Genomic DNA, 129,586 nt, shown 5'->3' with positions numbered 1-129,586 from the left:
AGTGATGAACAGTTAAGGAAAGAAATTAGCAAAAGAAAAGGATATTGCTGAGAGTCGTTGATGTTAATTGCATCTGCTAGAATTCACAACTGAGCATGATGGCTTTAGAGCTGTGAATATGCATCTAAAGCCTGGAAACATTTCTATACAAGGCACTGAAACAGATAGTTGTGACAGAAACAGCAGCTGCAACAACAAGTAGCATCTACAGAATTTCCTTTAACCTTTCATGAGCTAAGTCACTGTCACAGTGGTGATGAGCAATACCATGGAAACAAAGTTATAGCTGTGATATTCAACAACCGTTCCACTGTGTGTACAATAAAATATGAATATACAAAAATTCACTCAATTTTTGCTCCTCTATGCAGAAGAAATTGTATTATAACCCTTTTAATCAGCACAGATAAGCCAAAGGAAACAGGAAACTGTTTCACAATTATTCATTATTTTCATAAACAAAAAGCCAGAAAAACCTCTGTATTCTTAGGACACTCATGACCATTCAAGACATTCATGAGACCTCCTTGACAATACCACAGCACACAGTCATGTGCTAGTTCCAAAAATGCTCTAGCTACTGTTGCTTGTCACAGAACCAGATTTGATTAAAATGTGGCAACAACTCAGTATTTGCTTATCCTGACTTTACAAGAAATGTTCTGCTCAGAGTTCCACATTTCTTACATTTTCAGACTGCTACCTTCATCAGTTTTATGCTTTCACTCTTTGCTAAACCGACACGTGAAAAATAACATGGTAGCATGGAATAACAGTAGCAGCAGCTACATTTTCATGGTTTGATCTCCAAAACAAGCACCTACTATTCAGCGATATCTTCATCAGCAGGAAATACAGACCTGACAGCAAATGTATGGTTCACGGAGCTCTTCCAAATAAACAGTGTTCCTAATTTGCTAAAGATAGTTTAAAGTATTATGGTAATATCAGGAAGCAATATTCGCTGAGCACTTCCAGCAACATCAATAAGTAATGTACTCATGGAGCGTTTTTGCCCTAATGAACACTTTCTGGCCTAATACAAGAAATTAAATAGAAAAATGAAGTTCTCAAAACAGAACCACATTTAAAATGGAACATCAAGTTAAACTCTGATGTTTAGAGAGGAAATGAGAAAAAAATGCAAAAAAAATAAACAATACATACAAGGCTAAATAAAGTGATTATTTTAGGAAGCACAGTAAGGCTGATGAGTGAGCATGAATTGCACCAACTCTCTGTTAGCTCTCTGCACTAACAGGACATTACCATGGCACGTATGTTAAGACTCATCTGTGAATTTTCAAAATAGCAAATTAAAAAGGAGGAACAATACTGCCCTTAAAAACAGACTTTGTTTAGATAATTTATTCATTCCTAAATTTTCCTAAAGAGTAACAATATGAAGATAGTAATTTTTCAGTTGTCACTTTCTATCATATTATATTAAACATTTTTGTAGCTCTTGCTTGCACCTTGTCTATGATTCCTTTTAAAACCTTCTATTTGAATTCTGAGCTTTTTTTGGTCTCCGACTGAATTTAGGGAGTATTTAGCTTACATCGAGATAATTTGGACAATCTAAGCTTTTAACCCACTGTGCATACATCTGGGGTGCTGCAAACTAGGTTTCAATTTGTAGTGCCAAAGACATCTGTCATACATTGGTTTAACCCTAACAAGTTAGGGCACGTTTGTTTTCTGAGTTTAAGACAGGAGTGAATAATAAGACTGAAAAAGAGGACAGATTTCCCCAGTGAGGCAACGAACATGTCACTACTGGAGAATCTGTATCCTCTGAATGGGGGCCTCTAAGGCATGCTTTTTACCATTCAGTCAATGACATTCTCTCATGAGCACTGCGCAACAGCAAATTGGTGAGGTCCAAGCCATATCCATCATATGCATGCCCAGAGCTCTGGCCTCCCAGAATTGACTCATTCAACTGGGCTAAGATTCAGAATGAAGCTGTCAGGCTAGGACTCCATAAAGCTCCCAAGAGAGCATTTAGAAAGTCTTCAAAACAGATGCCCTTTCTAAAACACATCTAAGGTGGGAAGGAGAGACCAACATAGGGGGGTTAATATTGCTTAACTGGTTTCCTTTAGCTCCATTTCAAGGATGAAGATTAGTAAAAAGAAAGTTACTATAGAAAAGGAAGTTATCAGGCAGGGTTTGGGGGAGGACATTTTCCCTTCCTCACAATGCATACTCAGGTTTCTACACTACTACCTGGTGGTAAGCTGAGCTCATGAGCTGCAAAGATCAGAGGGATTCCAGACATCCTTGGCCTGGCAGGGCAGAACCAACCTGCACCCCCTATTGATCCTCATCCTTTCTAAAGCACCTCCTCAGCATCCTGCCTGACCAACAGAAGGAAGAGCCACCTGGGAAGGCAGCCTGGAGAGAAGGTGTTCAGAAAAATACAGAGAGATCATGTATATTCTCACATACCATTTGTGCCATCAGTTGTGTATTACCCTAACTAGCGTGGCTAGAGCAGTCAGTGTACCCACTCTGCCATCACACCGTCAGTTTCCTGCGCTGCCAAGAAAGGTGCAAAGCAACCCCATGCAAATAATTTGCAGCATCAAAACACACATCAAATGTAATTACAAAACAGAAAGAACATTTGCAAATGCAGATACTAGCATACCAGCACATGAAGAAATGCAACTAATAGGGTTAGATCTCTTCATGGAAGAGTCTGCATCTGTTAGTCCTTAGAGCAAAACACCTGGTAATATTTGAACCTTGAGCTATGACCAAGCTACATCTAGGCTTGCCTTCAAAAACTTGAGCTTTGGGGCAAGAAGGGAGGAACCTCTCAATCCGGTAAGAGGTATGTCCTTCCTTTTTTACTTAAAATGGTCCTTAACTGACCAAATGATTTTGGAATCCCTGTTGGACAACATATCCAGCACTGGGCACAATTCAGCTCAGGACACATAGATAAGTGTGTATATAATACTCCTATAAGTATCTCCAGAATTATAAATAAAAGTTGAGATCTGCTAGTCAAATCCGATTACTTCATTTTGTCATCCTTCTGCCCCTTCTGCCAGCACCAGAAGGAATCACTGCCCACAGCTAGCTTTGGGCACTACTGTAACTGAAGTAAACCACTTACAAATATTACTGGATAAAATATACTTCATCTATGATAAGTCAAACAAAAAAAAAACAAGCTGAATTTTAAGCCATTCAAAACTTTGACATGAAAATAATGAAATAGGCAAGTTTTGCTTGTGCAATGACCCATATCTAAATCTGTCTGTAGTCTGCCTATACAACTATTCTGCCCTATATACTTATTTTTCAAGAAATTCTATTGGTCTTGGAATGAAGATTGCTAATTACAATTTCTTAAATTAAACTAGTTCTGTAACAGATATTTTGGAGCAGATTTTGTCACAAAATGCTTCAGTCTCGCTTTATGATTCTGTCCAAAGCCAATAACTGATTAACTGCACAATAAGAACTTGAATCACATCAAGACAGATACAGAAAATAGGACATGCCAAAACTGGTTGAATCTGAAACTTTCCAGTGCACACACTTCAAGGTAGCTCAGACCACTTTTTTTTTAACACATAAAAAGACTAAAGCAAAAGATAATTGATCAAATAATAAAAATTGATCAAATAATTCTTGGGAGAATTATAGGAATGCAGTCAGAGTACGTAGAGATGCTGCAAGAAAGGCTAAGGCCCAGCTGGAATTGAGTCTGGCAAGGGATGTCAAGGACAACAGGAAGGGCTTCTTCAAATACATCAGCAGCAAGAGGAGGACTAGGGAATATGTGGGCCCGCTACTGAATGGGGCAGGGGCCCTGCTGACAAGGGATAGAGAGAAGGCAGAATTACTGAATGCCTTCTTTGCTTCACTCTTCACTGCTAAGGGCAGCCCCCAGGAATCCTGCAGGCTGGACATGAGGAAGAAAGTCCAGAGAAGGGAAGACTTTCCTTTGGTTCAGGAGGATAGGATTAGGGACCTTCTGGGCAGGTTAGACATCCACAAATCCATGGGCCCAGATGGGATGCACCCACGGGTACTGAGGGAGCTGGCGGATGTTGTTGCCAGGCTGCTCTCCACCATCTTTGAAAAGTCCTGGAGAACTGGAGAGGTGCCTGAGGACTAGAAGAAAGCCAGCATCTCTCCAGCCTTCAAAAAGGGCAAGGAGGAGGACCCAGGAGATTACAGACCAGTCAGCCTCACCTCCATCCCTGGAAAGGTGATGGAACAGCTCTTTCTGGATGTCATCTCCAGGCATATGGAGGATAAGGAGGCGATCAGGAGTAGCCAGCATGGATTCACGAAGGGGAAATCCTGCTTGACCAATCTGATAGCCTTCTGCGATGGAGTCACTGGCTGGGTAGATGAGGGGAGAGCAGTGGACGTTGTGTACCTTGACTTCAGCAGGGTTTTTGACACTGTCTCCCATAACATCCGCCCAGATAAGCTCAGGAAGTGCAGGCTAGATGAGTGGACAGTGAGGTGGATTGAGAAGTGGCTGAAAGGCAGAGCTCAGAGGGTTGTCATCAGTGACATGGAGTCCAGCTGGAGGCCTGTGGCTAGTGGAATCCCCCAGGGCTCAGTACTGGGTCCCATCCTGTTCAACTTCTTCATCAACAACCTGGATGAGGAGGCACTCTGTCCCCTCAGCAAGTTTGCTGATGATACCAAGCTGGGAGGAGTGGCTGACACACCTGAGGGCTGTGCTGCCATTCAGAGAGACCTGGACAGGCTGGAGAGCTGGGCAGAAAGGAACCTTCTGAGGTTCAACAAGGGCAAGTGCAGGGTCCTGCACCTACGGAAAAATAACCCCAGGCACCAGTAGGGTGCCTTTCCTTCTGGAAAGCAGCTCTGCAGAAAAAGACCTGGGAGTGCTGGTGGATGACAAATTGACCATGAGCCAGCAACGTGCCCTTGTGGCCAAGAAAGCCAATGGTCTCCTGGGGTGCATTAGGAAGAGTGTTGCCAGCAGGTTGAGGGAGGTGATCCTGCCCCTCTACTCAGCCCTGCGGAGGCCTCATCTTGAGTACTGTGTCCAGTTCTGGGCTCCCCAGTACGAGAGATATGGAGCTACTGGGGAGAGTCCAGCATAGGACTACAAAGACAATCAAAGGGCTGGAGCACCTGCCCTATGAGGAACGGCTGCGAGAGCTGGGCCTCTTCAACCTGGGGAAGAGAAGACTTAGGGGGGAATCTTATCAACGTGCATAAGTACCTGAAGGGAGGGTGTCAAGGGAATGGGGACAAACTCTTGTCAGTTGTCCCATGTGACAGGACAAGAGGCAATGGGCAGAAACTGAACCACAGGAAGTTCCGCCTGACCGTAAGGGGGAATTTCTTCCCTGTGAGAGTGACGGAGCCCTGGCACAGGTTGCCCAGAGAGGTTGTGGAGTCTCCTGCTCTGGAGATCTTCAAGGCCCGCCTGGATGCAACCCTGTCTAACATGCTCTAGGGGACCCTGCCTGAGCAGGAGGGTTGGACGAGATGATCTCCTGAGGTCCCTTCCAACCCTACTGATTTTATGATTCTATGAGATAAGAACAGGATTTATCGATAACCATTTCAAACCAATGCAATTAAAGGCAAAACTGGAAAGTTATAATAGCAGTAAGGAGAATGTTAATTTTATTTTGATGGGGCAAGTAATATAGCCACATGATGTAATATTTTCTCTAACAGAAGAGTGAGATCATTTCAACTGGCGAGTATTAAGTCTCAGATTCAAAGACTTTTTAGACTCACAGCCAGCCCAGTGAGATACTGCACACTGTCCTGCCCCATCCCCCCCCCCTTTTTTTTTTTTTTTTTTTTTAAAGAAAAGGCAGAGAGATGGAAGGTAGCAAAATAAATTTCAAGGAGCTGCATAAAACCAGCGAAGTGTGGTAATGAACAGCATGACAAAAAATAAGCAAAGCAGCCTTCCTCCCCCAAATTATTCTAACCGGAAAATCTAGAAACCTGACAGATTGATAAGCAATGCCATTCAGCAAGATCAGACCAAGAACTCTGTTTGGCTACTAACCCCAAAATTCTGTACACAACTATTACAGAAACAGTAAGTTACACTAAAACTTGTGTATAACATATGTGGAGATTAAGACTTATTTAAGTTTTCTCCTCTGATCTTGCATAGTCTATTGCACATTCTTTCTAACAGATCCTGGTACGTCTCAGTGGACAGACCAGTTACTGGAATGGGCAATTAGCACATGACATGACAGACGTGTTTGGTGACGGAAGTGAATGACAAATGAAATCTCAGAAAGGCTTAGACGCAATGGCAACACAGAGTAAGGGTGTTTACACTATACTTTTGATAACAGAGTGCAAGGGAAAGAAGTAAAATCCTTTCATTTGCAGAGTTGGAAAGTTGTTTACTGCAGTGGTTGGAAGCCAGTCAAGAAAGTTGGTAGGAAGCCAGCCAAGAAAGCTGGCCACTGCTAGCACTGATAACAAGGAGATAAATGCAATTACAGCAAGTAGTTGTGCTACTGGAAGTGCTCAGTGTCATTCCCTTGCTTTCAAAGGCCCTATTGTCGCTTGCTCCCAAACACTTTGACACACTTACTCTCTTCAGAAAGAAGCAAAAGCATGGAGGATCTGGCACATCTGTGATGACTATTAGCCAAGATAAAATGTGACAGACTTTCTTGTGGCTCATAGTTTTTATCTTAGTGCTAAGATAATATCAAATTCTGTAAATGGACTACAAATTCTTCTATTTTACCACCACAAGCAGCATAGCCGCTACGTAAGTGTGCTGTGTTTTATGTACTCAGTATTGGCAACAGCATGTTGAGTATCACATTACTTCAGTAAATGCATTGCTGTGTGAGCAGCATAATTTAAATGGTTTTCTGATAACTACATTATAATTTCAATACTATAAGCCGTTATGCACTGTAACTGGAAATGGACCATTACTGGAAGTTTACCTGCCATAACACTTTCCAAAACAGTTTAATAATGGTCTGTCATGGTATTTAACAGCCCATTCTGATTTTTCCTGTATTAGTACTGGGAAAGATCCAAAGATCATCACTCATCACTACCAGGATTGACAGATGCTTGGTCAGGCTGAAAGAGGTAGTGACACTGCTCCAGGACGCAATGGCAGGGCAAGACTGTCTTGCCAAACAGGCCCCAAGCAAAAGTCCTGCCTTGGGGCACACATCACTCACGCTTCCAGCAGTTTAGCTGAAGATCACAGGAAAACAAATAGGCCAAATGCAAGCCAGAGATGTCTTGGGCACAAAGAGGAGTTTTCCAAGGGGTGGGAGGGTGGGAGAACAGAAACTAGGATATACTGACAGATTTCTAGTCTAACTCAAATTACAGTGTGGAGAGCTACCCACTTTGAAGTTGTCAAAGCACAAGCCTCTATCTCCAGACACTTTTGCAGCATACTGAGGGCATGCCCATCTTGGATTCAGCACAGATGTGATATATACAGATTGCACAGGCACTGATATATTTAATTCACAAATGACAGAAATTTAACTTTCTGCTATTGGTAGATAAGAACTTCCATACTTCTTCAGTTTCAGAACTCTTTGTGTGTTATACAAGTAATTCCTGAAATAAACTTTATACCTCAGGTCTACCATAGTACCTTCTGGCATGTCCACAGATGTATTTAAGGTAAAATATTTTAGGATTTGCCTGTGATAAAAAAATTAGAAGTCCATTTAGCAGAACTGTCAAACTTACGAAGTTGGACAGTCAATATTCTGTCCATCTTTTTTGGGGGAGAGGAGGAAAGGGAAAACAGATACTAACTTAGGCTTTGAAAAATAATAGAGCTGGAATAAACCAGAGAAGCTAGACCAAATCATTCCCTTTCACTCCTGCTATTTGCTTTGCATTTGATTTGTTGCTGGTGACACAAAATTATTGTAAAAGAATTAACAGACTAAAACATTGTTTGATGCTAGAAACATTTTTTAAACAAAATCTTGAAAAATAAAAATTAATGCATTTGATATGGTAGGTAATCTGGGGAAATATTCAGACAGCAAAATTGACTGAGACTAAACTTGTGGCAATGATCAGAATAGAAAAATTGATTGGTAGCCCCTTCCAGCGATAACAAACTGATTTGAAGTTATGGAACACTCAGTTCCATACAAAAAAACAATGAAGTTGTTCATACTTCAATTAAGAAAATGATGGCAAGCCTTAGCAGCATCATTGCTGATAAGGGCTAATCCAATTACAACCAATGTTTTAAAGAAAGTACATGGCTGAGAGCATTACCTTCTTGTATTTCCTTATTCTACTTCGAGAATGTTAGTAAACTGAAAAAAAATTGAAAGGCTGCAACAAACAGATGAACAAGCCAAAAACTTCATTAGAGATGACCTTTTACTAAATGTTATACATTATTTCAATGTTAACCTAGGACCTTCTACTTCATAGCTAAGTAACTACCTTTGGATTCTTTGATCTAGCACCAGAGTGGTTGGAAAGACAAAGGAATGCACATTACCTGTTCATCAATCTTTTCAGTCACTTGCAAATGTAATTAGTGCATCTCAGAACAATTTTTAACAATGTAAACTAATTACATATTTAAAGTAAACAAACCCTTCGGTTTATAAGCACCGCAAAAATGCATATTGGACACAGATGCATTCTCAGAAGAACTGAAAGCAGATCTAGCATACATAAAAATATTTGTAGGAAGTGGAAATTTTATAATAGTTGGCAGACAAAAAGATAATTTCTATTAACTGCCAGACAAAATCTATCTGGTATAAATGCTGAACGTATGTGAATAACAGCCTATAAAAGAAGTAAAGACCTCTTTCCTTAGTAAAAACAGTGTAGATAATTTCTCTGTCTCTATATCTGTCTGTTCATTTGTTCGTGAATTTATGCTACTGGATTATAACTTGTCTTGGTGCCACATTCTCAAATTCTGCTTCAGGGATTTACACTTTTGCGTCCCTGTCTTTACTTCTAACCTTTATAAAAGATGACAGATAGAAATTACATACAAGGAAAGGGACCTATAAAAATTCAATTAAAAAAGACAAATGAAGCTCTAGACATAGACAAAATAATCTTACTTGTCCCTGTAAAACCACTGATGTTGTGCAGAATTGGCTCCAAATGTTAAAAAAAAAAAATCTTTGTGAAATAACCCCCAAAAGAACAATGCTACCCAGATAAGAGACAGTGCTGTCCTCTAGCTGGTAAGCAAAGCTGTTGCTCTACGTATTGGAGCACAGCTGGGATGGTCTACAGCTAGAGGAAGACAAGTTACATAAGGAGAAGTATCTTCCCTTAGACCAGTCATTATGAAGTACACCAACTGGCTATTTTTCCAACTATATTCATGGTCTATACATTTCAGCCTTTTTGCAAGTATAGATTCCTTTTCACTCACGTTTTCATGCATCACCCTTTCTGGGCCCACAATACAGCCAGGTCCCATCTTTCATCTTGTACAGCTCCTTCAGGTTAGGGAATAGAGTCTTTACATCTCTAACCTCTAATTACAGCCTGTTGTTCTCTCATGCAAACGAACTGAGGTGCTACCATGTCATCCAGGTGAAAAGAATGATGGCAATAGCCACCAGACCCTGTCCAACCACTTAAAAAATACTGATCAAAAGACATCATCCTTTCCTTGAAAGCTTTCCTTGCATTGATATTTACCATATGCCTAGACAAACTGGAACTGAATTCTGAACCAAAATTCAAGATTTAACTTTGAGTTCAGAATTCAAGACTTCTCCTAGAAACAGGTCACAGAAAGATACCACAGTCACACCGGTTATCTTCAATATACAAACAGGGATTAATGGTCAACAAGCCAAAATTTAAGCATAATAGTTGAACATTTTGAAGATATTCAGTATACATTTTTGAACTGTATGGCAGATGTGTGTATTTCAGCAATAATATCTGCAAACTTGCATGCCTTAGTATACCACAGAAATACTTACAAAATGATACACTGCATTCCCTGTGTATCTGCTTGCTATGCAAGTCCTAAATATTCCCATAAAATAAAGCAATTGACTTGAGATTCAAAGTCCTTTTTGGCATTGCCGACATTAGGCTTACCCACAGAATAATGTTGCCTTCTCAGCCACTCTCCATCATGTCTGTATTTGGCCCCACTCAGAGAGCGGACGGCCTCTACCTTTGCCTTTCTACAGCCAAGGGCAATACAGCAGCGTTTATTTCTTGAACTGCATTTTGCCAGCCCCTCCCCAAGTAACTTAGGTTTACCTGAAGGCACTTCAAATAGTTTGTCATAACAGCATAGGAGCAGGTTCATAATGAGAGCCACATAGGTATGCTGCGCTCATTATGTAACCCACATAGGCAAGGGTTACAACTGTGCCTTCTCCATGGCAATGGAGAACCCTGTGCAGAACTGCCGAACTTGCATAGGGAATTCTAAGTTTGTTATCAGCAACTCCCTGGATCCAATCTAAGGAAGAAGTCAACAATTCACTTGACTGAGTATTGGAGGAATTTGTCCTCCCAAATGGACAATCACCTGAGAGCCAGTATCAAACACTGTGCCCTCTTGCACACCATTGGCAAAGATAAAGAGGTTGTTCTTTTGGCTGATCTTTCTCCCTAGGCAATTAGATTAACAGCTATCATATTGCTGTCCAAAGGAATCCTATTTAAGCCAACACCCTTTGCCAGTGCATCATGGCAATGTGCCACATCTCCACAGACCAGCTGCTCCCTCTGGATTAGTTGGCCCTTAATCCTCCTCCTACCAGCTGCTGCTTGCTGCCCATCAGACAACCCTGGCACAATGCTCCAGCTCTCTCAGTCTATCCATTTGGCCAGGGAAGGCAGCAGGACCCATGCTCAGGCCCTGCAGGGCAGAGGCAGAAGACCCAATCAGGGGAGCAGTGCTGCTTCTTGCCATGCCGTTCCTCCTCTGAGTAAGTAACAATGCTACAGGTGCAGATGGGGAGATTTGGAATAGAGATAGTTTTTGGAGAGCAGTGACTAAGCCAACACACTGCTACCAAAACTCATTTTTTTCTCACTATTAGATCAATAGCCTTCTCCATTATCCCAGACACTGGTTTTAAGGATAATTCAAGCTTTATATTGCAACTTCTTAGAAAAGGAGCCTACTCACTGATTTTTTTAATTAATCCTTCCTTCAAGGTTTTATCAAGTGAAAAGTTTGCCTCTAACAGGCACTATTTAGTCTGAAGGATAATTTCAGAAAACATACTGAAAATCTTAAGTTTCTGATTTAGAGAAACAGCATATCCTCAGCTATTCAGCTGGAAACAGTAGGAAAAGTTTAGTTCTTGAAGTACTACAGCAGTCTTATCCTTCTATTAAGATACAGACTTAGTGGTATTATGGCAAAGCAGAACATCTTCAAAAGGTGATGGAAGGGAAAGAAAGAAAGGAAAAAAAGTTCCAGAAAAGGAGGAGGACAGGAATTTCAGAGGACAGGCCTTCTTTCAACCAAATCCAGATGTCCTCTGGCCTCTGAAAGGCACAAAGGTCCAAGAAGTCTAATTTAATTTAGAACTTCCACAGGACCAAAAAATCCATAGAATGCACACTATATTATATGTATACCCACCACTAGGTGTCACCCTAATTTAAGATATTTTATATATATATATACACATATATATACACACACATACATACACACATTCTTTAAATAAAATCCCACCTTCACTATACTTTAATCTAACTACACTATGAAAATATTTAAGTTTTAAAAATAAAAAATACTAACTCCTTCTGAAACATATTTAACTCTTAAGAAAGGTGCTTCCTTAAAGCCAGCTGAAACACAAGTAGAGCACCTGCTTTCACAAAGGCATGTTTGGAGGCTGTGGAGACGATGCACCTTCCTGTACAGATGGCAGAACAAGCACAGACTCATGGACAGTACTTCAGCTTTTTAAAATTCAAAGCCTTGACAGCTAAAACGTGAGCTGAAAAGCTCATCCTTTAGATGGAAGTAGATTACCTGCCTTGCCACCACTGTTTTCTGAAGCAGTGACTCCATTAACACCACAAAACCCCTGCTGGCTAAGAGATAAAAGCAGATGGACCATTTATCAGCATTAAGTCCAAGAGACAATCAAATTACTGTCATTTCACCTCTCAGCAGGCCTTGTCTCTGCACCTTCTGCCATTCAAACACCACCTTTCCAATTCACATCATTCAAAACACACAAAACAAGGATTTAACAGGGGGAAAAAAATACTTAGAATATTGCATGGGCTTATCATAGCAGGCTGCAAAAATAAAGGTGGTTATAAAGTCTCTTTATAAAATCTTTTCATTCCCTTCTGGGGGGTTATGATGAGACAAACCTGTACATATGAAGAGGGACCTGAGACTGTACTTGGTTGGAAACAGCTTACGGAGGAGAGTCTGCAGGCAGTACCTAACATAGCCTCTTCAGGCTCACCAGTGACAAAGCCCTGCAAATAAATAACGGAGAGGAGTGGGGGCCACGTAACACCAGAAACTGCCCTAGTAGAGTAAGAATTGCTCCAGAAGACCACTTTCCTTTTCAACAGCACAGAAAAAACAGTCATAGCCTGACCTTCACCTACCCTCCCTCTCCTGTCAAAAAGTAGAAGCTGCAATTCCAAGTCAGGCATATATGCTTGTGTGTGTGTGTTTCAGTGACATGGAGTCCAGCTGGAGGCCTGTGGCTAGTGGAATCCCCCAGGGCTCAGTACTGGGTCCCATCCTGTTCAACTTCTTCATCAACAACCTGGATGAGGAGGCACTCTGTCCCCTCAGCAAGTTTGCTGATGATACCAAGCTGGGAGGAGTGGCTGACACACCTGAGGGCTGTGCTGCCATTCAGAGAGACCTGGACAGGCTGGAGAGCTGGGCAGAGAGGAACCTTCTGAGGTTCAGCAAAGGCAAGTGCAGGGTCCTGCACCTACAGAAAAATAACCCTAGGCACCAGTACAAGCTGGGGGCAGACCATCTGGAGAGCAGCTCTGCAGAGAAGGACCTGGGAGTGCTGGTGGATGACAAATTGACCATGAGCCAGCAATGTGCCCTTGTGGCCAAGAAAGCCAATGGTCTCCTGGGGTGCATTAGGAAGAGTGTTGCCAGCAGGTCGAGAGAGGTGATCCTGCCCCTCTACTCAGCCCTGCGGAGGCCTCATCTCGAGTACTGTGTCCAGTTCTGGGCTCCCCAGTACGAGAGAGACATGGAGCTACCGGGGAAAGTCCAGCATAGGGCTACAAAGATGATCAGAGGGCTGGAGCACCTGCCCTATGAGGAACGGCTGTGAGAGCTGGGTCTGTTTAGCCTGGGGAAGAGAAGACTGAGGGGGGATCTTATCAACGTGCATAAGTACCTGAAGGGAGGGTGTCAAGGGGATGGGGACAAACTCTTGTCAGTTGTCCCATGTGACAGGACAAGAGGCAATGGGCAGAAATTGAAGCACAGGAAGCTCCGCCTGAACGTGAGGGGGAATTTCTTCCCTGTGAGAGTGACGGAGCACTGGCACAGGTTGCCCAGAGAGGTTGTAGAGTCTCCTGCTCTGGAGATCTTCAAGGCCCGCCTGGATGCAACCCTGTCTAACATGCTCTAGGGGACCCTGCTTGAGCAGGAGGGTTGGACGAGATGATCTCCTGAGGTCCCTTCCAACCTTACCTAGTCTGTGATACCACACTGCAACACAGTCCTTTCACAACCAACCCAGAACTCATGTCTCCTGATCTCTATCCCTAAATATATCATGCCACACAAGTCAGTGTCAACACCAAAGGTGGAAAGTATGAAGAACCCTAACTCTACGCAGGGGATGAGTCTGAGCCTCAGACTCCAGGAAAGACTCAAACAAAAAAGTTCCCAGGGGAGAAATCTTTTGGTGTCCTACCCCCTCCTTTGGCAGCCCCTGTGCAATCCTGCTCCAACTGGAGCTCTAGTTCACCCCAACTCTAACCTTAAAACTCAGCATTTCAGTGGGCTTAGCCCAAGCCCCCAAAGCCATAGAGCAGATAAGCAAGTTCAAGGGAGAACTTTGTGCAGCTCATCCTGTCAGTAGTTAACACACAACTTTTATCCAAGGCAAGGAATAGAGCTTAGAGAGGCTGTGAGTCTCCATCTTTGGAGACCTCCAAAAACAATCTGAACAATGTTCTGAGGATCCTGCTCGAGCTGATCCTGCTTTAAGCAGAGCACTGGACCATATGATCTCCAGAGGTGCCTACCAACTTCAACTGTTTTGTGATTAAGTACTGCTGAACATTGCCTAGGTAATGAAAGGGAAATGACACTAAAAACCTGATACAAGTGTCCAGAACTAGAAGAAAAAGTCAAAAATAGGAAATCAAGGTCATTTTACCTATTAATAAAACTTAAGCTTAGTGAAAAAGCCTCTGTTATCACAATGCTGCATTGTCTGTTTAGAGGTATGGGAGTCAGGACAGTATCCTCACAGTTGAAAAATATCAGTATAATATCAGAGAAAGGCTACTGAGAAACATACAGCTTGCAAAGCAAGTTCCTTTTTTACATGTAAGAAAGGTCAGCATCAGGTTAACATGCAAATCATCAGAAAACAGAAGCAAAAGTATTATCTGAACAGTCACAAAAGGTCAGGTGAATATACTCAGTTCTGACAAGCAAAGCACGACTATATAAGTGATTGTTTTTGTGTTAACTGTCTGAAGGATTTTGCAAAAATAAGCAAGTTTAGAACCAAGATTAGCAACATAACTACATAGTGTATATGACCTTGTTTTCCAGGGTAGCAACTACTAAATTAAGAACAGTCAGTAAACAGTTATGCAAATACTTCTCTGCTGAACTTCAGCAGTTCCCCCACCTCAGTCTTCTCTTCTCCAGGCTAAACAGGCCCAGCTCTCTCAGCCTTTCCTCTTAAGAGAGATGCTTCAGTCCCTTAATTATCTTAGTAGCCCTGTGCTGGACTTGCCCAGTAACTCTGGGTCTCTCTGTTAAGAGACATTACTGCAATTTTCTATTTCTGTGAGTAAGATTTCTTGGTGTAATCTGTGAGCCTGTGCTACCATTCAGCAGACAGAAGTCATTTTCAGCTTGCTGTACATCTAAGACAGACAACTTAGCATCACTAGAAATTAGAATATGCAGAACAGTTAACCCATCAGTGAAACAATGTAATAAAGAAAGTACAGACCAGAGCCTGAACTGCCACAATAGCAGACCATGGAAGACAAAGCAAATCTACTGCTACAATTTTAAGGAAGAGTAGGAGAGAAAGCATTCGTACACATTTTGAAGACAAACATATTCACTTAATTTCCTTCAACATTTCCCCACTGTATTGAAGAAATTCAAACACGACAAAACAAACTACACTGATAATCTTCAAACATAAGTTCTTGAAAAACTCCATCCTTATTTAACTGTTGGTCACCCTCATTTTTAGCCCACTTATCAACACTGAAATTCAGGTCAAACTTGATTTGCAGTTTCAAAGTACTTTCAGCATAAACATCTATATTTAAGATGCAGCTAAAAAAAAAGACTAAAACCAAGATTACACAGACTCTTGGACAGAGGAGGTGTGCCCCCTATATTTTCCCATTATTTCACGAAGCGGAAAATAAAAATTCCTTTTTCTGAAAGAAGCAGAGTTTTCCATGCCTGCTTCTACTTACTCTTCTAGAGTTGGGGTTTCAGAGGCAATTTTAAAATCCAATTACAAAACTTGTTTTAGCTCTTAACATTTTTAGACGTTAATACTTTTTCAGTATACTTTCTAAGATGAAAGTATAGCCCTTCTTTTAATGTACAAATTAATCATTTTGTTACAATCTATCCTTCGTGGAATTCATGGCCCATCTCAGCCACCAGGGAGAGGAAGAGTGTGGAAAGGATTCAGTAATTATATTTTAAACTCACCCTGACTGTCTACTGCATGTGCTGCTCTATTGGAGGTACGGGCCTGAGACAGAGAGGATATTAGTTCTAAGTAATTTGCTATTGGTTTGCACTTTTGCTCACCTGGTCTAAACAAAGATGCATTAAATATCTTTAGAGTTCACATTGACTTGCTTGTGGTTAGTGTGAAGAGGAGCTGTAACATTACTGGACAGTTGTTTTGGGTACCTGAGAGACCCAACATCCACCACCTGACTGTGCATTTAAAATAGATCCAGGGAACAATCACATGATAAAAAGGCTGAAGACAATTAAAATCACTGCTTCTTCACAGAAAGCAGCATGAAAGAAAAACATACATCAAGGAAGAGTGGAATAGCCAGTAAGGTTCTAGGTTGGTTGGATAGGGCAGCCTCTGGAAAGCTTAAAGAGCAGTCCATCATAGCAATCTTTCATAAAGGAAAAAAAGAATCACTAATATTCAAATTTCTTGGGACTTTCACATGAGTAGGTACAATCAGAATCAAAAATGCTAGACCAAGCTCATATCATATGTTAATCAGCTTCAGAAAGTGTCTGAGATTCACTATATGCCCAGTTATTGAAGATTTCCAGATAGTCAGCTACCTTAAATGTACCAGTTTACACAGTATTAATCAATACTACCTCACCTCTCCCAAAGAGGACTACAACAGAAAAATATGGAAGCCACTAGGTTTCCCCCTAGGTTTGGTGGTAGCTAACCAAAACCATACACAACCTCTATGAAAATACCAATTCCATGGAAACGGCATCAAGATCAATTCTATAACATGATTTATCTGTGAGACTACTAGGCTAACATTCATGAATATGATAACCAGAGCACATTGCTCCTGTCAGTTTCTATCACAGAATGGTTGAGGTTGGAAGGACATTGATTTTTGTATTCAACTGTTCCTCCTTAAAGAGGGTCTCACAAACTGTCCTATCTCATCCCATAAGAAAACAAGGTGTGTTTTATGTGCAGACAAGAAAGGTTAACTTTGTGTATGTTTTCTGAATTCCTATCCAGTCAACTAGTACATGGAATTCAAAAATCAATTACAGTAAACTCAAATCAGTTGGTTCATTCTTTCCAAAAGCGTTTATAGGCTGCAGGGCACCCTTCATTCCTGCATGACATTACATTGTAATTCTTAGGAAACATCACAATATTCATTATAAACCAAATAATGAGGCTGCGAAAATTGTTATATTAAATCAGAAGAGTGACTGATCTGGAGCTATGACCTGAGGCTAAGAAATGCTTCAGAGAAAGATGACAAAAAAAATAAAGGTCAGAATAACTGACTCAAGACTTACTCCATGAAGAAGAGGCTCCATTTTAGCTCAAGGAATCCTGAAAAACATCCTGAACTCCTTTAACTATGCTACATTTTTTTTTTTTACTGTAAGACTGAGTCTTACAACCTCACCAGAGTTACTGTGCAGAAAAAGTTCCTTTTACTCACATTAAGTACAGGCATTATTCGTAACTCCTATAATGAAAGGCAGAATATATAAACAAATGAATATAGGTCATGTACAAAGAAATAGAAGAGAGCCCTGAAGAGGCTGTTGTATGGGAACAGTACAAGTCACAGTAGGCAAAAGGGAAGGAAATCAGAGAAAGAGTCAGAAGTTCTGAGTCACACTGCATGGGAAGGCTCTGCAGCACACAAACTTTTGTAAAGAAAAGAATTGTTCAGTGGTCAGAATCAGGTAATAGTGAATACTAATACAATCTGGAAGCATACATTTTGCTTAGTATATTCAAGCTTTATTGCAAGTCTTTGTGCATCTTCCTCACCTGTTAGCACTCAGGGTGACTGTTTTTTTTTGCTCCACACTTCAAACACTATCACAACATATTGCCTAGAAGTGTGTCAAAGAAAAACACCATCATGGTAAGGAAATTCCTTGTCGTACTCCTAGGGCAAATGCTATGTTACTGGTTATGATACTGCGACTGTTAACAGCTAAGCCATGCTCCAGACTGCTGGCTCAGTGAATCAAAGGTGATTTTGCATATCACTTCAGCCTCAGTTTACAAGTTTACATTGCTATTTGAGAATTAAACTGCCTTAAGGGAATACCTTTCTCTCCTCAGTGGAGCTAAGCCCAAACTCCTTTGATGTCCCTAAGTGGTCACTGCAAAGTGCTCACCAGCTCCCCAGAGTGCCTACCTGGGCCTCCATCAGGAGCACATGTCTGCTCCCTCTGAAGGATGGCAGCTACAGGAGGAGCAGATGGTACACACAGGTCATAGCTCCAACATGCACTTTGTGTATAACACCAGAAGTGCAGCCACACTACAACTGCTTGCAGTCCTCCAGAGGGATCTGAAATCTCATCACACCTTCCTGACACATCACTAAGGCCAGGCACCACACACAAATTAAACACAATTGCAAGACAGTAGAGCAAAAACAGTGTTTAGCTCCCTTCAAATTGTCTTTTTCCACAGTTATGATTTTTGTCTATCCTTAAGTGTGGTTTACATTCAAATATAAGCTAGCTCTACTCCTCTGTCCACACTTAAAATCTTTCTATATTTGAGGTACACTTTAGTTGGCAGAATGTATCCATTTGAAATTCAAATTATTATTATTCAAAGGGAAAAATTCAATTATCTTCCATATCAAACAATTCACATTTTAAGGCAGTACTTCATGTGGCCTGAATGACACAATTTCCTTTCAGTCTACTTTGGACATTACAACATGCTTTCCTGGCACACCCTCTACTGACCCTCCCATTTAGGGGTTCTGCAAAGTGCCTCTCAAACTCACTGCAACTATTAACTCAACTTTTCAAGACTTAAATATACAGCTGCTATCACTGCTTATCCTGACACCCGTGAAATAAGGCCCAGGAAATCTTAGGGTCATTGAACAGAAGCAACAAGATGCATGAGCTAGTCAGGCTACAATGAAAACCAATACAGAGTGTATTACTTACACAGTACTCTACTGAGGCCCATAGCTTCCAGCAGTCACATCAAGTACAAGACCTGGTAATACCTCCCAGTATTCCCATTCTGCCAGTTAACTTTCCTGAAGGGAGAGTTAGGAGGGCTGATAACAAGGAGAAGTGCTGCCAAACCAAATACATAGGTAGAAGGATGGCTGAAATCAGCTGCTTCCCTGGTATATCATACCTCTGGTCAAAGTGCCTTTGACCAAAGTCCCTTCACTACAAAGGTAAAACATAAGCCCCACCAGCTGAGGAGGTATAGGTAAGACATGGCACAGTAGGAAAGCTGAAGCTATGGCCAAGGAATAGGACGGAAGAACACAGGACAGATCACACAGAGGCACAACATGGATCAGAAATGTCATATTTCTTAAGCCCAGCTTAGTGGTTAAGTTCTCAGGACCAGATTTTCCCTGTCACACAACAGACAGAATAAGGAAGAACCAGAAACCACAGAATATTTTCCCAGGTTACACCTGTAACGAATTCAGACATAAGGAATTCAGATATATGCCCCCAACCTACAGTAGTCAGTCAGATCTCTGACAATATTTGAGTCAAAATAGAATTCAAGCTCCCATATAAGAGTAACTTCTAGTATTCTGACATTTTCAGTTCTGGATTTACAAACAGAAAAATGAAGTAACTACTTGTTTCTTGCAGTAAATTATTTCCCAGTGAAGAGAACAGACAGTAGATGTTTTTCATTTCCTGTTATACTTAGAGGGACTTACATGTGCACTATTTTTCTTCCCAGCAGCTGCTGACCCAGCTGCACCTCAGATATCCTGTTAGGTGGCCCCACTTCTTCAAATTCTGGATCAGCCTTTTAGACATATCCATGCCCTGCCAAGAGGATCTGTGTTTGACAACCACATGGATGCCACCTGAATGAGCTCTCACCAGATACACTACCAGCACAATTACTCCCACTCTCATCCCAAACCAAGAGGCCCTTAGCTTGAAAGAATAGAAGAAGCCACCAGCTACCGCTAAAGCTGGAGTCCAAGCAGAAAATGTGAGATTTGAACACATCAGTTGGGAATCCAACGCAAAAACTATTTGCTGAACATGGCTGGGGTATGGGTGTGCAGCTGTCCCTGAGGACTTAGACTGACAATCCTATAAGCTTCCAGCAGGAACTCCTGCATGTGTGCATGCCCAGGAGTTTTTCCCTGCATTCTGTACCTTTCTCCCTTATTTGGTCAGCTACGGTCAATAAAGCTAAGTTGCATGCAGCTTGGATCCGACTGGTTACTTTGGGTCAGAGTCCTAATAACAGACAATAAGGCTTCATAACTGTAACCAACTGCTCCAGAAACTGACAATTTATAGTTCAACATGACAGAAAAGTACAAACACTTGGGGTAGGTTTCATGGATCTGGCAAAGCCTTCACCTGTATTGCACACCTTCTGGCTTCAGCTTTCCTACTGTGCCATGTCTTACCTATACCTCCACAGCTGGTGGGGCTTATGTTTTACCTTTGTAGTGAAGGGACTTTGACCAGAGGTATGATATACCAGGGAAGCAGCTGATTTCAGCCATCCTTCTACCTATGTATTTGGTTTGGCAGCACTTCTTGTTATCTATCAGACAAAAAAAAAAGGCTGGTTGCCAAAATAATTCAACTGCTTGTAAACTCATACAGAACTTATTACTTACCTGGAACTGAACATCACCACAGACTCATTACTCTGCAAGTCAGAAGATGACAGTAATGGATCCCACCACGGACAAAAAGAATTACCATCCTCACCTTTGCAGGCACTCTGGTCCTGATGTATGACTTGTGGGAGAGGATATGAAGAACATCTGCCCCATGAAAGCCTTCTGTGAAAACACTGTTTAACAAACCCAGAGCGAGAAATGTCATGACATTTTCCATCAAACCCAGCCACAACCCATACAGTCAATAACTGTAGTCCCTGGACAGTGTTCAGCAACATCTTCGAGATGACCATCCATACAATTCTGAAGAATGTCTCTAAAAATTTATTTCTGGGTAGCAACTTCTAAACTAGAACTATTGAATCAACTTGAATCTTGGCCATCTAACATTAGAAAAGCTCTGTTAAGCTCACCATCATACTGGCACAGTTCTGAGGCTTGTATCTGGCAGATTGCATTGGTGTGAGGACCGTACTCCCAAGTTCTGAACATTAACATCAAAGAAACTGTTAGAGCATGGTTACACCTCCTAGCCTACACACACAACATCTTACTTTACAGCTGCACAAAGGGCTGCAGCTTAGCCGCTATCCAGCTGGTGAGCTTTATTCTGAATCTACAAGTACAAAGAGTACACAGAATTGCTCGCTCACAGGACACTACTGTCCCAAGAAACTGTTGGAGGGATACACAGAAATAGACTGACAAATTATTAATAGCCACTGGGGGTAGTGAAGAGACCAAACATGACGAACACCCCAGAAGCTCTTACAATTCAAAAGTGTGTTCAAACTAGTTCTCTAATTTCTGAATAATAAAATTGCTCATCAGCATGATCAGGTTTTTACTTTTTCCTTGAAATTAGCTGACAAATAAGAACAAAAAGCTTTCTGGGGTATGCATGTTAAGATTACAGCATTCAAGTCCAAACCTGAACATCCACATTGTTGTACATTCTCTCCAGAAGCTAAATCAGTCTTTAAGTTATGGTTAATACTCTGCATAGCTCCACATTGTCCCAGAGAATGTTCATAAGCTATGGCTGGAAGAAGCAGGATGCCCTAAAACAGTAGGCATCCCATTGACAACTGCACCGCTGAGATACAAGGACCAGCCTGTTTAAACATGAAAATGCCACGTCTCCTGAAGAACTCTGATATCAGGTACTTTATTCATTGTGATAGAGAAATGCAAAAGCTAGTAGAGATCTATTCTCATATATTAACAGGCAGAACAATTTATTAGTCTCTACTATATCAGTATGTCATACTATGTCTTCATTATATAAGGTATCTCTAGTGTATAACTATCCACACAGATATAATAAGCATTAGTCCCAACTGAGTCTAAGCAATAAATGAATGTCCATACTAGACTGTTGGCTACTTGTCTAGCTACAAAAGAAGAAATAATCCTTCTATGCCCAAGGCACCCAGTCTCAAGAAAGAACCAGCTGCTACGCAATTCTGGCAGATTTGGTAAAAACAGACAAGTAAATGTAAGTGTATGGAAGTGAAAGTCATCTGGAGTTTAGAGACCAACAAGGGAAATAGAGTGCCTATGTAGGACATGCTGAAGAAATCACAGGTGAGATATCTAAGAGACAAAAAGCTCTTTTAAAATACAAGTCAAGATCACATTTCAGCTCTAATTTTTAATCTTCTCTTTCCACTTGTCAGCTTAATAACTTGACCTTATGTTTGGTAAACATCTGACAGCTATTAGGGGCAGAGTGGATCAGAAAAGATAAGCAACAAAGTAACAAAAACTCAGCATTTACCTGTAACCTCAAGTGGCCTACACCTAGGAGCAGTTAAAGAATACACCTTATTTCAGGAGAAAGCTCTGGTCTCCGTATCTCAATCTTCCTTAATGAAATCCATGACTTCATTTTATTTAAATTCACTGAAATGCACAATCTACACATGATTGTACTAGGGTATTCCTAAACAAACTGTAACACAAGAAGCCTAGAGCAGCAGTACACCTAGCTGAAGAGTCCACCGAATGCACTGAATAACCACAAAATTCACTTTAAAGTTTGGAAGTAACATTAATATATCACTTAATCTATCAATATCATTAATTATAAGATATAGTTATGGAGATACTAAACTTCACAATAGGTATTTTTAATGAGTATAAATTATGAAAACTGACCTTTAAATACACCAAATCTTTTGCTTGAATCTGGTGAGTTTGGTTACAAACTCCACTCTGGTTAAGTTAAGTTTGGCAGGTATTCAGGAAATTGAATTATTGGTAGAAATAAAGTCTTTCAGGTTATATTCATAAAATTTGCAAAATACAAGAATCTTCTCAAATTTGTAGGAAGCCTATGATCAGGCTTTAAATCAAGGAAAACATTCTAAAGCTATGTTCTTTGTGCTTGAATTACTGTTTCTGCAGAAAGAAAAGCACATCTTTCAAGTAAAAATAGTCTATTTAAATGCAACTCATTTTCATTTTAGTCAACACATAATGCATTTCATACATCTCAAAATATGAGTCATTACTCCATAAAGTTACCCCACATTCATATTCACTTTCTAGTGCTTCAAAGAAAAATAAGCTAGCTCACCACCTAATAAATGCAGTCCTAGTTAGCAGGCTGTAATTGGGGTGGCCCAGACAATAGTTTCTTTGTGCACAAAAATCTAAAAAAAAAAAAAAAAAAAACTCTCAATGATTGGGGCAGCAGTGTCCAAGTTTTTCAGCACCAAAACATCAGCAGACTGGAGACAGTTAACTAGCACTACATACATTCAGAAGCATTACTGAAAGCATTCAGTTCTGCCTCTTAAAGAGAGTTTGTTTTGAGAAACTCAAGTTAATATCTGTAAGTCAATAAACACTAAACACCTATCAACCAGGCATCAAAATCTAAGCCAGAATTTCAAATAAATCCATATTTTTACCACCATTCTCCAAAAGGTCTAACATTTATCTAAAAAAACCCATTTTAACTAGATAATTTACTCAATTAACTGATACTTCTCCCTGAAAAGCAGAAAGAGGTATCAGAAATATTGTCAGATTACAGGAAGTTTGCTTCAACCACAAACGAAGCAATGCATGCACAAGGCCGAAGAGCCTTATCGCAGAGAAGTCACCATTGCAAAGCTTGGAGTTAAACTTAACTTCTAAACGCAACAATGTTTTAAGCAAACCCACAGACCCAACTCAGGCCATCGGGCCAAACCACTCAGGTGCGCAGAGCACGCATCTCCCTCCTCTGCGGTTAACTAGAGCCACCAACACCCTCCGCTTTCACTTCAGCCACCGCAGTACAGACTGAAGCCCTCAAGGAAGGGAGCGAGCCCCCTCACAGCCCCCACTCACAGCCCAGCCAGGAGAGGACCCACAACCCCACACAACCCCTAGACAAAGAGGAAGCTCACTAGTTCAGGGTCTATCTCCTCCCCACAGGGCCCCAACACAGACATGATAACAGGCTAGATGTGGCCCGTTCCCTCCCCCCCTCCCAAAAAAAAAAAACCAAAAAAAAACCCACGGGGCACCCTCTACCTAGCCTTCAGCCCGAGCCGCCCACCCCACCGCTGACCTCTCCCAACGCCCCCCACACACCCCAGCCGCTTTATATAGCGAGGACGGGCGACGGGGCGGAGCCGACGCCGCAGCTCTGCCACTCTACTGGGCAACGGGGCTGTCACTCACCGGAAAGGGCTCGGCCCCGCCCCTCCGCGGGCTCCGGCCAGGGCGCCGCGGGCGCCCCCTGGGGGCGGCGGGGCCGCCCGCGCTGGCGCCGCCGGCCGCGGCGAGGGGCGGCGCGGCGGGAGGGGCGGGCGCCGGCGGCGGCTCGGAATAGCCGGGTGACGCCGGCCGGGCGGCGCTGCGGGCGCGGGGGCCGGCGGCGGCGGGAGCGCAGCGCGGCCGCAGCTCGCGGGCCGCGCATGGGGCGAGGCGCCGCCGAGGAGGGGCAGCGGGGCGGCCATGGCCAGCGCCGGCCCCGAGGACCGGGAGGCGGCGGCGGCGGCGGCGGCGAGGGAGGAGCAAGCCCTGAGCAAGCTGGTGGTGCGGCTCCAAAACGTACAGGAGAGGAAGCGGCTGGAGACGCTGGTGCAGACCCTGAGCGACCTGCTGGAGCTGGCGGCCCGGCAGAGCGGTAAGGCGCGGCGGGCCGCGCTGCCCCCCGCGGCGGCGGCGGCGGCGGCGGCGGGCGCTAACGCGGCCTCTCCCGCCGTCCCGCAGCGCCCAGGCTCTTCCAGGGCAGAAACGTCCACGTGCCGGTGCTGCTGGTGGCCGACCTGTACGCGGGAGCGGCGGGCGTGCAGCAGGTAACGGCGGGGCCGCGCCGCGCCGCGCCGCGCCGCCAGGGGGCGCCGCGGCCGGGAGGGTCCGGCGTGAGGCGGCGCGGCCGGGGCCGGGGCCGGGGCCGGGGCCGGGGCTGGGGCCGGGGCTGGGCCGGGGCTGGGCCGGGGCCGGGCCGGGGCTAGGCCGGGGCCGGGGCCGGGGCCGGGCCGGGCCGGGGCCGCCCTCCGGCAGGGCGAAGTCGGGGGGAAGCAGCGGGTTGAGGCGCCTCTGCGCCGCCCCGGTGCGCTCCGGACAGGCCGAGCCCCTCCGTCCTTTCCTGGAATAAAAGTTACTGCTAGTTTTTTTTTTTCCCCCTCCGTATTTTTATGTTTTCGTGGCTTTAAGCAGGCTGCCGTCGTTGGCGCCGCTGCTTGGCACGCCGCCGGTGTGTGGGGGACGCGGGGCTGCCCGCTCGTTGGCGGGGTGCCGCCCCAGCCCGGCGCTGAGGCTGTTCCTTGTATCCCTGTTTAGACAAGAAAATACAGTGAAACCGAGCAGTGCGAATACAGTGTTGCCTGAGTTATCAATTGCAAATATTACCTAATATATTCTCGATGTGATGGTATTAAACTTCGCCGATGTTGAACTGACTTTTGAAATGCAGAATGATGTAATATGAACTCAGACATACGTAGCGCTGTCCTAAGAGAGAGTGGCACCAGCCCCTGTATTTTTAGGGGGGAATAACTTTTCTGTTAGCTAAGAGGAGGTTATGCAGTGTGTGGTCTGCTTGCCTGCTCCCCCGACTTGCCCCTGCCCGTTTAGATTAGCTGTGGCACATCTGCGAGCCCATGTCGTACTTACGGTGCTGCTGCCAGGTTGTCATATGAAACGGCTCCTTCCTGGCATGCATATATTAAATTTATGACTGTTAAGTGCAAAGGCTGTTTATAAACTGCAGATCTCTGTGCAACTTGCTTGCTTTTTCATTAAACAAATTTGTATGATTACAGCATTTTTGGCATCTCTTATTTGTTTTCTATTCACTAGAAAACAAACCATAAATTATGTCACAAAAGTCTCCTAGATAATAGTATTATTTAAAAGCATATTTCCTAAGCTAATAGACCTTAGCTAGAGATCACAAACATAAAATTCAGATTAAAATATGAAATTGTATTCCTGCCTGTCGTGTGCAATGATTATACTGGTAATAGTCTTCTCAATTTTCTTTTGAACACTAAAATATCTGTGCAAAGTCTGAAGTTTTAACTTATTTTACTATTCAATTGTCAGATCGCTAAGAAATACAGAAGGATACATAATCAGTTTAGGGGGAATAAAACATATTATGCATGTAACAATTTACAAAATTACTGTCCAGAAGTTTAGACTAGAAAGTGCAAAATATGAAATCCAGTTGCAACTAGGAGTGGCTCTGAAATGACTGTGTGGAACTCTCGGAAATACATAAGGAAGATAGTGACTGTTGAATTTTTCTTTAGATGTGTTAACATTCCTCTTACATGATTTAATGCAGATTTTTAAAACCATTTTTAATCTTCTCTCTGCCTACCTTTGCAATCTCACAGTGCTTCTCTTTAGAAGTTTTGGGAGTACCTTTATGTTACTACATTGTATACGATTGCCAAATTCATAACCAGTGCAAAGTCCAAATCTTGTTCCTCATAAAATGCCATAGACAGCTATCCCTTCACTTTCTGTTACACTATTTGCAAAAATCCACAGTATATTATTGTCTTCCTTGCTTCATCCGCTGTGATTCATTTACAGTCCGTATGAATATACAAGTCTCATTTTATGTCAAAGAGGGAGAAATGTAGTCCTGATTTTGATGCAGTCTCTTTATATTACTAAATACTTTTTGTTGAACAAATTGGATAATCAGCCAGTAGTCTCTTTTGCTTTTGGCATTATAATAAACTGACTCATATAAGAAAATCAACACAGTAAGAGCAGTATCTGAGGTGAGAATTGCCTTTCCCTCCTCTGCTTAGCTGGTTACAAAGCATCTTGTGCTGCTGTTCCACTGAACTTCCTAGATCAATGTTGGAAGTGTCAGTGCAAGTCAAACTACAGATACAAACCTTGCAAACTTCTTTACAAGTAGGAAGGTACTGGACTGGAAGGTCAATAGTGCCTTAAAGTAAAATAGATATCTTTTAAGTAAATATGGTAGTTTCTTTCTGCAGTTACTGCCTGGCAGTGATTGGAGCAGTTCAGTATAAAGCAAAACATGTTTACACTTCAGTAAAGAGCTGTCAGCAGAGCTTTATTGTCTCACACAGAAGGTGTGAGCTAATGCAGTATAAATTCGCTGTGTGCTAGAAATGAGAAGGGGCTGATTCAATAGCCACAGAGTTTCAGTGCTGCCACCAACTGTTCCTGTGTATAGGGCCTGGCTTTAAGTGTTTTAAGAACTTTTTTTTTTTTTTTTTTTTTTGCTTTCCTTGTAGACTTTAGGCTCTCTGATATTTAATGGATCCTTACTTTATTGTATTATTATTAAACAAGTAATAAACTATCTGTAATCTCAGGCTGTGATTTTAATATGGTAAAGTAGGCCTCATGTCACCAGGTCATGTGTTTGCTTTTGTCTTTTCTGCATCCACAATTCTTGTAAATATTTGTCAACACTTAGAGTTGTGACAACCCAAATAAAAATGTGTAGTAGAAATATAAATTTTGTAAGGAATATTTACAGTTAAAAATGACTTTTTGAAAGTGGTTAAAGTAATTTTCATCAGGTTCTATATTTTACAAAAGCAGTTAGGGAACAAGGAAGTGGACTTTTAAAATACAACCTTTGCCAAAATGTATACATGTATGTATACATGTATGAATGGTCACTTCTACAATGTCTTTACTGTGCAGGTTTGAAATTTATACCTCTTTGCATGTCACTAATAAATTGTGGTTTGCTCAGAATATGGAAAATTAGGCAACTCTATTTGACCATCTTTGGGAGGATTAATGGTCACTAAGATTAGTCTTTGCAACTATGATTTGTAGGACTCGAATACACAGTCCCCAGATGTCCATAGTATCTGTTTATTGGTTTGCAGTCTCATCTGGAGTAAAACAACTTGCTGTCCAGGAAGAGAAGAGCATGGAAATTGCCTTATGGTCAAGCTCTGCTTCTGCAAACATTAAGGGTATAATTGGCTTGAAACATTTGGCTCTGCAAATTTAAGCAGAGGTGCTGAAGATAGTGTGAACATAGCCCCAGTGACCAAGTATTTGAAATACAGAAGCAGAATTCCAGTCCCCCGGCAGCTGCATCACCTTTTAAATACACTCAACAAAGTTGTCATGAAAGATGTCGTTACTCGTCTGTAGTCTTCCGTGGGAGCCTTTACACTCCCAGACCTGCAATTTCATGTATGTAGTCATTCAGAAAGATTAGAGGTCATGCAGTTTCTATGAACTTTGCAGTTCAGTGCTTTGGAGGTAGCCATTTACATTCCTGTTGTTGCTGGCTGTCCTGTCATGACCCTTTTGCTTTACCTAACTCTTCTTCTGAAAACTGATATAATTATACATTTAGCTTTTAAGCCATACCTAGGTTACGTCCTGCCTTGACCCCCCTTCCACTTAATTTGTTCTCTTTTTATTTATGTGGCTAGGGAAACTTTGTTTTAATTCCTTTTTGTAAAATCTGCTTTGTCTTTACTTTTGGCATTTCTCAGTTCATTTCCTATCTTTCAAGACAACAGGATTTTTCACTCATCAGTTAATTCTTTGTACAGATTTTGCTAACTATGATTATCATCACTAAAGCTCATTCACTTTTGCGAGCCTACACATCAAAGACTTAGCAGGCTTTCTTAATAATAAAGAGCATTACTTCAGCATTAAGGAGGGAGAGCAGGGGAAGCAGGGAGGAAGAACTAGGGGAAACAGATTTCTCCAACATGAAAGACCAAGGAGCCTTTTTTCAGTTTTGGAATTATTTACAGATATGTGAAAATAAAGGCAATTGCATAGGCTAGCGTGGGTAGTTATTAAGAAAACATGCTGTTTTTGTTGGCACTGGTTTATCTTTCATTCCTTGTAATCTCAAGACTTTCACTGCTTTCATTAAGTTTTGAAACTACACAGGATTGAGGATGAATGGCCGGAATATAGTATTGTTCAGTTACATCATCCCCATTAAATCAAGGTACCCCCTTAAAAATCCATCCTTTCCCCTTATAATTTGGAGTTAAACTGGAGCAGCTGTAGTAGTAGATTGATCTGTGATTTTCCCTGGCCCATGATGACATACGATGTCAGATGTGATACATTTCTCTGTCAGCATCTCTTCTGACTGTTAATTGTGTCCTGCAGCCTCAGACAATGTTGAAGTATGTCGCGGGTGATGTGTTCCTACAAACAATGCACTGAGGGTCATTAACACATCTGTTTTATCTCTGTCTTTTAACTTCTTATGTCCTTTATCTTGTCTAGTGTTAACTCATTATCCCTTATTTAGCTAGATAACATTAGAATGTGTCTTCCAAAAGGCAAGAACATTAGAAGACAACATTTAAGTTCCATATAGAATTAAAATAGCTACATTTCTATTTTACAGGTGAGTTGGTCACTTCTTTGTAAATTAATAGAAGTTTGTCCAAGTACTCTACAGAACATAACTCCTAAGGATGTTGGGAAGGACTGGGAAGTACTGGGTGTTCACCAGTAAGTACATTGTATATGAAGAGTCTTCCAGAATGCTTGGGTATCATGACAGTGTGTATATGCAATGAAAGATACTATATAAATCTATTACAACAGCTTCTAAATGATTAAAGATTTTTGTGGGGTTTTCAGCCTTGAGAAGAGAGGACTCATGCAAATGGAAAATGGAACTCATCTCTTATTGGTGGTCTGTGACAGGACAAGAGGCGAAAGGCATAAACTGAAATATAGGAAATTACATTTAAACATAAAAAAAAAACTTTTTTAGTGTGAGGTTGGTCAAACACTTAAACAGGTTGCCCACAGAGGTTATGAAATCTCAATGCTTGCAGATAATAAAACCTGACTGGACATGGCCCTGAGCAACCTGCTCTGGTTGACCCTACTTTGAGCAGGGAGGTTGGACAAGATGATCTCCAGAGGTCTCTGACAACCTCAGTGATTCTGTGATTATCAAGGTGTTGTGTTTTAATAGACAGGTGCAGTATTGCATGGAGTTTCTTCTGTGCTTTCATTCCAAATCTGATGCATTGTATCCACAAGCCTAAAAATAATGTAAATCCACAGGAAGGTTATTCATCACACCTAATTTTAGTTGTCTAAAAGTTAGGTGTTTAAACTAGTCACATCAACTACCCCGAAGTCAATGGACACTATTACCTCCAGAGAATGTTTTATGCCATCTCTTTTGTAGTTTATCCTGGAACAAATTGTGATCTGAACATGCACTTCTCTCTCCATTGGCTGAAGAGGGTCCCAGAAGAACTACATTGTGAGGAGCTTTCCTATAGTCTCCCCAGAGCCCGCACAGTGTGAGCGATTGAACAGAAAATCCTCTTCAAGCCAAACCTTTGCTACAGGAAGTGAAAGAGCAGATCAGATGCAAACATTGCTGTATGCCATTCCTTCCTGCTACTAATACTGTAGCCAACCATGTTTGCCTGTCTGACATCTTGGCAGTTTTCCTTGCTGGGGGGAAGCTTTTTCTTAGTGGTTGAGAAGGCTCCAGCATTAATGTCAGTGTCAAAGACAAAGCAAGGCAGCTAAATTATATCTCAAATTCCTCACAGGTGGGAGGAACAAGTACTGTGATGTATCTATACTGTATTGAACACATGCTGTGTTTGTAGCCAGGCAGCAAATGGTTACGGTAGAGGAGAAAATGTCATTTTATTTACAAGAGATTTCTACTTTTGTTGTATGATATAACTGTATATTTTAGGAGAACAGAAATCCTAAGCTAGAAATAAGCATTTGTCTTCTTTCTCTCAAGTATGAGCCAGTTTCACCCATTACAGTCATACTTACAAACGATAGTTTGGTATTGATCTAGGTGTTCTTGACTGATAGTGTAGTAAGTAATTCAAAAAGCCACTGTCACTTTGAGGATGAGGGAAGGAAATTCCCTCAGTGTATTTGTATTCTTTCTACAGCTCAAAGCAATTTCATTAGACTTTGTAATCTGTTACGTTAAACTTTCACATAATAGATGAGATATTAAGTGTTTCACTTCCTCACTCTTGATTATGCTTGAAATGGGAGGGCATATGTAGCGAATTTCCTCTTTATATTATATGTGCCTTAGTGTGTGATTATTTACTGTGTAGTGTACTGAGCCAGCTGTTGTTGTTCATATATCGGCACTTCACCCTCTATAAAATGCTGTATGCTCAAAGCAGATGCAGTGCTCCCTCACCAATAGTGCTCTGTCCCCATAGCAGAAATGTTGAGTTTTTGGTGGACAAAGGAGAGACATTTAATGGCTTCAGAGAATAGTATGACTCTTTTTTTTTTTTTTTTTTTTTTTTAATCCACAAAGGGTGTAAGGAATAAACATGTCAAAGCCACTGCTTCTTAAAAAGTGAAGTAAAGAAATCTTGATCCAGTGTACAGTTCCTGCACTTGTATACATGCATGCACACCCCTGCAACCACACAATAAGGATTATGTTACATTAGAAATACTTAAGACTACAACACTTTAATCAGGAAGTTAAAGCACATTTAAGAGTGTCTGTTTAGCTACTCTACCAGCTTGGTTAGCATGGCTTTTTAATTTCTTTGATTTATCACCCTGCTACTTAGTCCGTGCGTCCGAGCTGCATGCTGGGCCAGGAATTTGCCTCAGGACAAAGAACTCAAATGCCAACATCCATCCTTGTATGTGGATGTATATATAATAAATCCAAAGTGTGCATACAGAAGGTTGAATGAGGTATCTCTTCTTAGTTCAAAAAAACCCACACAACTCTCCCTCCCATATTTAACTGAATTTTATTTTCCCTTCTTAAGATCACCCCACATACAGCATTCTGCCTAATCCATAGATTTCAGAGTAGTTTTGTAGACATAAGCACTTAAGGATGTAAGCAAGGCATAGTTTATATGAACAGACAGTATGTCTTTTATTAGACTGATACAGTTAGAAAAAAATTGGCCATCTCCTAGCTTTCAAAAGATAAAAGATACTGTATCTCCCATCTGACTTTGCTTTTTGTGTGTACTTTGGTCATCACAGCCACAACACTAGTGCTACAACAGAGGAGATTAAAAGTAGAAATAATATAGTAGGCAGACCAAAAAAAAATTGCAGTGATACGCAACATCACTGCCAGAGCTAGGGAGTGAAATTTGGATGAAACTTTGAATGCTGCTTTTTGTTTTTTAAGAAAGGTCATGGATATGTATTAATTGCAAACTATTGCACAATCCATTTTTATTTTTATATTATCCATACAAAGACCCCTCCATTTGAAAATGCTGAGATGCAAAGTTAAGTTCTCCAAAGTCATGAAAATGAAAAGTTGAAAGCTTCTTGTCATCTTTTGAGTGAGCCTATGCATTTTTTGTTAAGTTTTTAATTACATGATAATATTTTGGGGGACCCATGTTTCATTCAGTGCAAAACCAGAGCTTATGTATTTTCTGTGTCATCTTCATCATTCAGTGTGTCTTCTATATGCTCTCTGAAAACCAGCCTATTAACTTTCTTCTCAGCTTTTCTAAGTGATCATCAGTGTTGTCTAGAGTTTTCAAAAACTTTATTTAATGAGAAGATGTTATAGATATGTGGCCAATGTTTGGTAGTTTGAAGAAAGAGAGAGTGATGTTAAAATTAAGAACTGATTTTGGGTGTCCAGTTTGATATGTGTACTGGAGATTTTTTTTTTAGTGTGCTTAGCATTATGTGGCTCTTTATGTTTAAAAATTCAGCTTTGATTGACATTGGTTGCAGCATTTCAGAGAGCAATACCCAGGGGTCTCAAGCTGGGCCACCCAAAAAATAAGGAGTGTTCAATTGTCAGTCTGGGAAAAGTTTCTTTTAAGTGATTTGTCCAGCGTCACATGAGGCTCTATTGCAGAAACCTAGGTAGAATTCTGCAACGCTATTCAGGTTCTTTAACTGGGAAACTACCTTTTCTGTTCCAGCGAACCCTGGATCATTCGTTGACTGTAACCTAACTCCTGCAGCAAACAAAACAATCCCGTACTGTCCACTGTCAGCTGCATTCAGCTGGTGTCAGCTGAAAGCTACACTGTCGCTTTCTCTGTACAGTAGTTCCATCCTGAATGAGACTTGCCTCCTTTAGAATTAAATATAGATGTATATATAATTAAAAGTTAAGTAAAAGTAAGATTGATAAATTATACATCACTATTTTTATGAAGTATAAAAATTGTTAAAATACCAGAAGATATTTAATTAGTAAATTGAAAAAACACAGTCTGAAAAAGTTTGAGAAAATGAATGGAGAGTAAGAACAAAAATGAGTTTAAAAAATTGTTGCTGATTTCTTTAAATATTTCTATTTTTTAATTAAATGTATGATAAAATTTTATAAATATAATCATTTCTTTAGCCACAATACCTTTTCCTTTTTCTTTTTTCTTTTTTTTTTTTAATTTTAGTCAGATTCTTAAAATGCTTACAATCCACAAAGGAAATGCAAATCTCTCAGCAATAGGACTGAAAGCATTAAATCTACTCCTTGTGTCAGGTATGGTGTATTTTACCTTCCTCTTTTGTCTAAACTTTTAAAACACAGAATTGTCATGTGAAGTGTGTGATTGTATATATTGGACCAGATCTTTTTCTCTCTTTTACTCTGTAAGGTCATTTGAACTTGTATACAAAAGTCAAAACAGGATTGTTTTACACCTCTTTTACCCAGGTAGAAATGATTCCTCAAACTGCAAGGCTGTGAAGAACATGACCCATTATTTATGCCGACTTGTTATTAACATAGACACAATTACTTGCTCCATAGTTAAATAAAATAAGTAAGGCTTTATTTTTTATTATTAAAGTGTAAACTTGGTGACATTCTGACTTGCTACTTTTACTCATGGCTAGTATTTCTGAAAACAGTAAATTCTCTCTGCCATATATCTGTTATTCTGCTCTGCAGAGAGCAGATCTTACCAGGTGCTGAGAATGTTTTGCATGGTACTGAGTTTCTTGATCTTCTGTTGAAATTAAAGAGAGTTGCTAAAGGAAACATTCTGATAGTTTGATTCTAGCTAGCATATGATATTGCAATATATTACTCTTTAATTAGGAATGTGTTCCATTGACTCTAACAGTCTTTGGAATCAGCCTTATCTGCAAGCTTCGGGGTAGATTCGACCTTAGGCAGTCAAAGCTAAGCTGTCTGTCCAAGCTTCTGCTGCAGGCAGTAAAGTGAGACAGTAACTTTCAGAGGATGATTCATGATATTTATTTGCCTATTTTATGATAAGATTGATTACCTCTTGAATCAACTTTCCTCTCTTTCAGCTGTAGAGATCTTAGAGGACTAGCTTAGACTGTATTCCTAACTTTATCAGTTGAAGCTGGATAATACAGGTCTCGTAAGGCATTGCACTGTGTATCAATAATGTGTGTATCAATAATAGCAAAATATACTATTAGTGAGTGACCGTAAGCAGCAGCTTCTTTCTTTTCATTGTCAGGCATCGTAAGGGTCCTAAGCTGTTGACTGGATATTCCATAATAGTTTATTCCTGAGTGCTGTTGTTCTTCACAGTAACTGATTAACCACACTCAAACTCTCATTTCCGATATCTTAAGAAAAATATTTGAAATTGTACTTTATCAGAACCCTCCTAAGTATTCTTTATTTTGTCTGTCTATTAACTTTAATTATAGTCTATTAGCTCCAGTCTTTAGTTGGAGCTAAAAGGCCAATGCAGGATGATAGCAGCATAGAAGATCCTCTCTTAAAAAAAGAAGAAAAAAAATCAGTTGCAGCTGAAATGCTGGAGCAGGTATTATGAATATTATATGCTGTTGATATAAATTTGAAAAATTGTCATGAATGACAATGAAATTTTCTAGACTATGCATGCTTTGATAATAATTTTTTAAAGACAGTAATAAATTTTAAAGATAGTATTAAAGAATTTAGAATCCTAATGGTTAAGTACGGTGTTTCACTATAAATGTTGAGAACAAATCCCTGCAACACGTAATCTCTTCTTCTATTCAGATGTAATTGCTTTCCTGCTCTTGGAGGACGAGGTGGATGTGTTTTCCTTGGTATTTCATGCCATGCAGACCTTCCCTAAAAATGAGGAGATCCAGCAACATGGATGTAAAGCATTACACAAGCTTTTTGAGAAAGGTATTTGTATTTTGTGGTTATTCAGTCAGAAAAATACGTAGGTTGGAAGGGGATTGCAGATGCCTAACTGCAAAGAATGAATACTTTACATTGTAAATTCTGTTTTGTATATCTCAGTCTTCAAATAAGTTGGCATAAAATAGGTTTTCCTAGACATATCATAAATTATCTAAATTAGAACAATGAATATTTTTTAAAAATGAAGATGTACCTGCATGTCTGTCTCCAGAGTTAACCAGAAATATGAGATTCAAAGTTAGTCAATGATGCTGGAGTAGAGTAGTAACATTTGATTTTAGTTGTTGAAAAAAAAAAAGGTGGTTGTGTACAGACTAGTAAATTTTAGTATGGCCGCTAAGGTGTACGCAAGTCTCAGACCAACCAAAACTTTCTCACTTTAGAAAAATGTATGATTCAGCTTTTGATCCTGACACTGTTGAAACATACAAGTATGTAACTGTACAATATTCCTGTGTTTCTTCTGAAGAATGAAGTCACCATATTTTGAATTTCTGGAGGATTTACAGGAACTGTGTGAGTGATGGGCAGAAATCCTGTTATAGCAGCCTTGCTTTGCATTGGAGTTTCTTGTTTCAAAATAAATATTGAGAGGTTCTAGCACTCCCACCAAGCCAGCTGTCCTCCTTTGCTTCAAAGATAACCTCCAATTCATCAGATTTATTCTGTCTGGCACCATTTTATTCTGCTTCTTTTCTAAGTCTTTCTCACACCCATCTGTGCCTGGAATCATCTTCTGCTTTGCTTCCCCCATTCCACTCTTCCTTAATGCTTCTGTCCTGCTGTATTTTCTCTTCAGTCTCCATGAGGGTGTGAGCTTCTTAAATTTTCTGTGCATGCTTTTTACAGATGCGTAGACTGTTCAGGATACAGGCCTGCACACCTACCTTCTTCTTGATGGTCATGCTATTGTAACAAGTTCCTAGGCACCACCTGGTGATTTTTTCCTGACTCTAAGACACCTTCTCAGATAAACATGAATGTTTACCTAGCCTTATTGTGATCTAGATTCAGGAAATGATTCTACTCAAAAAAAAAAAAAAGATTGAAAGATTGGGGCTCCTTTTTAATTTGGATCATTTCCCTTATCTGGTTCACTGCACGGCCACACAGTTATGACAGCCCAAATGACAGGGAACAGAGATGAAAAAATATTAAGGCATTATTACAGTAAATGTAAAATTTTATTAAAGCATGACTGTAGTCTTTATGGAAAGAACTCCATATAGAAAGAAACTGAAAAATGAAATAATATCATAAAATATACAGAACAGAATTCCATCAAGTTGTTTTTGCTTTATGCTTAGCCTATCTTTCATTTATACACCATCTTAATGGGGAATATCTGATACTCATTCTGTGAAGAAGACCAAATTACATCTTTTTAAGTATTGATTCACAAGGAAGCATTTAAAAGTCAGAATGGCTACATAAAACATAGGGTAGAGAAAGGCTTCTATAGAGTAACTCAGTTTTTAAGAAAGAGTCTTAACTGTGGAAGGAGATACATATAGATAGTACTTTACTTTCTGTGAAATGGAAAATAAATATAAGGAGACTTTATGAAATCAATTGTGTTTTCTTAGATTGTACCAGAATATGCATTATTTCCTCAAAGCATGCTGTATCTCTCTTGTTTTTCAATTTAGTTCCAGAAGAGCAGCTGACTGAATTTATTGAAAGCAAAGATCATATGATCATATTGAAAATATTTAAAGAATTTCCAGAGAAAGAAGAGGTGATTCTTCCTGCACTTCATTCATTGCATTCCTTAGCTGGTCCATGTAAGTCTGTTATTGGAAGTCATTTTCAGTTATTCGCTTCCCATAGCTTGCATCAGCTTACTCAGTCTGTGATTTCTTTCTATATTAATGAAAAAAATTCCAAGCCTCTCTAAAGATAAGATGTAGGCAGTGCTGCAACTTTTTGACAAAGGGAGCACCCTTGCAATAAGATTGGTTGTGAGTTACAGACAAATCACCTGCCTGTTTTCTTTGGGAAATACTGATTTGTAATTTTTTGTGGGAAATTTTTATATTCTGCCATTCTAGTGAGGATGAAATCTGTCATAAGAAACAGAGAGAGAGACTTTCTTCTGCCTCAAAGTATTATGTGACTAAGATCTTCATGATGGTTAGAGGTCAAAGTACAAGTCCTTGCTCTGCTTTTTGGAGTTCTTTTACTTGAAAAAGGCTAGAAAAGAGGTTAAGGCAGACATTGTTGGCAGAGGCTATCCACAAGGGGAAAACAGACCATGCAAATCCGATGGCCAGGGCTATAAAAAGGTGTCTGTACTCAAGACACCTCTCCCTGTCTCCCTGTTCTTCATTATGTCTCGCTCTCTGATAACAGTGGTCTGGGCAAAATCAGATCTTGAGATATGCCCTTGATGATCTGTGCCTATTTGTTGATTTGCTGTGTAATCTTGTTGACATAAAGGCATCTGTTGTCAGCTTCTTCCAGGTAGTCACAATTTCAGCAAGCAGAATCCTGCTCTCCTTCTCTTCTGTGAGATACATACTGTTGTTACACTCTTGGCAGAAGCGAATCCTCACACAGCCTGGCTCATACATTCTGTCAGCTCCATAGGAACTGTTCTGGCTCAGTTCATGCCACAAAACAAGAACTGAACTGCAATTTCCTACTTTGCATCAGACTCAAAACTTTTTTTTCAGTTTCTCTTTCTGAAACTTCCAGCTGTTCCAGTTTGTGTTAAACAAGTAATCCTCAAGCCAGAAGTAAATTGACCTTAGCCCAGACGTTGCTGCCATTTTCTAAGGAAAAGGATGCTATATTTTAAATTCTTTTTTCAAAAGGTAGTTACTAATAAAATATGTAACAACTCCAAGAAGAGGACACAACAAAGACTTGTCAGTATTTATATCCAAAGTAGGAATTTGTTTGGGAGTTAGTACTCTCGTTTCTGTATGGAAGATTGAAAATAGAGAAGCAAAGATAGCTTTTGTTTTTGTTTGGGGGCAGTTTTAGCTCAGTTGGTGCTGCTAATGCCAAGGTCACGGGTTGAATCCCCGTACAGACTATGCTGAGGGATGGACTAGATTATCTCCGGAGGTCCCTTCCAACCTTACCATTCTGTGGTATCTATGATAGCTTGTGCATGAATGTGCAAAGGTAGGCTAGCCTTGTCAGTGTTTATATGCTTGCTCTGGCCATCTCACAATACGCATAGGAAAATTTATTTCTTTAAAGCCACCATGGGGAAGTCATTCACTGTAAGTTCGCACTGTAGCTTATCCAATAGTAAAGCCTTTGTCTAGCCATATCCTGAAGTGCTTATTTCTTTTCCAGATGAGGCACACCGAGGATTTATACCTCAATATGTCTTCTTTCACTAAGACATACCTAGGCTTTATTCTAGCTTGTATGTCATGAGAAACTTGAAGGGTGAGAGTTTATCTCTATGCAGTACAAGAGTACTTTTTAAATCTGAGAAGTTTTGATGGAATAAGAAAATTGTTTGCTGCCTAGCTGTCCTTCAGAGGCCATGGGTGGGTGGTGAGTCATCTAATGTTAGCTATCTAAGCGGTTAATCCTACACAGTCAGCCAGGATTCTTCTGTATTTGGTGGGCAGAAACAGGTACCTCCAGAGGAAATTTCACCTTACTCTAAGAGAAGGTGGGATGAATCACCACATGGAGCACTCAGATTCTTGATTAGTTTGAGAGCTGAGAAGACCAGCTTTTGGTGATTAAGAATAAGAGACCCCCATTGCATCTCCTTTTCATTAACTAGTCCTAGGAGATGGTGGCCCCCTACAAACCTAACACTGTTCAGTTCCTGCAGAATTTAAGCATACACTTAATTGTTCTCTCTGTAGTAAACTATTTTAGTGTCTTCTGAATGTTTGAATATGTTTATAATTATCACTGTGAAGTGATAACCTACTGTGAATTGATGCAAAATTGTTTTATGAAACATACCTTTAAAGTAAAAGATGTTTTTCATTTGAGAATGATATTAACAAATCAGTGACATCCTAAAGCACTGGAATTGATTAACAAACAGAATGCTTCAGATATCCTTCTCACTCAGAACTAACTTTTTCAACTTACTGGGTATCATTATTTTTATTTAGTCTTCAGAGGTATATTGCTTTGAAGATCTTATGCTGCTTTAAAAGGACTAATTAGTTTTAATAATACAGTTGTGACTGTTCCCCTTGCTTTGTATACGGAAAAGCCAAGCTGTTGAAAAGGCAGTTAAGAAAGTTTGTAGCAAAGATCAGAATAGATCTCAGATAGCAATCCTGACTCCCTTGGAGACTCCATTCATTCATTGGGGCCAGGATTTTTCCAATATGAACTTTGGTTCATATTTTGTATCATACCCTGGGATGGTATACTACAAGATTAAGATAGTTTTATTTACTGTGTTTTTAACTACCATGATGCTATTTTGTCTTAAATTACTATATTCAGGGTCTCTGAGCTCAGTGGGAGATGATGCATTCTCTCTTTTTACTAATCCATGTGAATATTTTGTTGGCTTCTGTATTTAGCCTGCATAGTGAGAGGTAAATACAGAATCCATAATGACTTGCAGAATACTGCAGGAGCATTAAATGAATATTTCTATACCCTCATTATACAATAGGCATATGGCAAAACTAATTTGAGGCAGAAGGGTAACTTGCTAACTTGTTCCCTCAAAAAGTAAGAAAACTCAGAGAAGCAAATGTAGTTAAAACAAATAAATGCAAGTCAGAATGTCTAGTTTTTTTGTTAGCTGTATGCCCCGGGAATATTACAGAGATACTTGATTTACCGAAGTATTACTGGAATACTTGAAATACTTACTTGATCACAGTGATGTTAGAAACACTATTTATAAGACTGAATTAGTATTTGTAAAATTCTTCATTCACCTTTAAGAAAGACATTACATAAGAATGGTTTGTGGGAAGGCTTATGTTACATGGCATGCTGTAGAGTGGAACAAATCCATAAATGTTAGTACAAACTATGAACTTGATGAGTTATTTCCATCTATTGGTAGTCATGAATGTCTTCTGTGGCAGTACTGAGAAAAAAATGTCAAAGGTAAAACTGAAACACAGGTCCATCAAACATTTCTACATAAATGTATTTAAAGAAATCATATATTAGAACCCAATCACCATGTATTTTTTTCTCAGTAGCGGTTTTTGTTACTATTTCTTTTTTTAGCCAGCAATGTTGAAGTGCTCATGTCTGGAAATGTTCGTTGCTACAATGTTATAGTGGAAATGATGAAAAATTTCCCCAATAGTGAAACAGTTCAGGAAGTGAGTTGCTGTTTGTTGCAGAAACTTACATTGGGTAAGTTCACAAAGTTGTTTATACTTTGCTTGCTTTAACTGTATAGAAGTTAGAACTACTGGCAACAAGTTACTGGCAACAAGAGAATTACTATTCCAGAGCAACAAGAGAATTATTTTTCCAGTTAATTGTCAGTGAAGTATACAGCTTCATGTTTCTAATGATATAAATGTATTGAGGTAACACTTGGCCAAATTGACTTGAAATACTTTTGTGTGAAGCAGTAATACCAATGGTAGAAGCTGCCATAAAAGCCTAGAGTGAAAAAAAAAAGAAAAAGAAAAGCAGACAAAAGAAGCACAAGATTAGAATGGGATCGATCAATCTGCAAAGCTTACTTTCTACGGTTACTATAGAATGGGAGAAAATTCGTTCTGGGATTTCTTTTCTGAAGTGATAATGCTGCATGTGTGAGAAACAATTGGTACTCCAGAATTATCTGGGAGGTGATGTTCTCCAAGACCCTGTTCTTTCTCCTTGTGATACATTTACCTTCAAAGACCTACATTGCATTCTTACCCACCTACGATGCTTGTCATGGGCCCCTTGTGCTGTAGCAATGAAAGAAGCACTGGTTCCTGGACTTCCCTTTACTTGGGAAAAGGACTTTGGCTGTCTGGGATGACATGGGCTAGCATCGTATCGATAGAAATGATGGCAATGTCGAATATGACTTTGTTGTGCCTCTTCCCAACTCTGTGCTGTCTCTTTCTGCTGTAAGATGATGACCTGGCCAGTTGCCAAGGACCACATTAAAGGAAGTGCAGACAACAATAAATATGCTTCTTTCCCTGCTGCACACAAAAAGGTGGTAATTAGCAGCCAGAACAGCCTACACTACATGGCAAGTTCTTCCTCAGGAAATCCACCAAAGCCTGGAACTTCCTGGCTCCTGTAGATGGTGGCCCAAAGCAGTTGCAGATTCTGGGACCGGTGCATGACTCTCCTTGATCGAATCTGTCCCATCCTGTCACCATCTGTTTCCCTTCTTCATGCAAATACTGTAGAGGACACAAATCAAACTTGAGTGCAGCCCAGAGCAACTTCCTGTTTGCCTTGAGAAAGCCAAATAAATATTTCAAGAAATTGTGGCTGCTGAGGTGGTTTGCAGCTTTTTGGCAAGAGGTGATATTAACCATGAATGGTCTCAAAAACAGGGTCAACTGAAGATAGACAGGGCTACCAAGCACTTATGGGGACACAGCAACTCTGCTGACATGCCTCGATCTTGCCCAGGTGCATACCAGCCTGGTTTCATGGCCTCAGTCAGACTGGACAGTGAAACATGCATTTGTCATACATGCTTACTTACCTGTAAACACTAGTGGCCATATAGCAGCCGTAATACCTGTTTCTTCTTATAGCATAACAGATGCCCTTCCGTTTGATAAAGAACTTCAGAAGGGGTATGGGAATAGGAGAGAGACTGTGTAGTCCCTCTTAAGGAGGGGTATGGGAAGAAGAGAGACTGTGTACGCTGTCCACAGCACCACACAGACAGGGAAATGGGTGTGAAATGCTCTGTCAATCGTATGAGTGGAATAGTCGGGAAGATTTCCATGTAGCTGATGTGGCTTCTCAAATTATTCTGATAACCACTGTCTTCCTAAACCTGAGTTAACAAGCAGTGAAATGGTAAAGTCAGCATCTGCTAGTGTGTAGATGCTAGCCATGTATTCTTGCTAATCTGGTAATGACTATCCTAGATTTGACTATCAGCAGAATTTTAACTGACTGATACCTGTTTCACCAGCCACATGCCCAGCAAAATTACTCATCACGTAGCTTAAGAATCTTAATTTATGTGAGATAAGTAATATGTTTACACAAACATATAATTTCCAACGAAATACAGCAAGAAACAGTGATGCTGCTAACACTACCACTCTACTACAGGGCAAGGAGAAAAATACAGTCTCCAGTTGCATTCATAATGATGTCAAGGCCAAGATTTTACACAAATGATGAATCTGTAAAGGACTTGCCGTAAAGCATGTTCTTAAGTGCTCTGTTGATTTGGGCTAGTAAGACTAAATTGTTAAACACTGGGAGAGGTACTTACCTCCAATGAAAGATCTAGACATTCAGTGTAGTCAGCACCTGTAAGGCTCAAGACCAGATCTGGAGGAAATAAATGAGAATAGCTTTTCTCATGCATGAAATTGTATTTTTTTGCCTAGTTTGTATTTGGTGCCTAAATATAGTCGATTTTAGACTGCTTAATTTCTCACCTTATCTAAAGGGTTTGAGAAACACTGATCCAGATATTAATTTGACCTTCCATGTTGCTAATGTGATTCTCACTTCTACTCATTAAGAATTACAAAAAATGAATATCAAAATAGAAAACATAGCTATCAAGCTATATTTTACAAAGTTAGTACTGCTGTATTATTTTATGCATGACGATTGTTTTCACCACAAATGGGGAAGTTATTTTCATTTGTTTACTTTTTGCAATATTGCTTATATTCAACCTACAATATAAAATACTGCAGAGGCTATGGTAAAAACTGTGCTTTAAATAGATTCATCATCAAAAGGTAATTCTTTATACTGTTCCGAAATGTATTTACTCCATATTTATAGTGACGGCCTTGATCTAATTAGTGAAGAGCACAAAACTAAAGGGCAAAACAGGATTAAACCACTTCCTTGATAGGATCAGTCAAATTTCTACAGGAATTCAAGATCAGAACTCCATTTACTTCCTGGCAGGAAATCTGCAAATGATACATTGACTGTATCTTTGTTATTTTGATGGTGAACACTTCATTTTGTACTAAACCTCCGTCTTCTGTACCATCTTCTCCAGGGTGCTTTTGCATGTATTAGGAAAAAAAAAAACCCATAAAATTTAGATCCCAAGTTTGTTTTTCCTTGATCTCTTTTTTCCACAAATAGATATTGTTCGACCATGTAATAACAAGTCTAATATCTACTACAGATAAAGTTAGTGTCTTGTGTGCTCAGAAATTTATGTGTAAGATAAATGTATAAAGGTCGAGATATATGTTTATATTCGTTTAATATTTTCATCTATTTTCAGGAAATTTTTTCAATATTCTAGTATTGCATAAGGTTCCAGAAGTCATTGTGAAGGCTGTTAAAACATATTCTGAAAATGCGAAGTTACAGGCTGCAGCTCTCACTTGTTTAGCTCTTCTCAGTGAGTAAATTCCTTCCTAAATGCATTGACAAATTGCATTATGAATAAATGGACAGATTTATATTTTCATACTGGTGATTTTCTACATTCTTACCATTTGTTGTTTTACTGTGACATACTTTTGCTCATACCACATACCCTACATCAACTTCACAGTGTTCAGAGCTGCTGCATTATACTGATGGATCCTAACAAAGCAACCTGTTTGTTTGTAGGCAAATAGTGAATAATCCCTCCTTAATATAGTATCTCTAGAGATAGCAATGCTAGTTTCATGCTGGGATTGCTGTTTATGATGGTACTCATTGTGCTGTGGCAGTTTTTAGCAATTGCAAAGCAATGCTTGTGTTTGAATTCTGTAATCAACTTTAAGGTTTAAACTTTTCCTTGTATACCCTCCAGGCACTATTTTGAAAGAAAAGTTAGTTAACTAGTGGCAAAAAGCTGAAGACCTGGTTGTCTTAGAGTCTGGGTAGTTGTTTCAGGCTGAAGTCAGTAAAAATGTTATGTAAAACTCCAAAAAATAGCAGATACTAGAAAGTGGCATACGTTCTGGTAAACTTAGGTAACATGTTAGTGTTGATACCTTATTTTTTTCTTAAGTGCTGAAAATCACAACTATGAAATGATTTCTTCTGAATTACTGCACTTCTTGGCACTAAATATTTTTCTCCTAGCAACTTCAAAGTTGCTCAGATCCACACCCCATTTACTTTGGAAAAGTCTTCAGCTGACTTACGCACATAGGCAGTGTGATCACCTCCATGACTAGGGAAAGGTTGAATCATAAGTGTTTTATGTTCACATTAAGAACTTATTGTAAATATTTTGTATTTCAAGCTGAAACAATATTCCTAAATCGAGACTTAGAGGAAAAAAAAGAAGAGGAGGACGAAGAAAAATTATGCTGGTTGGAAGCCTGTTACAAAGCGTTAGAACAGCATCGAAAAAACACTGATGTACTGGTAAGAATTTCTCAGTGGATATAGAAAGACTACATTGTATGTTAAAAAATGTTTAGCAACATAATTTTCTCTCAAATGTCTTCATACAGACAAGGATGGATTAGATTTAGGATCAATATTTGTCATTCCCACATTTATTCACCTTCACTGGTTTCAGTTACTCCTCTGGATCAAATGTACTTAGCTAGTTGAAACTTATTACCTGTAACTTTAGCCATCTAAAAGCTTGTTGTCTATTCATATTTCTCTATAGAGCAGCAAAACACAGGCCCATCCACAGAAGAATTAATCTCAGCCTAGAATAGGTATCAAAATGAAAATCAAATAATGAGAATGTGGCACATACTCATAACTCAGGCCTATCACAGATATAATGAGTAAGATACACTGCAGCTCATTCTATTCCTGCACGAAGCAACTTGAGTAATTGTGATGGAACCAGTATTTTGAATCTGTTTTGACTTTTGTACCTTTGCAATGGACTGAAAAACAGTGAAATTATTTAAAGCTTTTAAAAATATTTTTGATATTCTGAAGAAATATTTTCTTAATCTTTTTGTTTTCTCTTGTTTTAAAATTAGGAGGCTGCATGTTGGGCTTTGAAAAATCTGTTTCTATATCAATGCAACCTTCATGAGAAGATTGGAGATGGAGATAACCAGTCAGTATTAATATCCTGAACTATATTTTTTAGATATGAGAAAAAAATGGAAGCCTATTATTAGGCCATATGGAGTCTCATGTTTCAATTATTTTTATTTTTCTTTCTTCTTTTCTGATACGTCAAGAAGGGCATGGCCATCAACCACACTTACAAAAGTATCTTCTGTGAAAAGCATTCTAACCTTGACTGAGACAAAATTCTGAGTATTTTAATATGGAGTCAGGACACAGTCTAATAGGTACAGTTCACAAAGAGTTTCCTCTTCAGTTTCAACAAAGATAGGATGTAAAGAGTAGGGAAAATAGTGAAGATTAAGACATCAGGCAGGATGTACGGAAAAGTAATGCTCATTTCCCCACAAATCATAGAAACAGTAAGGTTGGAAGGGACTTCTGGAGATTGTCTAGTCCGATGCCCCTGTTCAAGCAGGGTCACCTAGAGCATGTTAGACAGGGTTGCATCCAGGTGGGCCTTGAATATCTCCAGAGAGGGAGACTCCACAACCTCTCCGGGCAACCTGTGCCAGTGCTCCGTCACTCTCCCAGGGAAGAAATTCCCCCTCACGGTCAGGCGGAACTTCCTGTGGTTCAGTTTGTGCCCATCGCCTCTTGTCCTGTCACATGGGACAACTGACAAGAGTTTGTCCCCGTCCCCTTGACACCCTCCCTTCAGGTACTTGTACACATTGATCAGATCCCCCCTCAGTCTTCTCTTCCCCAGGCTGAAGAGGCCCAGCTCTCGCAGCCGTTCCTCATAGGGCAGGTGCTCCAGCCCTCTGATCATCTTTGTACCCCTATGCTTGACTCTCTCCAGTAGCTCCACGTCTCCCTTGTACTGGGGAGCCCAGAACTGGACACAGTACTCGAGATGAGGCCTTCCCAGGGCTGAGTAGAGGGGCAGGATCACCTTCCTCAACCTGCTGGCAACACTCTTCGTAATGCACCCCAGGAGACCATTGGCCTTTCTGGCCTCAAGGGCACATTGCTGGCTCATAGTCAACTTGTCATCCACCAGCACTCCCAGGTCCTTCTCTGCAGAGCTGCTTTCCAGCACGTCAGCCCCCAGCTTGTACTGGTGGCAGGATATAGTAGGAGGAGTGCTGCCTCATCAGGGAGAACATAGACATGAATAAAACAGAATTTCATTTCACTTGAATTCTTTCTCAGAGCTTAATAAGTCTGTTCTGTATGCTTTTCTGAATCTCAAGTCATCAGGAGGTGTAATTCCAAGAAGACTGAGAGCAGGCTAATACACATTGTTTATAAAGGTCTTTCTGTCAGGTTGTGCCTTGGCAAAATGCTAGAAGCGAAGTACAATCATCTGAAAATTTAATTATGTTGCTTATTTAATTATGTTAGTACCTTTTTAGGAAACTGAACTACAGGTGTGAAGTAACTGCCATCGTACAGTCACTGTGCAGTGATTTGTTTCTCTTTATGAAAGGTTCCCAATAGACAGGGAAGTGATGCTGTCCATGCTGATGCATTCCTCTTCAAAAGAAGTGTTTCAAGCAGCTGCTGGTACCTTAGCAATTTTGTCACAACAAAATGGTAAGAGAATTTAATTATTTTCGTTTTCCAATTCAGCAGAAAGTTATTGTTGTGATATTAGAGACTATTAAAAGTGTGCTGTTGTGTGAGCACAGTGTTCCCTATGGTTAAAATATTATGCAGTTGTATTTAATAGGAAGTCTGTTCCATGCTCAGAAAAAGGTATTGTTAGCAAGTAGCAAAGAAAGTATCTGGAAGTAAAGAGCTCTTTGCCAGCTCATGTGTCGCAATTGCTATTTTTTGAAGCAGGAGACGTGGAAAGAGTGTTCTCTTTGTACGCTTGTTTAAATATTTATCACTATGTTTGAATTTCATTAAGAGCACAATTTGTTGAAACTCTCATGAGTGAGGATTACGGCCTGCCAAATATTACTTTCTTGCTTAATATCAGAGATTTGAGCAGTCCTGTTGGCTTCAGTGTATCAAATCATGTAGAAAGTTAAGCATGTGCATAACAGTTTTTGAGATTGCTTTAGTCCTGATTGTATCCCTAACCTGGTTTCCTAACTTTTTTCAATTTGCAGACCCCCCCCCCCAAAGTTTTTCAGTGGAGATGTGGACCCTTGTGTAGACTATTTAAACCTACTGGCAGTTGATTTTCTTTTCTTAAATACCCTTCCCAGAGCCCTTTGAAATGGTTATGGACCTCAAGTGGTTTGTAGACTGCAAATTGGAAACCACTGGCTAGATAGGAAGATAAAGACTAGCAGTTAAATACCATTCTTTAGGTGAGAAAGCATTATTTTATCACTAGGTTACTGAGCCATCCAAATACATAAAATGAAACGATGAAGACTTTCTTTACAGTTATTTTTGAGGAAAAAAAATGTACCTATATGGAGAAATAGATCTCATAAACGTATACATAGTGTAACAATATAATATTCCATGTGCTTTTATAACGAAGTTTGGATTGACCACTAGTGAATGTAAGGAGTGGCATTTCAAAAAGAAACAGACAAGTGGACCTTGATGCCCATTGGAAATTCAGAGCAAATTTTTATTTTGTCTTTTTTTTTTTTCCTTTTTTTAATAAATTTTTTTAATCCTTTTTGTTTTAATAAATGTTTTTACACCAGAAACAATAGACATAAATAAACATAGTAAAACCCTCTGGCACAATATAGTATTGCCTGAATAGCCATTTGAGATGAATGTACTGAACTGGGAATAACAGGAATTGGTGGTAGTTACCATAATAACATAGAATATTTACACTCTGAACTCTGTTGGTTATAGTTATAGCTATAACACATGCTACTATTTGGGTATTTGAATTTAAACAAAATGGGTTAACAAATTAAATAGATTAGATTAATATCATCTGGTCATATGAGGCATCTGACCATATGAGGAAGATAATATTTACTTTCATTTTTGAAGCCTTATTTTGAAAGATAGCAGGTTTTTGAAAGTTACGAAGTTCTACCTATCCTACATGATAATAGAGTGCAATTCAGGAAAAAAATACAAGAATAAAATGTTTTTTAAAATGAAAGAGAGCAGTACATTCTCCTTCCTTTAAGTTAACTTTGTGTAAATAAAAACAGTAGATGAGTTTGAACGTATTAGACACTTTAGAATTTTTAATGATTTAGGTTACAAACTATACTATACAAACACAAGTCAGCTTCTGCTGAAACCTTTTCCCGTTCTAATATATGCTTTCATAACGTGTATGTTTGGTGAAAAAAGAATCAAAAAATAGAAAATAAATTAGTAGTTATGGTTTTTTTTTTTTTTTTTTGAGAACAAAGGTAAAATGAAAAACTAGAGCAAATTTTTGTTTTGGCCAATGTTTTTGATGTGTGTGTGTATGTGTGTGTGTGTGTGTGTATACATATGTATATTTATACATACATACTGTAGCTTAAATGATGCTTGTTATTTTGTGTTGTAGAGAATATTAGGAAAACACTTTTGGCTAAAGGAATACACATGAATGTTTTGGACATAATGAGGAAATATCCTCATTCTCCTGAGGTGGCTGAAAGTGCCTGCGGAATACTGAATCATGTTTTTGAAGGAAGGTAATACACACATAAAAATATGACTTCTTTCAAAGTGAAAGTATGTGAGATTTAGTGCTGTAATCAATTACATTTAAATTATTGACCGTTCCACTTAAGTTAAAATTGACCCCAAGCTGATGGCCCTGTTCAAGCCACTGAATTTTGTAAGCCCAGATGGATACGGGCAGGAAGCTCTGTGTTCTGCCCTTTGTGATTCTTGCACAATGAAATTTGAATAGACCGTTTAGCCCCTCCTGTTAACTGCATTAATTCCGTTTAGAGCTAAGCAATTTCCCCCAGTATTAGTGCCTGTTGTTAGAAAAACATTGTGTTACTATTACTTTTGTATTGGCTTTTCAAATATTCTAGCAAATTAATGGAGAACTAACTTGTGACTTGTAAATGTCAATATACAGGCTGGAAATGTGATTCCAAATGTCTTGCCAAGTTTCATTAGCCTTTTCCATAAGACCTGTGTGTATGGTAAGCTACCTGTGAAAAAATGACAGACTCAGATTTAGTCACAGAAATTTTTATGAATAATATTATATTATAATGAAGAAATTCTCAAAGCTTCCATAGACATTCACAAGAATAATAAGTATTATAAAATGAAAGAAGAATATTACCCTAACAGTAAATTACTTTGGCCACTAATTTCTAGGAAAACTAATTACATTGAGCTACATTATATTAGCTTCTTTCTTTTTCTTCAAGATTAGAACCATATGTTATTTTTTTAGATTGAATTGAAGGTTTACTTCTCAGTGATATAGAATGGAGATGATGACATATACTGCACTGATGGAAGGGCATTAAAATAAAATATTTGCTATGAAGAGGAAAATTACCATAGCTTAATTTACATTTCATAGCTAAAATCAAATTTGCAGTGTTCTAAAGGGCTATCACACAGTGCTTATTGAGGAAGCAAACACATAAAAAAAATTACAAATGCATTCTTTTTATTTGTTTTATAAATAATATTTTCAGTATCCCTCATCTGGATATAATGACAGTAGCTGCATCAGAAGTTGTAAAAGCCATGAAGAAACATGAAAAATCACTCTCTGTACAGCTAGAAGCACTTCGAGTCCTTTTACACTTTATGATGCCTGGTAAGTCACCTGAAAACATAATTGGTGTTTACACCAGTCATTCACTAAATCGGAGAACATAATTTGATAGCTGGGTTTTAGTCTTTCTTATCTAGTCAGACAATCTTTTGTGATACTTCAGAAAATGAACTCAAGTTTTGTATTTAACACAGAGCTTCTATAACTCCTTAAGAACATACAGGATGGAGGAAAACTTCTGAGGCATTGAAGGAAATAGACCAAAATTATCACTGCTGATAATCCCTTGATTCTATCAGTGATGATTTAGTTCCATTGCTGCTAAGGAATCCAGGAAGTCTATGTAAAATCTTTGGTGAGATAGCGTACCTTCAACATAAACTTAAGTGAGAGCAAATAGTGATAGTGATTACTCCATCAGCATGATTGTACTGCAAAGTGCAATTGTTTTAATGCTGTCTCTCAGAAGGAACATCAGAATTGGACCTCTTGACACCAAAAAATACAGACATTAATTCAAAGATACAAAATAGAGTATTTTCCAGAGCAAAAAAGAGCCCAGACCAGCTAGTTTAGGAAATCCTTTTCCAAAAAAAGAAATTAATATTTAAAGGAAATCTACAGTGGGAAAAAATGTATTCTGTTTTCTTTTATGCCATTAATGGAGTTTGGGAAAAGCTTTAACTCTTCTTTATCAATTTACTGCTGTATATGTTGCTTTTCCCTAGTGTTTTCTTAAAGATCTTAAGTGTGAGAGTATAGACGTGAGGGTATTACATTTTTTTCAGAACAACTTTTTGTAAATGTCTGTTAGGAGTTTTAAATGAATAATTACAGAACTTAAAACTTTGAAACCAGTAACTTGGCTAATATGCAGAATAATTTCAAGTTGTCTGTTTCCTTCTGTTTTTTGAGTTATAATCAGACTACTTTCCAATTCTTTCAATAAACAAGAGAAATAAGACTTCATGTATATATTTTAACATTTACATAAGGATTTTTTGCCAAGATCCTAGGTGTGTGGTCCTTCTACAGAATAATGAAACAAAAACTACAAAATATATGTTGGAATTTGAAGGTTTAATTAGAGAGTAAACTCTGAGCAAAATAGTAATCAAATTGAATACTGACATGACTTTTAAAGGATTTCTCTATACTACTATCTGTAGTGCCACTTGCCTGCAAGTGCTGATAGCTACAAGAAAGTTAAATCTCAAAGACCATTCTGTGTTCTTTTGTGTGTACTTACCTTACTTACCTTCCTCTTATGTCGTTTGTGGTTAAAAGCTGTCCTCTGATGTGCTGCCAAGGGAAAAAGGGCACTTACTTTATGGCTCCTTTACAGTGTCTCCTTTTCAGAAGGAAGGGGCATTCTAAAGTTCCTGCTAAGAGGTAGCAGGAACACCAAGAAAACCCTGTAGCTCAAGAAAGTAGTTTATTGCAGCGTACCTTTGGCATGATTATACATTTCCACAGTAAGCAGTGAGCAAACATATGGTGAAATCACCCTTTCAAATGCAATAATGCACACCAGTGTAAACCTGGAGGAACACTAGTCTGTTACTACAATGTTTTGAAAATGTCCTAAGATGAGAAATAAGCCTTCTGAGTCATTTATAAAAACCTATGTGTCAATTTGATTATAATACTGGGTTAATAGTGAGAATACTAAATCTGCTGTTCCTGAGGAAGCTTGTTTTTCACTGTTTCAGGTACAAAGAATGAACACCAGAATGGTTCTTCCAGAGATATGGGAGATGCTGCCTTTGCACTTACATTAAAAGTTATTAAAAGCCAATGTTTGCTGGAGGGAGCTCACGCATTGGTGCTTGATGCTTTGAACAGGGTACAGTTAAAACTTTATCCTAATAAATGTTGTCATTATTTTACATTTGCAGTAATTTATAACTTCCCCAGTGATTTGACTGTTGATTTTGTAGAATTAGTCTTATTTGAACCCTCCAGTTTCATTTATTATTTGGGATTTCTTTTCTTTCTTTCTGCTTTCTGCTGGAGTATATTAGATCATCTTTCATACAGTGATTCTAGAGGATAGTTATAAAAGCAGTGCTGAGTTTTTTCAAGCATATAACATATTTTTGATTTTTTTTAATGGACTAATTTATACAAGAAAGATATCCTCATAGCTGGCCTTCATGCATATGTGTGTGTTTGCTTTCAATAAAACAATGTTTCTCAGTTGTTTCCGTTCCTTGAACCGCTCAATTCCGTATGATTTTCCAGCCACTGGCAAACAGAGTGGTCGTAGTGCCTTGAGGGGAGTCTGAAAAGTGAAGGGCATCTCTTTCAGTAGGCCTAACATAGTGAGAAAGTGCTGGGTGCCTTGCACAGCAAATTAACCTTAAATCCTAACGATAGGAAGTATTTAACTTCAGACAAATCCCACTGCTACAAGGATTACGACCTTTACATGACCACAACTGAAGTGGATGTGATAATTCATAATTTTTAGCAGTCTCTCAACCACTAAAATTTTAGATTTTGCCAAAAAATTGCCAAAAATCTAAAATTTGGCAAACATTTTCAGTTGAGGAAAATTATGTCTCTCTCACAATTATTATAAAAGTTAGAGCAAATAATGTATTTGCAAAATAGTGCTCATCTGTCTGTAGGACATTTCTTGATTCAGAGATACAGGAATATGTTGACAGGGGAGGCAAGATGTTGTTTAACTTCAGCCTGCATTACAGTCTTTAGTATTTTGTGACCATTTTGATTGCTTTTTCTGATCTGGCTTGTTCTTTTGTGGGGTACTACAAAATCAAGCAGAAGGACAACAAATAAACATGCTTCAATGAGAAACAAGGGAAGGGATAAGGAGAGAGATGGGCATGACTTCACTGAAATGTTGTTGCAACTTTGCCAAATGCTGTGACACCCACATCCCCTTTTCAGATTTAGACCTCATCTAGGTTTTCTCCATCTAGAAATGGATAAAATTAGGGAAAATAGTCACAAATAAGTTATTGAATTGCTATAAGAAATACGTTAAAAAATCTTGGGAAAGAGAGCTCAGTAGGTGTGCTCTTTCTGCCTCTCCACCAAAGGCATACCTCACTGCCCATATGAGGCTGGCTCCTGAGGTGGTGAAGGGGAGGCTTTTTCAGTAGTCACTGTGGTTTTGAGCCACTCATCTCAGACTTCAAAGAACTCCATTTTTGTTCAATTTCTTTAAGCAGAGACAAAATGCATTTTTTTACTTTCTTTATTCTGGCAAAATGATGTAAACTTGTAAATGATTTTAACAAAGCTTTAAGAAAAACAAAATCATGCTATCTGGTAGAACACTAGCTAGGGAATATGTCAAGATCAAATATGAAAATCTGGGGAGGTTATGAGCAACAGAAACTGAAAATTGAAAAGGAACCTGTATGAAATTGTAATTATTGTGATTTATTGTCACATAAGCTGTAATTTCACATACTTCAGGAACAACAAACACACAACTTTCCTGTTGTGATTGTAGCAGAACAGCTTGTTGATCTGATTTTATATTGATTTCTCTGTTAGTTCATTGGAAACCCCAGCATTCAGAAGTGTGGATTGAAACTACTTACTTCTGTAGCTGAGTGCAGTGGTGCACTAGAAATTTTAACCCAGCGAGGAGCTACTGACACTGTGCTTCACACCCTACAGATGTATCCAGATGAACAAGGTGCAGAAGATACCCTGTTACTTGAATGTGAATGATGTGAATGTGAATGATAATGGGAGGGTCTGATTCACCGCAGGAGCTGTACTTGCCTGTCCCACTCTTCAGTCCTGGATGTGCTATAGGTTACACAGCCGAAAGAGGCTGCAGGACTGCGTAGTCCCTAGATTCAGCCACTTTGTTGTTATGTCTGGCCCTTAAGTGGCTTATGCAAATAACTTTCTAGAATATTAGCAGTATAAACTCGGTTTATGTGTTTATGCCACTCAGAATATTGGAATAATCAATGCTGTTGATCTTTCTTTTTTCTTTTAGACATACAATGTTTGGGTTTGAGTCTTCTAGGCTCTTTGATTACAAGAAAGAATTTGTGTATTGCAACTATGCATGTTCTGTCAGCGGTTCTGGTTTCCACTCTACGACGATTTAAAGAGGTCACTGAAATCCAGATGCACGTATGTGTTATTTCTTGGTACAAAGATGAAAGTGAAAGAAGGCAATACTTTGGAAAATTATCTTAATGTATTTGAAGTGTAGTTCTTTGAATTACTTGTTTCTGATCTTATTACAAGATTGCTATAAGCCTTTAAAGTAGAATCAATAGGGTTGTAGTAGAGGTGGGTTTCTTGGAGGCATATGTTCAGTCCAGAGTACATAAGCTATAGGTTTGAGTGTTTATCTAAGACTTCTGAGATCTGCAAACTATAACAAATTTCCCAATCACAATCTATCATTCACTTAATCTATAATCATTTTGTGGTAACCATCATTATAGTTTTGATATCCTTTTGTAAAAAGTAATAAAAAGTATCTTACTTCCCAGCTCTGTCAGCAGCAATGAGCTTAATGTTACACCTGAGATTAAAAAATTTAGAGAGATATAAATATGTAAGTATGCGAAGGTTGTATTTGAGAAGGATATTACTGGAATACTATGTCAGAGGGAAGGATTTTGCATCTGCTTTTGAATGTGTAAGGGTAGTTCTCCTAAGTCATGTTCTGTTTCCTCTGCTTCCAGAGCTTTCCCCATTTGTTGCCAGTTTAATTTTTTTTAGTGAGATCAGCTGCTTGTGAGAGTTCCAGTACTTCTCTTTCGGGCCATTCTGGAGATATCACAATATAGTCTTCCTTCTTTACTTCTGTTTCCCCACACACACCCCAACACTTTCAAGTTTAACTTAGCAACCAGTGTAGAGATAGATCAAAATAATGTGCAGGAATAAGGAAGTTACGTAACGGCATTTAGACTGAATCAGATTTGGACAAAGAGTTACGTAATTTACCCAGATCATTACCTTCTGGGCAAATTTAATTGTAGAATCACAGGATACTATTGCCTTTCTTATTAGTTTCTAGATGTACTCTTTCAGTTTTTCATTTAGCCTTGTCAAGCAACGTACTGGGATTGGGGGATGCATCTTCATCCTTAGGAGGAGATTGTTCCTTCTGTACATTATCAGGAAATCACAAGCGTGTGTGTCACTGCCAGGCAGGATGTAGCCAGATACTACTGTGCACAATTTGGCTTTTCAAAATGTCATTTAATGTCTGCATAAGTGGGTCAGTGAAAAAAGCGTGAAGCTACAGCCTTGTAAACACAGAAACACCAGGTGTTCCTGCCTTCTGTTCCGATCCTCTCCAATTTGTGAATTATTGTGTGTTTAAAAGCCAGACAAAAAAAATTAAGAGCATATTTTTGGTTGAAATCTGATTTTGTTGCGTGACTTGTTTCAAAATGACATTTTTAACAGTGTACTTACTGCTCTTATGTCTTTTTATTGTGATTGTAGGGATTTCATACAATTTTGTCAATCCTTGGTTTGTCACCTTGTTTTGCAAAGCTGCTGGTACATGAATCATTTGACACAGTCATTTTTTACCAGATGTCTATGTGTTTCACAAATCAGCGAAATCGACAGGTATGGTACATGAATCATTTGACACAGTCATTTTCTACCAGATGTCTATGTGTTTCACTAATCAGCGAAATCAACAGGTATCTTCTCTCTTTTGACTGTCCATATCTGAAAAATTATGATGCTTTTTTAATCCTAACTTTGTTTGTCTTTCCATTTAGTTTCAAGGCCTGTGTTGTAAATGCTTTGCTAAAATAGCTGAGAATGATGATTTAAAAAATACGATGCTGGAAAAAGCATGTAACGAATACAACAGCGTTATGGCTGAATGCTTACTCTTGCTGGGAGCTGATATTAATAAGAAGACAAAGACAAACTCTTTGATCTGTCAGGTAGTGTATGAAAACATATGTAGTTGTATTGCTTTAAAACTGCTTTTGGGTTCCTTTCTGTTTTTGCATCTACCGGTATATGTCAGGACACAGGCAGCAATTGCTAGTGCAGCCAGTGTCGTGAGTGTTGTTAACTGTTGCTGCTCCTGATGAGTTGAGGCCCAGATGGCATCCATTGAAATACCCTTCATTTTGTATCGAGGCTCACAGAAGTCTCGTCACTCTAGAATATGCCTGCACAGTTCTGATGCGAGTTCATTTTAAAGTCCATGCTTTCTGACTGTTTGGACTGTGCATGTGCAAACCCAAGGTCAGTCTGGTATTAACTTAGCCTTAGTTTTGGAGTATTTGTGAGGAATCAAGCTTGAGCCAAATTTTTCCAAACTCCCAGTCATTCAGTTTGAACAAATCAGGTATAGAGGGTGTCAAGCCCATTAGAGCCCAGTCCAGGAACTGATACTCTGAATTCAGCTCTTCCCAAGCACTGTGAGGCCAAAGTACAGACCATCAGGCAGCACTGTGGAGAAATAGGTTTCAGTGGGCTTACTCCCACTCTTAAACTCTGTCTTAGACCCATATTGAGGGCTTTGCCTAAAATTTCCTGCCCTTGAATGGCAGCTCTTCTATTTTGTGTAGCACTTCAGGATCACTACAGTCATAGGTTTTTGCATTAATTTAACTGTTCTGGTTGGAGTTGTGACTTTCTATCAATATAGCTAAAGAAATATAAAATCTTAGATTGACTGTGGTTGCACTGTCAGGAAAGAGCCGTATGCGGATAGTGGCCATATCCAGAGCTTGAGTATTTGAAATGCGTTCGTTTCTAAACTAAGTCTATGGGTAAACACCCCATCTGGATTCAGCTATGCCAACAGATGAGGCTGTTACTCACACCTGCGTCTAAGTGCTCCCTGCTAAATGTGACTGCATTTATGGTTTGTGTGATCACTGCTTAATTCTGCTTCAGTGTCAAAAGTTAAAATGCTGTGTCCGAGATAACCCTAGCAGTATTGCCTGAAGTGAATTAGAAAGTGTTCCCATAAAGAGTTCTGCCAGCACAACTGTTTGAGTGAAAAAGCACAGCTGGATCTGGCACAGACCACCCATCCACGGGGTCTGAGAGAGGCAAATCAGAGTTAGGGAATCACAGTAGAGATATCAAAGTAACTGATAGTATTTCTAAAAAATATTTCTAATATTCACAATCAACATTGCTATCTGTAGCAATATAAGTTGAGAGACTGGAAGGGATAGAGCTGACTGAACCCAAATAAACCAGTGGACCTGGCAGCTTCCTAGTTTGAGGCAAGGGGTTGTAAGTCTCACCATTACTGTGCTTTCATCTGATACCAAAATACCATAACAACCAAGTTTGTTTTGTCTATTAAACTGATATGAGGGTGCTATAGACACTATGCGTTAATCAAAATACACACATTACTCTTCATTTTGGCTGAATAGCTGTGTGCATTCATGGCAGAAATTACAAATACATATCTGAGGTATTTGCCATATTTTCGTCAAAGACTTTGGAAAGTGGAAGTTGGTATTCAAATCCCTTAGGCAGGTATACACCTGCCTAAGGTGTAACCCCTAACTGAAGTTAGGGGTTTGTGTAATTGAAAAGTAGCCATGATCTTAAAAATACAATGAATGTGAATTTGAGTTGAATTTCTTACCGCAATCTAAGCTATTGTTCAGGTTCCTCACATAATTTTTTAATTGTTTTTCTATTTTAGGTTTGTGAGAAAGGAAATAATCCTAAATTGGTAGAATTGCTATTAGCCAATGGTGCTCGAGAGCAGGATGTTCGATGTGCTTTAACCATCAGTATAAAGAAAGGAGATAGCCAAATCATCAGCTTGCTCTTAAAGAAGCTTAGCCTTGATGTAGCCAACAGCAGTATATGTCTTGGAGGATTTGGTATTGGAAGACTTGAACCTTCCTGGCTCATTCCTTTGTTCCCAGAAAAACTTACTCCTTTAAGAAAACAAAGTGAGTATACATAGAATTCGCTACACTAAATGTGTAAATAATTCTTGATGGTGTTATATTAGTGTTTTAGGTGAAGATCTTCACTGAGGATCTCTTCTAGTGCTCGGTTGTTGAATGACTGTAAAACCTTGAAAATAAAATCAATCAGGTATTTCTGTTATTGTTTTTAATGAGATATGAATTTCTTTGAGAATATATTATTTTCTTGATTTCTAGATGCAGGTTCTGCACTGGCAAGAATGGTACTAAGATACCAAATGAAGAATATTTCAGAGGATAAATCAAGACTCTACTCTGATTTGAACTTCTCTGAAGATGGAATGGATAAAAACTATGACTGGAATTTAATTTCTGACCCATTAGTGGACAGTGTTTTCCCTTTAAATGATGATATTGATAGTGAAGGTAATTGTTTTCTTGTAATTTTGTCTTTTTATAATCCCAATCTAGCATGCCAGGGCTAGACAGTAGCTACAAATTCCTTTAAAGTAATTAGGTAACTGTGAAACTATCATCTGAGGAATAAGCAGGATGCAAAAAAACCCCATAAATCAGTTGCTTGTTTGTATTTGAGTTTAAAGACACTTCTCGTGCAAAAATCTTACCTAAAATTTTATGTTCCCTTTGAAAAATAGGTCATAGTGTGTAAGTATGTGTCTTTATATACAAAATTAGGACCTTAAAACGTTTAATTAGATTATCAACTTCAGATCAGTTCTTCACATGTTGAGTTGCTTTCCTATAGAGAGAAAGAGTGGGATTCATCCAAAAAAATTTAGACATCAACTGTTTTGATGTCTGTTTCTGAGCTAGTCTTGTAGATTCTATTTATAGTCAATGGTAAAAAAAAAAAAAAAAAAAAAAAAAAAAGCTTCAAGACCACGATTCATCTCATCATAAATAATCATAAATAAACCAGATCAATTGTGATCTAGAAATGCTATGTTCCTTGGACTATCCATAAATAAAGACCACCCATCTACATCTATTATAGAGGATTATATTGTTAACATACAAATTAGGTGAAGTAAGGTCTGTCACAAAGATCTTTAATTGATCAAGGTAGTTGATATCCTTAAATATCATAAGGATATTAGATTGCTCTATCCCTTCCAGTCTCTCAACCTATATTGCTACAGATAGCAATGTTGATTGTGAATATTACAGATATTTTTTAGAAATACTATCTCCACTGTGATTCCCTAACTCTGATTTGCCTCTCAGACCCCGTGGATGGGTGGTCTGTGCCAGATCCAGCTGTGCTTTTTCACCCAATTGATCAAATTTTAAAATTTAAACTTAAATTTTAAAATAATTAAATTGATTTAATTAAATCTATTAATTTAAATTCAATTGATTTAATTAAAATGTCAATTTAATTGACAGTTGAATCAATTGCTTTAATTGTCATCTGTACTTGCCATCAGTATAGATGACAACTCTGTATTCAATCCAGCATCATTCTTGGCAGGAAATCTGCATGCCTTTAACTTGTAAAAAACAGCATTTCTGCATATAAAATCTGTATTTTGATAAAAACGGTAAGTGGTCTTATCATGCCTTTTGTTTATTCAGATGTCACTGTTGTATTTTAGAAGTGCTGGCTACCTGAAATCATCACAGATGAACAATTTGTATTTTGGAATCAGAATCCTAAGGATTTTTTGTTAATTCTCTTTTTTGTTCTCTTCTTTTGCATCATTTGGTGCCATTTTTTCATTACTGTAGTACTATAGCACAGACACGTGATACTGATAGGTACTATTTGTTGTCCCACATAGAAAAGTTGTTAAGTTATGGGTAAATTATGGTAAAAAGTATTGACTCTACCAACAGGAATGATTTTAGGAATTACCTGGAAATTAGGAGTGATTTTTAGGCAGTTCTGAAGGGAGGAATAGTAAGTGCATGCAGATTACCCCAGATTGGCTTTGGTAGTACTCAGTAAACATAGGAGTGCAAATGTATTTTAAAATAAAATTTAAATAAAAGTATACTTTGCACTGCAGTAGCACAAAAATGTGCTATGTAAACATAAACAATACCAACTGGTTGGAAATTTTAATAATAAAGCATCAATGTAACAAGCTGCAGTTCCTGTTTGGAGCATGTCAGGTTGTAATAGGACATGTTAGCATTCTCAGCATGTTGCACACAGAATTAAGCAATGAGCTGCTGCTAAGATTGACGTGTTTGAAATGTCTCTCTCCTTTGTATGTCTGCATCTGCGTTATCTGCGTTACAGTTGAATTCTAAGTCTCAGCTTTAAATACATTTTCTTATTTTTCTCCTCTCCTGTGTTACCGCTTTGTGGTAGGAAGTGAAGGTTCATTTTTTATAAAAAAGAAGTCCAATTCCATTGCAGTCGCTGATTTACACTGTAGGGAAACAGCCTTGCAAAGAGGTTCTCCTACGTTGCCGCGCCATTCCTACTCTGTGGTAAGTCAGGTTCTTTTTCCTTCCAGGAAAATTTCCTTCCTATTAAATCCATCTGTGTTGTGTATTGTAAAAGTACTAATAGTCAAGCGTTAGAAAACGTCTTGTAACCATACGGGTCATTTTCTCACTGTTACGATTTAGTATTCCCTTCTACTGTTGTGCAATTACTGTCCTCTAATTCAGGTCACTGTATAGATGAGAGTTTATAGCAGCAAAATGTATGCTCAATAAAAACATACATGTTTTTGTAAATTGCTCAAATTTCCAGTCTGATATTTTAATACTGTACAAATGCAAATCAAAAGCTGAGGGCCAATTTACAAAGACTAACTATCCTCTAGTAAAGCTAATCTACTGCCTGATGAGTGAAGGGAGATTTCAGAGAGGACAAATCAGTGTAATCAGTGTCATCTTCGTTTGAATGAGCTCACCTATTTCCATTGGTTACAAAAGGAAAATAGAGAGACTTAACTTTCTGAGAATTAAGTTAGTCTCTATAAATATCCATCTGCATCGTCTCACCTCACCCTAATGAAAGTCATTTTAGGTTGCCAAAAATGCACTGCTTCCAATACATTCAAAATCTATTATTGTTTCATACTGCATGTATCAGTAATTCTTTTGAAGGTGTGACCTATTGTTATTTTTTGAGATGTTTTTTGCTACCCCTGGAAGTTCTTACCAAAAGAAATGACAATCACAAGAAATGATATCAGATATCAGCATATATCTATACCTGTTCTTTTTTTGTTCTGTTCTGGAATTTTCCAGGGACCTGGCTCAGATTATGAACCATTAGTGAAACAAAGAAGAAAATTACTGCTTTCAGATGAATCTCCCAGTAAGTAAATTATAGAATTTAACACTTATAACAGATTTTCAGCCTTGTGAGTATATACAAGTATATTATACAAGTATAACATGCAAAGATTTTATAGATTGTGTATTTGTGTATAAGAGAAAGATACATTTTGAAATACTGGAGTAGAATACAAATAGTGCATATGTAGTGAAATATCTTCTTCCTGGGCTTCACAAATAATTTGTGTAGAATTCTGCAGACAATATAATTTCATGAGTGTCCTTATTGGTTTTGGAAAGCTGTTTCTTCTGTTGTACAGCCCAAAAGTGTCTGTCTCTTCCCTAGTTTTACAAATTTGTCTCTTAATAAAAGTCTTCATTGAATTTTATGTTAACCAATATTGAGAAATTCACTATCTCATACACTTTTTGATCCCAAGATGATTGATCTTAATTTTAATTACTTGATAAATGAAATAATACTACTAAATGATTGTATTTTCCTATGCTTTTGTTTTAATAGAAGGAATCTCAAAATTCTCTCCACATTTAAGGCCATCAGACAGTCTTTCATCACTGATCTCAGAGAAAGAATATATTAAATCTTTAGATCTTTCATCAAACGAGCTGGAGAACATTGATGCCATCAGCCAGAATAGCTGTTTAATTAGTCACCTGGAACATCTTGAGAAACTGGAGCTCCACCAAAATGCTCTTACAAACATTCCACAACAACTTTGTGAAGTAATTCTGCATAATTTTATGTAATATGAGTTGAGATTATCTACAATACATTGCTTGTCTCCAACAATATACTCATACTAATACTACTCATTAATATGGGTATATATTTTTGCATACTTAATTTTGCACTTAATTTTTATTCAGTGGATTTATGTGCAGCTAGAGGTATAGACATATTCATGGAACTTTTAAAACCATTTACTGCAAAGGACTGCTCTAAGATGTGTGCACTACAGTGAGTAATGTAATTAAATAAATGGAAATGAGAACTGCAGGCAATTCATGTCAAATTTCATGCAACTGAGTTAATTTTATGGAATGCTGTATGTTTTATATACAAATATTATGGATTCCTTTAGTGTAACTGCTGTTCTCTGCTATTTTTCCCAGTAAGACAAATATAATTAAATTAATAAATTGCATAACAAATAACTCATTTTAGAACTTACAAAATCATTTTTTAAAAACAAATTATTCTTTTCTTTCAGAACTTGAAATGTTTGACATACTTGGATTTGCACAGTAATCGATTTACATCTTTTCCTATTTATTTACTGAAAATGAATTGTATTGCAAACCTTGATATCTCTCGAAATGACATTGGACCTTCTTTTGCTTTGGATTCTTGCTTCAAATGTCCAACTCTAAAGCAGTTTAATCTATCATACAATCAGCTGGTGTGCATTCCTGAATTTCTTGCAAATGTTGCAGAAAACCTGGAACAACTATTGCTAGAAGGGTAAGAATAGTACCAATAAATGGACAGTAGTATAACAAGCATAGCAGAAAATAATGTCTTTGTCATCTTGAATAATACTGTTATTGCACAGAAAAGATAATTTAATCAGTAATTAAGCATTGTTGTTATTTTCTAAGTATGTAAATTACTGTAATTTTAATTGTTAAATTACAAAGTAATTTAATCTGTTAGCTTTGATAGAATTTAATAGCATGGCACAAGAAGACATTTTCAATGACATACTGAAAATGTCATATAACAGCATTATTTTTACTGTTGTACTACTCATCCAAAGGGTTCTTTGTGTTGCCTAACATTTAGCTACTTTTTCTGTTATGTAAATTATTTTGACTGTATTTCAAAACCAAGAGTTATTTGAAATTATGATTCATGAAATTATGCTTATTGATGTGAGTATATTTTAAATGACAAAACTAGAGAAAATACAAAATTTTGGTTTACCAGCACTTCTTACTATACTTGTTAGTGAGTGAAATAACTCGTACCATAGAGGGAATTCTTACAAATACTATTATTGATAGTTCTGTAAACTACTGATAGTCTCATATATCTCCCTTAATTTGTTATTTTTAATGAGTGTGATATTTTTTACCACACAGAATAAAGATAACAAGATACGTAACTAAAACAAACAGTATTAAAGAATCAAATCAAATTCCCTAAAGTGAAGATTTTAAATTTGCAATCTTATTGCAATTCCTCTTTAGGTGGATTTTTAATATTATTTTAGCAATATTACCCTTGCAAAAGAATGATGTGTGGTCCTTTTTATCCCTGTCTTTTTCCAGCCTCTTTCCAATGTTGTTCTTTTTTAGAATACATTGTACCATAACATATAAATCCTAAATTACGCCTATGGAATTTTCATTTTTTTTTCTACTTGACCATCATTCTGTGATCATAATCCTGCAGAAAAACATCTTTAGTAAACAGATGTACTCACAAATGTATCACTGCCTTTTCTGTGGGTTTGAACGGCATTAATCGGGAAATGACACCTTATTATACTTTCTGAAATTTGTTCTACAGATTAATTAAAATAACCCAAGTATCAGTCATCGTTATTTCATGTTACTGCATATTCCAGTATTCTTGTTGGCTGGTCAGTGTTTATTTAGATGAAATTCTTAGTTTTAGTTATCTGTGTAGGAATGGCAATGTCTGGTCGATACTCTACTTTTCCTTTTTAGTTAATGGTTTCTGGGTGTTACATGGATTTCTTTTTCTTCTTGTTATCATAGAAACAAAATTTCCTGCTTATGTTCACCTGTATGCTTGAAAGAGCTGAAAATTTTAAACATTAGTAAGAACAATATTTCAACCCTTGCTGAGAATTTCTTCGCGGGCTGTATGAAGCTGGAGCTGTTCAATGCCAGGATGAATGCCCTTGGTAAGCACCTAAGGAAGCAGAATCCACCTTTTAGAAACCTTTCCAAGTCACAGAATTCTTAGCCACCAGCAGTTGTCTCAGAGGACAGTCAAGGGAAACCTATGCTTATCCTTATTTAAACTCTTCCCTAGGCATCAGCTTTTGATCACTATTGCAAACAATATATAGGGCTAGGTGGACCTTTGGTGTGACTCAGCATAACTGTCTTTGTAGTGGATGCTCTAAAAATGGTTGAGTGTGGTTGGGATGATACATACCATTGTGTAAGGTTCAAGACAGAGTGAAATTGTTTAAAGTTAGCTTGAAAAAAAAAAAAGCCCAATACTGTACTGAAGTACATATCAATTATTATCACACTATATCCAGCATTGACTTCTGAAAAGGTGTTTTATTTAGTCACTTAAATACATTTGTCAGTTGAGATGCCCTGAAGTATTCCACTTGGCTTGTGGCTACTGGTCCAGAGAATGCAGGTCTTCCTTTGATCCTGTGTTGTATTTCCATGCTATGTGCTGATAGCTCAGGTACCACGAAGCAGCTCACCATTTCACTAGACTCCTGTATTTAAGCAATTGAATTGAGCCCAGAATTTTTTTAGTAGCTTAAGGGTGCAAAAGCTTCAAAATTAATTTACCTATGAAAGATGATATAAATGAAATCTTAAGATATTGTGGGAGTTTGTAAGTTATTTTTAGAATTTATTTCCCTCTTCAGGATATAAAATTTTCTATTTTGAAATCTCTTATTGTCATAGTGTTTTGGAAGGTAGGTCTTACATGTGCAGTGAATAAACACAGTTGAATCAAAAAGTTTTTTTTATGTGCTTATGACCTACCACACACTGAGTGAATGATAGGAATACTGGCAATACAGTAAAGTGTGAAGATTACTTCAGTGTTTAGTGCCGATATGACACAAGTATAATAGAATGTAATGTGATAAAAGCCCATACTTTAATTCTGTTCTACACTTCTTTCGTGTTGGGAGTTCAGTTTTAAAAGAGCTTAAAAGTAACGTTCAGATTCTGCCCTTGGCAGCTTGTATAAGGACCTATGTATATAAGATGATAGACGACCTTTTAATCTGTCTCTGATTCTAGAAAATTCTAACTTTAAAAATAATTAAAGTAATGCTGAAAAAAGTGGGATTAACCCCTTTTTCTGTTCTAGAAACAATACCTGATTTGTCATCCAGCATAACAAGTTTGAAATTATCTCAAAATCATTTTATTAATGTTCCAGAAACAATTCTTCTTCTACCACAGTAAGTTATTATTTTACTTATTGAAGTTAGTCATGTTCTTGATGAATAAAATCTAATGGCAAGGCTTTCGTTAAGTAGAAAATTCAGTATATTTTACTCATTTTCAGGAAATCCTCTTTAAAAGATTGAATCTAAAACTTAACAGCTTTTAACTGAAGTCAAACAGTCACATTTTCTTCGTTATTTGGAGAAATGCTACTCCTCAGATAAGTCCAGACTACACAAATTAAAAATATCTTCCTTGACTGCTGAAGCTGACAGTTCTTACTTAGAAGACCAGAATTAATTTATCTTTTTCTTAATACCAACACTGTAAAAAGATACTGGTGACTTTTCCTTTTCAACAAGTTCTGCAGCTTCAGATTTTTGCACAAGGCTACTGAGATCAGTTTTTCACTTCCCAAATATAACAAGATATTTATTCTCAGAGAATGACACTTACCCTAGATAGAATTGTGATAGAAATGCATGTGACATTTCTTTTTCTTTACCTTCAAACCATTACTCATGGAAATCAGAACTTCCACTTTTTTTTTTTAGAAGTTCCTGACCTTAACAGATCACTAGAATCAGATGGTAGGAGGAGTAACTGGAAGGGATGATCAGTTGTCTGATAAATGTGGGCAGATGGGGGTGCTGATGGCACCATGAGGGGGAGCAGGTCAAGAAAGAGAACTGATGCCTACAAGACAACTGAAGAAAGTGGGTCTAATAAAGCTGAGATGGAGAGTGGGAGGAAAGAATAAGCAAATTCTTCTGAGTGCAGAAACAATCAGATTTGGACAGTATTGTTAGGCTATGTATGTGACAGTTCCAATACTTAAAAAGAAAGACTAGTGGGTTATATTAATCAAATTTAAATAGAGTATGTTCTTATTAACATGACTAACCAAATGCTGTACTAGCATGCTGTTGTTTAAACTCACAGCAGCAAATCCGGTGGATGTATTGAAAAAGATGCAGCTTTCAGGTTCCATGTCTCCTAGACCACACAAGTCAATAAGGAGTTGAATTAATTTCTTGGTGTTGTTCATGCCACAGTGAAATAAAAACAACATATTTGTCCAACAGATGGCTTATTAAAAAGAAATATTTGTAATCCAGGTACTTTATTATGTGGTTCTTGTGCATGCACATAGTTGAACTATATAATTTATCCATATGTAGAGAGAGAGAGAGAGAGAGAGAGAGAGATAAATAGATAGATAGCTGTGCACAAATATGTATTCATAGAAACATTCTGAGAAAAGCACAGTAAGATATCCATACCATATGATGTTAATCTCCTCAGTTAGGAGCAAGAAAGAGAATGATTCAGATCACTTAGGTTAAGTGAGGCTCCATAGACTATAAAGGGAATCTTGATAATATCAGGAGCTTCCCTATTGCTTTTTTTTCAAAAAATGAAAAGTATAAAGCACATGAAAATACTTATTAGTGTTATGTTAGATTGAAATTAACGTTTCAAATACATTTACTCTGGTAAATTTGATGTTGCACATACCAGTGTGCTTCACGGTCCTGTGCTCACGTGTAACTGGAACCATGAGCCAAATTCTGTTCTCTGATACCTGGGCATAAACTTTGGCAACTATTGTCCACAGTTGAATTAGGGAGTATTTGCGTTATAGAAGTGTGAACAATATTTGTCTGTGTCTATCTACTAATCTGAACAAAGCCATGCATATCTATGTGTTGCAGAAAGAGGAAAAAAGTGTACTGTTATCTCCAAAACATGCATGTGCACTAATTTAAATTGATTCATTAATCTTCAGTCTGAAACATATAACCTAGTACAACCTGTGAGTTTGTTTTAATAATTAGAAAATTTCATTCATAGATTGAGAGCATACTTTACTCGTTTGTATTTATATTTTCTTATTTTTTAATCTGAGATAATGAAAATCTATTTATAATATCTTCTTAATTACTTTTGCTTGTAGTAGTAATTTTCTATCTTCCCATCTACATTCCTCTCAGAAGACTCTGTTCTAATATCTACTCCATTTATTTGTTTATTAAAACTTCATATATTCCAAATTAATCTCAGTTTTATTTCATTTGCTAACTTTTCTCTTTTATATTTTCATATTTTTAGTTTGCGATCAGTAGACTTAAGCCAAAATGAGATCATAAGCCTGCCTGGGCCAGTGCACTGGAAATCATTAAACTTAAGGGAGCTATTATTTAATCACAATCAAATAGGGGTCTTGGACTTGAGTGAAAAGGCGTCTGCATGGTCTAGGCTAGAGAAACTACACCTGTCTCATAACAAGTTAAAGGAGGTAAAGTATGAGATTCTATCTCAAAAAAATGAAATCACTTTTCAATTTAATGCAGGTTTGCAATGTTCATTTGACTCATGTCACCCTCTCATATCAGTGAAAATTCTGTTAATAAAATGATAAATGAGACTCACCATATTAAGCTTTTCTATGTCAACTGTGTCATATAATCAGTTTTCATAAATTCATTATGAGCTCCTTTGTCAAGAATGTTAACTCTATTTATTTAAAAAAAGTACAACTGTAAAAATAACACCTAGTTTTATTAAATACGTAAGGAATTTATGCTCATAAAAACAAAGGCTTATTTTTTAAATGCTTAGCTGTCCATTAAATATTCTTTTATCTAGGTTCCTCCTGAAATTGGTTTCCTAGAAAACTTGACTTCTCTGGACCTAAGTCATAATCCCGATTTGAGATTCTTTCCAGATGAAATGGGAAAGCTGTCTAAAATCTGGGATCTTCCTTTGGATGGACTACATCTTAATTTAGACTTCAAACATGTGGGATACAAAGCCAGAGACATTATCAGGTTTGTTGCCATATTGTTCTTGAGCATTTTTGTTTTGCTTTCTTGGGGTATGTAGTCAGCAGTAAGGAACCAACATACCCTTTTGAAAGGAATTGCTGATCTGTCAAATGATACCCAGCTTAACTGTGGCTCTGTTACTGTACAAACATACATAAAGTAGATTATAACCATATAATAATATAATCATATTATTTCATGCTTCTATAAACTGTGTGATGAATTGTTTCTTACATGTTTTTTGTGTTACTAAGAGCATTGCACAGAGCACATTCTGGAGTAATTACAAAACAAAAAGACACATTGTGAATTAAGCCTTGAGTTCTGAATCAGAAATTAGAATAGGCTGTAAAAATCTCAGTAATATCAAACAGATATTTAAAATTTGAAGTAAATGATGTCTGTTAGGATTTTTGCTTGACCTTGGGTTCTTTTGTTGGTTTCATTATTAAATACTTAGGTGAGTTTTGCAAACTATCTTTTATGCCAGATTTCTTCAACAAAGACTGAAGAAGGCTGTACCTTATAACAGAATGAAACTCATGATTGTTGGGAATACTGGCAGTGGGAAAACAACACTGCTACAACAACTAATGAAGTGCAAACGAACAGAATTGGGGTCTCCAAAAGCTACAGTAGGCATTGATGTGAAAGACTGGATCATTCAAGGGAAAGGCAAAATGAAGAAAGAGCTAATATTAAATGTCTGGGATTTTGCAGGTATTTCAAGAGCTTGTTTAACTTTATTATGGTCTTTTCTAATACAGTAATGCATTTCTTATGCTTAGAATCAGCCTGTAAAATTTCAAACTGTAGACAGTAGAATCATGCAAACTTATGTCAGAAGTCAAATGACTAGTTATGAATTAGTGAATTCTGGAAATTTTCAGTTAATACTTCAAATTTCACATAAAGCCTTAGGAATTTCTCATCACCAGATTGGTCTGATCCCTCATTTCAACCATAGCGCTCTAGAATCATGAATTCAGAACAGTGAGAAACTAGCTGTGTGATCATTTAAATACAGCATATACTACAATGCAGAGACACAGAGGAGAAACATTCAAGTTAAATATCCAATTTCAGTTAAGACATACTGTGATTTTAAGAACTTAATCATGTGAATTTAGTCCTCTATTATTTTGCAGTTGCTGGAAGGATGGGAGGAAGGGAGGGAAGAATTTAAAAAAGAAAGAGTTAAAATTTTGATATGTAGAAAATTCAGTGGTGAATTGTGACCTTCCAATTTCTCTTTGCAGTGACCATGTCTATGCAGTTTATTGGAACTTGCATCTCTTGATTTGAAACTAGTTTTCTTACTTCAGCATTACAGTTCAGTCAGTGAGATACCTCAGAGTACCTACCTAAAATTCAGTGTTGTTATAGATTTACTGTCCATTTAGATAATTTTTTGTAAGCATTAATTTCATTTGTGGAGTAGTGATCTGAGAACAAGTGATGTTCTGCTGCTTTTTTGTGATCTGGAGATGTTCATAAGAGAAGTCCTAGACCATGAGTATTTTCTATCGTCAGGACAAGAGGAGTTCTACAGCACCCATCCTCACTTTATGACCCAAAGAGCTTTATATCTTGCTGTATATGATCTCAGCAAAGGACAAGCAGAGGTGGATGCTATGAAGCCATGGCTTTTTAATATCAAGGTATTAAGCAATAAATGTTTTACAGAATGGTTTTCCATTTTCCAGGAAGTTGTTGGTAAACAGTGAATTTGCTGCAGATTTTTTTCTGAGGGAGGGAAGGAGGAAAGGAGCTCTTCAGCGAATAAAACCAATAAGATGAAGCAAGACATATATGTGTAATACTAGATATGAAAATACCTGCAGACATGCAAAGACATGATTAGCACCATTTTGTACGTGAAATGGCACAAGATGTTGTGCAGAAGAATAATTTGCATGTTCTGACAATATTTTGAATTGACTGATAAAAAGAAAGGAGTAATATTAAAGAGATGACGAGTTAGGCTTGCTTTTTTTAATTACAGCAGTGTAAATTCTGAAGAAATCAGAATTTCACTAATTCAAAACTGACTAGATGTGGCTTGAAATCATGCTGCTAAGTTTTTGCTTAGCATCTTAATGATTCTAGGGCTACAATAGGTAATCTGGGTTATATATATATTTTATATATTTTTTTTATATATTTTATATATTTTTTTATATTTTTATATATTTTAATTCTGCTACAGATGTTTTATTTTCATTTGGTGGAGTCAATCCAAGAGTGAGCATTACTCATGTATTGCTTTCAGTCTGATGTTAGTCCTGGTTGAGCAATGCAGTTATATTAAGATTTTGTATACTGACCCTTGTTAACCATGTTTTTTTCACTGTTTACAACTTGAGTAGAGATGGTCAGAATTGCAGTCAGTTCAGTTTTGATGAAGACCATTTCCAGCATACTCTTTTTCGCTATGCAGTGGTTGCTGGTATTTCATTGCTGCATTATTCCTATGATAACTAACACTTTACTTTTCCATTTTGTTTTTTTAATGAACAGTACAGCTGCACCTCTCTCTTACTGTGTTATTAATCTGCAAAAATGAGATCCGGATCTAAACTGTTTCCTTTAAAAATAGTAATTGTTTGAATCTCTATTCTGATTTAGACTGCTCTCTGTATATAAAAATATATGTTAGACTGATAGTGTTTTATTATCTTGTTCAATCAAGGCTATTATATGGCTATGTTGTTTAAAATTACTCTGAAAAAACATGAGTTACTTATTTCAGATTTAGATCTACCAGTTACTCAGACTCATTTAAAAGAGCAATATTTAAGAAGACAGAGGAACAAAAGGTTGCTTTTTTAAATTTGTTGGATGATTTGACTAAATAGTTCATTTTATATGCACATTAAGAAAATAACATCAAAATTGACCATTGACTTAATAAACTATATGGATCGTGCTAACAGGCTCGAGCTTCAACATCTCCTGTCATTCTTGTTGGCACTCATTTGGATATTTCTGATGAAAAGCAACGTACAGCCTGCATGAGTAAAATTACTAGAGAGCTGCTGAATAAGCGAGGCTTCCCTGCAATCCAAGACTATCACTTTGTGAATGCTACAGAGGAATCTGATTCCATTATCAGACTTCGGAAAATCATAATAAAGGAGAGCCTTCACTTCAAGGTAAGCTAGATATTGTTTGTAACATTGAAGACATCCTGGTTTTAATTAAATGCATTTTAAACACATTAATTAAGCACCTAATTAAACACATTTGTAGTGTGGTAGCAAACTCATCATGCCATATGTATCATACCTTAGACAAATGAAGGAAATAATGAAGGAAAATCATCAGCTTTGATTTCATTTCTTTTTCTATTTAAAAAAATCAGTGTAGTAAAAATCTCAGCTAAGGGTAAGTTTTATCTGTGAACAATAGAACCATTTAATCTTTTTCTCATGGAAATACCTGATCACAAACAGTTCATTTTTGTTCAATGGCAGTGGCAGCAGCTAATTGCAATAGTAAGTATTGCTATATTGCAAGATTTCAGGGGACAGATAAAAGGTTTTGTGAGTGGAAACGGGAACCCTTAAACTGAATGAGTCTCCTAAACTGAGAATCTGCACTCAATAGTTCTGTTCTCTCCAAAGCCATCGCTACCACTCGTTCCCTGTTGTCTCCTTACCCACGGCATCCAGCGCTATCAGTGTCAGTGACAAGTATGAAGAAACTAACCCAGACATGGAGCTTATAGAAAGATAAGGCTCAATTTATAGCAAAAAACAAATATGTTTATCCAATGCCAAGCATGCATACAATGCCATTACATGTTAAAGAGAAGAGGTTATCTCTTGTGCTACTGAAATCAATAGCAAAACTTCATAAATTGCAGCAGAGCCCAAATTTATTCTGCATTACTGCTCTGAAGATTTTAAAGAAATAAATTATGTATTTATGACTAGCCTCACGCTGCTATGGTAGAAAGGAGGGAGAGAGTGCAGACTCCTCTTCTCTCAGAAACCACCAGTTTAGCAACATCTATAATCTGCCTAACTTCATTCCACAGTTGAAGGAATAGTGAACCATTACTAAGCGGCAGCAGGGTGACCTGTTGAGGTGGAATGAATTGATTTCATTTCTTATACATCCAGAAGACAGGAACAGAGCAGATAGATGTAAAAAAAACATCCTACATCTCACCAGATTGTTTCAGCACTCAGGAGACATTCTGACTTTTGAAAACGCTTCCCTCCTACGTACCTAAAAATTGCTCCTCTAACATCCACATCTCTTCAGACTATGGTATTCACTGATGTTTAAATTTCCACCGCATAAAAAAGAGGTAGCCAAAAAGAAAGGAGATAATTTCCATATATATTGTAGACATTTTGTGAAAGGAGAATTACAAGATACCTGGTTAGAAGTTAAGCAAAGTGACTTAAGTATTAAACGTTGTAATTAAGTGCTTTGAGTCTTTCAAGATTACATAAGGTAGTATTGGCGTATATATAAAAAAATGCCACAGTGCACTGGTATTTAACTGCTTTGATAGAAAGATTATAAACTGAGAAAGAAGCCAATTTGGAAAAGGTGGGCAAATTGTTTCCTCTCCCCCCCTCACCCTAATATGACTACCTTAGTGTCCAAGGAGAGAGAACCTGATCAGATGCTAATGCCGAAGGTCAAAGAATGTATCCGGGAAGGAACTCTGGCTACAGGCCTAGGGCTGGGTCCCCCACTGTGTTTCGCTTCAGTGCTGCTAATCTGGCCAGACTTACTCCTCCTCCTCCTCCCAACTACTGATCATCATCACTCAACTGCAGAAACTTTTAATTGAGCTACTACCCTTTTCCCTCCGCTTCTGACTACGAGTACACTATTTTGGCCTTTTTCTTTTATTTGCCAGTTGTCCCGTGTTATCCTCTGATTCATGACATCATGTGTTCATACAGTGAATACTTTCCTTTGGTTTTAAACAAAAGTTTCTCTTTATCCTTTCAGAAGATCTATCTTTTTTTATTTTTATACATACCTATATTATGGAAATATTCACTTCTGTGAATATTAATTTATAGAAAGACATTCATATTATAATTCTGAATAAAAATTTAGTTCCATCTAGCTTTCAGAAGCCACGTTAGTCAACAAATGAGTGGTTTTGTTCTTTATTGCCATTACTATTGAATGGAGACTCCCAGCTTACATCCTGGTTACATCACAGTTTGCATTTCCCATGAATAAATTAATAAATCTGATATTATTCCTAATTACACAGATCAGAGATCAGCCTGTGGTTGGTCAGCTGATTCCTGACAGCTATTTGGAACTGGAGAAGCAAATTTTGCTGGAACGTAAAAATGTCCCAGTTGAATTTCCAGTGATTGATCAGAACCGCTTGCTAAAACTGGTACAAGAAAGCCAGTTACAGCTGGATGAAAATGAGCTCCCTCATGCTATTCACTTTCTGAATGAATCAGGTAAAGTATTCTGTTCAATGTATAATATTTGTTGTTAGCAGTTGGCTGCAACTCTGCAGCAGACACACTTGTATGCACTTTTTAACCTTGCACAGTATTGTCACAATATGTTGAGCTGAAATGCTAACTTTGAATAATGTTGCAATTTGATAATCCAGATCTTTATCATAATGAAATTTCATGATATAAAGAATCAGTTCATTAAAGGTTTATACATCTTACCCATCTTTGAAAACATCGGACCTGTTGGTTAGACCACATAACTTCTGAAGAAAGATACAATCACTAGAATAGCTTTCGTAGAATAGCAGTTAGGTGAATATATTTAGCAGCATGTACCAGTACCATACAGACTTCATAACTATAAATATTAAATCACACTGAATACCTGCTTGACAAAAAAAAAAAAAAAAAGGAAAGGAAAGGAAGAAAAAGAATTCAGATTACAAAGCTAACAAAATAAAAAGGTAAAGCTCAACAGACCGTGATTGCATTCTATTCTCTTGAGATATTGACATAAATTCAATGATTATTTGTTCTTCAGATTGCTCGTATCAAGCCATCCAAGAAAGACCAGCCCAAAGCTAGATGCTTATTTTGCTTCATATAGAGTTTAAGAAGTACATTACTAATGACAGTATTCTTTGCACAGGTGTACTACTTCATTTTCAAGACCCAGCACTGCAGTTGAGAGATCTGTATTTTGTAGATCCTAAGTGGTTGTGTAAAATCATGGCACAGGTTAGCCTCTGATTACTTTTTATATTTACATGCACGGAGCTCTTTCCTCTGTCTTAAACCATGGTGTCTTAACAGCCATCCTTTTTCACTTTTTCTTTACAATTTCAAGACGTAGTCTTTCCTCAGCTCCCAGAATCGTTTACCTGGCTGTTTCTCTGCCCTTTGCATTCTAAGCAAATGTCTGACTCTACTTCCATGTTCTTAGGCTGTAATGTCCAATATCATTTACACTGCACTGGGGCAAGAATTGTTGTATAGCAGGAAAAACTCCAAGGATGCAGAATCCTGCAATATGTTGTTATAGATTGAGGTAAAACCTGGAAGGCTTGATTAAAGTAGTAAGGGTGGGGGAAGGAGAATCACTGTGTGCTTGGTACAGACAGTAGCTGAAGGTAAGTGATACGTAATCATATATTAGGACACGAGGGCAGCAAACTGCCTGCTTAAGTGAATTCATCATTGACATCTTAGATGTTTATTCAGATTTCTGAGCTTCTGAAACTTTACATTGCATTCAGTGGAGGAATTGGAGTTCCAAAAGATTGAGTTTGAGCCTTTAAAGCCAGTGGGAGTGAGAGAAGACTTTGCAAGTCAAGTAGTCTGTACCAGTCTACTTGTGTGAAGTGCTGATATGAAAAATCACTATACATAGGTTCCTTTCTGACAAAACTTTCACAAATTAACATGCAGAATAATTTTCCTTACAATGTGAAACAATGAAAGCTACTGAAGAATGGTAGCCCACTAGTGGCTTGGATAGACTAAATTCATTCACTGGCGTCTTCTTGCTGAAGCATGAAATGTTTGATTTCACTGTGATAGGGAATCCATTCTTTCTGCTGAATTATAGACTACCAAGTGTTTCAGGAAACAAAGTTTGTCAGAAAAATGCAATCCATTGATGACTGTACATCTGAAATTGTTCAACTTTTTTTAAAGATTCTGACAGTGAAAGTGGAAGGCTGTTCTAAATACCCTAAGGGAATTGTAAAGCGTTCAGATGTGGAAAAATTCCTTTTAAAGAAGAGCAAGTTTCCTAAGATCTACATGTCACAATACTTTAAGCTTCTAGAAAAGTTTCAAATTGCTTTGCCATTAGGAGAAGATCAACTACTAATCCCAAGCAGGTAAGCAGAGAGCTAAAGCCACAAATGTGCCATAGAAATCAATCAGAATGAAAACCTCCCATCAGGCTATAATGATATTTTAGCTTAATTAATCATAAGGGCAATTTCACATATGAAAACAAGACTTATTGCCACATATTTTTGTAAATGCCTTCACAGATGTGTTAAATTATTCTTGTAGCAGATAAACCTTACATCATATTAGCACAGAGGTAAATAGAATATATAAATGATAAATTCCTTCATGAGAGATAGAGTTATTTTACAGTTACCATACTTTGAGACTACAGTGGGAAGACTATAATATAGCTTTACACTGCATCACCAGTGTGCCAACATTACATATATTTATTGCAATATGAATTTTGACTATGATTTCCTATAATCTACTTGCTTGAAGTCAAAACTCCAGTCAAATTACTGTGAGGCAATAAAGTTACTTTGAGGCAATTTTACCTCTAAACGATATAGTCATTAAATGTGGTGACGGAAAAGGAGTTCTGAATTTGAATGCTGTTCTTTTGCTTTAATTGAAGGAGGTCACACAGTTTCTCTGCTTCAGTTACAGATTTCCCTAACATGTTTAATGGAGAGAGTATTACATGGTTGTATTGATTAGTATTTCTAGTCTGTTCAGAGTGCTGGGATATGAGGATTTTATCTGAATTCCTCTCATCTACTTTACATGTGCCTCACACTCACGTTCTTTGATATGTAATGATTGCCAGTGAGGTTGTGTTGCATTCAAATTAGAGCAGAACTTGACTTTAGCACAAACAAACAGAAAATAAGCAAATAGATTTGCTAAAATAGTCCACTTCATGATCATTTGAATCATCCATTCATTAATAAATAATACATTTTATATAATAAATAATGTATGTCATCGTGCAGTTTTGATAAAGCATGTCACTAAATACAATCTGTTGTTTTTATTCTTACAGTTTGTCTGATCACAGACCTGTTATAGAGCTTCCCCACTGTGAAAATTCAGAAATTATCATCAGGCTTTATGAGATGCCATACTTCCCTATGGGATTTTGGTCCAGACTGATCAACAGGTTGCTTGAAATATCACCTTATATGCTGTCAGGAAGAGGTACAAAACTTTAGCTTCAGAAACAACAGTGAGCGCATTTGCTTTAAATGCCACACCTGCATGTCCAGGCTCTGATTACTGTTACATTTTTGCTTTAGCTGATTTCTGGCCATTTCACAAATGTGAGAAAATAAACTGTGGCCGTTTTGGCAACCTAGAAATATTCAGGAACCTATGGGGCCTGATCTTTTTGTACACAACAGAGTACAAAAGAAAATGGAGGTATAAGCAGCCTCTTTCACTCTTTCACATGCTAGAGATTGAAGAAATCTTTGTATTCGTGCAAGATTGGCATTCACTTCTACAAGGAATATAGAAAAGAATGTCTTCCTCACAGAGCAAGAAACTGCTTTTCTTCAGGGTCATCTATTCTCCCCTTATGAAGGGAAACTCTACTTTTATCAGAAACGTTTTTTTTTCTTTAATTTTTTTCCCATTAATTCCATGCTTTGACAGGGGATCTATCTCCTGAACCTTGCAATTGCATTCATATTTATTTTTTTAATATGTGATTTACAAATATGTGACAAGTATGCGAAATATGTATTGCTAATGCTCTACAAATATGAAGTATAAACATCTCTGCTACAGTGATATTTGATCTCCTCCTGAACACAGAATTCAGATGTGTGCACATTTCACTATATTGTGTGTGATAGAAGGACAAAATAAATCATGGAGGTTTTTTCCTTACATTACCTAAAATACCTTCTATTTGAATCTATGTGTAGCTAACTCCCTACATTCATTACCTGTGCAGTGCCATATCATCTGATTCAATGTTTAGTGTTTGTGGATGTATCTTACAGAACTGATTACCAGTTAACATATGTATTCAGTGTTTATGGGAGTATTCTGCCTGCAGAGGTGTAGTGTTTGTTTTGTTTGTTATATGGATGTGCATAAATCTACAATCATAATTAAGTATCTAAAATAATATGAATTATTCTGAATATTTGAAAATATGACACTTCTATTGGAGATCAGATTTTTTTAATCTTTTTTTTTTCCTAGAGCGAGCTCTTCGTCCTAATAGAATGTATTGGAGACAAGGCATCTACTTGAATTGGTCTCCTGAAGCTTATTGTCTAGTGGAATCAGCAGTATTTGACAACAATCCAGACAGTTTTTTGAAAATTACAGCACCTTCTTGCAGAAAAGGTTAATTATTCCCAAGCCTGATTTTTGCTCCAGTTTGATTGCCACTTGGCACTTTGGTTTGTTGTGCTTTTGCTTTTTGGAATGTAGAGTTTGTTCTTGTAAATAGAAGTATGGCAGGTAGAGGCTGTAATTTTCCTATTTTGGCTTTTTAAAGGTTGCATCCTTTTGGGACAAGTTGTAGATCACATAGATTCTCTTATGGAAGAATGGTTTCCAGGTTTGCTGGATATAGATGTGTGTGGTGAAGGGGAAACACTGTTGAAGAAATGGGCTTTGTACAGCTTTGAGGATAGTGAAGAACACCAAAAAATACTGCTTGATGACTTACTTAAAAAAGCTGAAGAAGGTAAATACTCACGCCATTTGAAGTATATCAATAAATATTATATAACATCCCCTTTATAACCTTTGGGCTTTTCACATTATTTAAAAACATTACATTTCAATAAAAATAGTTACAGTATGAGTCAAAGCAATTTATTCTTTTTTATCCTAGAACTTTCAATGTAACTGTACAATAAGGGGCAGATTGCAGGTACTCTGTGTAGTTATATGTAAAGTGGCAATAGTGAAAAGTGTCTTTATGTCATGATACTAATTGTGAAACTTCATTGATGAAATTCAATCCAGCACATAGTAAAACTGATACTAGATATTGCAGTTGGACAATGTGAACAGAAAGAAGGCAATATTGATGAAGACAAATCACATACTGATAAAATGTTTTCTTTTTCTATACAGAGAGAAAAATAACCTCTCATTTTGGCCTTGTTACATAATAGCAACTGCTGATCACATTTGATTGTGCACAGGACCTTAAATTATTTAAAGATGTAAGATACTGAATAAATTGAATGGGATACTTAATTAGTAATCGATCACATGTATGTATGTGTGTATATAGGTGTGTGTGTGTGTGTGAAGCTCATTTTAGGGGTGTTCGTCATACGCACTCACAGAAATCCATTTATCTTTCAATGCTTTTTGAGTAGTGACTATGCTTTTTTTCAACGTCTCATTTATTTTTCTTAGGTGACCTTTTGATAAATCCAGATCAGCCAAGGCATACCATTCCAATAGCTCAAATTGCTCCTGATCTGATATTGGCTGATTTGCCTAGAAATATTATGTTGAACAATGATGAACTGGAATTTGACAAAGCTCCTGAATTTCTCTTGGGTAAATATTATTTTATAGTTTATTTTACAAAAAGCTACTGTAAAAGAAAACTGTGGAAATCAGTTCTGCAATACATGGAAAAAATTTTAGAAACTTTTCTTCTCTAGAAATGTGTTTTTAATATGCTCTGAATATCAGGTTGTTGAGTTTTTAATTTTCCATTAGTATCTATGCAAAGACATTGGTTTTTGTTTACTTACATTACTATCCTAAAGCTCAACACAGTAGATGGTCCACATATTTTTTAATTTGGCCTTTTCAGCTATTTTTGAGAAATGGTTGAGGCCCTTTGTTTTTAATATTATTTTCAATTTCATCTTTGAAAAGGTGATGGTGGGTTTGGATCTGTGTACCGTGCATCCTATGGAGGAGAAGAGGTAGCCGTAAAGATTTTCAATAAACATACTTCCCTCAGGCTTCTAAGACAAGTAAGAAATGCTGCCTTAGTACAAGACTTCAATCTCAAACTCTTCTCAGAGTTCACCTCAGAACTGTGGAAGTTTTGCTACCTGCATTATTTCATCTGATTTTACCATTTACAGGAGCTTGCAGTGCTTTGTCACCTCCATCACCCCAGTTTAGTGTCTTTGCTGGCTGCTGCAATCCGTCCCCGGATGCTGGTGATGGAATTAGCCCCTAAAGGATCTCTTGATCGTTTGCTTCAACAAGACAATGCAAGTTTAACTAGAACACTTCAGCACAGGATAGCTCTACATGTAGCCGATGGCTTAAGGTAAATGCAAATTTTATGCTGCTGTGATAATAGCATACAGCTGCAAACGGGACATACTAAAAATGGGAAAGCTTATCGTTTCTGTTATTCTGTTTTGTTATTCAGCTGTCATTTGCTGTTGTATGAATAATATATGAGTGTGTGTGTGTGTGTGTGTGTGTGTAGGTATACATCTCTTAATTATGAATGTTTTCAGTATGTGCTTTTCTGATTAATAGGTACCTGCATTCAGCAATGATCATTTACCGTGATTTAAAGCCTCACAATGTGTTGCTCTTCACACTATATCCCAATTCAGCTGTCATTGCAAAAATTGCTGATTACGGCATTGCCCAGTACTGTTGCCGAATGGGAATAAAAACCTCAGAAGGCACACCAGGTATGGAAAAAATACTTTGGTTTGCATTGCATTGTGCCAAAAAGAATATATAAAATGTTTTTGGATTTGGAGTCTGTAAGAAAGAATGTGCTTGAACTCCAGCCTACACTGTAGTGGGAATCACTGTATTACAAGTTATGATGGCAGATTTAGACCTCTTGGCCTTTCTTCCTAGTCATGCTTTAATTCCTTTTATAAGATTGGGCAGTATATTGAAGCTTTAAAAAGAGAACAAACTAAAGTACATGCACTAATCTTGATTTTTTTTAATCTTGTTTTAGTATGTTTATTGTGATATGATACTGAAATTATACTGCAAAAATCACTTGTGTTTGCATTTTTTGAAGGTCTTGATTTTTTAAAAAATGCAGTGAATACTGGCACTACTCACTGATTTTAGAGAAAACATTTTTAAAGCCCTGAACACTGCAAGAAATACAAAAAAGCCCTTTGGTCTTGGAAACAGAATATGAGGGTGTGACTTGTAGTATTAAATACTAGGCCTTCAGTAAACACTGTAGACCTACCCTTCCTTTTAAATATTCATTGATAAATGAATTGTTTTTGTGTGTAACAGTGCAGTACCTCCTTAACTGGTATATTGTCCCCTTCTTTTAGACTGATTGCTGGTATTCTTGGTAATCTGCCACATGCAAACTATTGCCAGCCCAGAAATGATGTGCCATTTTTGTTTACTTCCTGTGATATTTTCATCAATGAGTATTTACTTCTAAAAGGATAAAGATGGCTTCATCTTGGTATGAATCATAACTATTAATAAATGATTTATTTGCAGGGTTTCGAGCACCAGAGGTTGCCAGAGGAAATGTTATTTACAATCAGCAAGCTGATATTTATTCATTTGGCTTGCTTCTGTATGACATTTTAACAGGAGGAGGTAGAATAATGGAAGGCGTGAAGTTTCCAAATGAATTTGATGAGTTAGCAATACAGGGAAAGTTACCAGGTATGCCTTATTTCTTCAAATTTTAACATGGAAAGAGACCATTTGTCCTTCTTTGCTCCAAAAATGTTGTCTCTGAATAGTGATCAGAGGAAGAAACCATAATAGCTTTTAGCAGTTTGTACTAATTTCATGCTGTCTTCAAATAGTGAGAAATAGGTAACTGTTAAACATCCTACTTGGTATAATGTCATGTAGGTTCAAGGAATCCAGTTGGATGTGCTTTCTAATATCATGTCTGAACTTGACCCATACGTACTACCGCGATTATGTATATCATATAGTAAGATACAACCAATTGAACTTCTGTTCTTTGGTCCTGACACACCACAGGAAAAAAAAAACTTTTATAAAACTGTTCATAAAACTTCTTGATGCCAGTGACTTTAAAGGACTGCCACTCCTGAAGGATTGAAATAGGAGTTCCCTTTTTACCTGTCAAGAGTGGGAATTCCCTGCCTAGCTACATAACATTCTTCATTCTCCATCTGCTTTGCACTATGTAGTTGCTGATTTATAGAAATAAGACTGGACATAATAAGAAGCTGGACCTGATGTAGTCAGATGGACAATGTAACTCGGTATTTGGCAACTTCTTTGTAAAAAGATGTTGGTGATTAATACTACCCTCAGGAATGAGTACTACAAGCTTAGTGCTTGGTATTCATATTTATTGCCCTGCAGCAGTGGATATGCTCATGAAGTATTCTTTAAGACTGTGAAAGAGGAAAGGGCAGCAACTGTATCTGTTGTTCCAGTACAGCCTCTCTTTCCATTAGGAAAGAGAGTTCTTACATTTTCTACTTTTAAAGGAGAATTGTCCAATTCATAATTCAGATTGTCTAAAAAACATGCCCAAGGAGGATGGCCATGAACCAATGACCTAGTATCTTTTGAGTGCAGTTGTTCATTCTTCTGTTTGCTATATTATGATCCCTATGAAGTAATGGAAAGCATTAGTTTCTGGAGATACTACAGCTCCATCTGTGTGCATGCTCATTATTCATGTACTCCCAGCAAATAAAAGGCTGGCTAAACTCAGAAGTGAACAGTGCCTATCATTTGTTGAATGAGATATGTTCATTTGCAGGTTTTCTTCAGCCTTCTTTAATGTTACCTCTGGCTAATGTAAGACTGGAGTATCTGCTGTGCATTTTATTGAACCAGAAAAAGCAATACAGACACTGTTATTAATGACTAAATTTGGTCTTAAGAGATGTCAGCACTTACAGCAATAAGATATATATTCAAAGCAGTGAGTGTGAATTTAACTTCCACATCTCATAAATATTATATTGAGTTGCTTATCTAAATTGCTGTAGAATGTTTTGAAAATTTATCGGTATTACATGTACTCTGACCAAACACAGAAGAGTATTTTTTCAAAACAGTGTGCCTAGGAAGTTAAAAGACTAAGGACTGAGATTTCTGAAAGCCTTGAATGGTCAGGGTTAATCAAGTCACTGCTCATGCATATCTGTGATGCAATCCAAAGTATAGGGATATTCTGCAGAATCCATTTGGTGTAGCTTCTGTTAATGACAAAGAATCTAGCTCTGTCACTCTGGTTTTTCGTTAATGGCAGAAGAGCAATTCTGAGCTGTTAATGGTAACATTTTACCTAAGGGTATGATATTTCTCAAAGCAGCTTTGTAAGAAGTTAGATAAAATCTTATTATAAGAATAAAGTTATTCAGAACTCTCAGTTCTGAACTGTGGTAAAGGCTGGTTAAGATATTATCTAATTTTATGTTTTAGATCCTGTTAAAGAATATGGGTGTGCCCCCTGGCCTGAAGTAGAAAATTTAATTAGAAAGTGTTTGAAAGAAAACCCTCAGGAACGACCAACATCTTGCCAGGTATTATTTAGTGTATTTGTTGTATGTGTTTTTGTGTTAGATGCTACCACAAAGTTACTGTGATTTCTAAAAATAAATGGCTGATTTAAGTTAAGTAGTGCAGTGTTTTTTCCCTTGTTCTTTTGTGGAACTGAAACAGCCATTTAATACTGCCCTCTCTTGCCATCCAGGGTAAACTGTTCTGTTCAAATCTACCAGCCTTTTGTTTGTAGCCGACTGCTTTTCCCTGTGTTATTGTATAGAGATAAGAGTGAAACAGGATTTAAATTACATGATGTTTTTTTACTAGAGTTAAAAGTGCAGAAAGGACTTTGTTACACACCAGTGCAGTTAGCCTACCTTGCTGCATGCGTACGAAAGGATGAACAGCGGTCTGGCTCTGAATCCCACCATCTATAGTCACACATCGCTTTGGTCTGTGAAGTAAATGACATTTTCAAACACGCCTTTTTTTCAAACATGCCATTGACTTCCTGAGATTTTAATTAAAAAATGAAAGAGTCAAAGTAAAGTTGCTCAGTACATAATGGTTGTTCATTAATGGTGGTGCAGAAACGAGCAACCCTGCTGAGACACTGTGTGTGTACTCCATAAAACATGATTACCTCTTGCTTGCTCTTCATTTATCACTGCACAGGCCGTCATTATTACCTTGTGCATGTCATGGCTTCCTTTGCAGGTTTATGAGATTTTAAATTCTGCAGAGCTTGTCTGTTTGATGAGGTACATTTCAATACCCAGTACCTCCACAGCAGAGTGCATGGTAGCTGCCAATCAAAGCTGCAAGAAGGCAGGAGTGTGGATAGGCAACGGGAACACAGAAAAAGCACAACTTTCTTTTGTTAACCTAAATACAGATGGACATACTTGTGAGGTATGTGGGAAAGTTTCATTTATTCTGATTTTTTGCCGCCCAGAACTCAGAAGAATTAATTGCATTTGAACTGTGGGAGTTCCTTCTGGAAAGCCCAGCTTTGAGAGATTTTTGATAGAACAAATATAGCTCATAAATGAGTCATCCCTGTATCCGTGAAAAGCAGCAGAAATACAGTCTCTTTTTCCTCTCTTCCTGCCATCCAGCCTGAACTTTCTCATAATACTGTCTTTCCATTCCTGGGTTCCTTTCTTCCACTCTCACTGAAGCTATTTCTGGCACGGAGGCTAGAACACCGAGAGGTAGTTATCAAACCCTTTGAAATCCCTCTCTCCCCAGACAGCCCTCTCTTACAGTTCCTTTCCCGTGGATGCCACCTCCTTTTGCCACTGCGAGTGGTGCCCCCCAGCTCTCTTCATTTGCTTTTTGTACTTCCGAGTCCTGTACTGTCAGAAAAAAAAGAAGATATTTTACTCAGTCTAGAAATGCCGTGATATGTTTTTATTTTTCTGCCAAAACTGAGTGTGACTCACCACTGAAATTGTTTAAATTACTGTCCCCATGACGCAGCTGACTGTGGCAGTCATGACAGCTATGGTATCTGCCATCTGTTGACTAAGATACATTTGAATTGAAAGTTTTCTTATAAACTTATAAACTTTCTTATATGGCTTAATTTTCTGTAATTAAATGAAAAAAAGTCAGAGGACTTATTAGACCAGTACTTCTATTGTTAGGAATTGAACTGAATTTATATTGCAATATGAGTTCCATCTGTTTGATTCTCTGATGGCTTTCAAAACTTCATTAGCACATATACAGAGAATATATTTTTATCGATAATCAGCACAGTGATTTTATTCTGTACTATTTTAGGAGTCCTTCCTAGCATTGTGAAGATAGCTAGCTTAGTTGAAGATATATTCTTCTGCTTGTAAATTAGATTTTTTAATGGAGAAGTTAGGCTTTATGTAGCCTAACTTCCCAGGGTCTTGGAAAATAGTACTTCATTTTTGTTATGAGCAGTCAGTTTACTAGCTTAATTTACCCTTACTGAAAACACAAACAGATTGTTTTTTGTTTTTTTTTCCTGACTCAGGATATTGCAGATAGTAAAATTTTAAGCTTGGTCTTGGTGACCCTTTCCCCTGAAAAAGAAAACTGGATTGTAGCTGGAACCCAGTCTGGTTCTCTGTGGGCAGTTAACACAGAAGATGAAGCAAGAAGACATCGTCTGCAGAAAATGTCCGATTCTATCACCTGCTTATACTGTAATTCTCTTTCAAAACACAGGTATAAATTAAGTTTTTAAATATTTGGGTTACATTTTGAAAATGTGATTAAACAGTAATATTCTCAAAATGATAGCTGTACATTCACGCAGACAGTTGTTTTGTTTAGACAGATGCATATTTTGCCCTTGTTTACTTACTTTTGCACCCAGCATAACCAGAGACTGCATTCCTGACTGCAAGTGATTGTATTTGCTTTTAGCATTCAAAGAAATTCTGGAAATACTAGATGCTACTGATTGAAATTTTTCGTACCCGATTTAGGGATTTCCTAAATTCATTATTTCATTTTTATTTCAGCAAACAGAAGAATTTCTTTCTGGTGGGTACAGCTGATGGCAAACTGGCAGTTTTTGAAGATAAAGCAGTAAAGGTAGACTTGTTCTTTACTCTCTGTCCTACAAAATATTATCAGTAAAGCAGCTACAAATTGTAAATTAATTTTTAGTTTTAGAAAGGCAATTAAAAAATTTGCGTGAAATAGATTTCTATTGTAATTTTAGAGGAACTGCACATCTTACAGTATCTGTTTTAACTAAAAGTTAAATGAGGAAAATTCTCTCCCATCATAGTCTTTGAAGGGCATAGTATTCTGACTAGAAAAGGACATAACTTTTAAGAAGATCATTCTGACAATTTTAATTTCCATTACTTACTACTGCTATGTCTTCTTTTTTCTTTTTGATCACACTACAGTTTCCCTCTAAATAGGTGGAAAATGTCTTTTAAAAAGAGAATATTGTTTAGCTTCCTTATAGACCAGGGTTCTGCTCATAGAGCAGATACAGGTGAATGTCGGGAGCTGCTTATATCAACTGATTTCTGAGGGTTAGCTCCAGACCAGATGCAGCTTGGAGCAGTTGGGGGCTGCAGTGCATTGCAGAACTGGAATATGGTCCCGTGTGGGATTTCCCTGGGATATTGATGTGGCTTTCTGTCTGATCCTTGAACTGGGCCAGGGATTGCAGAAGGTATCAGTTCCAGCTCTGGCCTGTTGCCCCTCATGCAGGCTGTTTTCTTTGGGGCATCTGTAATGAGACTATGATGCCTTTTTGGTCACTAATGTTCTGCAAAGGCACCATAATGGTTCAAAAAATCTGTCTGTGTAAATACTCTGCAGGTTTAAACAGTTTCTGCTTTGCACATGTGTATATTGCCTGTTTCTGTATATTTCTTCTTGCAGTGTAAAGGTGCTGCACCTTTGAAGATACTAACTATAGGGAATGTTACCACACCACTAATGTGCTTAAATGAATCCTCATATTCAGCAGAAAAAAATATCTGGGGAGGCTGTGGAACAAAGATCATATCCTTATCTAGTGATTTCTCTGTGCAAAAACTCATTGAAACAAAGACAAGTCAACTGTGAGTTTTTTATAAATGATGATATTTTGCTTTTTTGGTTGTTTTTATTAGATTTCTGGCAATACTTTGATGCAAAGTATTTTGTAAAGTAATTTTGTTTACAGCTTATTCTTTGAATTTTCTTGTTTTTATTCTTATACTTCCACAACATAGATAGAAAACTATATAATATTTAAAGTATTCATTGCCATTTTAAACAAGGAATATGCATTTTTACTGTATAAGGGATTCATGAAGTTAGGATATGTTCAGGAAATGTATAAATGCTACTGAGCAGTTTTTCTCCTTTGATTGCATTTGTCCAGTCCTCGTTTACTGAGAGCTATATGCACATACTTAGCATAGCGTTTGTTCTTACATATTTATCTATGATATGTGTGTGTATCTTTGTCCTATGTACATAAATCATGTATGATTGCTGACCTCTCATTCTTTAGAAGGTACGAAAAAATACGAAGTTATGAAACTAAAACTGTTGGAGTATTTATTCCAGTTCTCACATGGACTGAAGTTAGGGGGAGTTTCCCTAAATAGGGGTTACAGCATTTGATTTTATACTGATAGAGACTGTTATTCCAGGAAATGAATATGATTTGGAAAATTACAATGATGTTAAGCCAGAGGCTAAAGCTTTAAGTAAAATGCAGGTGGATGGCAAAATGAAAATATGTCACAGGAAGGATCTGAGATTTGAAGATGCAAAACTGTATACAGTTTTGAAAATAAAATTGTCCAAAATAGCAAGTACCATTGTCTGATGTAGCGGTGTTACTGTCTGCCATCAGGGTTTGAGACTGTGAGCTGTTCTGCAATGTGAATTGAAGAGTCAATGAAGTAAACCAAAGCCATTAAATTGCAGAGCAATAAAATTTTGATATATACAGTCGCAGGTCTGGCATGAGACAAATTCATATTTGAGGAAGATAGAGGAAGATAATCTAGAGAGGTAGAGAAAGATAATTGAAAAGGTTATCAGCAGAAATGAAACCAAGAGCAGAGCAAGCCTCACTGTTGCTTTTTAGGCTTCGTTATCTTTGTACTGAGTGACCGTTTGTGGTACTGTGTGTCCTTGTAGTATCAAGTATCTCCAATTGAAAGAATGATAGGAGAAAGGTGGAATTAGCCCTGCAGTGATGGGAGTGAGATTTTGGGTATTAGTGCAGCTCCAGGGATACCAGCAACATAAATCCACTTACTGAAAGAAGTTGTATCAAGCTGCAGGAAGATTACAGCAAACCCTTTCAGTTGTAACCCAGCCCACTTTGGTTTTAAGGCTGAATCGTTCTGAAACATTTACAGAAAAGCTAACCCCACTGATAATATTCAAGTTTGCCTTTAGAAATTTTCTGGGTGCCTAACTGGATATTTTCTCTCTCCTAGGTTCTGTCATAACACTTACAGTGATGCAAATATTATTTCAATAGCAGTGGACAAATCCATCTACTTGGCAAAGAAAAACAGCCATTTTTTGGAAATTTGGGACAAGAAGACAGAAAAACTTTGTGAACTAATTGATTGTGCACATTTTCTTAGGTACGTAATTTATTTAACATAGGTGATATGATATATAAAGCTGAATAACAGATTGTCTTCTGTAGCATAGTACCTCAGCCTGTGGGACAGAAGGGAATTGTTAGTTAAACCAGTTCTTTGAGCAAATGTGGAACTTCTTTCCTCTCATCTGGCCCAGAACCTGAGAATATCCCATGCAGAATCTCAATTTTCTGAGACTTTTATTATATTTCACAGTTTGCCTATGATTTCTAGAGGATTCTTTTAACTCTATTCAAAACCATAGAGGCTTCTGTTCTCCTTACTTGCTGTGATCAGGCATTAATGCTTTTCTTTCCAATTACCTTCTTCGTCCCCTGATGGAGAATACTTTCTCTCCCCAGTGCACTGATTCAGTAGGAGATCCGAGTTTCACAGTGATTTACATTTACATTTGTATTTTTCTTCTCCCTTAATCTTTGGTGTCATTTCATTTTCATGATAAGGTTAGAAGCAGCCGTAGTTGTTCTCTTCCTTTGCAGTGAAATTATTCATCTATAGCTTGGGAGAGAACAAGGAGATGTACTTGCCTCCTATTTAAAGGTCTGTTCAAACAGACCAACTTTTTGCTGGCTGTTAGCTCTGGTAGTTTTCATCCTAGTTTATTTAAAGTAAGTCAGTTGTTTAGGATGAGATTTTTATAGCTTGTCTTGACAAATGATCATGTAAAAGACTGATTGTGAAGGAGTCATCTTAACAGTTACAGAATAGAGTGTATCAAAAAAATTTAATTCCCATTTTCTCCATATTCTTAGGGAGGATGTGGCAAAACTAAATAAAGAATCAAAACATAAAGTGGCTTATTCTGGAAGAGTGAAGACAATTTGCCTACAGAAAAATACTGCATTGTGGATAGGGACAGGGGGAGGACACATCCTATTACTTGATTTGTCAACACGTCGCCCCATACGAGTTATAGATAACTTTTGTGATTCTATTCGAGTCATGCTAACTGCCCAACTAGGTAAGTAAAACCATCAGATAACCAGTACTTCCGAGTCAGTGCTAAGCTTAGAAGCACTGGCTACTATTTGATGTGGTGTTCCAGAAAGGGAATAGCATTTTCCCCGTTTTGTTTATTCATTCTGTTCTACTGCTGTCATCTTCAATCAACATCAGACACACCAGTGTTAGTTAAATACCAGTAGGCTGTCATATCTGTGCCCAGATAAAACAACAGCTCCTCTCTAACTTGTCATTGATCAGCGTCAATGCCTTTGCTGCATCCTTTTTGCCATGCTCCAGGTGAGTTGTCACCGTCTTCTGTGTGATGCTGTTCTTACTTATCTATCTCCACCCATGTTCTCTCTTCATCCTGAAGTTTTACGCTTCTGTCTTCTCTCTCTGTAGAGCTTGTTAGCTTTTAATCATTTTTCCCTGTTTGCTTATTCTGCAGTTTTCTTCTCCCATCCCCGTTCAAGAGTGGTTCTTTTAGGTTTGGATCACACACAGGTCACAGCAAAGCTGGGGAAAGGCTGTGCACTTGGATTCAGGGTGCAGACTTGTAGATAGGTGCTGTTCCTGTCGCAATGATCAGTGGTTTTGAGCTGCTGTAGGCAAACAGTAGTTGTGGGGTTTCAGTGACATTTTCAAACAGACATATAGAGCATAGACGAGTATGGGGTGATTCTTAAGTGTTTTTTCCTGTATCTCTGCCAAGACTGATATAGGCTGTACCAACTCAAAAGTTCATTCTACTGCAGTGGTGGATACCTTCGAAACATATATTACTTCAAAAATACTCTAGGGTACACCATATGAATTGCCAACACCTTCCACTGTGTTTTGGAAAAAACTCTTGGCCTTGCTTTCTGGAGTTCCCATGTCAGTATGACTGAAGGATGTTTGCTGTCAAGAAGACTCTGAAGCTGCTGTTGTGGACTCAGACACACTGGTAATCTCACTGGCAGGTTTCATATCTGCGGGCTGTTAATGTTTCCTCATTGCCAGAATGAACTTAATCTGGGGACTGTTTTTTTTTCTCTCTTTTGCACCACCACTCTCAGTAGAGTAGTTAGCTCATAATGCTGATGGTGTAGTATAAGTGGACACAAGCTCCAGCTTCCACTCACTTGCCTTTGCCTGTGACAGCAAGTTTGTAGAGTCTGTTTAGTCCTCAGTTGTTAAGAGTGCCAGCTACAGAGTCCAGATTCACTATTACACCATTTTTGGTCCTCCTGATCCTGATGGCTACATTATTAAATACTATAAAGAGACTGTTTTATTTTAGCATTTTATAAAGAGGGTTTCTATGAAAACAAGATTTCTATCTTACTTGTTATTGTTATTGATAGAAAAAGCATGTTGTATAGTGTAGCGTAACTTACAAAGTCTTGAGTCTCAAATTCTTTTTTTCTACTGAACAGGGCATTTTTGATCAAAGTTTTATATAAAGAAAAATTAATAGTTTATGAGAAAAAGTGGCTGTTTTTGCACCACACAGTAAACTTGCAAGTAGGTCTGTAAGTCTCAAGAACGGCAAGTAAGATTCATAGACACAGTTTTTATGTGCACTTTTTTCTTTTGATTAGTTTTTTCTCAGCAATTATTTATAAGGTGGACTTTTTCCTAAATACAAAGACTTATTTCTCCTGAGATTTTCATGGAGTCACTAAAAATGAGCTCAGGGCTGATGAGGTATTCGTCAATGGTAAAACATTGCTGGTATGAAATGAAAGACGCCAGAGGTAAATATTTATGTATTAAATATTTTAATCTTAAAACTGAAATTGTATAACATTAATCAAATGTAAAAATTTCTCGGAAAAGGAGCTTGTCCCGCTTTAAGATATTAATTAATTTTATCTGTAATTCATATGTGAATATGTAAATATTAGTCTTTTTCTAATTCTCTCAACTAACACATTGGCATTTAATAGACATGAGACTACCAGAGTTAGAGAATGACTCAGGTAAATCTGTAAGTTCATTTTGCAAGTGAAAATACATACTTCTAAATAGGAAGAAAGGACCCTGGTCTGAATAGGAAACATTGTACTTAATTTCCAATCAGTTTCGTCAGAAGTTTGGATAGGATTGGTTGCAGAAAAAAGTAGTGCGATTATAGATGTGAGCATTTCTTACATTCATACAGTTCTCAGCAACCCTCAGCCACCACAGACTGATACAGGTCAGGAGATGCAAATTTCCATAAGATGGGAAAAATCCCTCTCTACTTTGCGCTCCCTGTGAGACCCACAGGAAAAGTTGGCTGGTTCAGAAGGAACGTGTCCGGGGACACACACTGCAACAGGGGCCCACAAAGCTTCCCAGACTGTGCCTTTCGCAGTAAGCCGTACTCCCGGCTGTTTATACTCCCCAAACTGACCCTTTGCTCATCTTTTCCCTGGGGGAGTATGTACGACTTCATGTATGAAGAGGTGCAGGGAGGTGTGGAGCACACTAGTGCAACGGAGGTGCCTGCGCTTCCTAGCAGAGGTCCTTTGAAGAGGTCCAGGAGAGCTGTGCCTCCCCGACCCTGCTGCACCGTGCAGGAACGCGGCCTCTCTGCTGCACTGGGTCCTATGTGTCACTGCAGCCGGGATCACTACTCGTGGTGCTGCCAGTGCGGCCAGGAGCTACTGGGGCAGGTGAGCAGGGAGGGAGAATATGAAAAGTCAGCATAAAGCCGAAGGACTCGCACCTGGCCTCATACACAGTAATGAAACATCCTTTTCTAAATGCATTTCCACTGTATTTTAGCTTTGTTTACATAGGACGGTGCTGACCAAAGCAGAACTCTGTGAAATTCATGTTGTTGTTTGTACAGTTCATGTCACTGTTGGAATGGAGTCTGTTATTTGGGAAGCCAGTGTAACAGCTTTCATCCGTCTTGCACAATGTGCAAGTGTGGCTTACTGAGGAAAAGCAGGAAGTCAGTTTGGAACCACTGGCACGTAAAACTTACCCCTCTGTGATCAGACCAGCTTTGTCTTCTACTCTTTTTTTTCACATTATTCAGTAGATACCTTTCTGTGATCCATCCTCCATTTCTACTTCCCTGCTAACTCTCCTTCCCTACTTACGCATCATTGTGAACACAGAATACTTTTAGTTAGCTTACGTCATATTTGGGGTTTGTTTTGTTTTATTTTTTACCAAACTGGTTACTGGCACTTTCTCCTTCAGGCATCTCACTTTTGTCATGCACTGAGCCTTCATTTGCAGCCTGTCCCTTCACCGCAGCAGCTGCTTTCTGTGACTTAACTGCCTTTGCATGGGGCAGGTAACCGGTGCTTTGTTCTTAGGCTTGTTCAACAGGCCGGCCAGCTTGGCAGGCTGAGCCAGGGGTTATGTATGTCCTTGAACTCTGATAAACCCCTTCATTAAATGAGGACTTCAACTGTATGTTTTTCATGCCAGTCTTTTTTCTTTTTTTTTTCCCCTTCATGGTTACTGGTCATGAACATTGAGTCCAGTTTACTGAACTCTGCTTTCTGTCTTGTCAGTGGTGCCATATAATCTACTCTAATGTCCTTAAATTATAAAAAGTTCTCATTAAAATTTGGTGTTTTATTTCTTTGAAAAAGGGACTCTCAAGAATGTGGTGCTTGTTTTGGGGTATTGCTATAAAAGCGACGCTGAAGACAATAAATATCACAAAGGTATGTGAACTATGTTTTATTAATTTTTATTATTGATGGAGTAGACAATATCATGCTTGGATACCCAGAGAGATATGTTTGGAGCACTGATGATCATTGTGTGATAAAATTTTACTGAAACATCATTATTATTTTTTGTTGTTTGTTGCATTTCTGGGTTCTGCGCAAACTAATAGTAAGTTGCAGAAATGGACCAAATGGAGCTCCCTTTGAAGGGCATATAATTAGCTAGAAAACTGTATTTGGAGAGTAATTGTCATTGTGTAGTTGGAGAATGTGTTGAGCAGATTTCCAGAGGAGCTCTGTGCTGGGCCAGGAGCACTCGGTGTTTCCATGAGTGATGCGGATGAGGGAATAGTGAGTATGCTTTTCAGATCTGCAGACAGCATTCAGCTAAGAGAAGCCTTAAGCACACTGGGACAGTATTTATTAGAATTCAAAATTACCTTGACAAATAGAACAAATTGTCTGGAAGGAAATAGGTTACAATTCAGTAAGGACAGATAAACGACTTTTCACTTTTAGTTAGAAATAACCAGTTGTAGCAACATTAGGAAATGATTGACTGACTTAGACAACAGTGCTGCGTTGTAATCGATCGCAGGCTGAACACGAGGCAACAGTGTCATGCTGTGGCAGAAGAGGCAGACACTGTTCCCACACCAGAAGAAAAGTGGTGTCTGTGAGACACGTGAACTAGTCCTGCTCTGCTGAGTGCTGATACAGCCTCTGCTACGGCTGCCTATCCGTTTAGGACGCTGCTCAATGATCTAGGCTATTAGGAACAATCCAGAGACCTGATCTGGACTATTAGGAATAATCCAGGGAGAGAAATGTGACGCATGAGGAAATGCTGAAGGAATTTAGGTAGGTCAGTATAAAGAAAGGCATGATAATGGACTTCAAGCTGCAGAGAGGAAAGGAGTAAACGCTTCTACATAGCCCCTGTGGGTAGGATAAAGACGAGAAGTTTTCTGCTACAGCAAGGGAAATTTAGGTCAGACATGGGGAAATGCTTCCTGACAATAAAGCTAGTGAAGTGCTGAATGGAGAGAAATGTCCGTTCCTGGGGATTTCTAAGAGTCACAGGTGATGCTGTGACTGGTGCCTTTCTTTCTTTTCTCCCATCCCACTTTTTGTGACTCCTAAAACTGTGACTATGACAGTCTAAAGTTCAAAGCAGCAGGTGAAGATGAGCTGATTATTTGGGATAAAATAAGAATCAAACTGACAGCAGTGTTTTTACATTTGGACGTATTCTGATTTTTATCCTAAGAACACTGATTGCCTTTTTATTGTATTTAAGAGTGCCAGTAATTATACAGAGCACAACTGCAGTTTCAGAAGCCTTACTTTTTGAGCCGTACTCGTGCAAGTATTCCCAATTTGCCTTATTCCATTAAAAAAACAGTGTGACTTCTCCATGAATAAAGGGTTGTTTCTGTTTGTGTGAGTAGAAGTTAAAGAAGTGACTTTTTTTGCAGTATACTCAGTAGCATAGAAAATTAGTTTTCTTTTCTGGTTTACAATGAGTGGGGCTTGAGTCTTCTAAGCATGTAGGGTATATCTGCTCAGGAAAATAAAGATGAGTTTTTATATAGGTACCTCAGTACTAGCATTAGCTGTAGCTCAGGAGTCAGCACCTTCTAGCTCAAAAGCACTAGAATTGCTTTGAAATGGTGTACTCTCTTAAGTTTGGGAGCTGGAAGCCAAACCTCTTGCCAGGACAAGCAGCTTCTAGCCCAACCTCACACAGAAGGAGTCATGCTTTGTCTTCCAGGTACTAAGAATCATGTTACTTCAAAGAGACAACTTAAGAGTATTAAAAATTAAGTAGATAAGCAAACAATTTCTGATATACAGTAATTCTTCTCACTCTAACAGTTTTCAATGTTTTCACATTTTTTTTCAGAATTACAATCCTGTGTGTCAGTCTGGGACATTAATCTGCCCCATGAAGTGCAAAACCTGAAAAAACATATAGAAATGAGACAGGAACTAGCAGAAAAAATGAAGAGTTTTTCTTTAGACTGAAGAGTTACCTTACAAGTGTCATTCTGTTTTCTAGTCTTCCATCACCTTAACTTTGTGCAATACTTACAACTTTGTGTTCCTGGAGTTTTTAACGTAAAACCAGGAGAGAGCCTTAAGAGAGCAACTTCCCAAATCATGGTGTAACATGAAGAAAGAAGAATATTATTTGTAAATTTGGAAGGACTAAAAGTTACTGAGAAATTTTAGGATCTTGAGTGCCATCAGGAGTCTGTGTACTTGTGACCGAGTTCTACTCTCAACAACCTTGGCTTAACTTCAGGATAACTTCTTTCATTCAGTTTCTGATCCCAGTTAAACTGGGAATAAACCAGGAGACAATAAATCACTCTTACTTATTTCATTATCTCTACTGAGTTGACACTGTAAAGAAAAGCAAAATTTCAACCTCTGTATGCTTATTGCAGTTTGTGTGTATGAGATTTCCCTGATGATTCCTGTTTCAGTAGTAATTCAGAGCTCATGACCTTGCGTATGTGAAAGAAAATATGATAGCATTGTTTAAAGGAGCATAAATTGACTACATTACACCTTGAAAACAACAGGCAGGGTAGTCTTTATTTCTTTCGTGAACAGTTGACATTTTTCATTATGATCAGAAAAAAAAATGTGCTAAAATAATAAAATATATCTCAGAATTCAGAATTCAAATACACTGACATGCCTCTGCAAGTTGGTGTCCTCTTGCAGCCCTGCAGACTGCCTTGTTCTGGGCCATGTAGTCTCGTAGTTGTGAACTTTACTGTTCGTGTACCGGTGTTGTACAGCTGACTCACTCTGGAAAGCAAAGAGAAAACGCAGAGTAAAAATTCCTAGCTCAGTGCTGCTACAACTTGTACCACAAAGAAAGAAGCATGCTGCTCATGCCACACTGCTACTTCTTAATATAGCTTGCTGGTTTGTTTATATCAGTCTGGAGGAAATAAGAAAAAAGAACTTTAATTTTGATATTTAGGACACACATGATGTCAACAGTTATTCTTGTTTTAATTTATATCATTATGTTGGAGGGTAAGCAATGGAACCTTGAGGTATTGAAGAATTGGCTACCTCTTGTGTATAACTCCCCCAGAATGTGTTGCAACACATTTTCATTCAAGAGAGACCTTTTACTGCTGTTAGTCCAAACTTTTTCTGATAGCCTGCGCTGTCCTGCATTAAGTAAGTAAGTAAGTATGTGCCTTCTTTCTGTCCATCATAGGACAGGTGTCATTTTCTTCTTTTGATGCCAAAAGAATCTATAAAATGTTCCTGGCCTGTCAAGGAGTGGAATAGCCAAAGCCATCCCTGTGTTTGTGTCCTAGGGAGCTGAACAGGGTGCAGCAACCAAAAAGTTCTCTTGTCTCATTTTTGCAGTTTGGAAGAATTTGTGTAGTAAGACAACAGCATTTACTGAACGGTGTTCAGCTGTGTTTGTTAGATTCAACTGTACTTTGATAAATTTTCTGCCTCCTGTTGAATGAGTACTCAGGATTCCTTTCGGATATCCACCTTAGTTTTTTATGTATTCTTGTATTCTGAATACTGAGAATAAATTGCTATTTATATGGGATTTTATAACTCAGAAAATATATATTATGTTTGTCATGAAGACATTTTAAAAGAATGTGTAATATGATGATGCCTATTTATAAGAAGTTGTTTTGAGATGTAAGCCTTATACCTTTTTATTAAAACTCTGCTTTGTTAATAATGTAGTCCACTTTTTGCTGAATTTCCAAGGAGCAGCTTTGGCATGCAATTTTTGTTGAGCTTGATCAATCGCCTCCATCAGGATGATCCAAGCTTGATTCCAGTTTTGTGAGTTTACTGACACAGCTGCATTCCCACATAGCGCGTGTCGCCAGCTTTCCCCAGCTCCTGCTGCGCGTCCTGTGCCCTACGAGGAGGAGAGCAGCTGTCCCGGGAAGGCCGAAGCTGGACGGGGGCGGTGGCCAGGAGGCAGGACTGCCGTCCCACCTCCTCTGAGGTTCGCTGGATGGAAGCAACCCAAGGCCTGAATCTTTCCTGCAGGTCAGCAGCCAAGCCACGCGTTAAGCGTTACTGAGAACGAAAGAGGTGGTAGCAGCTACTGAGCGGCGGAGGGCGTTGCGGCAGCTGGCTGAGTCGGCTGCTGTTGAGTTGTCAGTGTTTAGAGAAGGGAAAGGAAAAAAAAAAAAAAAAACGAAACCGCGAAGCTCCGGGAGTGGCGGCTCCGGGGCGGCGTCGGCCGCAGCAGGCGCGTGGGCAAGCTGCATCCGTCGGCAGAGCAGCCGCTTCGGGCCGGAGCTGGGCAGAGCGACAGCAGCAGCCGGGGCGGCAGGCGAAGGCGCGGGGAGCAGCCGGGGCCGGCGCGGCCTCGGCCCCCTCCTTTCCCGAGCGTTTGCTTATGCTCGTGTCCGACGAGCAACTCCCAGGCAGGCAACTACCCTCCAGCAAGCAATAACTTGCAAAATACTATCTGCGTGTTAAAATTCACCTCCGTTTGCTTTTCCTCCAAAATACTTGTACAATGCTGCGCGCACACCACAACTGGAAACATCTCCCGATGAAACAAGCTCTTGCTTATTATATTAATTACAAGAAGGCTTGCAAGGAAAAAAGTAAGAGTTCGGTGCGCTGGCATCGCAGCTACGGCAGCGGATGCTGGGCTGGGAGGCGAGGGCCCGGCGAGCCCCAGCGCCTGGGCCGCCCGCAAAAACGCAACGTAACGCACATGGGGGTGAATCCGTCTCGCTCTACCGCATTCAGCACAGCCGAGGGAGGATTGCCGGCAGCACCGCGGCCCGGAGGGCACGTAGCCTCCCCGGCACGCAGCTAAGCAGGAGGGAGGGTCTCCTCCCCTTAACCATTGCTGGAAGATAAAAAACATCACTGTGTAGCTGCGATGGGAGTTTGGGGTTTTTTTGTTTTTGTTTTTTTGTTTTTGTTCTTGTTTTTTTTTAATTCTCCAGTATTCATTTTCTAATTCCCGTAGTTTCTGCAATTTTTCCATTAGACTTCAACAGCAGCATCCGCTGGCTCCACTCCAGGTCGCTCCCTTCCCGTTTCATCATCTCAGATCATGCACTTTCATACAAGCTCGCGTGCCTGCTAGCTTTGCTTCCCTGAAACACCACCCCAAAATGCTGATATAGTGCTACTGAGGAATACAGAATAGAAACTTTCCTGCAGACCTAGCATAGGAGCAGGAATTCTGCTGGAAATACTCAAAATAGTCTGAAATAGTCTGAAAACGCTGTGCAAACATCATCTTCAGCATACAGCCTCTGCTTCAGACGCAGCAACGTTTCACCAAAAACTCGGCACAAGCACCAGCGGAAGCTTGCGCTTCTCCTTGCACGCTTGTCCGTTCTTGCTGGAGACTAGGAGGAGAAAAGATTCCCAGAATGATCCTGAAGCTTATACACAGCAACATCTCAGCAAATACCTAGGAAATTCAAAGGTCCAGCTGCAGCTGGCACAAGACAGACAGCAATATGCTGCACAAAGTATCGTCATACAAACCACAACTTGTTTTTTATTAAGTGTGTATGCATAAGATGGAGAGAAATCTCCATCACTCTGGATGCATTTGTAAATGAAAACTTGACTACGAAGCCTAGCTCTGACCCCTTTGCAGTAATAAAGACCCATGAGCAAGTGTCAGGAAAAGGCTGCTGAGTGGAAGGGAATGTGTCAGAGGGTGCAGGATACTTAGTACTTGAATTCTACTTTATAGCCCCCATACACAGTGAGTTTCAAGGAGGAAGGGGGAGACAAAAGATTTAAATCATCTCTCTTCCATGTAAAGGGACCGCATAGCTGGAGGGGAGAGTAAATTGCTTACAACTTCTTCTGCTCACACCAGAGCAGAAGAAACTCTCCTGGTCACACCATTACACTGGAGAACTCACTAGCCAGCTACAAGCAGCTTCTGTGTCTGGTGCTCGACATCATAAACTAATTACAGGCAGCAGGCGCTCAAAATATGAGTGGTCAAAGCAGAAAACCAACATAAAGAGGAATGAAGCTCTTGGAGAAATACCCTCATCTCCCATCCTGAAAGGAAGAACCGGTCAGCACGCCCTGTAGAAAAGCACCGTACCTGGGCCGAGCTGCCTCTTCCAGGCAGCCTCCTCTTCGCTGTTGAGTGGAGGAGGACAAGGCAGTGAGAAGATGCCCTGTGCCAAGGCTGAACATTAACTCCCTCAACAAAACAACCATCTTGTAATCGCTGGAAAGAGAAAGCTGTGCATGCGAATGCGTATGAACAGGAACGCGCTGCTGTAGCCTCAAAGCAGCTTAGACTTGGAAGAAGGGAAAAGGCCACACTGACTTGCTCCTCGGCCAGCTGGAACTAGAAGTGCTCAGGAAGGGCCCTAAGCCGCGGTGGGAAGAGATGAAATGCTTCTCGTCACTGTGACTGGGCCTGCTGAGCACGCGTGTCTGCGAAAGCTTCATGAAGCATTAAAGATCATGCATTAACTGCATATTAGGCAAGCTTGCCCCCCCCCTTTTTTTTTTTGACAAAACTACTAGACTGCCACCAAGGCCAAATACTAGACATAATTCACTTTAAGGGAGAGTTGGCAGAGAAAAAAGTCTTTATGCAAAACAGCTTTGCAATTAAGCACAAATCCCAGAGGTGCGTGTAGATGTATCCTCCCATATTCCCACTTTCTGCAATACCTTTTAAAGGCGGGGAGTGAGATCCTTCGGAGTATCCCCAAACAACTCCACATCTCCCCAGAAAAAGCTATGGCAGTTGGTTGCACTGGGAAGCAGCAGCAGAGCAGAGAATTTCAGTAACTTCAATGTGATTGGAGATGTGATCAGTATGATTACATCCCTCCTGCTTTACTTGGCTTAAGTAATATATTTTACAAGATATCCTTACTCCTGGGCCTTCTCATGCTGCTTGTAGCTTGTCGTCTCACCACTTAGCTCGGACTCCCTGACCTTGCCTTTGCCTGTACAGTTAATCACAGTCGAATTTACACAAAATACGTGTCCGCCCCTGACAGTTCCTAAGCAACTCTGCTGCCTGCTGAGAGCTCAGTTTGTCAAAGCAGTCCCTGAAAAGCTCAAGAGCACCTCAAGCAGGGCAGCAAAGAGCAGAGCCGACCTGGCACAGCCCTGGCCGGGTAACTGCCATGAACCACCTTAGGGACACCGAACAGCTTCCCAGGATCCGGCTACTTCGGTTAATCCAACACGTCTTCTGCCACAGAGCATGAACTCGTCTTCTCCCCCCCCCCCCAATTCCATGCTAGCAAGAGCCCCAAGACATCTGCCAGAAAAGTCAGAGAAGAAAGGAAAGAGCCCAAAGGTGGGAATTTTCCTTTTCTGTTCATGCACCCACTTCCCTCCCTTCTCAGGGTCCCCCCTGCAGTAGGTACCCATACACACACCACAGGTGGTAAGAACGACGGAGCAAAACCCTGCACCGAGAAAGCAGCCACAGTGTGAGAGCTCAGTCCAACTTCCACGGCTCCCCCGTCAGCCCATTTACGTGCGCTTGTCACAACAGACCCTGCTTCTGTTGCCGTCCCTGCGTGATGGCGGAGGAGCAAGCGGCAGATAATTCAGCTAGAAGATAGCATTATTACAATCAGCAGGCATTTATTTCTTACGCCAACTCATGATCATTTTTCCCCAAGAACTGTCTCGCAACTGTGGATTTTGATTGCATATTCGACTTCATCCTGCTAGCTTCCTTCTGCTATTCAATAATGCAGGTAACTGTATCTTGCAGGATCTTCCCCGGACCATGGAACTATCTCACCACTCAAGCATTCATTTTTCTTATACAATAAAGCAAACAAGCACTCTGACTGAATTTCAGTAGATAATAGGTCTTGCTACATTATCTTTTTTGTTTGCCTTTACATAGAAAATTGTTGCCACGTATTTTTAGAAATACACTAGTGAAGTGCTTTGCTTCAGAGGCTCTTTTCAGCACTGTACAGCTCTGCGTCGCAGGCAGCAAGGACTGGAGCTGCTCTGTCCTGCTGAAAAACCCAGATCACTGGTTTATCTTGCACTCTAAAATCAGGGCCACTTCAGAACATCTGCGCTCATTCTCCACCTCCTCTCCTACAACTAAATGGAAAGTGCTTTAGTTTCTTCTATGCCTGTAGATCCTACATCCAAAAACGTTCAAGCTCTTGGAGAGGCAGTCAAGAAAACTGTTCTTACCAATACAGTCTATCAGGCATAAGGATAGCAGCAGAGCCAAACACAAACTGCTCTAGCTGAAACTAGGACAGACCTTAGTGCCCAGAAAGACAGCATAGGAGAGGGCAATGAGAGAAGTCTACCAAATGACCCACGATGAACACGTCTTGGGAAGTTTAAGAATTTCTTTCTCTGTGTTAAATATGCTCCCATTATTTTGGCCATCTTTCCTGACCCAGAAAATGGTAATTTTCATCACCTATCCATGCAATTCCCCTTTGAGAAAAATACACATATGGCACTATCCCATGGGAGGCCTATTCCTTTCATTTTTCCATACTATGCTCTTTCTTTACATTGTGGGCAAGAAGTAACATAAAAAAAATACTGCAATAAATATTTTCTCTGGAACTCCCTTGCACGTGTTTGTCAAGCTAAATACAACAGCTGGTACAAGTCTGAAGTGGTACCACCTACAACGACTAAATTCAGGAAAAGCAGCCAGTACAAGCAGAGGTTCAACTGATCCTGTATTCACTTCGCAATGTGGCATCTCACATCGGCGACTCACCCACCGTTTCTTCTGTCAGCAACCAGCAGTCGCACAAGCGTTGCTCTAGACAGAACAATATGAATACGCTACACACGGATTTAAGACACAGCAATCCACTTGACTCTTATGTGAGATTAGAAAACAACATTTAAGTTCTGGTACAGAAAGTCAACTGAGATCAAAAGTCAGCTGAGCTCAGAATCTCCCACCAGTACAGTCTGTTCCAGGTAGGTAAGAAACAAGCATTAGGGCAAAGCCTAAAGCAAATCCAGTATAGGCATAAGTAGGAAAGAAAATTCAGCTGGAAACGGCAAAGAAGAGGGAACCAAGGATTTACAGCTTCTGATTTTCTCGCTCACTGAAGACAAAAAGTCTGTTTTCCAAGTTGCTGGAGTTTAATTAGTGTTATAAAAAGACAAAAACTAGGAGAAAAATTCAGACTCCTAGAACAGAAAAACACCAAATCTGACTGTCAGCCCTTAGGACCTGGCTTCCTTGAACTTCAGTCTTTCCCAATAGTCAAACATTTCCCACACTTTATTTAATAGTATTTCATGTAATTTCTCAGTTCAGGAAGCCCTTTGCTTTTCACAGCAAATCAGCTAAATTACTTACAGCGTTCTCACCACTAAGACCCAAGTGCCTTAAAATGTACGTTAAAAAAAGTCAGCAAAATCTGACAATGCCACAGAAACTTTTATTTTTCCATAGTTAGTGTCCTTGTTCTCAATTGTAATATTCATTCCATGGTGAGTAAGGCCAGAGTCAGTATAATCTCCTTATATATATATAATCAGTTTTGTTGAGAAGGAATCATACCTTTTTTTTTTGGACTCTGGTGGAGTAACAACAATAAAGGGATGTTCCTCAGTTTCTCAAAGCACCTTCTGTATTAATAGCATTAATTCTCAGCAGCATATTTACAATATAAAACTGATATTGCTCTTTTCATTTATTTTTTTTACAAAAAACTTCATGAACAATAATGATTGACTTTACAGATCCCTCACCATCTATCTGCAGCAGAATGAATCAGATTCCCTGCAGTCACTACTGCCTGGAGGTCAACTCCAGCATTCCCTGCCTGGGCTAGCAGACTTCCCCATTGGCTTGAATTCTTTGTTTCTACAGTATTTAGCTGAACCAAAGCAAGGTAGTTTCTTGATCTTTTCCCTTCCCATCTCCAGGATTTGCATACGATCGCTTACATAGCAGCAGCAGGGGTGCAACAAAAGTTGTCTCAAAGCACCCTCCGTACTAAAGAAAGAGGCATGGAAAGAAACGCCCTGATCTTTTGCTAGGGAGTCTTGCCCTATGTCAAAAGCATGGTCAAATGCCGTCTTGAAAAGACTTCTTATTTCAGCTCAAAAGCATAGTGTCTGGCACAATGTGGTTCATTCTCAAAGAAGCTTCGGGCACTTCCATAATGAACACCAGAGTAATATTCTGTTTGCCATGTAACTGTGCAAAAACACAGAGGAACTCCCACGCTCTGCACTGGTTCCTGCACTAGGCAATGGTGGAACTTGAGAGGCAGCGGCTGCAACCAATATTATGGCTTGGGCTCCATCTTACTCCCTGAGTTCTCCCTCCTCTCTTTTTCAAGATTTTCTAGAATCTCTCCCCACGTCTCAGAGTATCTTAGTGCCTACCTCCCACCAGTACAAAGAACAAGACAACCCAATCCCTGGCCCGAGTCTGTACATCTAAGAAAACACCAGCTTTATTAGTTACTGTCACTCTTTGCCTGCTGTCTGGCCCTTCCATGCGTCCCGCTTACATACACGCTCTTGTTCTCACTGTAGTCTGCTAGCCTTCCTAGGCTCTGAAACAAGCTCACTAAGCAGATGCTTCAGTGGTTGATGGCAGTCATCACAAAGATACTCAGCTTCAACACGAATACTGTATTGGCAGGAATGCTCCTTTAATCTCCAGAAGATGGTCCACCTCAGTCTGACAAACTCCTATGAACTCCATGTGCACTTAAAAAGACAAAAGGTCACACAAATTGTTTTGTTGGTTTTTCTTTTAGAGGCTTGATTTTTTTGCTGCCCATTAGCACTGTCTCAACATATTGCACAATGTTTTCCTTATTATTAGAAAAAAAAACTCTTCTGTATCAGGCGTAAAGAAAAAATTTTCCTCAGGAGGCGCTAATGTGTACTATTGTCTGTTATTAGAGGTAAGTGGTTGCTTGTGTGGCCATCAGGCAGCGGGACCTAGTCAGACAAAAAATAAAGGGTTATTAATGACTTGTTCAGGAAGCGAACTCTACCCTGTCTCTCTCCCCAACACATTTCCTTATTCTTCAATTTTTCCTGCAAGTTTTTGGCCTGGTCTCACAAACAAAAATTATATATATGCTTGCCTTCCCTCCTCTCCTTCTACTCACTTAACCTTGCCAGCTGGCAAACTTCAACCAAATTTGAAGAGACGGCAGAAGTCTTAAAGACATTTAATAGAAAAAAATAAAAATAAAATCAAGTGATTGCTAGAGGAGCAATCCTATAATGCCCAATAGAGGGAAAGGTAAAGACTACTTGGCTTCTGTTTGGTGCAAAGTAGCCTGAAGCAAATCCAACACTGAAATGCTGCCATGCATAGTGCCTCTTCTGCAGTCAGCAGGCCAAACAGAAGAGCATGTGAGGGAGTGGGACAAGGCCTGAAAAAACAAGGAATTTTTGTAGCAACATGAAAACAAAAGGAATATTGCAAAGATAATGGAGGGAATGTAGCAAAGAAAGATGAAAGAGACTTGGTTTCATTAATTCAGCTTCTTAGGGAGAACACCTTTCTTCCTTATGTGTTAGGTTTCCTGACTGTTTTTAAAAGTTGCTCAATCTCTGCTCATGTGAAGGGGGGAGTTATTGTAAGTATCAAACTGGACTGCAACTGCAGAATCTTATCATCCATCCCCAGGTAGTGTACCACTTATTTAATACTTATAAAATGTAGTTTTTCTTACTGATGTAGATCTGTAAGAGCCCAGTCTGAAACGGCAAAAAATAACTTCTGCTACAAATCTTCCAAAGCCATGTAAAATTCCTGCATTATCAAACAAAAATTTAAATTGTCACAAGACTACAGAAAGATGACAGCAAAACTATCCAATACTTAAACATGATGCAGTGCAGTAAACCACTACGTAAACACAGAGAAATTAAGATTAGAAAAAAAAAGCATCAGGGAAAGAATATCTTCTAACATATTTTGAAGTGCACCAACAGAAGTGTGGGGGAAAAAAAAAAAAGCTATCCAAACAAATATCAGACCCTCTCCATGGCTTTTACAGGTGAAAATACATTCTGTGGGTCAAAAATATATAATTTGAACTCTTTTCAAGTGAAAATCAAGGTAATAAATAAATTGTAAGCAGGATTCCCTATTGTGCCTTAACTAGTAAGTGAATCATGCCTTTTCAACTTAGTTTTTGTCCTTTGAGGACCAAATTCTACAGGTTACACGAGTTAAAAAAAGGAAAATCTTCCCAGTGACTTCAGACTGAAATTTTATCTTAAATTTTGAAACTGGTTTAGCACAACTATAACTATCCTAACTATAGGAAATGTACAGAGTATCAAAAGGCAGTATAACTCCTTGTTCTTCCAGAAGTAAACAAATTATACTATAGTTATCAAAAAGGACACAGCAAGTACTCTCCAGAAACAGCACACTGGGACACCAAAAATGAAGATTTTTCATTGTTTCGTACAGCAAACAGAACTTTCTTTATCCTATAATTTGCTAGAAGTCATTTATTAAGTAGTATTAAGTCAATTTACACATAATATAATCATAGTGATCAAAAGAATTCTAACAGAAAATATGACATAAAGCACTGACAGTTACCTGTAGTTGAAAAAATCCCCCCAATAATGCCACAAAGCCTCACTAAAAACTGCCAAAAAGGCATGTGTTCTTCTGTCACTGTCACCATAAGTGAACTGATGTCATATTTCATGAATATTCCTGACACTCCATGGCTGCCAGCTGCATGGTTAATTACTCTTTCCTGGGAGGAAGGCAGGAGAGAAGGGAGAGAAACACACATTACTCATACAGAAATCACAAAAAAACCCCTCAATTTTAACAGATGTGTTGATGTCTAACACTGAATGTGTTGATGTCTAACACTGACAAAACAGCTGTTTGACAACAGAGGAACATCAAGATAACTTTGGCTAATACCTTCCAACCTCACCCCCACCCCAACACACCCACCCACTCCACAAAAAAAGTAATCATGAAATAACTCATTTCCCCAGCCACTGGATTCTGCTCTATATATCTTTGTTCTCTAACATGCTCTGGTACTATCCCCTCAAGATTAACCTATATGGTCCTTTAAACAAGCATGTTTATAACAAGGTTATTTTTGGTATCCACAAAGCTGAGCAAGGCACAAGTAAGTACCATCTCCCCACCTTGTACACCAGCTCCAGTGAGGAAAAGTTGATGTTCTTGCACCTAAGAAACCAAAGATTTCCCTGCTTAGAGTTCTGTAGTTGTTGGAGAAGGAGTCCAGAGGGAAGACTAGGGAAAAAGGTAAGGGCTATGGTCTTGGTCTAGCCCATAAATTCAAGAAAAGTGCACCAAGTCTTCATACTTAATGCACTGCTACTAATCACACTGAAGTTGTTGAATGGCCTCAGTTAATGGCAGTTTTTGAGAAGAAGCATAGATATCTACCTATAGCATCTGAGACTCCTTAAGCCTCATCCTCTTTCTCCTTCCTTGAAGCTTATCTTTAGAATGGTCTACCACAGAGGATTCAGTTGCTGGCTCTTAAAACCATTAGGGAAGATCCTGAACTAGACTACACAGTCAGAAGCTCAAGTGAAATTAGCCTAATGCAACTTTTTGCTCACTACATACTAACACATGTGCCAAAATCAAAAGGACAGCACGGGGTGGACAGAAAGGACAGGGTGGACAGAAAGAAGCCCATAAAAGTTTATCCAGGTTTCTAAGTCTTAAAATTTCTGTGGTATGAAGACTGAAGCCCAGTTATCAAGTACCTCTTTCCAAATTTTTGTCTGAAATGACCTGACAGGTAACAGTTACAGAGCAAAGAATACATAAAAACAGCAATCAACTCCCACAGCTAAACAGATCAGACTCTAGTTCTAATCTGTTCTCTGAAATCCTTCCATCCTCACTTTTACAGTTTCTTCTAATTTGGGGGGTGGGAAAGGCTAGAGGACCCCAAAGTAAAGAATGTGGCTGCTATAAGCCTGTACTTAAATTTTTTTTTTCAAGACAAAAATCCAATCCCTAGTTTCTTTCAAGTTTGCTATCATTTGATTGTTAGGGAGAGCTGTTGATAAATGCACTGTCAGGTAAGCCTTGCTGAGGCAAGGGCAGACAGAAAAGAACCTAATTCATTGAAGACATGTCTAATAAGAATAGAAAAGACAGGTGAGCAAAACTGAACAGAAAGGCAACATATCACAGTTCCATTTCATCTAGTTTTTAAACACACTCTGTACACAGGAAATATACAGAATACAGGTTAAAAAAAAAAAAAAGAAAGAAAGAAAAAGACTACCACTTCAGGAAATACAGATTGGGCAACTCTTCCACAGTCAGCTAACATAGACATAAACCATATTGTTGCCTTTGCTATCTAATCGAAGTAATTTGATGTCAAAATATTATATCATTTATGATACTAGCCACACAAACTTTGTATAATCCCTTCTCCTCAGACCTTTTTGGTCTACTTCTAGATTCTAGTGCTGCAGACTTAATTGCTGAAAGTATCTGAGGTATTTGATACAGGGTTAGCTGTCAGGGAAGCCTTGCCAAAATTAAATCCTTTTAACATAGCTAAACACAGTATCCCAAATATGAACAGTAGTCGAGATTATTCTGATCACATCTTCCAAGCTCTGCTTCCCAGTATGCTGCCCACTGGCAATTAAGCCTTCCTGCAATCAAGTTTTAGCCATGGCTAGCTGACTACCTTTTTTCAAGCTCTGAACATGTGCCTATTCTGATACAATAAAGACAGTCGATGACTATCTGCTCTTAATAGCCTTTACCAGTTACCTGCTGAACAAGTGAACCTACCATTCTACTTCCATTACTCACAAGCTTTTTCCCTGGGCAGCTTGTGATCGTGTTGATCTTTCAAACAAAATGAATCCTTAACAAAAAACGAAAGAGCTAATCATTCCCCACTGTAACTGCACAGTTAACCTACAGAAACCATCTTTACAGCAGAAGGAAAGAAAAGATGCAATATGGAATGAGATGGGGAGTTGAAGACATACAGAAATTTAAGGAGTACTTTAGCTGGGAGAGATTGTTCGAAGCAAACAAATGAAGCACACTGCTAGACCAGTAGGAGAACGGTATATATCTTGCCTTATGAAACCCTTGTTCACTCCTCTCCTTACTCCAACTTATATGAATTCCAAGAGCAATTACTTGTCTGCATGTCCCTGCTTGAACACCAAGACATCTTCTCTTACTTCCTCTAGCAGTCTATAAGTGCAGCATGGAATTGTGAGGAAATACAGATTTTTATCCCTCTGAGAACACTATAAACTGTATTACAGTAAACTGCCATCCTAATATATTAATATCCTTTCAAGCAAGGCTTCCTCCTTACCTCTCACTTTAGCTGTTCTTTTTAATTAAGTTTTTTGCAAAGTTTTTTCTCTAGCTTATGAATAAAAGATCAAAACAGAGATCAGTGTCTAGAAACGATGAGGCACCTAAGTGGTACATATTACAAGGCCTTTTTCTTATTTGCATCAGTCAAAACTGGGACCTTACGATTTGGCCATGTACTACATTGCAATAATTACATGCTTCCTTTATCGATTCAGAATTAAAAATCTCTCTAAGTATAGAAGTGGAAGCTCACCTGCCTAGAGGCTAATTAAAGTACAGCAAAAGCAAAACAAGACAGGTGAGAAGGAGACAAAAAAAAAAGAGAGAGAGAGATGCTTTCTGTGTGCTTATTTTTTTCATACCTACCACCTTTGCTTCTATCATTCAAACACTCCACAACCAAGTTCGTCTCATTCAAGTGAACTGGGTTTTTTTGTTTTGCTTCCCGAATGGGTAAAGAAGCTAGAAGTAGATTAAACATTTGTAATGCTACACACAAGAGCACAGATCTATAATTGATCGATCTTCTTCCTCCACTATTAACATTTAGTGAAGCAATAATGACTAGATACCTATCATTAATTCTAATATCAGAGTCTAGATATATGGATGCAAGACACTAATACAAGAAGTTAGCATGTTTCAACAAGCATAGGGTATTTTACTATCAGTATTACAGTCTTTACAAATGAATCCTGCGCACTTCAATAATCTAAGGAGTCTCTGTTCATGCCTGAGTTTTCAGAAGCAAGGTAGAATTTAGTCTCAATTTTCAAATCTGAAATTTTGTTAAGAACACTACTAGATTTTTTCTTATTTCTACTCACCCTTTCTGTCACTGAAAACTGATGTGTTTCTGCTGAAATTTTGTATGTTTGGAGTTTGGTTGGCACAACTGTGATAAAATATTGGAACATCTGGTTGTCTAAAATAAAACAAATCTGACTGTTGAATTAAGTACAGAGTAAAAGACCATTTGACTCGTATTTGCAAAGAAGTCAAACAAGTACTGTTTAAAATAAAGTTAATCAACTAAGTCGTTTACACTAGAGACATTCTTCAAGGAGTCCCAGCATCACCACAACTACTTCAGCATCATCTGCAGGAACAAGGTTAGTTTCCAAAGGCAAAACCTACATCACATACTTACTCGGACAGACATTTATACTTTACTTGTGTAACAAAAAAAGTTCACTGAAGTCAGACTGCTCAATGCTTAAAATGAAATTTGCAGAGAGATTCTTCCAGGGGACTGGAATGAACAAGTTTAAGACTCTCATATTTGAAATAATACATACTGCCAAAGGCAGGTCTATCTTGACAGTGTTTTGATTAGATTTTAGCCACTGAATTGTGTAGACAATGCTGGAAGTCCTTCTAAACTGGTTACGGTTTCTCTCTTGATTAGACAGACTTCTAGAGAATTCTTCTAAAGCAATCAGCACATTTATGCATTTATGATTACTTTCTCTTCATTCAACACTTTAACAGAACAAAGACACATAAACTGAAGCAATTTATTCCAAATACACAAAGTCAGAGTTGAATCTGTGAGCATTACAATTGCATTCTGGCTGGAACAGCCAACAGACCAACTGTCTTTGAAATAGCAGTAGTTTTTGAAGGTTGTGAATCACTTGCAGGAGGAATGGAAAAAGCTATAGGGTAAGGCATAGGTGTCTTTTTCTATGTGAAGTAGGTTACTATAGTCTTTTATTTATACATCAGGAAACAAGGCAATACACAAACCCTTCCTGTAGCCCTCTCGCAACATGCAACAGGGAAGTGGCAAACTAGATTCAGGTGTAGAATCTGACTCCCGATGCTATATTTGTAACCAATTCACTAGACTTTTTGTTCCTTTTATGACAATTATGGGATCTATGAATCTCCATTTTAGCACAGAGCTGCAAAATTCTTCATTTTTTTCCCAAACATACTGTTACTTCAACAAGTCTCTAAGAAACCGCAAATGAACTTCAGCAAAACAGTGAAGGACAGCAGTATCAGTATTAAAAATAAACTGCCCATCTAAGATGCCATGTAGGTAACTGAACAATGCACTGACTGCTACCAAATTTATCAAAGCTTGCTATTTGTAAATCACAGCATTTGTGAAACATAACAGTATTTTCAAGGTAATAAATGGAACACTATAGAATACAAAAATACACAATACTTACGATCTGATGCAATTTTTTCTGTTCCATCCAAAGGATTAATAATTCCTGGAATAAGCTCTCCAAATGACAAATGATCTATTCTGTGTGAGAAGTTATAGGCTGAAAGACAATATAGAGGAATGAAACAAAGTTTTTAAACAAAATATGAAATTCTGCATCTTTCTCAGAGAAAAAAAAACACTCATTTCTCATATTAGGAAATATCAGTTAGAGTACTTCAAACACCACTGATGTGCATTTCATTAGATTTGTACTTTGAATATATCCATAAATCCACGTGCATGTTTCAAGCAAAACTCATATCAAGAATATTTAACAGAAGAGTTCAATTTCCATACAAAAGATATTCTAAAACAAAATATACATGTATTTGAACCAAAATAGGAACTAAAGAGTTCAAGTTTCATGACAAAAAAAAAATAATTCTAGCTAGTCAAACACTGAAGTTACTCTACAACTCAGGTTCTTGTAACTTAAGGGTATAAGAAAGACTAAAATTTTATAAATTAAATATACAGAGGAAGCATGAGGGAATTACAAAGTTATTAAATATATCTTTGCAAAATCAGGAAATATAAATTCAACAATATTATACACTTATGTTAATGTAAATTTATCTGCAGATACTTGGAAGTTTAACCAATTGAACACCAATGTCAGGAATGTCACAAGGTATCTGCGTTATAATAAAATATATCTGAAATTCTTATGATATCATTACCATAGAAGCAACCAAAACATTTGATAGTGTTAAATGTATGAAAAAGGTTAAGTCACTGCTAAATTCTAGCACCTTGAAAATTACTCTCCACTGTCTTCTGCAATGAAATTCTCCAGCTAGAATATCTCTATAGCAGAAATCCAACCTACACTTAACATACAAATCAGAAGACAGCAGGCTGAAAGAAACAATACTGGTTCACATAAAGATGCTAGAAGAACTTACACTCATGGCTCACAAGGGCTGCTAGGTGTGCATGGCCTCGAGGGTGCGGTATTGCCCTAAAGAAAGCAAAATATTCTATGAAACACTTACTTAATGAGCCCACATACGAAGACACAGTTTTCATAAAGACGACCAGGTGGAAAAGTTTCCCCATTTATTTCATCAAATACTTCTTTACGTATATGACATTTTCATTACTGCTGAGTATAGACAGGCTGAGTGACATGGTACAGAGACATCAGACTCATGAAAATCCTCTTACACAAAACCAGTAACTTGTACTTTTAGAAATGCCAAAAAACATGTGAAACCAGGAGGAGAGCTATTAAGCTCTATGACAAGAAAAACTGCAAAGCTGCTCAAGTGATTAATGTAAACTTAGCTTTCTTAGTCATAGAGCAAATACAGTGATCTGTACTTTATACTTGCTGTATGACTAAGCAAATTAACTTCAGGTCTGGACACTTGCTTACAGTTCTGTGCAGAAAGTACAATGCAGAGGCTGTTACTAGCAAGAGGAAAATAAAAAAGAGCAACTCTGCCTGGAAAGTGTCAGTCACCCTTCATTCCCACCACTCAATAATGCAAGAAACTTTCCCTCAAGTTAAATTCAACTCTTAAGTCGCTAACAAATGCATGCAAGTTTTGGACAGACAGACAGTGGAGTAAAAACACCATCAGTCAATAGGGTACTACAGTAAGTTACCAAGCAGTCATCCTAATAAGGTCAGCAATACCACCATTCCAAAAAAAATGCCAGAAGAGAAAGGGCAACATGTTTAGTAAAAGTACAGATATGATGATGAGCAAAAGGAAGCAAAGGGAAGCCAAGGGATTAATTCAGTACTACAGATCTTAGAGACCAGATAAAAGTGATGGTGATACAGTTGTAAGGTTAAAGTAACCAAGTTTGAAAACTACTTAATAAGTTGGACATCTAGGGGCAAATAAGAGAGGAGATATAACCCCAGATAAAAGGGACATTTGGAGAAATGCCCACAGACAGCAGGTGGAATTGCATGTGGAAACTGGAAAGCATAGATTACATGCAAACATCTCTAAGGGAGAGATCAGACAGGATGATGAGGAACAATATAAAAGAAATATACTGATGCTGAAAGAGGAGACAGAAAGGCAAATGAGGACAGCAGATCTGGAGAGCATAGAGGGAAAAAAAGTTAATAAAAATTTGTATGCTGTGTATAACCAATATCATTGTAGATGCATATCAGAAAGCCTCTCAAATTAAGACGAACAGGCATTTAGGTCCCCAATTATGATTCTGGAACTATGATATCTCAGCAGTGAAAAGAGGCATATCTACACCTTAGCTGTGTTAGTTAACTGTGTCCTAACAGAAAGGAAGATAGCTTGGACAGGCCCAAAGAACGGAGGCAAGTACAAGCAGTCTACTCCATGCCATACATTTACAAAGGACCAATTTTCAAGGGTTTTCATCTCATAAGACATTGGAATTCACTACAACTACACTGCATACAAAAAGAAAGAACTTGTTTTAATAACTCACAAAGAAGAAAAACTGCATGAAAAATACTATTAACCACGTGTGTGAGAAGATTAATAAAAAACAACAAAAAACCATTAATATAAAAGTGTAATGAATACACATAGTACATGCATGTATATGTAATGGTCAACTTTTTTTATTTCCAGAAATTGAACAGAACATACTTGCCCACAGTTATGTGAAAGTTTCCTGCCACTTTATTGACATAGAGATGACCATGAATTCTGCATGCATCTGGAGACTGTAATGAATTATCTTCCCTGTACGGAAACCAAAAAAGTGTACTTAGAAAATATTTACTAACAGAAGTAGAACTACATTTCTTTTTCCTGACATAAAGATATAGCATTATCATCCACCCCTCCTCATCATACCCTCCTTGAACACTAGCAAAAATAGTTTTCAATATTTAATTTTTAATAAGTCTGCCTCTTCACACACTTCTTGGGGTGTCCACAACCCACATCAGACTTCCATACCTGCTCTTCAGAAGGAAAGGAAAAAAAACTGCTAAACATGCCTCAAGTATAAATAGCAACTCAAATTCTGCATTCGCAAGTGTCACAAAGGCAGTGAATGAGGATTTAATCAGTCTGAATACATCAATTAAATGGCGGGGAGGGATTCAAAAATCAAACTATTTTTGAGCCCTCTTCAGCCTCGCCTTTGAAAGAAAGATTATATTTAGTCCTCAAACAAGAATACTACAACATGGAAAGTACATTAGCATTTTTGGTAGCATTTTTCTATTTACATTTTCTTTTGCTTTTTAAAGCAGAAAGGAATTTCAGCTTCTATGTGGAAAGCATTTTCTCTGAAAGAAATCACATAACATCTAGGTTCAGGTAGAACAAGCTTTCTGTGCATTAGTCTCTCAGTATTTTGTGTGTGCACAGTTGAAACAAAGCGAAAATAGCAAGGTTTCTCAGCACAATTTTAACATCGCTATCTCAAAACAGGGCATTTATTGATAAAATATTTTTATTCAAAGACTGATTCTTTAAAAACTGAAAAACTAAGTCACTGCTAAAAAATGTTTCTTTTTTAACTGCTGGATGATAACATTCTTTTATTTAAAGAAGACTATTTAGCATTGCTTTGGCATTACTAATTCACATAAGAAAGGAAGTATCAGATAAAACAGGCATATGTATTTTATAAAATAAATAAAACTGTAAACACTCATCAGGTTGGAAACCCCAGAACAAGAGCTTCCCCCCCCCACCATAAAACAAGAGCTCTTCAAAACAAGCATGAAAAATAATCTTTTAAAATGTGTAGGTTCTGCTTAAAAAACGATATAAAATAAATTATGCCTAGGTATTACACAAATACAGAAAAAAATAACATTTGTTAACCTAAAAGTAACCTTTTTGTCCAGAAATACATAAGTACCTCGAATTTATCAATTGATAAAACCTAATTCAGAAACGTCATGGCTTTTCCAACATCCATGAAAAACAAGTAAAGCTTTAATATAAGAATTTTGGGTTCTGGATATCAGAAGCAATGAAAAGGCAGTTAGGTCTTTCTTCCTTAAAAATATTTTCTTTGGGGGGGGGAAAAAAAGAACATAATCATAATAAAATGTTAAGTCTAATTAAATGGGGCAGGGAGGAATACACCAACCTGTCCTTACCGTGGTGGCAGTGCTGTTGAAGCACTTTTAAAAGCACTTTTGAATATCACATCTTGAAGAGAGTGTTCTTCCTGCAGCCTATTCTGAATTAACTGCAACATCCTGAAGATTATACAGAAAAGCGTGAAAGTATGCAACAGTGAAACTAAAAAAAAATTAATTTGACAATTAATTATCAGCCACAGTTACAGTTTTTAAACAGTGAAGTCAGCAAAACTGCATGTCAGTATTAGAAGCATTGCATTGAACTTCGGTAATATTTTATACAATTCTAAAATAAATCAATGCAAATATAACTCAAGCTCTGAGGTTCAGGACAGTGTATTACAAAAATATTAACACTACACAGACTCCCAAATGAGCTTCAGGTTTTGCTACAGGGCTATCAATATACGGATCAAACACATAACTGAGTTTTTAATGAGTTAACTCAATTTAATGAGTGACTATGTCAACTGAGTTATATGGAAGAGATTGAAACTTACTTGTTTTTGCACCATGGTTTGGTACTATGGTTCAGCTTTGCGATTAGATGTCAAGCTACTCTGTCACACATTCACACCCACAAATAAAACTTGTGTTACCTAACATTTACTTGGAACCAGAAGCTAATATTTATGATTCCATGTATATACATCTTGGCTTCCAACTGCATGACCTCATTCCACAAATAAGTCCAAACCCAATGCAGGAACTCTTATCAAACTCTTTTATTAGAGCAGTTTAGAGGCCTTACATAAAAGCACGTGGGCATTTATACGTCCAGTATTGTCTAAAACAGTACAATGAAGCATTTCTCAGTATTCTTGGTAGATCTTTAAAGAATTTTTTGGAACAATATAGTTCAAATAGTAACACGTTTATCCGTTGAAGTGTGTAACTCTGGTAAACAAAGTTTATATTCATCTCATGACAGCAAATGAACAGATTTATATAGGGGGAAAAATGTTACTGTACACAAAGTTTGAACCAAGCCCCAAATGTGTTACTACTGGTTAATTACAAAAGCCTAAGAACACAGTATTTTATTTTAAAAAAAATTACATTGAGACAATTTATTCATAACAGAGATCTAAAATGATGAGAAAAGTAAAGTGAATTAATTTCTTTTCAATGGTTTGCACTCTTAAATTAAAAGCAGGACATGTCAAACCCCAGACATAGGTCTGTCATGTAACTCTGGAGTACCTCAAAGTCATTTCCAGTACAAATAAATGTAAACAAACCACTGTCCAAACTACAGGCATATCAGTGCTTTAGAATTATCTGTTACCTTTGCCACTCTTTTTGTTGGGGGCTGAGATCAAACACTACCTGAAACAAAAGTAACATATCTAATAAAACACACTGTCAGGAATCATCCATCTATGAAACGCAGAAGAGAATCACGAAGGGATTATAAATAATATCACACACTCAGGTTCAAGAAAGGACTTTGCACTTCAAATAATATATATAGTGTTAAATGTATTGTAAATTCTGATTATCTCCCAATTTTTTTCATTTGTTTACATTTATAACTTCAGTCTCTTTTCCTAGAGCTCTTGTAACTTGCATTAGCACTCTCTCCCTTTCTAACCTTTGACTAATATGGACTAGAAGAAGCAGTGAGTAATTTAATTCTCAATGATGTAATATATATACACGGTTTTGACGCAAGCAGCCACGATGAAAAGAGCAGCGGAGCAGTCTTTGAGAGACAAGTATCCAGGTGCAGTTTGTTGATTTCTAGGGTCATCCCTCGTTAAGCACTTCTGTACCACAAGCTACCAGAAAACTTATACTTGAGTCCGTACAAGATTATTACCAGCAACACTGCGTGCTGAATTCAAGGCTATATATCAATTAACACTGAGGTTCTCCAAAACAGTTAATTCAATTACAATAAATGCTCAAACTTACCCAGAGCTACAGCCAAAAAGAGACTAACTTCTAAGATTAAGAATCATCTAATTCAAGATGCAAGTGGTAATATTCAGCAGCAACAGCATAGTAGAAATGAAGGTTCAGAAGAAAAGAGGAGATGTTCCAAGGAAATAAAACCAAACAAGTTCCTTCCCCATTCCAAACAATCCTTTCCCTTCAGCCACCAACTCTTGCTAACACATAGACATGACATGAATAGGAATAGGGGAGTAAGAATTATTTCTCAATAAGGTTCAGTTATTACTGTTGAACTTACATCCTCTGTTATGTTTTCTGCAAATGATAAAGCACTTTCATTCAGTATAATTATTTCAAAGCATATGGTTTTACTTTAAGAGCATAGTCTTATATATGTCCATAGCCTTTAGTTTGTAATATAGAAATTAAAACTTAGGGAGGTTCTGTGTAGCCCAAATGCGGAAAAAAAATACAAACAAGCAAACCAACCCAGCAGTGTATCACATCAAATAAAAAGCAATATCTTTTTAAATAAAGAGGCAGAATAAACTTACCGGTTCATAGATTAGCCCATCTGCAGAGGCAACCATTGTTTCTGCTAAATCCAGAACATCAGCCCCAACATCTATTTCAAACAGAGAAACAAATATTCAGAGGCATATAGATGCCTATAAACAAAAAGAATATTGAAATCAAATTTCAAAGCACTCTTTAAACTCAGAAGTAAAGCTTCAAATAAATTACAGTGGAAATCTATTTTCTCTGTTAACAAAGTCCTAGTCAACAGAGAAACAAATCTGGCAAGTTGATTAGTATTTTAAAAAATCAGGTGAAAAAAAAAATCCATCTCCAAAATCCCAGAATATTACTTTTCAATATAGCAAACTTCAAAATACCATGGATTGATGCACAGTTACACGACAAAAATTTCTACTAGTTACAATATTTCCTCACTGATGTAACACTTTCAGAGATGTTATATGATCCATAAACATACACGATTTCTATGATCTGTTATGTGCAGTTAAATAACTTTTTACCTATTTCACAAGAACTGAATCTAAACCAAGACAAGTCAAAGAAGAGGGTAAAGCTTTATTTCTCATAATTTTAAAAAAAAAAAAAGGATTTTCAAACTTTCTGATGCTAACTGGAAGAGAATTTAAACAAATACATTTTAAAAAAAGAGATGACTTGTGAATTAATACTCATGAGACAAATATAAGCGCTGTACAATTAATACGAGGTTTAATGTAGTCAGAAAAAAGATACTTTAAATTTTGCTTTCATGTCTGATAAAAGCAGTATTCTCTCTCTGTCTCTCAAGAGAACCAGAACTATTGCATATGAATAATGATTCATTACTAAATTCTGTCAATCGTAAGTGTTCCCTTTCAGTGGGAAGGCATACATATGTTCATCCAGAGAATAAAATTACTTGATAGTTCAAATACCATTAAGCAGCACACCAGATTAGTATTTGCCAAATTCACGATTGTGAGAATCTGGCCTGAAGATTAGCTGTGTCTCACAACAAGCTTTTAGATTATTCCAGCTACAGAGAGACTGGAACAACAAATCATTTTCTTGTTGACAGGCAAGCTGAAGTTCTGTGAGATGTGTATAAGACAGCATAAATACTTTTTTCAAATCTCATACAAATTTCTTTCATTCAATAAGACATATAAAGATACATTATGTTATCGAGATCAGAAGAAATTTCACTGTTAAAATACTTAAATATCTAATCGTATTGCAAATAAAAGCTTTTTTTAAACTTTCACTGATAGAATACTTACATTGACACCTCATGGCAACTGTAATATCAATATTGATTCTTAATTTACTGGAAAAGAAAAGAGGCAAAAAGGTAATAAGTACCACCACATAAACATATCAAGGTTACTAGAATTCTCAGCTTATTTACAGAAATATATTTGAAGGACAAGATTTATACCAGCAGGTAAAACATGAGTCATTTAAAATTTGGTGAACTGAAATAGTTTTAATTGTTAAAACAGTGACTATGTATGAAACATGAGTTAAAAGCATTGGATTTCTAGATTACTCTGTTGAATTTTAAAGTAAAATTCATAACTTGTTGAAATAATACTAGTCCAAGAGTTTGGCAGTCTCTTATCAAGAGGAAATGGTTTTTCAATAACATTTACATGTAATTTTTTCTTGCAACTGTAACAGTGCACTGAATACCACAGAATTCAGTGGATCAGGACAACACAGAAGTTACAAATCTGAAACTATAAGTATCTGAGCACCTTCCTCTTGGTACATTCTTAAGACGGCCCATTCTATTCCCTAATCAGAATCCTCAAAAAGAGCAGCGACATTCAGGGTCAGGCAAAGAAGCAGCTGAATTCATATTCCAGAAAACACTGCCATCTAATAAAGACTGCTGTTTTTGCTAGCACCACTTCTTCAAAAAATCTTTTCACAAAACTTGTTTTAGTGATGCTTCTCCCTTACATTTCTCTCATTCTGTATTTTTTTTTCCTAATAACAGGAACTTTTAGTATTTCTGGTATACAAGACAGCCAATTAATATACACATATTTAGCTTGTTACCATAGCAACTAGCTAACCAGAGCTTTTAAAGTTATTTCAATGCAAGAAGTGTGATATTTTAGAAGCACTCAGTATACAATATTCCCATTAAGGAAATGCTTCACCTTAATGCTTCCATTAAGGCTTCACCTCAGGAAGAAAGGCAAACACTATCCAGACAAGCACATGAAACCAAGGGCAAATGTATCAGTTTTGGTGGCCAGAAGAGAACAGTAGCAACCTCTAGATAATCCACTCAAAATTCTGAGTGCTTAAGATTCACCTCTGGCAGTATAACATATAATAGCAATATATTATCTGTATGAACTAGGAAAAGACTCATACAAACATATCTGATGTGGAATTACATATTAAAATGGCTTCTGGATGTCAGTAAATAATTCTTCACAGGTCTCCTTTGTCAACATGCCCATCCTGTTTTGATTTCCACACGGCAGAAGCATCTGTTTCTTTTTCAGAGATTCCAGAAGAAACCCAAATCAACCAACAAAAGAGAAGTTAAGTTCCTTTACTATTTCTTTTTCAAATTCGACCACTAATTGCTTGCAACACGTACGAACATTTAAAAAATGTTTTTTCCTGAAAGGCAAACAACAAACTTTCAAAGAATTACAGTAAGTAAAAATTACCTAGTAAAATCCTTGTCTACTTCATATTCATATTTCATCCATGTGTCCCGATACACCATAAACTCCATTATAGTCAGGAAAGCTATAGCCGTAAATGCTATTAGAGAAACTGAGGGTCAAAATTGGCGGGGGGGGGGGGGGGGAGAGAAAGAGAGAGTTAGATAGCAGAAAATACTATTCAGAAGTATGAGAAAATTCTAACATTCCAGCATCTGAGTATTATTGGTAAAATAATGGTATCTTTAATTCGTTTATAAATCCATAAGCTGCTCATAAAAAAGGAGTTCTCATATCTACAGTATTTGCTTTTACACAGAAGGGCTGAAAGATTAAGTCCTAATTTCTCAAGTGCCACTGACATAACACCAGCTGTGCTCTCAGTCAACTTAATAGACCTTTCCTTGCCAGGCACAATGATTTTTTTCTCTTCGTAGGAGGGCACTGGCAAGACGATATGTACTTCATCAGTACTGCTTCTCTTTCAAATACTGAAATAGAGTAACACAACCTTCCCACCTATTTTATTCATAAAGATTCCCTGAAAATATGCTACCCAGGTGTTTAGCCTTCTCCTAAAGATCTTGCATACTATATAGCCAGCAGCAAAGATATGACATTTCATTAAAGTGGTGAAAGACTGGCTCTCAAGAATAAACCAAGACCTCTCACATAGTAAATGCCATGTTTTCAGTATGTAGTTAAGAGGTTCTATTTAATTAGAAATAGCTTAGATAAAACGCCTTCACCCTAGTTAAATCAGCTTAAGACTACTTCAAGAAATACCTTTACATCAAGAAAAGTCTTTTTACATTAAGTACAGCCCAATACTAGAATAACAGGGAGGTTATAAAATTCCCATCATGGAGGCTTTAAGAACAGGTTAGATCCTCCCGAGTAAAACAAGATGCAGACAAATCACTGTCAGAGATGGTCTAGGCAAACTTAATTCTAACTTCAAACATGAAGGAAGGAGTAGGTGCATCTTAAAGTCCCTTCAAGCCTCCAATTCTCAACAATCTGAGTTTTTAACTACAAATTTTGTATCTAGTTTCAGAGACAAGAAAATAGCAAACAGAAATAACACGCATTATATTCACTGTTCAGTTATAAAGGTGCCCTTATGATGTTACTTGTGCATAGCAACACAGTCAGAACTGCCAACCCCAATATTTAGAACAATTCCCTATGGAGATAAGTGATGTGTAGCTATCCATTCTACCAACAGCTGAGGAAATAAAAGAACTAATTTGAAATTATCTTCAAGAAAATTAAATGGTATGTTCTAGTGCTAAATGTGTCTTACATATCTCCAAAGCAGCCTGTCTATCATGCTTACAAAGTTCTTTATGTGTAGGGAAGATCATCCCACTGTACTTAGAGCCAGAAACATAGTAAACAGTTGTATAGAGGCATGTACTATGCACCTTTTATTAAATCTTGGCTTTAAGTTGAAAAAACTTCAGTTACGCAGCGCTGTATTGATTTTCACAGTTTATTGATAACAATTGCTTTCTGCCTGCATTCTATGGATTATTTCTATGGACTGTGAAAGTCAGCTTGAGAAAAACAAGCTTGTTGTTGATAGGCTCCAATTCTTTACAAAATGGTCTTCAACCCATGGGTGACAGAAGGGGAATAGTGCTACAATTCTACAGCCCTGTAAGATCAGAAAAGCAGTCACTGATTGTGGTCAAGCCAGTAACATTTCAAGTCAGAGAATTCACTTGAATGCCATATAAGTTTTATATATACACATGTATAAACTTCTCTATCAATTTACTTTTGGAGCCCTGGTGGCCAGACTCATCCCAGCTAAGCAATGTAACAGCTGAAGCCACACTACCAAAAGCCACCAGGAAATGACTTAGTGAGTAGTTGCTGCTTTGGGGGTAATTCTAAGCAAATGTATCAGTGAATCTGAGTAAGAAAACAGAGAATTAGAATTTCAGAAGTCATCCTTTTGTGAAGGCTTTGCCAGCTTGACAGCACAAGTCAAAAGTCTAAAAGTACAAAAATCAGTGTGTTTGAGAGTCTGATTTTTCTTTTGCAATGGAGTTCTAAGACACAGTCTGAAAATAGAATGTATGTTTCCATCCCTACCATGCCAAAAAATAAGGCTGACGCTTTATTTCTGAGTGAAGCAGGAATATTATATTCTATGTCATTACAGAATTTGAACAACAGATCCTATACTGTCATTCATAATGCTATTGGGATAGCTGGACAAAGAACTCTCAAGTACCTTGTGATCCTGAGACAGCCTTAAGGCACCATTCACCAAAGTGAAGTTCTCACAAAGGATAGTGCCATACTAAAAAACAGAATTCTTAAGCATTTCTTTCTTTCTGTGAATTACAATGTAAGAAGCAACTCACTAGCTTTCTCAAGAACTTTCTTTTTACATTAGTAAAAGGTTATTTGATCAGTTCTTAAAGGTTATTTTATGTACAATAAGCCTTTAAACATTAATGGTGCAATTCAGGAAACAAAGCAAAACAACAGATACTTGTAACATTTACTTCTACACTACAAACAGTGTAATGACTTCAGCGGCTTATTTGTTGATTGCAATTGCTTCTTGCACTATTTATTCCACTGAATTTCAAACCTAATCGTACATAAGATTTTTGTTCTGCAGTTCAAACTAACAGCTAGCAGTTATATACCTAACTGCAAACAATTCCCATACTCCAACAGGTAAAGTCACTATTTCTGGATCAAGTCACCTCTTATCCAGCCAAACTAGAGGCACAATTTTCTGGCCAGATATAATTGAAAAGGCACCTTTTACAGCTACAGAGTTTTGACAGAATCTCAAGTGACTACTAAGGACAGCTTAAGCACACACCCTGGAATAAACAACTGTCTAGTTCTTCAAAGAGCTTCCCTTATTCGCTTAAAGTCTACTGTATCCTGAAGATAAAAAGTTGTAGAGCTGCTTTTCCTCCTGGTGCTGAACTTGGCCAGCTCTCACATACCTCAGGAGAAAGTTTTTTTCCCCTCTTATACAAAGTATAGTGCTGAATGCTATCTGCCTTTCAGGCCATGCTGTTAGTGTCTCACTCACAAGCTTTGTACAGTGAAAAGAATGAGGCTTAGTAGAACTCCACAAACACAGAGTTTTACTATGGCTTTAGCACAATGTGCTTCACTTGTAAATGTTTAGATATGTTTACAGTGCACATTTACATTGGTTTGAGTCTTACTTGTTGTAGACAAAATCTCACTTAAGATGATTGTACTCTGCCTAACAGAAGATAATATGTCGTCATCTGCAAGAGATCAGCTCCGTCAGACCATAAAAGTAATCAAGATATCAACCATATTTTCAAACCAACACAGATGCCTGTCTTCTTCCTATTGAAATTTCTATTGCTAGAATAGCATGCTAGACTGAGTCAACAGCCAACATGAATCATGCCAGCAACTCAGTAAGGCCTACCTGTGCCTCCGCTCGCTGAAGTCTCTACATAGCTTTCAGGAACCTTTGGGAAGGCGTCCAATTCTTTCATCAAATTCAGGGTCTTCTTCCGATTCAGTCGCCTCATCTTCAGCACACTCCTCCACTTCTTCGGTCATATATTCCTTCCGATGCAAGAATAAGTGGTTGTGATTAAGAGGTACAAATAATACTGCTCACACCTAAAACCAACTAACCATAATCACAAACCTCAAACTGCACAGCCTAGAGCACAATCATAAGGAAATGAAAGCCTAAGAAAGGGTTTTTCTGGAACACATGCTATATGGTCATTTTTGCTTCAAAAAAATCCATTAAAATTGGACTGTACACTGCTGCTTAAATTCCAGCCATATACAGCACATCTACTCTGGAATTACTCTGATGCATTTCTTTCTCAATTAAATTGCTATTGCTATTGGATATACTGAATTTTAAATTAAAAAACAAACAAACAAACTGTTCTGAAGTAAGCTTGCTAAACAGACTCAACAATGCCTGGAAGTCATTGACTTAGTAGCAAACATCTAATACACTACAAACTCAGGAGGTTTTCAAAACTGCTCCACAATTCTTTATTCAGCCAGGGTGGGCTACATGCTAAAGGCAAATATATATTCTACGCTAAAGGAAAAATGTGCATTTTGAATATTTACTTTTTCAGACCTTTATGATAATACTAAAATTAGGTTTAGTTTAGTTTTTATACACACACACACACACATATATAAATGCCCCCCAAAGCAAATTAAGCATCAAATCCTAGTTCCAACCTTCAGAATCCTTTTGTTGTCCACAAAAGTGATCTCTGTTCCACTCAAAGAGGTCACTAATACATTAAACAGCACGATGCCCAGAGAAGCAGTCTGTCCAGGAAATAGTCTTAAACTGTTTCCAAATCATGCGAATGTGCTCACAACCTTGCCATGCCAGTATGTTGCGTTTTAACAAGTTGGCACTGCTGTTTTCCTTCTGAAGAAATGCTGCACTTTGCTGAGAATTCTGAAGCTAGAGAAAACCATTTGATCATCATACACTTACTGTATTCTGAGAATAGGTCTTACTATTAGCCCCTATTTAATGATACCAAGACAGGCAAGCTAATCTACACTCTTGACATGTGAGAAGCTCCTCATCAGCATCTTGTAGAGAAGTCTATTAATTACTCTCCCCCATTCTAGAAGCATGTTATTCCTCTGGCATGACCCAGAGAAATTACTCAAGAAGTATTCCCTTTTCTGCCCCTCCCTGATGCTAAACAGACTTTGCTATTGTAAAATAACAAAGAAATAGGCTTTACTAGAAATGGAAGTTCACACATGAAAAATCACAATCTAAGTCCACAGCTTCCTCACTGCACAGAATTACTCCAAACCTCAGTGCAAATATACAGACCTTGCACTTGTTTAAAAAGTGAAAAATAATAGCAAGGCAGAATTTTCTTTAAAATACTTCATTTGTTCTCCTACTATTTGGCAGTAACAGTCAAATCAGCCTGTATAGACAAACAAAATAATGTTCTGTAGGCTGCACAAGATCAAAGAAAATGCAGCTAAAGCAGTCAGAGAAGACTGAGTTTTGTAACAGATGTTTGGTTATATAGCACTTAAAAAAAATAGTCCTAACCTTATTACCCTGTGTAACTGTTTCAGTAAGTTCTCCCAACTCCACTCAAAGAAGTTTACAGAAAAGCAGAAAAAGATACTGTAAGTGGTTGCCTGCTATCCAAGACAGGACTGAATCATTTATTAACATTTTGCATAAGCATGTTTTCTCTGCAGTTACACAAATAGGAACATGCTTAAAGAAGCAATTCAGAGAAAGTTTGCTTCTCTAATACTTAGAAAATTTGAGAGTGCTTCACTAGGGAACTTTCTGAATCATTCTGTACCAATGGGCATGTGGATTCTTCTAATTTAGCTAAAAACACCTCATTTATTCATGAGTTGCTTTAATCCCAAGCATACAGACTCACTTCCCATTAGAAACTAGGAGACATCTCTGCCTTGTTCTCCGTCCTGCCCACCTCAGCACACATGCCTCAGAAACTCCAAGTATACCGTCTGTACGGTATCGCTAGGGAAGCAACGCGCAGGAACCCGTCATCGTCACGCAGGGAAGAAAGTTATCGCAGCAAGGAGAAGCGACGCATCGCAGGGGCCGCTCCAAACCCCGCCGGCAGCGGTGCGCCAGCCCGGCCGCCCCCAGCACCCCGGGCCGCTCTCGCCGCGCTGCGCGGGGGCGGCTGCCGGAGGCAGAGCCGCCGCTCCGGGCCTGCCGGCGCGGCGCAGCGCGGCCGCCGCCGGCCGCACAGCGCGCTCGGCCCCCGGCAGCAGGCCGCGCTGCCGCCGCGGGGAGGCCGGGGCGGCGGCGGCCCGGAGCGGGAGCGGGCGGGGGGGCAGGCCGCGCCGCGCGCCCTCCCTCACCTCTACCCCTCGCTTCTCTCGCCGTCCCTCAGCACGGCGGGGCGGGTCGGGCCTGCGAGGAGGCGGGAGCCGCAACGCGCTGCTCGGCGCCCGCCCCGCTCAGCATGGCCGCGCGCGTGGCCCCAGAGCGGCGGGCGGCGAGGGCGCGCTCCGCCGCCGACGCCCCGGCGCCGGCAGGCACAGGGCCGACGGGAGTCCCGCCCGCCTCCGCGCATGCGCGACCCCCCCCAACCCAAACCCGCGCGCGCGCGCCTGCGCAGGCGGCCGCGCGCCGGGGCCGCCGCGTGCCGCGGCTAACGGCTGAGGCGCGTGGGGCGCCGCCGGCTTCAGCCGGGCTCGCGCTGTGGGACGCGCTGCGCGCCGGCTCGGCGGCAGATCCTTCAGGTTACTGACGCGCCCAGGAGCCCAAGTGCCTTCCTGCCGCGTTAGGCTAAAAAGCCACCATAATAGTAATATATAACAGAAGGAAGACAGTAATCCACAGTGCAGAAAGCAGGTATCAAGAAGAATTTTGTGAAATCGAGAATCACTGCAATGAATTATCATTTAGAGAAAAGGGATGTAGGCCAAGTATCTTTAAAAGCGAACTAGAAACAGCACTAATTACCTTGTTTGAGGTGGTAATACTGTCTCAATACACTATGGGTCTACAGCTATAAACAAAGGCAAGATTTGAAGAGAGGTGATATTTTGTATTAGACTAGTGTAAGGAAAGAAACTAGTAATGGCAAAACAAAACAAAAGAAACACAGAAGATCTGAGGGTCACAGATCAGTCTTCCGACCTCGGCGGGGGTGAGGAGTGCTGATTTATGCCTGAAAGCTTGTCTGCTTTTTTCACTCTGTTGGTTGACCTAAGAAGAAGATACGACCTCTCACCACAAACCTTTCCTCCTTAGTGGCCCAAATGTTTTTATCTCCAGACTTTTCCTCACAGTTGCAGCGACTCATTCTCTTCTACTCCAGTGTCCTCTGTAGTCATTTACAACTGTGCTGCTACCAAAACGGACTTCCAAAGTCAAATATAATGTGGTTACAACTAGTTCACCCTACTGTCACAGTGTCCACAAGTTCATGAGCAGCTGAGCCTATCAACTTCTACAGCCAAAAGGGGAGATCTCAGACAGATTTTAGGAGGCGGTAACATCTTATTCAACATTCAAATAGCTTCAAAGAAATGTGCAGTATGCAACATTTCAACAAAACTCAAAATCATTATACCAAAGGTTATGACATCTCTACAGCAAAATAGAGAAAGATTGAAGACCAGTATTTTCCTATAGCAGGACAAGCAAGTACAACTGATACATACACAGAAAAGGCGTACGGAGAAACACTCGGAAAGAGATGAGCTTCATAGTCTGAACACAGATTTTTTTTTTACCGCTTTAGAAAGAAAAAGTAGATCTATGAAAAAAGAATCTCAGCCTGTATGCCAAAGTATGTACAGTTTGCAGAAGACAACTGAGTTTTTCTTGGTATTCACAGCATTTGAAAAAGACAGGAATCTAGAAATGATACAGGAATATGAAATATGAACAGACACAAAGAGCAAATTTTGCTTTTTAGCAGTAAGCAGACACTGGATCCAGAAGATGAGACAAAGCAACACACTTACATTCTCCCTCATTTCCAATCAATCTGTTTTGATCAATCTGGCAACTAGGATAATAACTGGACAGCTTTAGAAAGAGGATGGGATAATGATACTACAAGAGACAAATAACTGGGCCAAAAATAAGTTTATCTGTGCATTTGTTCAAAATCAGAAACAACAGCAAGCAGCTTTAGCTACAGCTCTTAAAGCTCTTATGTCCACATGCCAATGGTTGTAAAGTATCATTCTGCAGCCAGGGATTTTGCTAGCTAAGCTGTCTTTTCCCTTGAAATGCTCTCAACACTGAGGGCTGGAAGGAGCAACTGGCAGACCTGGTTATTAGCTGTGCATCAGAGATGCTCAGCAGATGTTCCCGCACACTGTAAAGCAAAGCAATCCATTCTGCTCACAGCCAAAAAGGGGTTTTGGCATTACTGCTCAACACCACATTGAGATGCCTCTTTGAGAAAAGGAGTACCATGAGACAAAACTGCTTGCAGCTTTGCACCATTAAGGTCAAATTTTTAACTACAGAGGTCTCTGTAGAATTTTAAGGGAAAAAATAAGTAAACATTATTTGGAATTTTTTAAAATAGAGAAAATTATATAATGATAACTCATTATCATTATATCCTGCTACTATATATTGGGCTGTGCTAACTCAAAATCACACTGCCCATATTGCATTCCCGACCTATCACAGTAGTCCTTCCTTTGGGCACCTGTGTGCTTATTTTATGCTTTCCTGATCACGCCTCTGTATGGTGACAGCCTATCAGCATCTGCCAAATTACCTTCAGGAGCCCCTTTCTAAAGGGAACGGAGAAGGAAGAGGAAGTCCGGCTGTCAGGTGCAAACCGCATAGGTACAGCATGCTCCAGGCAAAGGACTGCTCCTTAGCTACTGTTCTGTACTGATGTATTTCACTATAATATTTAACAAGATCGCAAAACACTTCTAGACCTGAGCTCGGTCATGTATACAAAAATACAACTGCCTTGCCAAACAAACAGCGCTTAATACTGAAGTTTTGCAAAGTCCCTTGATGTGTGCCAAGAGGGGAAAACCCCGTAAGATGTCTCAGAGCTGTACGGTTTAGCAAACCACAAATGAACCAGGAGAGGAAAAAAAAAAAAAAAAAAAAAAAAAACCCAAACCACCAACCCCGCTCTTCCCCGAGCGCACCGCACTACCAAGCCCGTTTGCTATCGCAGACAGTAACAGGCAGGCGGCACCAAACAGCAGGAGCGAAGGTGAACGCGCCGACCTCCCCACGCGCGCACCGGCACGCTCCCGCGTTAGCGCGCGGCAAGCCGCGCAGCCGCAGCCGCGGGCCGCCGCGGAGGGGCTTCGCCCGCCGCCGGGCGGCGCGGCAGCGCACGGGGCCGCGGGGAGCCCGGGGGAGCAGGCGCTTACCGGAGCGCCGAGGGGTCGAGGCGGCATTGGGAGAGGAGGAGGAGGAGGAGGAGGGGCCGGGACGAGGGGGAGGAGCGGGCGGGGACACAGGTGCAAGGCGCGAGTACGAAGCGCAGGGGTGGGAGCGGCGGGAGGGAGGCGGAGGGCAGCAAAGGCAGCCCCGGGCCGGGCGGGCGCTGCGGGGGGACCGCGGCGGGGGGCGCAGGCGGCAGCTCCGCAGAGGCGTGAGGGGCGCGAAGCGGCGCGGCCGCGGGGCGGGGCGCGGGCGGCACCGCGGCGGGGCGCTAGGACCACGGGAGGCGGCGTCGAGGCCCGCGAGCAGCCGCCAGGCGGCACAGATCGGGGCGAGCGGGCGGGCCTCTTGGGCCAATCAAAAGGCCGCGCCCAGGAACCAGAGAGACAATGCGGTGGGAAGGGCTCGCGGCGGTGCCGTTCTAGCTTGTGAGCGGTGCCCGGGGAAGGTGGACTTTGTGGTCTCCCGTCCTCCTACCGCACCGAGCTGCCCGCGGGGTCTCGGTTGGGCGCGTCCCGTCGCCGGCCCGGCCCGGCCGCCGCCTCTCGGGGAGGGCAGGGGCTCGGAGCCCAACGAGGGCCTCCCCGAGCGGGCCGCGGTGCGGTGCGTGGCCTCGGCGCCGTTGGGCCGGGCGTCTTCGGCCCGTCCCGGGGGCTGTTGCGGTCACGGCGCCCGGCCCCCCTTTGGTGGAGGGGACGCGTCCTCGCCCTAGGTAGCGCCGGGAGAGGCGAGCCCGGGCGGCACGCAGGGAGCGAACGTGGGGGGTTCCTCTGAGCACCCCAAGGAGCGGAGTGTGGGTCAGGAGCACCTAGGTGGGGGAGATAGCAGGAGCCAGGCCTTAGCCGGGGAGTTGGGAGCAGGCAGGGAAGGAAGAGGAGCTGGGAAGCAAGGAGGGAGGAAAGAGAGCTTCTGTGAACGTGTTGCAGAAAGCCAAAGCGAGAGGAGTATCAGGAGCAATCGTGGCAGCCACTGACAACATTTTTGTGTGCCTTCCTATGTCTCTGTAATTGCATTTGGTTTTTTTTTTTTCTGATTTCTCAAGTGAATAATGTTCAGCAATCACAGTTTGCTACAAGACAGTTTCACAGTCCCTCCTCAATAACTTGTGAAGCTGTGCCATTTCAGTCAATCCAATGGAGGTGCAGAGCTCTAGCAGTTCCTCAAGTTTTGTGAAAATGGGTGGTCAGCTGGAGAGCAGAGTAGCATTTCTGTGCTTTCTTTGCACCAGTGTGAGCTCAACTGTGTTTTCACGCAGTAGGGAAGCCATGTGAAGACAGGCACAGGAAACTGACCATGTAAATTCTTTTAGTCATGGAATTGGTTCTCTTTCCTTGGTAATAATGCTTCTTAAATTTATTAAAAGTGTGCCCCCGTATATTGGGAAACCATTACAGGCTCAGAGTTTGCAAAACCATGCTCCTGATACAGCAGTCTGCCAGATATCTGAAACTACTCTCTGGGTACCGCTGTTTGGACATCTCAGGATGGTATTTTTAGCATGTGTCAAAGGTCTCAGCCTGTA

The 129,586-nt window shown here is 38.7% G+C and overlaps 2 protein-coding genes across 9 annotated transcripts; one reads left to right on the top strand and one right to left on the bottom strand.

The window, feature by feature from the left end:
* The first annotated feature begins 24,473 nt into the window (after positions 1-24,473).
* Positions 24,474-96,123, top strand: LRRK2 (leucine rich repeat kinase 2). Of its 5 annotated transcripts, none has more exons than XR_009959250.1 (51): positions 24,474-24,664; positions 24,751-24,836; positions 29,387-29,493; positions 33,402-33,490; positions 34,982-35,116; positions 36,784-36,918; positions 40,322-40,453; positions 43,503-43,622; positions 44,463-44,587; positions 45,169-45,248; positions 46,695-46,801; positions 48,702-48,831; positions 49,807-49,931; positions 51,602-51,735; positions 53,421-53,565; positions 53,878-54,017; positions 55,353-55,481; positions 55,640-55,810; positions 57,550-57,805; positions 58,022-58,210; positions 60,123-60,244; positions 61,016-61,085; positions 61,569-61,789; positions 62,278-62,528; positions 63,791-63,939; positions 65,109-65,202; positions 67,301-67,487; positions 67,838-68,019; positions 68,507-68,736; positions 69,550-69,677; positions 70,953-71,171; positions 73,268-73,469; positions 74,122-74,210; positions 75,150-75,337; positions 76,282-76,436; positions 77,451-77,597; positions 77,752-77,943; positions 78,630-78,776; positions 79,104-79,204; positions 79,319-79,509; positions 79,728-79,888; positions 80,685-80,855; positions 82,611-82,711; positions 83,391-83,585; positions 84,685-84,878; positions 85,178-85,250; positions 86,061-86,242; positions 87,623-87,775; positions 88,549-88,757; positions 88,913-89,038; positions 92,323-92,372. XR_009959250.1 is itself a non-coding variant. In XM_062582438.1 (51 exons), the coding sequence occupies exons 1-51, from the start codon at positions 24,493-24,495 to the stop codon at positions 94,429-94,431; spliced, it is 7,605 nt and encodes a 2,534-aa protein (XP_062438422.1). In that variant the 5' UTR covers positions 24,474-24,492; the 3' UTR covers positions 94,432-96,123. The 5 variants fall into 5 exon arrangements, 4 of the variants coding, with proteins under 4 accessions (XP_062438422.1, XP_062438413.1, XP_062438430.1 ...); XM_062582438.1 differs by lacking the exon at positions 88,913-89,038 and adding an exon at positions 94,310-96,123 and having other exon boundaries at positions 61,572-61,789; positions 92,323-92,397; XM_062582429.1 differs by lacking the exon at positions 88,913-89,038 and adding an exon at positions 94,310-96,123 and having other exon boundaries at positions 92,323-92,397.
* A 5,389-nt stretch (positions 96,124-101,512) lies between these two features.
* Positions 101,513-128,087, bottom strand: ERGIC2 (ERGIC and golgi 2). 4 transcript variants are annotated; one of them, XM_062582397.1, is made up of 15 exons: positions 125,040-125,166; positions 123,387-123,621; positions 122,596-122,738; positions 119,154-119,262; positions 117,741-117,787; positions 116,496-116,566; positions 115,331-115,371; positions 114,058-114,159; positions 112,583-112,678; positions 110,891-110,946; positions 109,945-110,043; positions 108,589-108,686; positions 104,990-105,152; positions 104,106-104,185; positions 101,513-103,359 (listed from the first exon to the last, which is right to left on the bottom strand). In XM_062582397.1, exons 3-15 carry the CDS (start codon positions 122,699-122,701, stop codon positions 103,294-103,296), a joined length of 1,134 nt encoding a protein of 377 aa, XP_062438381.1. In that variant the 5' UTR covers positions 122,702-122,738; positions 123,387-123,621; positions 125,040-125,166; the 3' UTR covers positions 101,513-103,293. The 4 variants fall into 4 exon arrangements, with proteins under 4 accessions (XP_062438381.1, XP_062438391.1, XP_062438372.1 ...); XM_062582407.1 differs by lacking the exons at positions 123,387-123,621; positions 125,040-125,166 and adding an exon at positions 128,052-128,087; XM_062582388.1 differs by lacking the exon at positions 123,387-123,621.
* Between the last annotated feature and the right edge of the window lie 1,499 nt (positions 128,088-129,586).

Source organism: Rhea pennata, chromosome 1 (assembly GCF_028389875.1).
Source record: "Rhea pennata isolate bPtePen1 chromosome 1, bPtePen1.pri, whole genome shotgun sequence".
Lineage (NCBI taxonomy): Eukaryota > Metazoa > Chordata > Aves > Rheiformes > Rheidae > Rhea > Rhea pennata.
This window is presented reverse-complemented; position numbering and strand designations above follow the sequence as displayed.

Excerpts from the sequence above, each read along its gene's own strand:
- LRRK2 (XM_062582429.1), top strand. The coding sequence starts at position 24,493 with ATGGCCAGCGCCGGCCCCGAGGACCGGGAGGCGGCGGCGGCGGCGGCG. Across the intron at positions 60,245-61,015 it reads CGCGCCATTCCTACTCTGTG|GGACCTGGCTCAGATTATGA; the intron begins GTAAGTCAGGTT and ends GGAATTTTCCAG. Across the intron at positions 85,251-86,060 it reads TTGAAGATAAAGCAGTAAAG|TGTAAAGGTGCTGCACCTTT; the intron begins GTAGACTTGTTC and ends TTCTTCTTGCAG.
- ERGIC2 (XM_062582407.1), bottom strand. The coding sequence starts at position 122,701 with ATGAGGCGACTGAATCGGAAGAAGACCCTGAATTTGATGAAAGAATTG. Across the intron at positions 114,160-115,330 it reads CAACAAAAAGAGTGGCAAAG|GATGTTGCAGTTAATTCAGA; the intron begins GTAACAGATAAT and ends TATAATCTTCAG. Across the intron at positions 110,044-110,890 it reads AGCCCTTGTGAGCCATGAGT|CCTATAACTTCTCACACAGA; the intron begins GTAAGTTCTTCT and ends ATTGTCTTTCAG.